This window comes from Cyprinus carpio, unplaced genomic scaffold, assembly GCF_018340385.1.
Source record: "Cyprinus carpio isolate SPL01 unplaced genomic scaffold, ASM1834038v1 S000006541, whole genome shotgun sequence".
NCBI lineage: Eukaryota > Metazoa > Chordata > Actinopteri > Cypriniformes > Cyprinidae > Cyprinus > Cyprinus carpio.
In genome coordinates this window covers 276517-388914 of record NW_024879206.1, presented here as the reverse complement: position 1 = coordinate 388914, position 112398 = coordinate 276517, and the positions used below count along the sequence as shown (strand labels likewise).

Sequence of the window (112398 nt, the reverse complement as noted above, 5' to 3'; positions counted from 1 at the left end):
TCATGCAGCTGGAAAGCACAGGTTCAGAAAAGCCATTGTATGACACAGACAGAGGTGAAAGGTGAACATGGTTCATTGCTCTGCCACAATAGTCAGCTCTTAGCCTTTGATTTTCAATTTCATGTGCATACACTATCTTTCAAACGTTTTTTTTTTTCTTGAGAAATGAATATATTTATTCAACAAGGATGCATTAAATTGATCAAAAGTCAGTGAAGTGACAGTGAAGACATTTATAATGTTACAAAAGATTTCTATTTCAAACAAATGCTGTTCTTTTGAACTTTCTATTCATCAAAGAATCCTGAAGAATAAACTGTATAACCGTTTCCGCAAAAATATTGTGCAGCACAACTGTTTTCAACATTGATAATAATGTTTCTTGAGCAGCAAATCAGTATATCAGAATGATTTCTGAAGATCATGTGACACTGAAGACTGGAGTAATGATGCTGAAAATACAGCAGCGCATCACAGAAATAAATGACATTTTAAAATATATTCACATAGAAAACAGTTATTTTAAATAGTAAAAATGTTTAACATTGTTGCTGTTCTACTGTACTTTTGATCAAATAAATACCTTGGTGAGCAGAAGAGACTTCTTTCAAAAACCTTTAAAAAAATCTTACTGGCCCCAATCTATTGTATACATTCAGTCCCATGCAAATTCAGACCTTTAACTAACTTCTTTTTTTTTTTAGTAAGGGCTTCTTTTGTGCTTGATATGGTTGACTGCAATACATATTTTTCTCAGTTCCATTCTCAGTTCATGAACTCTTTCAAAAGTCTTCTTTGCACAGTCATAAAGGAATAGATTTAAATTGGCTGAAAATCTACTCCGTCAGGTCATCCAAAATAAGCAAGAGTGTGTCTTCATCAACAAATCCATCAAGATGTTTTTAACATCAAACTGTTGCTTCCAGCTAAAATACCAGTCCATACTCCATAATATTGCTTCCTCCAGTAAAAAAAAGTCATCTTGTCTGAATCAGGAGAGAAATCTGCACTGATCAAGCACAGTTCACATGCGAAATCAGTCCAAAACAGCTGGAGTGCTGTGGATTATTGTGATGTTTTTATCAGCTGTTTGGACTCTCATTCTGACGGCACCCATTCACTGCAGAGCATCCATTGCTGAGACACTGATGCAATGCTACTTTTCTCCAAATCTGATGAAGAAACAAACTCATCTACATCTTGGATGATCTGATGGAGTAAATTTTCAGGAAATTTTCATTTTGGGGCAAACCATTCCTTCCTTTCTATCTAGTATCCGTGTGATCTGATGCATCATCTCTTCCAGATAAATGATCCAAATGTACTCTGGAGATCAACCAGACCGCAAGGTTTATCCAGAAAGCCTGTGTTCAGAGGTAACGTGGAGCTTGAGACTTTATGTTTCAGTTCTTTTTTTCACGTTATTATTTTTATTGAATTTCCTTTTTACAACCGAAAAATACAATATCACCATTTGCATATCTTAAATGTTGAATATCTTAAGATGTTATAAACAGCAGCTTTGTTTGGCATCAATCAGTGGGGCTTTATTATGATGTTTCGATTCCAAAACAGATGAGTATGTACGAAATAGTAATATAAAAACCCCTTTTCTCTCTTCCCTTTTTGGTTTCCACTGAAATAAAGTGTCACGATAAACAGCTTAACCTGGTGTCGCATACAAGCATAACTCTGATATCTGGGAGCTGGAAGAAGCAGTATTCCCAGTTATTAGTAAAACAAAATCAAACATATTGGATGGCCAGAAACGATTGCTATCCTTACTATTTCAGGTATCACTATTTGAAGATTTGCAATGAAACACATATTAAATAGTCTGACCTATTGTGAGGTCAGTTATATTATTTGAATGTAAAATTTGATATGGAATAATAAATTATCTTTTAGCACCCCAAAATAATGCAAAAGAGTTATATACCTTTCATTGAATAATTTTCATTGGTGTGTGTACTTTCCACAGGAAACAAGACAATAGAAAAGTACTGTGTAGACTTTATATTCATAGATTTAGGAACACAGAAAACCCCTGACTTTCTGCCATTTCCAGGACAGACGTGGAATATTTGAACAATGCCCAGAGCACGTGTAGACCACATAAACTTAAAAAAATATAAAAACCTTAAACCCGGAAGAAATCCTCAAGCCAGTCACACTATTTCCTCATATCAGATATTCACCGACAGGTTGAGTGAGTTTCCAACTCGTGTCTCAGTGAAAATACTGCTGGAAATATACACACGTTCCAATTCCTGTAAAAAAAAAAGTGCTTATGAAATGCATGAATGTTTTGAACTGCTGCAGCACACAAGCAACATTAAAACTTCACTGCAGTACACCAGAGCCATAAGGAAACAAAGAGACAAATAAAAAAACTCTGAAGTTACACTTATTAACTTTCATTAAAACTTTCATTATCTACTTGCCTTTAATTAACAGCATGACTGCATAAGATATATCAGCATATTAGAATGATTTCTGAAGGATCACTGAAGACTGGAGTAATAATGCTGAACATTCAGCTTTGAAATCACATAAATAAATTACATTTTAAAATATATTCAAACAGAAAAAATGTTAATCATATTCCACAATGTTATTGTTTTTACTGACTAAATGCATCTTTGGTAAGCATGAGAATTTTTTCAATTAAAAAAAAAAGAACACACACACTTACCAACCCCAAGCTTTTGAACAGTAGTGTACTTTAAGATGGACTCTGAAGAAAACATACTAAAATAAAAATAATACTAAAAGCATGACTTTACTGCTGTTTGATTTTCTCTTAGAAGTTGCTGGTAAATTTCACAGTTAATTATAAAGAACAGCAAGTAACACATTGAATTAAACATGACATTTTGAAATAGAAAGACTGAAATCGTTTTTTTTTTTTTTTACGGTGTATGGCACCATGTTGATGAACATGTTCACATGTGCTACGAGTAAATCATTCTTTTCTGCAAACTGAATATTCATTGACGCACAATACTGACTGAACATTGTCCATTGTTTGGTGTTAGGAACCATGCTTTCACATGCAAATATTATTTTCACTCTCAATGAAATAAACACTTCGAGTGGACAGACCACTTTTTTTTCTTTTTCTTTTTCTTTGGAGGTACTTGCCTTTTTGAGAATACTAGCCTTGTTGAAGGATATTGTTGGTAATAACAACTTTCTTGTCTAAACCATAACAATCTTTGATAATATTTTGGTCCAAAAGTATTTGAACACATAAGCCAAACTAAAATACCTGAATGTCATTATATTGGCCAACAAAAACTGAAGCGGCACTCGTGGATGAGTCATGCGTCTATTGTGGGTGTATGACCATGGCACCTGCATCCAGATCTCTGGAACCTCCATGTGTGGCTTCTGGACAGGACGCGGCAGACCTTAGTGACCTACCGCCAGAGGTGGTCGACACTATCACTCAGGCTAGAGCTCCCTCTAAGAGGCAGGCCTATGGTTTGAAGTGAAGTCTGTTCACGAATTGGTGTTCTTCTAGCTGAGAAGACCCCGGGAGATGCTCAGTCAGAGTCGTGCTTTCTTTCCTGCAAGAAAGGTTGGAGCGTGGGCTGTCATCCTCCACCTTGGAAGTGTATGTTGCTGCTATTGCAGCACTTCACGATGCAGTGGACAGCCGGTGTCCCGTTCCTGAGGGGTGCCAGAAGGTTGAATCCTTCTAGGACACCCCTAATACCCTCCTGGGGTCTCTCTGTTGTCCTGGCTGGACTCCAGAGGGGTCCCTTTGAGCCACTTGATTCAGTTGAGCTGAAGTTCCTGTCTCTTAAGACACTGCTCCTGATCGTGCTCACTTCCATCAAGAGGGTCGGGGACCTCCAAGCATTTTCGGGAAGTGAAGAGTGCCATGTGTTTGGGCAGGCCTACTCTAATGTTGTGCCCAAGGTTCCCACCACTTCCTTCCGAGACCAGGTGTTGGAGGAGGGGAGGCAGATCCAGCCTTGGCGTTGCTGTGTCCCGTAAGAGCGCTACACATATACGTGGACCGCACCCAGAGCTTCAGAAGCTCTAAGCAGCTCCTTGTCTGCTTTGGAGGTCAGCAGAAAGGGAAGGCTGTCTCCAGGAAGAGGTTGGGCCACTGGATAGTGGATGCCATCGCCTTGGAGTACCAATCCCAAGGCGAGCTGTGCCCCCTGGGGGTGAGAGCCCACTCCACTCAGAGTGTTGCCTCCTCCTGGGCGCTGGCGCATGGGTTTTACAACCTTCGTGTAGAGCCAGTTTCTTCCTGTTTGTTGGGTAACAGGTAAGTGGCGGGCAGGACTTGCTCTGTGTCATGCTTGCTGCGCCATTCCCCCTCACACGGGGATGCGAGCGCCTTTCTTCTCCCAGCAGAGTTCCCCGGTTGGCGAACCCTGGTCGAGCATCCCCCTTGGCGGAGCAGTCTGACGCCAGGCCCAGTACTGGTGTTAGCACTCCTGGAGTTCCGGTCAGCCCTTGTTCTGGGCTAGATGTCCATATGGTTTGATTCCCTACGGGTAATCCCATATGTGTATTCTTCCACGGTAAGGTTTACCTCTTGGTAAACTCGTGTCTTCCCTTGACAGACCCGCTCTGTCAGTCTCTTCTGGCAGATGTTCCATCCCTACTCTAAGGTAGGACCTGCCTCAGAGACCCATTCCATATGTAGTACTGCCCCCTGGGTCACCTCCCTACGGGTAGGATGTGGTCTCCGTAGCGACCTCTTCCCTTAAGGCTCACTTTCCCATCGTTCTACCAGGCTGAAAGAACAAATAGGAAAGATTTGAAGCAATCTTTCAGTGAAGGTTAAAATCCCTTCCAAAAAACTTTTTTGTTCCCCTTCGGTACCAAGGTCAGTGAATTTGCGCTGGGGCTTTGGGAAGGTTACGACCTTAGCGTAGCTTTTGTGGCATGCCACGGCTTGTCAACAATTGCAGTGCCACAGGGTTGTGATGGGGTGTTCAGGTTGTGGTGTTTCCCATGGACCCCATATGTTATTCGACATAACTCATAGTGACCGACAGATAGGGAACGTCTTGGTTACGTACGTAACCCTCAGTCCCTGATGAAGGGAACAGAGATGTTTTGTCCCCATGCCACAACCTTGAACTATTCGCTAAAACCTAATAAGTGGATGCACGCTGTCGCCTTCTATACACCGTAGGCACGGGGAGTGGCTCAGAGTGCAGAATCCATTAGCCAATTTTCATTGGCGTTTTCTCTTAAAACTCAGAGATGAGTGGCCTCCCAAGTGAGACCCCATATCTCTTTCAACATAACATCTCTCTTCCCTCCATCAGGGAATGAGGGTTACGTACATAACCAAGACATTCTCAACTTCAGATGTCCTAGAAGAAAAACCAAAGGTGTTGGGAATCACATTAATTATGAACTTGTTACAGTAATATTAGACAACCATATAGTGTTCATCAACAATATTGTTCATCTTCATTTTAAACAAATACTGAATATTTCTAATGTTTTTAAAATTTAAAAAAAATTGTCAGTTGTTTTGCTTATAAAGTGTACAATTTATTTTTAAAATAAATGTCACTAGTTTTGAATAGTTCACCCAAAAATGAAAATTAGCTGAAAATATCCTCACCCTCAGGCCATCCAAAATGAAGATGAGTTTGTTTCTTCTTCAGATTTGGAAAAAAAATGTATCATCACATCACATGCTCAACAATGGATGCTCTGCAGTGAATGGGTGCCGTCAGAATGAGAATCCAAACAGCGGATAAAAACATCACATTAATCCACAATACACATCACTCCAGTCCATCAGTTAATGTTTTGAGAAGTGAAAAGCGGCGTGTTTTGTAAAAAAAAATAAAAATAATAATAATAATAAATGTGTCCATTATCAAGGTTTTAACTTCCATATCATGTTTTCTCCTGTGAAAAACTCATCTGTATCTTGGATAGCATGAGGGTGAGTAAATTTTCAGCTAATTTAAATTTTTTGGGTGAACTATTCCTTTATTTTTAAGCATAGTTGAGGCCACAGGATTTAAATCTACTGTAAATGTGTCCTACCAAGAAATCTTCTGCCATCTTGTGGTGTTTTATTGTATCACAAACACTTTATTATCAAGAAAAATAATGTATCAAGTCAAAGACATCAAATATAATACAGGAATGCTCATTCAGATATGAATGAAATGACAGGAAACATAAAGATATCAAGGTTAAAATTTCATTTCCTAAAGTGGAATCAAGCCCCCTGTTTCTCTCTCACATATAAAAATAGAAAGAGAATGAAAAAATATTCCATTTGTTGTTATTAACAACATGGAGAGCATTAAATATTACATTACATCAAGGTTTCTGGTTTTTGGAGTTTTCTGAAAAGCTAATAATTAATTTAATCATGAAAATGTAAAATAAATAAACAAATGAACAATTTAATAGAACAACAATCAAAATAAAACACTTACAAAACAATATATAATATTTTATTTGTTTGAACATTATGTGACTATTGGCCAGTGAGAAACGTGAGCATGCAAACGTGTTGCTTAATTATTAACTTATTAAATCAAATCTCAGGGATGCTTCAAGTAGGCTAAATATATTAGGTGAAAGAGGTCTGTCAGTCCCTGCATTACATGTAAATAAGAAATGGTGTAGATTTTTGCATTTTAATGTGTCTGAAGAACAAAAGTCTTTCAAAGACAAAGTAAAACATGGTAAAATAACATACTGAATCATAATTCAAATAAAAATTAATGTGCTTATTATAAAGCACTTCTTAAAATTGAAATGATTTCTGTAAATCCAGTCGTCAAATGTGGTGTAGCCTCTCAATTTAGTAATACTCGCCCCCTGACTAGTGACTAGATTTTTTTGTGTGTGAATGTCCACAAAACTGGAAGACTTTCTGAATGTATAAACCATAGGATATTTTAGAAGATGAAAAACAGGAATTATGGAATTATGGAGAATCAATAAATCATGAATTATTTTGCTATTGTGTGAATAATATAATAATATAATCACCTAATCAATAAAAACCTTGGTCTTGCGTTGGGTTTTTTGAAAAGACTTATGCATTTAAGGCAACATAAGAGATCTGTCTGTCCTGCACACAGAGCTTTTTAACTGTAAAATGTATTTGATATTGATACGTCGCTCTTTATCAGTGCATTCATAATGTACAAATGTGCTTAATTGTATTGAATGTGGACTTTGTAATGATGTCAAATTAAAAGTTTTAAAGAACATTAAATCATTATGTTGTAATAATGTTTGTTGTGCTTTCAAAGTACACTTATCTTGATGTGTTGACTTTAGTAAACATACTATATCATATGTAAAGTACATGATTATATTTTTAACTGTAGTGTGTTCTTAAAGTGTTCTATAGTGTTTCTAAAGTTCTTTTTAAATATTTTAAAAATATACTAAATCAAAACTTCATCAATACAAATATTGTAATTACAGATATATTTAAATACATGACATAATTTTCATAGAAATTACATTGAAATAGTTTACCATAAAAAGCTTATCACTGAGAACACTTTACCTTGTTTCATAAACGTAGACGTTTTTATGAAATTACATATAAAGATGTAGTTAAGTCCTACTTAAGTGGGTCAAAAAACACTTTAATGTTCAGCTAGGTGTATTTAATATTTATGCATAACCAGTCCAAAAAACCCTTTAGGGTCCGGATGAAAGAAAGTTCATCTCTCTGTTATAGGTGGGGAGAGGCTGGGCTGTTCTTGCGCTCCTTTTGAAGATCAAAGGGAACACACTTCTGAAGGCCTTTCTGAAGTTGGCTCCCATGAAGGCGTAGATGACGGGGTTTATGGAGGAATTGGAATAGGACATGCAGTGAGCCCAGATCTTCAGTTTGTAGAGTGTATAGCTGTGTCACGTCTTCAGAACAGAACTGTAAGAGAATCAGTATCTGGATCGGACCCCAGCAGAGCAGAAACAGCAGCACCATCACAACCACCATTCTGGATACTCTGGTCCGCACTGCTTCAACCCGCTCTGCTGGCGTCTGCAGCTAGAAAACAAAGAGGGTTTACTGTTCATTGTTCATAACAATGTGCTACACCATTAACATGGCTGTAAAAGTAAACTGATAATTTTGTAAAAGCATTAACAACAGTGTGTTTACCAGCTTTAAGATCCATTCACACCAAGAATGATAAAACTTACTATAATGATAACTATTAACGTCCACATCGAGGCACAAGAACATTCTGTTTGTTATAAGTGCACTGCAGTTGTGTCATATACTGCTTGAAATGCTCAAGCTCAAAGTCGAATGCGCATGCGATCATAATTACACATGTTAGCTTTTTATTTTGCATTGCTCCATTTTTTTTTTCCAGCTGCACAACACTACTAGAAATAACCACTTCTTTAGTCACGACCCACCAGTTTAGAATCACTAGTTTTCAGTATTCTAGAGTAGTTTAATATAACTTAAGTAATTATTTAGCTAATTATTATTACTGATCAAAATATTTCATCCCTCCACAAACTGTTGGCTTTGCCATTCATCAGTATTCTTTATTAGCATCGATGGTTCCATGAAGAACCTTTAACATCCATGGAACCTTTTAATAGACCCCTTCGCAAAGACCCGCCCCCCTTAGTTACTGTTGCTACGTCTGACAAGCCATGGTGTTCTCACGCAGTGACAAATACAACATGGAGCAAAGAGGACACTGACAGACAAGTTCATGTTGTCATTTTAAAAAAAGTTTTTCAGTGTTTCATCCAATAATAATTGAAGTCAAAGTTATGCTTGCTGTTGGGTGGCACCTGTGCTTTAAATACACTTCTGAAAGTTCACAACATTAAGAGTGGCTGACATATATTTTTACCGCAATCATTCAGAAAGGTACCACAGTTTAATCTGTGCTTACACAAAGTTTAATTCTAAGTACAGCCTAATTTGAGATGGTATTATAAAACTCTATGCATGTTTAACTGATAATGTATTTACATTGAAAGGTTGGCCTCCATAAAGCAGTGACACCTTTACCTGGTTACAGCCATTTACAGGTTCCACCGTGGCTTGAGCCATGCGTTTCAGCATGAAGGTGTAACACATGCAGATGGTGATCAGAGGCAGCAGGTAAACAGCCAAGAAGGAGTAAAGAATGTAAGCCCTCTTCTGAATGAGAGATGGAAAGGCCTCGGTGCAGTACGTCTGTGGACCGAACCAGAACGAAGACTCTGTGTGCTGATACAACGCTATCGGCACTGAAAGCAGCAAAGAACCTGTGTCAAAAGATCACAAAATCATTTATTTTCTCACTTCAAATAAAAAGTTGGAATATAAAAACAATCCAAACCAAAATAACCCAAATGGGTGCGGTATAAAAATAATTGTGAAGCCAGTATATTACAGTAATATTATTCCCGTCATTACTGCTAGTCACTTTAGCAGCAAAGATAAAGCTAAATGCAAAGTTGCATACAGTCTTAAAAATAAAGGTTCTTTATTGGAATCTTGCTTCAGTGACATTTAACATTTATGGAACCTTTCCATTCCACAAAAGGTGGAAAAGGGTTCTTTATATTATTCAAATGTTCTTCACGCTTCTTTTAAGAACTGCTCACAGAATAGTTATTTTGGGGAACCAAAAATGGCTTTCCTATGGCACTGAAAGACCCGCTATTGGAACCTTTATTTTAAAAAGTGTATAACAATGACAAGATGAATAGCTGTCAAAAGCATTGACATTATGATTCTACTTAAACTGATTGAAAGGTTTTCATACATATCCATATAGTGGTGCATACAGACAGAGCCATCTGTGGTGTTCGATGACGGAGGGACTGGAGAGGGTAGACAGTCACGTAAACGATCAACACTCATTGCAGACAAAGTGATGCAGGTTGCTTGTGCAGTTACCTGGGAATGCATTCAAAGACACTGCTTAAAAGACAAAACTACATAACCACATCCAGCAGAGTGTAGGTAGCCAATAGCTGTTTAGATGCATTTGTAGTGCTTTTACAGAACTATTATATGGACGAATGTATTGGGACACCTGGCCATTACACCAACAGGGACTTTACTGACATAGACATTAATATGGACTTGGTCCCCCCTTTGCATCTATAAACGGCTTCTACAACAAATTTGTAGAAAGTAGAGCATTTGTGAAGTTGAACTGATGTTGGACGAGAAGGTCTGGTTCACAGTCTCTCTTCCAGTTCATCCCGAAGGTGTTGGGGTTTGGGTTAAAGTCAGGACTCTGTGCGGGTCGGTGAAGTTCTTCCGCACAAAACTCATTTAACCATGTCTTTATGGACCTTGTTCAGTTCACTGGGGCTCAGTCATGCTGGAATACTCTCTCATAGAAACATTTTACAGTGTAAAAATGCTCTCACCTGTTGCAGGTAATTGATCAGGCGACACATGAAGTCCCCAAATATCCAGCTAGGAAGAGTGTATAAAGTGGCAGTGAAAGGAACACAGCAAACCAGGAAAAGTATATCTGTGCTGGCAAGATTAACTGAAGAGAAAACAAAAAATGTTCACTAAAACAATGTCAAGTAAGTAAATGTGATATTCTTCTGAGAACCAAAGAATCTTTGATACCTATGTAGAAGTTTGTAACAGTTTTCATCTGCTGGTTTTTGACGACTACAAAGATGACCAATGAGTTACCCACCAAACCTACAAACATTATAAGGATGAAAAACACTGGCACCAGCCAGGCGTCTGTCAGTGGGATTGGGCTTTGAGATCCCATGGGATCTGATTGATTGCAATCATAAATATTTGCTTCATTATTGCACAAGATAAGTTCTGCAACCTCAGTGGTCCTGTTGCTTTCTGCCATTAGACTTGCATGTGTCTAGTAATAACCTGGAAATACACAAACAGAATCAATGTTCTTAATAAATATGTCTTCATTATTTGTAGAGTTTTTAAAACATATCACAGTTACACATCTCACAGCTTTTTGCCACATGGTTTTTATAGTTAACATGCAATGCACTGAACGGCAAGCACTGAAATGATAACTCTTGCAATATCAATATCAAGGTCTTTTTACACCCCCATATCATAATGACGAGTAATCAAAAATATTATTAACTATTATTTACCTGTTACACTGCAGAAATCCTGTTATAAAGATATCTAGAGAAAAAAAGTTTTTCATTTGTTTTAACTAGTTTATACTTTAAACACGTAACAAAAAATCTGCCTCATCAAAATACATTTGCATCAAGCATAAATTTTATCAAAACGAGTCTTAATATCTTAATATTTCAAGTAAATTTATCTTTTTCATGGATTTTCTAAGAAAGATAGAAAGAAAGAGACTGAAAGACATACAATTTTAGATATATTTAGATCTTAACAGATCTTAAGACATTATTTATTTTATTCTAATAACAGTAAATTATACAAGCAACTAACCCTAAACCAATCCCTAATCCTATAAGTGCATGTAATTTATTAATATTACTCAGTACTTATATGTGTAATTACACTGTAATGGCACTTTAAAATAAAGTGTAACATTTTTGAAGTGCATCAGCCACATTGAACAGTCAAAGTATTAATTACATACAGAAAAGTCTACAATTTCTTAAACACTTCACTCTCTTTGTGGTATTGCCTTAATTTTGAAGAAAAATTTGTATATATGCAATAATAAGCAATATTAACTTACCTCTTTCAGAAACCTTGAGTCTTATTTGAAGGAAAACATTCTTCCTAAAACATTGTTCAATCCTATGGGAAAGTGGTTGTTTTGGAGCGGTCCATGCCTCTTCTTCACTGCAGTGGAGGGTCACTCATGCATTGACAGCATTTAGTACGGCTCAAAGGGAGGAGCTAAATGACATTAAGGTGTGAAACACTGCTAAAAGGGCTTTTAGAAAATAAAAAAAAAGAGAAAGAGTAATTTGCAAGTGGTTTGTAAACATTTTTAAAAAACTGCCAATAGCACAAGACAAAATGCAAATTATGTTTTGTTTTACAGGTTAATTTGTTTTTGGATGTACAGGTATCTTTACTTGAAAAGACAAAAAGATACCATCAGAAATGTGATTGATGAACATAGTTACTCCTTCATAAGACGGCAATCACAAAAGGCTAACAGATGGTGGATACAAAAAAAGATGTACTTAAAAATTGTTACAAACCATGATTTGATATTGCTTTCACTTTCAGCTAAAAAAACAACAACAAAAGTTTAGAGAGCATTAAATAATGACATCCTTGAATATCTCCAACATGGCCAGCAGCACAAACTAAACTATTTGCAGTAACCGTGACCTTGGAAGGAAACCACACAGATTTGGAACACTGTAGTGTTGGGTTTTTATTCTTATTATTGTGATTGTATTGTTCCTAGAAATCTTTTGATTGAATGATGCAGTGACTCACTCATAAAGACTTGTCATCATCTATGGTGTAACTGCATGTAACCTGCAGAAAGTCTCTGAAAATCCCCACCACTATCAGACTTGACAGTCTGTCTGAAATGAGCAAAAACAGGCTTCTAACCCAATCACAATCATGCCATGCATTACTGGTTGCAGCTGGAGATCTGTTATAGGAATCATTCCCAGTTAGAACTTTCAGCCTTTTTTAAAATCATCTTTTTTAATGACATGATTTTGACATGTTTGTACAGGGTGTCACACTGAAAATGTTGTAAGAATCAGCAACAAGGTGCTGATAGCGGAGAGCCAGATATATCTCAGATCTGTTAATTAACTGCATTCCTTTTGAAGTATGAGAGATGGCAGATGACAGTAGATGTTTGGCCTGAGTTCATGACAGGGAGATCTCAGGCCACAGCTGGTACAGAATAGACAGAAATGACTTTTGCAGGTGCCTCAAGGGTGGCTACTGTTTGTACTATGAAACTTAAGGGAACAGAGCATTATAAATATACATACAGATTCACATTTTCTTACAAAATGTCTTATAATTGTCTTACAAATGTCCCTATGAATTTTCTTATAAAATTCCTCATCAGTTATTAAATTAATTAATTAAAAGTAATGCAGTACAATATCACATTAGTCCTTAAAAAATAACAAATTGTGCTATTTAGTTACTTTTTGTGGAATGTAATGTGTTATGTTACCTTTGCTTTATTTTTTTCTTAACTGGGCTGGGCTTGCTTGTTTGTTTTTAATATAAAAAAGTTATATTTTTGGCAAATGCAAAAGCCCTTTCACATCAACAATGAAGTGAATGAGCCTCAGGCTGAAGGAAATGTAAATTCACGTCTGTAGCAGTAGAGGGGCCAGGTCAAACAAACCTTTCAGCTGCGCTGCCATTCTGATTGCATGAAGAATAGGACGCAGGAGAAAAAGTTCAACACTCTTCAGCAATTATGCAATTATGCTTATCTTTTTACTATATATTATTAGTATGGTTGAATTGGATAATCGAAGGTCAGCAGCAAAGACATGGTTCAATAAAATCAGATTCAATATTAAAAATACAATTGTTTTATTTAATTTTTAAAACATTTTTACACAGTAACACCTCTGCACTTAGTCCTGATTTCTCTCAACATGGGGACAGGAGAGCTGTCAGTCCATAGATGGTAAAACAAAGTAACTTGCGTTACTTCTTTGAAAAGGTAACAGATAGTTTCTAGTAAAAAAAAATAATGCGTTACTTTACTTGTTACTTGAAAAATGTAATCTGATTATGTAATGCATTACCACCCCCAACACTGGTCACGATACGGTTGTACCATCAGTGAATCCCCAAGGAAAATGATCCCAGTTTCGCCACACTCTTCTCAGCCTGAGCCAGATCGTATTTAGCAGCTCCGGGTTGAAGAAAGTCAAGATTGGTCCTTCTCCAGAAGTTCTGCTGGCTTCTTTTCTCCTCTCTCCCTCCTTTAATCTCACCACGCCTGACAGGCCTCTCATCAGGCAGATGAGGATGATGTTTCTCCGACCATGTGGCTGGTGTATTGGTTGGGTTGGGTTTGTGTACACACTCCATACCAATCACTTTTTTTGGAACTTAGTTGTCCCGTGATAAAACCGTTTGTCATTCGTCAAAAGATACCTCGAAACTTCAACCTACAAAATGAGTAAGTTTACAATGAACTTACCAAGGTGTGGTGCGCCCCTACTCAAAGTGTGTCCACTCCTCTAATACTGCTGTCTTCACCTCTGTTGATGGCGCTGGAGCAAGAGGGTATAGCAAACTCCCCCCTCGGGAAGAGGCGGTTGCTGCACACCTCTGCATGCCATCTGCCTGGCGGATTTGGTCAGGCTTTTACAGTCGCTACTTTTCCCCGTTCACCAGAAATATGGTGGCCCAGCATCTGAACCAACACGCTTATGAAACACCCGTTCAAGATGCTGACTTTTGAAGCAGATCCACATGCAAATACTGCCTGCCTTCGGAAACCGTTTTTTTTATTGGGTGGATTTGAAAGATGAAAGATGATAATTCAATGACGTTATTCAGGACTCGGGACTACACGTCCCCACAGGGTTTTCCAGAGGATGCTTGGCTTCATGTCAGCCGCCTCCTCTGTGGAATCTTCTGGATCTGGCTTCACATGCCAACACCTCCAATATTGGCTCAAAAGCCTGTGTCAAGTCCCATGCTTGGCGTCCTGGACCATTTTCATTTCATAGTAACCCACCACCTGCATCAGAGCTGTGGACCCTTGGGAAACACTTTTGCCTGTTTCAATAAGGCACCCTGTTGGGGATTCTTGTGCCTGATCTCCAGAAGGAAGGTGGTCACGACGATGCACCGAATGCCTCCAACTTTGGAGAATCTGGAGAACTCTGTATGAGGCATCAACTACCTACCTTGAGATGATGGCGGTTTTGTTCTAAACCTAAAATATCTTCCTGCTGGCCTTAAAGGGGCACCATGTCCTGGTACGGACCATGCTGTCCCACGGGGCAATGTAGCGCAAGGAGAAATGGAAGACTACATCCCCAAATGGTTCAGATGATATGGTCTGTCTCATTCGGGGAGGGCAGAAGGTGGACTTCTTTGCCTCAGAAGACAATTTTTACTGGCCCAGTTTACTTCTCAAAGCAATGAGAGCCCTGGCTCATGATTGGCCCAGCACTCTCTTGTATGACTTCGCCCCCCAATTGCCCTGCTTCAGGTCAACAGACGGGTCAGGGAAGTCAGATGATTGGTCCTCCTGATGGCCCCACTCTAGAGGAATCAAACATGGTTCCCTGAGTTGATTCAGCTGCTATTGCAGCAGCCTCTGGCCGATACCAGTGAGGACAGGCCTCCTCTCTCAAGCGAGGGGCATGATTGGCATCCCTGGCCCAAGTTGTGGAACCTTCAAGTTTTGTCCCTTGGTGAGAATCTTTATCAGCTCTCCTCGAGTGTGATTAATACCATGTTGGAGGCTAGAGCCCCATCTACAAGACGCCTCTACACACCCTTAAATGGTCAGTATTTTTTTTGACCGTGTGCAGCAGGGAATGAGGACCCGTCCTCTTGTGATTGTGTCCTACGTGAATAACCTTTCTGCAAGAGCGCTGGATAAGGGGCGCACCCTTCCATGCTCAACGTGTATGTGGCAGCCATCATGGAGAATCAGGCTCTCGTGGCTGGACAGTCAGTTGGCAGAAACCATCTTGTCATTAAATTTCTGAGGGGAGCTCAGAGATTGGATCCGCCTTGACCTGATACACTGCCGACCTCAGACATATCTGTAGAAACTTAGGGCTCCCAGGGGCCCTCCCTTCGAGCCGATCCAGTCGGCTGACTTGCGGCCCGTTGCTTAAGACTGCCCTCCTTTTGGCTTTAGCATCGGTCAAGTGAGTGGGTGACCTGCAAACACTTTCAGTCAGTGTTTCATGTCTTGAGTTTTGGCCTAACAACTGTAGAGACGTCCTCAAACCAAGACACGGCTGTGTGCCTAAAGTGCTCTCCAGTCTGTTCAGAGCACAAGTAATTACCCTTCTAGCTCTTGGAAAATTAGAAGATGAGCAGTTCCTGATTAACTCTTAGAGTTAATGTTAAGCAAGCACTCTGGCCTGTTTCACTACTCAGAGCAGCTCTTTGTGTGCTTAGGAGGCTGCTCTAAGGGGCTTCCGGTTACGAAGCAGAGTTATCAAACTGGATAGTGGATTTTATTGCCCTGGCTTTTATGCCTCAGTGGACTTACAGTGTCCTATAGGAGTGAGGCCCACTCCACCGGAGGAATGGACCCCTCCTGGGCTTGGTCCAGCGGGATTTCTATCTGTGATATCTGTGCGGCCGCCGACTGGTCGTCCCCATTCCACCCTTCACCAGGTTTTATAACTTGGAGGTCCCTGGCCTCCAGGCACAGATTTTTCTGCTTAAATTTACCTAATCCCCTTTGTAAGTGGAGAGGGTTGTGTTATGTAGTCCTTAGCAATGATGCTATAATGATTCTGAGGCTATATCTCTGCAAAACTTAGACACATTGACACCAAACTTTGTATGTTCCATTGTCACCTCACACAGAACACACTACATCGATTTGACAAACAGTGCCACCTACTGGTCAAAAGTGATAGCCCATTAAATCATATTACTAGTGGTTGTATTTATGATTTTTCAGCCATTTTGACTAAAATCATTCTAAAATGGCATCAATTACTCATTTCTGGAGTTGGTCTGATGCTTGCTTCTGTAGCGCTTGGCCCTTATAATTGCTGCTTGCAGCTATATTTTCAATTGTATCTTTATTATATTGTAATTTGTCCTAGTGTTTGTTATTTGCGTCTTTTTGTCATATTTTAATAACAAAGATAAAATAAAATAACTATTGTGATATAATCTATTGTTATCATTGAATAAAAGTACTGATATCACAAAATAAGATATTCATACAGTAATAACACCCACATCTAGTACTGTGCGCATGTTCTTTTTTCTTCTTTTTTGTCCAGTTTATAGGTCTATAGCAAATAATTTAAATGTCTTTTGAAATAAAAATGTCCAAACAACTGCTCTATATTACAAAAAATATTTGATAGTGTAAACCTATAATAATTTGGTTCTAGTTATATATTTTCCCAGATGTATGTTTTGGCCAAAACAGATTTAAAAACATGAAAATTATTAAATAAATGAATTATGAATCATGAAGGGGAATGGAATGGCCGTGGCAGAAGCGGTAGTTTTGTGTCAAGCTCAGCAGAAAAATTGGCCCACAACCTTTCAAAATACCAGCAGTATATGTAACATGGACATGGGCTACTTTTTGTTTTTTGATCCAGTAGTGTTCGGCAGTGTCTGGCAGTTTGTTTATGCAGGAGTTTTTTTTTTTTTTTTTTTTTTTTTTTTCTTGAATATATCATGTGGTGATTGTGGTGATACAGATATTTTCCCACAAAATTTAGTTTGATTTCAGAAATGAAAACGCTGCAATTTCTTTAAAACACATTTCTTTACTGCAGTCTGTAGTTGTAAAAAACAAATCATACCAACAACAACTTGGGTTTCAGCTAGAGATTTACAACAGACTACAGCATGACCATGGAAAAAGGTCTGCAATTAATAAAAAACATGTTTTGCAATCATATGCCTAATGACAATTATAATGAACAGTACAAAAGGGATTAAAATGTCACTCAGTTGCTATTGGGAGTCCTGTAAAAAGGGTTCTTTTCTTCTATGGCCTGTTTGACGATTTCAGCCAGCTTTAAGCGATCTACTTGTCAGAAAAAGATCTTCTGTGAAGAAAGAAAATGATAAGTTGATATTTTTACTTTATTATCGAAATTATGCTTTAATTAGTCAAGGAGGGCTCACATTACTGGTTTTTAATACTTACTGCTAGTCTTTTTCCAGTGTTAGTGTGAAACAACACCTCTACAATGTCACATTTAATTTGAAAAGCATTTGATCCTGACTTAACCAATCTTTCAGCTACTTAATTTCCTTACAGGCCAAGTATTGGTTAGGCATTTGTCCTGTTTTCATCCTTTGTTCACTTTGTAACCAATTCAGCATCTTATGCACTATAATAGATGAAAGAAATGAATGCACTGGAGATTCTGAACTAAAGCACTGATGCTGCGTCTCACTGACACAGAACCAAACCCTACGAGCTCTTACCTGGATCTGTTTAACTACTATTTCCTCAGCAAACGCAATTCTAGTCTTAATTTTACATCCATCCTGTCATTAAAAGGTCAAAGAGCACATGACACAAAAAATACCTATTCTGGACACTTCTTTGAGGGGTTGCTCATGACTGTTTATAACCAACATAACATTAGGATACCATTTGAGGTTATCAGTTATTAAAAATCCAATTGAATGAATCCTTTTTTTTTTTTGAAAGCTGTTGATATGACCTCTCACCTAAATTCATAGATTCAGGTGTTTAATTTCAGTCTGTAGTAAATAAAGCAAATAACCTGCAAACACATACCATCCCAACTTAACCCTTGCAATCCATCTCTGAGAAGTTTGCAATCGCGATTGAATCGCCACGCTTCATGCATTACTTCATTTTAGCTTCTCATCCTCATTGTCACCTGTAAAAACAACAAAGAGATATTCTACGTACTACAGTAGTTCATTACGCTGAGTTATATACAGCAGTGTTCAAAAAACCCAGTGTATGTTGATGTATATGTATGCACCTTCTGTCTCAGTCTTCTGGAAAGAATAACCTGAGGATTATAAACACCACAAACCTCCAATGTATGTCCATACATACCAGCCTGTGGTAAGATGCACTGTGCGATTACATCCCGAAGTTTTTCCAGAGCCACGTTGGTGTCCTCCGCCTCGTTCTCTGGATCATTCATGAAAAGTTCATCGCTGGGTTTGGTGCTGCATGAGGCAGAAATCAAACACAGATCTGTAAGTGCATTCTGAATCATGCCAATTAACCGAACAGGGACACAGCAAAGAGGGGAGGCTGACCCAAGTAGCTTTCTCTTTCTCAGAATGGGGTTGTTGACGGAGTTGAGCGGCTTTAGACTGAGATTGAGGTCCTGTATCCTCATGTTGGCCAGTTGCTCAGCATGGGCCTGTTGGATTCCAGCCACAACTGCCTGGACGAACAATATAACAACACATAACTTATATTTTTATTATGCACATGTGTAAGGAGATGCAGCAATCAGTTCTCTGATGCACTGTGCTTCTTTGTAACCACATGTCTTAATCTGTTCCCGAACAAAATTCAGAATTGATTTCTGAGATCAAATTTGAACACTTGCTGTACAGTGGGGTGCATTTTATTAACACTGGTATTTTCCTCTTTAGGTCCATGAAGCTACTCTGTATAAAGCACTATATTAATAAATATGAAATCCTGGCACAACAAGCTCAAATGTTTCAGAAATACCAGTAACATGCACACAAACTACACAATTCCACTCCCTTCACAGCATTCAGCTCGGGTATCTGCACGCACACACACACACACACACACACACACAACAACACACTATCAAGCAAATATCAAAGCTTCCACAAAATTCTGAATAGGCACAGCAAATTTCCTGAGCAATCACAGGCTTTACTGGAATGGATTTCAGTACTATTTTAGCAGTATTTACGTGACGCAGAAATACCTATAACCTGGCGTCCATTGCAACAGAATCAAATGTGCACACTATATCACCAATGAGTGACAGTTTGTGTCTTGTGCAATGCAAACAAATGCTTTATATAAAAGACATATGGATGCAAATGTTGCTGAGCTACTATAACGCCGCCAAACAATGGCTAATCTAGTGATTTAGTGTTGGTGACTGATAATGCATCTCATGCACAGTGCATGCGTTTTGTCATCGAGAGTCTGTGTGCAGTCGAACTTTTTTCTGGATACACAGACATCTGTGCGTCTGAATGCATCATCTGTGAATGTGTCTGGCATTTTTTTGCAGTAACATCCACTGGGTGGCAACATCACAAATGGGTCATTGCTTTCACAAAGTAGTCGAAGAAGATAAATGTCAAAGCAATGCGGAAATTCAAATAGAAGTCAGAGAGCTTGTTTCTCTGACTGTCATTACACACAAGGAAGCGGCCGCAAAAACAATACAATTTTACAAGACAATGGTGGGCATTTTTTGTTTACCCGGTATATGATGTTTCTTCTTTGTCTTTCAGAGTTGTAGATGCTTGCCCAATGTTTCATAGTGTAGCTTCAACTTAAATCAAAGCTAAAGTTAAGATCCTAAAGTTCAACTAAACGATACATTTTCCCTCCCACATTTGAAATGTACTGAAGATAGCGTTAGAAATCAATGAAAATGTTGCTCCAGGGGGACTGTGTCTGCAACGAGTGCATTAAACATTGTCAGATTGGTTGGAGCTCACCTTGTCCATCATCATTTGAGCAGAGGGAAGCACATTGTCCAGCGCCTCAGTGCAGTTGAGCCAAGGATGGGCTAAAACTTCCTCTATGTTTAGTCTCTCCTCCGGCTTCACTTTAAGTAGTTGATGCAACAAAATATGTCAGATGTGACTTATGTTTACGTGAGAGACAAAAGCAGTGGTTTACACCACTAAAACTGGGTAAAAGTTTAACTATTTATACATAGTTGCTTCATTATTAATCTTTTTTTAAAGTTAAACTAACTTTAGTTAATAGTCACCAATCTTAGTTGCTTCAGATAAAAGCAGTGTCTGCTAAATGCATAAATGTACAATCCTAAACTCATAGTGGCACCAGAGTATTTGAGGAACTGACATCAAAATATGCAACAGATTTTAAACTAGTGCCAAATTTCACAACTTTTTACCATATAAATCTAGAGGAGGCTGCCACAGACTCGAGACTCCAGTAACAGAATCAATACATGTGAACACACGTTCTGAGCTTGGCCCTGAATAAGGAGGAAAGCATGTTTTGATCAAATGAAAAAGTAGATGGAAAGACACTCACTTGCGGACAATGTCCTTAGCCATTTCAGATATTTGACTCCACTCCTCCTCTGGGAAGTCAAAGCTGCCAGTCATGATTTTTTTGCGCATGTCTTTAGGGATGGTGCGGCTGTGGTGTTTGGAGTAAAACGGAGGATATCCGCAGAGCATTACATAGACGATCACCCCCAAGGACCACAGATCACAGCTCTAAGAGCGGAAGAGAAAAGCAAGCAAGAAAGAGTGTATCGGCTTTACAAAATAAAAATCATTCAAGAAAAAAAAAAAAATAATTGTTGAAAATGTGTACATATTTTGTCCGTCCAAAAGTAGTAATTATTGCACAGATTGAAGGGAAAAATAAACTCACTGTCATGCATAGACACCAAAATGTTTGAGTAATGAACGCTGAAATCCAAATATTTTCAAAGGGTTCAAAAAAACGGAGTAACGTAAAGTTTACCTTGTTGTACGTGTAAGGTGTGGGTGAGGTAGGTATAACGCCAGACTTTTCTTTCTGGTGGCGTCTTTGTGCCTCCAGCACCTATTGAAGAAAGTTAGTTCAAATACAGTTTCAGACTGATCAGAGATATCATGTGTGGCTGTAAGATCATAATCCAAAGAGGGAAAAAAAACTGTAAAAATGGCCAACTAATGTTTTAAAGGGGCCATACCACACTACCACTCAAAGGTTTGGACATGCTAACTTTTTTAGCATTATCATAATCATTTTATCATTATTTCCCAGAATTACAATAATCCATGAAACATCAGGACCATGGACACTTGTTGGCTTTTCCTTGCACTACTCAGTTCAAGACTATCAATAAACTGATTCAAAGTTTTGTTGCAAGAAAAGGAAATGTGGATAAAGGATCAAGGAAATGTGATTTTTGATGATGTGACCCCTTTGAAAGTCAGAATTAGGAGCAATCATCTATAAAGAGCCACTGAGGTTTTACCTGCGGTGCTGCATAGTATGGAGTGAACTGCGGGGTCATTAAATCTCCTTGGTCAATCTTGGCAAAACCAAAATCACACAGTTTTACAGGAGCATCCTGATGAGGCAGTTAGACACAAGAAACGTGATTCAGAATCTAAAAATGGCAAAATGTCCTTTCTGATTATTGAAATAACATTTGCTTAAATCAGAAAGATTCTAAATAATTTAAGTGATAAGGATTTTTTTAAACAATACATGCATTGTGGGAAAAATGTATTTGTTTATGACCAAGACAATACAAGCTCGTATGATGCATCATTACTGTAAACAGCAATAATAATAATATTAATAATGTGTTACACTTCATATTAAATCGTATGCATTTAATCCATATCATTTGTATTTTTAAAAAAGCAGCATTTCAACTGTAATGTCACTTTTGCCCTGTGCGTGGGAGATCAGCACCACAACTGACCAAGACCCTGATCTAACACCTTATTTGCACTGCAGTCAATGAAATCAAATGAATTCATGCAATAAAGTATTATTCGGGTCTCAGATCTCACCAGTGAATTGTCCTTGAAGAGCAGGTTCTCTGGTTTCAGGTCTCGATGTGCGATATTTAATGAGTGACAGTGTTGTAATGCAAGGCTTATCTGTAAAAATGACGGAAATTTAGTCAAACTACTTGATATAAATACATATATACACAAGTTTTGATGTTTATGATGTTACATTTCAACCAATTATAATTTTAATACATCTACTAAAACAATAGACACCATTAATAATTACGTAAATGAATATTAACAAGAGTTATTTAAAGGGTCTTTTGTGAAATTAGTCATATGTGTCAAGAATTGCATGTGTACTCTATTATGTGATCATTCATTTTAAAATGAAAAATTATTTGTTAACCGAGATGAACTCATCAGCATACGTTTGCTATTTTGTTAACTACTGTACTTTTCTTACCTTTATTTAAAAAAAGAAAACATACAATAACAACAAAACTTGATGGAACAATCGTTAGGTCATCTATCCATCCCTATTTAAGTTATATTGATGGAAATATATGTCAAGTCATACAGTAGTCAATAAATATGTCATTAAGTCCTAAACACAACCCATTTTTCCCAGCACTTCAAATATTTATCCATCCATAGATTTAATAAGGTCATTCTCTCCATGTTTTGGACATTGATAGGAATAAAATATTATCGCAGTATTTTTCTCCACATCATATGATACTGATATTTATCGCGATATGCATTTAACATTACCACTTATGGGGAAGGAGATGCTTTCCACATTTGTTTGTCGTTTGTCAGACCTTGAGAATCAATGTTATCATAACTCATTAGAGTACTCCTACTTTGTTCACAATTAAACTCCACAGAGTCTCTCCTTTTAATTTTGAGTCCCATGAAATCCATGTTATTTTTCCATAAATTCATTTTTTTTTTTTTTTTTTTTACAAACTGATCATCAAAAATGGTGTATAATGAAATTAATTAAAAAATTAATGAATCTTTTAAAAATTAATTTACAACAAACTGCATTTTTTATATTAAAAAATAACTTGTCACCAAAATAACTATTGCTACTGTGACTATTAATAAAATAAAACTATAAAGTAACTATTCATAACAACTTTTAGAATTACATTTATGTATACAATAGCAATGCATTTCTGTCATAATTTCTTCAAGTTAAACCATACTTTTATTTTGATGGGTTGTTGCGAAGGTCTTTCAGTTTCAGTAGTATTTCCTCAAAGTAAACGTTTGGTGTTTTTTTGGTTTCGATATGATAGTTTATCACCCAGCCCTAGACCAATCAGACTTTGGTGAAGACTCGGACTGAAGCCACTTTCACATTAAAGATTTCTTGTTGGCTGCTAATAGTAATCTTTCACCATCAAATGAGCTGCTACGTTACCCAAATAAGCTGTAGGAAAAGAGCAGTCAATTCCATCACCGAGAATAATATTACGTGTATTACTTCACCAGACCAGAGCCTTACTCAACAGTAAGGCCTTTAATGGTGAAGCCTGTACCTGTTTAGTGACCTGACTGGCCATCTTCTCTGTAAAGTGCTTGTGCTGGCTGATTCTGTGGAACAACTCGCCACCTTCCATCATTTCCATGACATTCAGTAACCTTGCCCTATCAGAGAGAAGCACAGAAAACAGCAGATTACTTCCATTTGAGGTAGTTAGAGAGCATTAGAAACCTTTTCTTTGTACTGTGCGTGTAGGAAGTGCTGTGTTGTGTGCACGGATGCCGCTGAACTCCACTACCTCGGACTGGATTCATGAGGAAACTGTACGCTGTTGGCATACACCTCCATTATTTTCACAATGTTGGGGTGAGAGGCACACATCATATGAAGCCTAACCTGTGAATTAAAATAAATCACAGCAGAGAATTTAAAGCTGCACTTGGAGATGTTCCGTAAAGTCTACATTTCAATTTATTAAGGCCCCGATATACTTCGAGCGAAGTTCTTTTTCGTTCATCCTTTGCTCGACGGCAAAAAGAAGTCAGAAAAAGCTAAAAACGACGGTATATTGTGTTTTCACACATTCAAACACCCCTGCACTGTCAGAGGTGGGGTGTAGACTGAGTATGCAAATATGTGCCACGTGCTTTCATCTTATTAACAAAATAAACACAACAGAAATGACAGTGGTGTGAAAACAGCAGTTAAGAAAGCATCTGATCATAACGATGTTGATATGTTTGCACAATCTCTGTAATTCAGCACTCCAGTCAAGTCACTTTATTTATATAGCACTTTATACAACAGATTTCTTTAAACCAAACAGCTGTACAGTCTTAAATATGTAAGTTTTTGCTGCAAGGGGTCGCATTTTCAAAAAGGCGAAGCTTGAAGATGCTCTGAAGGAGAGTGGAATGATGGGAGATGTAGTTTTCACCATTCAGAGATGTCCGAATCATGTTCACGGATGTAATGAATTAATTATTTTTTTATACCTGTACCTTCCAAAGTTATTCAAACAGCAAATAAATTATACAGAGAAAGCGAGCAAAGAACATTTACATTGTCAAGGAACAGAATAAGACTGACGTCAGTCTAGCTTGAGTTTAAGCACTCTCAAAAAACTCCTCAAAATCAGTAAAGCTGTCTATACACTGTTTGAAGAAATGAATCTCCTACTTACATCATACGTACATCTGCATCATGTTGTTCATGATGAGAGAATTCACGCACACTGAACAACAAAACTCCGGTGTTTCAGCGATGACTCATCTGAACGACTCTGATTGGCCACTGCGTTCATAAGCTCAACAGACTCGCGTGTTATAATGTGCAACGCTGTAAAAACGCGGAAAAATAAGCAACTTTGAGCAAATCTAAAATTGATGCAGCAGTCAACAATTTTGATTTAATTTTCATTTTATTTGTACAGCAGCATTTTTGTCCACGTGTGCTGCCGTAGTTTCTACAAGTGGAAACTGATAGCGTGGATATTATGTAATTGATAAGTGACAATAAACCAAAGAGGGCGGAGCTCCAGACCACCACGCCTACCTATTACATCATCTCCACAGACCAATGTAGTTCAAAGGTGTTCACCAGCTGGAGTGAACGTTTTTTTTGGAAAGTTTGGTTTTGGAAAGCTATTTCGAACTCCCGAAACGAACTGATTTTGTTTGAAATGACGTCACACGAGTTCGTCCTTCGATTGCACCTGAAGTATATCGGAGCCAAATAATATAGATGTTCCTCAAATAAAAGAAACCAAAGCGTGCACATGGCACACACTACCTCATTGCGGGCTTTGGGTCTGTCAATCAAGATCTTTAGGGCAAACCGTTCTTGTGTCGACTTCTTTACACAAACCCTGGGGAAAAATAAACAAAAAAACAGCAATACATTAGTTAACGTCTTAACTCTGTAAAACCTAATAAAGTCCGAAAATCTACTGTTTTTAAATGGAACAGTTTATTGAAAAGTTCATTGTGTGTTTTTGTTGAGAATCATATTTGATCCATCAGGATTTTTTGGCTCGTATATAATGGTAAAAAGTCAGAATATGGACCAAACGGAGCAAAAATATGCAATTTGGTGAAGATGCTGATATTTATGTGGCCAAAAAGTAAAATGCAATTCCGATAGATTGTAATGGAAATCAATTAGATTTTATAAGTTTATAACATTGAGTTTAAATCAGTTGTCACTCTATATTTCCCAGTAGTGTCTTAGTAAGATGATATTTAAATACTTAGTCTAATGATGAACACTCTGAAGTTTCAAAACATATAATGCAGTGCAGAAGTGATTGAGAAATGAATGTGCTGAAAAGATTAATCCAAAATAATTCCTTGATACTCTTTCCCCACCACTGTAGCTGATTTGTATTCCAGAAACGAGTCAGAAATACTTCCTGAAACAGAAATGCGTTCATAAAGTGGGAAATAACTACTTCTGCTCGAGAAGTTTTTTAGTGTTTACAGCTGAATGTCATTTTTATTTCAAACCTTTTTTATGCAGAAATTACCATTCAAAATACCCTTCAAACTGTACCTCACAGGACCACTGATCCCAGCTCCCAGCTTCTGTGTCCAATTAATATTATACTCCTCCAGGATGGACGTCTCCTGTAACAAGAGCATACTGAGTGTTTGGGAACAGTTCATTCGATAAACTCATCCACACTGAGTGACCTGACTTAAAAAACTTTTACTTTGCCTCTGTTTTCAAATAGTTGATTTCTGCATTGTGCATCATGAGACGCATAAAACTGAAAAGGCTTAAATGCATATTTAAAAGATAGAGTCACAGCAGAATCCATGGCTAGTAGTTTTTAAAGAGTTATGATGCACAAAATGCAGTAGTAATAACATGTATTTAACGGGAAATGTCAGACTCAACACTTCAACTAAATTGAAATGTAGGTGAAAAATGTAATTACTGTTTAGTCAAATGTACTGCCGCTGTACTGAATTCAGCATTCAAAGGTCCTGTTGCTATTTTAAATGCTTATAATGCATTTGTTCAAATTAAGGAAAAAATGTTTAATGTAAAAAAAAAAAAATTCTGAGTAGGGTAATACCACACTGGAAATTAAGGTCCTTACAAACAATAATAATAATAATGGACAAGACAATACAGTGAATTTTACTTCCATGTCTTCTTTCAGACTAGTGTAACTAAAACATCCAAAATACATATTTAAGTGTTTATTTTATTACACTATCTGTGTCTGTAGATTTCAATAACCTAGCATTCACGCTCGTTTATATAACACTGTTACAAAAAAAACATGGTGATTTTCTTTTTGGGGGGATTATTGACAATATTGCCTGATTTATGGAGTGATTAAAAAAAAAAAACTCCAATGTGTGTTCAAAGTGTTCAGATTTCTGTCCTGGAAAAAGTATGCAAATTAATGTGCATTTAATAAGATAATGACTTATTTGCATATTTAAACATAACATTTCAGGAAACTTGTAATTCAAAGCAACTGTCTTGGGGAATGTACGGTGAGATCTGTACTGCCTTGCCTTAAGTTATAATTATATATGTTTTGATTTAATTGATCTGCAATTCAACAAACCACAGAGTAAACTATGTAGCTTGTTGTTATCTAAATTCTTGGAAACTCAACCAGAATGCCCTTTGTGTGGTTCTGGATCAGCGTCTCACCTATTTTTAGACGCTCCTTTTCAGTCTGGTGTTGGCTATAACCTAACTGATATCATAGAAGAAATTATACTTATTATATTTTATTCTTCTCTTCGCCTGCCTCAAGAGCACTCACTGTTTACAGTAACCAGACGCATGCTCCATAATGGATTAAAATGGTTGAGTAAAATGTAAGGTAAGGTGGCAAATATTTAGACTAATAAGTGTAGAAGAAGAGGTGTGTCCTCACGTGCATCAGTCGGAGTGTAAATAGAGAAAAACCATTACAAGATCATGGTGTTTATTATGAATAAAGGAACAGTTTGTCAGTTCATAATGGATGATAATCTTGTATTTTTTTTTTTTTGTAATATAGACAGGGACTTGCTTGTTTTCTGTAACACTTGTTACATGTGTTCTGTGTACTTACTGTAGTAACAACAGTAAATTATGTATAATTTCAAGCAACATGCATTTTTTGTTATTTATCATTACTCTGTAATTAATAGTGCGACTACACTCAAAAAAAAAAAAAAAAAGAACTTATTATAATGCATAATATTTTTCTTTTTCTCTGTATCTGTTTCTTGTTGTTATTGGTTGTTTTGTTGATCCTGCTGTAACGTTACTTGATTTGCACTCGTTCTTTGTGTGTTACAAATTCGAATCATTAGAACCCCTTTCATGTATTTTACGTCACGCTCTCGTTTCATTCAAACACGAATGGCGCCACTGCGCGTGACCTCGGACGCCTTCATTATTCATAAAAATACTGTAATATTCTGTAATACCACAGTGGTCGTCTTATTACTAGGGGGATTGTTTTGTTAACTCAAACTAACTTTTTTCTTAGTGGACACTTTAAGATGATATACAGATAAAATCGTGTACTATTTACTTTTGTTTTGTTTTCTAGTAGCCCTATGGCAAGCAGGATAATGCACAGACAGCAGGAAAAGACACGTGACATTTAATGGACGTAACTCGGTCGCTTTTGTTGATTAGTTAGCCGACTTACCTTAATGAATCTGTCCACGCTGCTGTCCTCAGACATGATGCTAACCGTGACACCCGCAGATCTTCCCTCTTTTGTCTTCAACAGGTTCGTACAGGTGCGATCTTCCCTAAATCTTGACGTTGAGCGAGGTCTAAGAGCTAAGATGCCTTCTTATGTACACTTCCCATGCTGTCCGATCAACTTTGCGCCGTTGCGTAACTGGCATTAAATGCGATGCGCTGAGTGACAGCCCGCCAGACAGTTAGAGAAGCAATAAAGACGTGAGTTTCTGAGGCCAGACGTGCTCGGCTAGCATCTTACACATGCATTTCACAGACTAGCCACCGTGGAGGTCTAGCCACTGTTTGCCAACTGCTCCACGCTGTTCCTGACAAGTTAGCAACGAAACCGATGAAGGTCGATAAAAGCGGTGATTCCTCGAAGGCTGCCCGTTTTCGGTAATGCAGCTGTTAGCTCCGAAGCTCGCGTTCACAGAAGACGCTAACTCTACGTGCGCCGCGATCTCCTCGATCCTGCGATTTTCGCTCGCCTAGCGTCACCCAGCCTTCAGCGGTTAACAATGTCTTGAAAAGCACCATAGAGACCAAACACTATCCTACTGTTGTTTGCTAAGGTGCTAGTGCTACCTTTGATCCAAAGCTGGGGAAGATTGTTCTTCGTTGTTACACGCCACATCGCGCGAGCAGCGATCCGAGCGCATTCCGCCACCTAACGCAGAGGAGCTCAGCTCAGCTCAGCACTGTATGAGGTGTCATTCGCGCCTTTACCAAGGCTAAGCTATGAGGTGACATAATGACTGCGTTTACATGGACATCAGTAATCTAATTATTTACCTTATTCTGAATAAGACAATAATACGATTAAGGTGTTTACGTGAGTTGCTTTTAGAATTTTCCTTTCATGCCTCCGTTTTACATGTTAGTTCATAGATCGATTAATGGCACACGTTATTACGTCACCACGCGACGCCATCTGACGTCCCCTCCAGAATTTCACATATAAACATATAGTTCATCTTCATTATGATGCTATATACAGATTTGGGTGTTTCATTTTTAATTTACTGAAAGCTTCAATTGCAGTTAATTATTTGTCATGTTATAATTATGTTAATTATTTGTTATTTATACATGCAAACAGACGACGGCGTTGTTGAAGCCATTATTTTGTTTGCCATCAAATGTTAGACCACTGCCGTGTGTGTATCCTATCACAGAATGCAGCGAAAGTACACAACGGTAATAGTGTGTACATGTCTACAGTAGTCAACATTTGAAGTGCCTCAAAACAGTTCAAAGTTGTCCTAAGATAGAATGCATTTTGGTTTTAGGACTCCAGGGTCACATGTCAAATGTTGACTAGTACTGCACTTCAATAATGTGACTAAAACAGGAATACTCCACGTCTTAATTCGATTAGTGTTTACTTCGATTATGACTTTAGCCGGATTAAGGTCATCAAAAATCTCTGTTTACATGGTAGATTCTTAATCAGAGTATTGTCCATGTAAACGTATTGAATGTGGGGTTTGTCTCTCACCTGAAAGTTGTGGCATATTACCAGGTGATTTTCTGTTAGAATTGATTGATTATAATGCAAGCGTTGTATCGTGTCTTTACCATACTAGCATATGGGGTTAGAATTGTTTCATATTTAGAAATACTTTTAGATCCACAAATAAACAGTGTTGGGGAAAACACATTCCAATTAACGTGAGTTACGTAATCTGATTACTTTCCCCAAGTTACAAACAAAGTAACATATTCATTTTACATTTACAATGAATTATCTGAGTTACTGTTTTAACCCTTTGGAAAAAAATGTTTTGAAATTTTAAAAATCACTACTTCATCGGAATGGTATGAAACGCGATTACGATGTGACCACAAAATATAAATAAATACAATAAAAAAAAAAACTTGTGTACTTGATTCAAAAGCTAAATGGTCGTATAAAAAAAGGGAGTCACACTTGTGTTGTTTCATGGTCAAAAATGGCCACCATTGGAAATAAATGGGAAATACACAAAAATACAAACATTTTTTTGTGTGTACAATCTACAAATCATTAACGATGCTGAAAAAAAGTGCAGAGCAATGAAGGGGTGACACTCTAAAATATCAAGAGTGCAAAACAAAAGAGTTGTCTTTGAGAATGTCTAAATATAAATCCAAATCCACAACTTTAAAAATAAGTATTTATGTCTAAAAACAAAGAATTTATAAGCCTTTTATATAAAGCTCTAAAAGTGGCTAAACCATAGAATTGCAGAAGTTTTTTTTTTTTCTCCCACCAGATGGAACTAATCTGCCTTCAAAAATTAGATTTTAAAGGCATTATAACCCTTCTCCTTTTTGGACTTATGTTATATATCAGAGTAGAGACGGCAAGGCTTGATATTAACTTAGGTAAAGATAAAAAAAGACTAGTTTGCTTTGGTTTACCCAGCTATATTTCTGAAAATCAGACACAAGCTTTATGCTTATAATGTATTCACCAACCCAAAATCTCAAACGTTTACATTATACAAAAAATAAACAAAACAAAATAATAAACAAGGTAAAAAACAAGAAAACATCAGTTACATCAGTCGTCAGACAAAAAAATGAATGGTAAGCGTTTGGGGATCTGGACTGGAAAAGTAAATGATTAAACTTAGCTGATGGTGAATCCGACAAAGCTTGGTAATGGATGAAATGTCCTTGCAAAAGTCCTCCCTTTTAATTTGATAGTCCCCCAATGTTGCAGATAGGAAACAGAGTCCTCCCGTCTTCCACAAGTGCAATCTGAACCCTCTAGTGCTCACGTTAAATGTCCAGGCGTCACAATCCCAACTCCCAACCATAAAGCAGAAAGTTAGCTGAAGCAAGTACTTTCACCCATGTAAGAAAGCACAGGAATACAAAGGTCCATCTAAACAGACGACACATTCACAATTAGCATGAATATCCGAATGCACAACACACTCCATATAATAGTTATACATTACCTACATGTACACTCTGGTTTTAGTAATATTTGTAAAAAAAAACATACTACTTACTGATTGACCAAAAAGGAAGCACATTCCTCAATCATAGGACCTCATAAAGTCAAACGGAATAGCCCAAGAAAGCCATTGCTGCCTCTATCCACATGCTTGCCTACTTCCTCAGGTATAGTACCTGGCTAAATACTCATCCATAAAGATGATTAGCGCCCCCTAATGGTGTGGAAAAATATAACCGCCAAGGTAACAACGTTTAAAGCTGTTACATACCCCGCCGCTCAGGGGAAAATTTGTCATAACCATGGCAAATTTTAAGATTCTGTACATGATAGGTGTCACATTTATCAGGGTCTGAGATAAAAACAACTGCATAGTTTACAGGTCCCAACTTTTTCTTAACCCTGGCCCGGACCTTTCCACTTGGCAGATAATTTAGCCATTACCCCTTCCTCAGCTCTGGATAGGGGATGAGCCCGTACCCAAACCACATCTCCTTCCTGGAAATGAGCTGGTTTTCGACGCTGGTCATAGTATTTCTTCTGTTTTGCCTGGAGCTCGTTCCACGTTACACTTGACAATGTTAAGAAGTTCACTTTGCTTGTCAAGTGTGGAATAGGCAGGATGACTAGGATCTGGCGGTCTCTGGAACGCACGCTCCATTGGGCCTTTAAGTCTCCTTCCTAGGGCTATTTCCGCAGGAGTGAATCCAGTGCTTTCATGAAAGGCAGAATTGAGGGCAAACCTGAATTCAGGAATCCATCTGTCCCATAATTTGTGATGGTCACCAACATATGAGGCAATCATTGTCTTCAGATTTCTGTTAACCCGCTCAGTAAGGTTAGTCTGGGGATGGTAAGCGGTTGTTAGTTTTTGAACAACGCCCCACTGTTTACACACAAAACTGAGAAGTTGAGAAGTAAACTGTGTTTCCCCGATCAGACACTAGGTATGCTGGTGTGCCCCATCGAGTAAAAAATCTCTTCCACCAAAATTCTTGCAATCTGCGGAGTTTTCGCTGATCTAAGTGGGAACATCTCCACCCACTTTGAACAGTAATCTACAACGACCATAAGATATTCATTTTGCTTGCTGCTTTTAGGGAAAGGACCCATTAGGTCAACACCTAGCATGAAACCAGGTTCAACTACAGGTGTGGATTGTAGCTGACCCGAGAGCTTAGAGGGCGTTGGTTTGTATCGTTGACATACCTGGCATTCTTTGCAATAATTCCACACATCTCTCCTTTATGGTTGGCCAGTAAACTGTTTCCAAAAGCCGGAGAAGAGTTTTGAGCTTTCCAAGATGTCCACTAAGCGGATTATCATGAGCATACTGGATAAAAGCCCGACGATGTATTGGTGGGATGATGAGTTGAAGCTTCTGCCTATTCTGTCCATCAGGAATACTTCTGAAAAGAAATCCATTTTCAATTGTATGATGTACCCTAGAAGTATCAGAAGGCTGGGACTGGTCACGGATGGCAGAAACTAGGTCTTGTATGTCTTGATCATTATTTTGGGCAACAGCAATCTGAGTTAGATCGACTGGCATGCTGGCAGATAGAGGTACTTGATTTAGGGCAATGAGATTAGTTGAGTTGTCAACGTTTGGGATTCTAGAAAGCACATCTGGCACTATGTTACACTGGCCCTTTCTGTACTTGACAACAAAGTGGAACCCTTGGAGGCGTATGGTCCACCTGACCAGACGTGATGATGGCTTGGGATGGTTATAAAAAGCCCACGTCAAAGCTGCATGATCAGTTATAATTTCAAATAGGCTTCCCTCTAAATAGGGTCGCCACTTTTCAACAGCCCACACCACTGCCAAGCACTCTTTTTCTGATACTGAGTAGGCTTTTTCTGCCCCTCTCAATAACCGTGATGCATAGGCAATGACACGCTCAATTCCCTCTACTTCCTGGGTAAGTACAGCTCCTAACCCTACTTCACTCGCATCCGTCTGGACTCTAAAAGATTTCTCGAGATCAGGAGCTGCCAGAATGGGTGCTTTGGTTAAATCTTGAGTATATCCACTGACTGCTGACACTGCTCTGACCAAGTCCATGTTGCATTTTTTTTTTGTTTAAATGCATGAAGAGGTTCTGCTTTTTCTGAGAAATTAGGTTGAATCTATGATACCACCCGGCTAACCCCACGAATCTTTTTACTTCTTTCAGGGATTGAGGCGTGGGCGGCTCAATCGAATAGCTGAGACTTTGTCCGGATCAGTTCTTATTCCGTCTCCTGAAACCAGGTGACCGAGAAACTTAAGAGATTTCTGAATAAAATTGCATTTTTTCATATTGAGGGTGAGACCAGCTTTGGATAGGCAATGGAATACCTGTTGGATGTGCTTGAAGTGCTCTTGTTCGTCCTTGGAGTAGATCACCACATCGTCAATGTATATCATACAGCATTTCCCTTTCAGATCTCTAAGCACATGCTCCATTAATCTTTGGAAAGATGCTGCCGCATTTTTCAGGTCGAAAGGTAAACGCCGGAATTCATATAACCCTGATGAAGTCACAAAGGCTGTTTTATGAATGCTGTCAGGATCCATGTCTAGTTGCCAATACCCACTCTTCAGATCAAGGGTACTGAACACGGAGGCACCATGCAGAGACTCCAAAATGTCTTGAATCTGTGGCATTGGGTACGCATCCAAAGGTGTCTTGGCATTAAGACCCCCCCGATAGTCCACACAAAAACGTGTCCCACCATCTTTCTTTGGTACCACAACTACCGGTGAAGCCCAAGCTGAGGTAGATGGACGTATGATATGTTTATCTAACATCTCTTTTACCTGTTCATCAATGAAAGCTTGCTTCTCCTTTGACACTCGATAAGCTCTTTTCCTTACAGGCACCTCATCAGTGGTAAGGATTCGATGTTTAACCAATGCTGTATGACCGATGTCATGAGTACAAACTGTAGGCCAACCCAACATCAGACCTTCCAACTGAATCTGCCCCTGTATGCTAGTGTCGGCTTTGGGCAGTCAGACTATGGATAGCCTGAAGATCCTCTTCATTGCGGGATGGTAAAGACAGGGCAAGGTAGAAATGGACAGTATGTGTCATCGGGGTGGTATCCTGCCAGATAAAGGGATGGATAACCCCCTCATCTCCGTCTGTGGGTAAGGTATACTGAACAAGCTGAAAATCTATCACCATTTCTGATTTCAACAAAAAGTCCATTCCCAATATAACAGGTACTGCCAGGTCAGAATCGTTCATTATGTAGAATTCAATCTCCACTGGAACATCATGCAGTTTTGTTATCCAGAGTACCTTCCCTATTGCAGCTTGATGATGGCCGTTGGCCAGAAGAAACGTTTGCCCTCCGCTTGATAACAAAACTTTCTCCTTACACAACTGATTCCACAGGGACTTTTGCATTAAAGATAAAGTACTACCAGTATCAACGAGTGCATCTATCCGTTTACCTTGAAATGTTAAGCGGAATGGTGAGATTTCTGGGATTAGGCTGCAAATCCTCTTTAAAGTTTTGCACCACTCTAGTATAGGATGGAGTGTTTTTTTCTTTGTAATTCCTGACTCACAACATTTTTCCTTCCGCTGCTCATCAGCGTTCATCATGCTCCAGTACTTCTTTGACTCACCAATGTCTCTTTCAACTTGCATTCCAACCCGAACCAGCTCGTGGACTGACTGCAGATTCCCTCTTAAAAGACTGGCAAGCCGAGGGTTGCAGTTCCTCAATATGGCCTGAATCATCTCCTTTTCAGCCATTCCCTTTTTCCACCTTAAACACAAGGCACGGTAATGGAAAGCATAGTCTCTAAAACTTTCATTCACCCCTTGCCTCCTTTCCATGAGCTTTCTCATGGCCACTACTTCATAATCTTCATTTAGGAAGGCTTGAAGAAAAGCCTCTTTAAACTGCTGCCAATCATGGACTCTTTTCTTCTCCGCAGACCACCAATCTTTGGCTGTGTGACTCAAAACAGCCGTAAGGGAAGCTATTGTTTCTTCATCTGTCAATGGTCGGACAGCAAAATACTCCTCACAGCGTTCAATGAAGGCAAGTGGGTCTTCATCGGAGTGATTGCTGAATTTAGGGAATTCAAGCTTAACAGGTGGATTAAACTGGCTTCCTGACATACTGTCAGCAGTACAATAGGTATGAGAATGAATGTCTTTGGCAGATTTGTGTATATACAGGTCTACTCATGGATTGATGAGGGGTTGAACTTGTTGGGTGGTATATCTGTAGTTTACGATTTATCTGCTTGTCTCGCCTTTTTAGACAATCCACCATAGATTTACCCAGATCTTGCACAAGCATCTCTAGGTATTTTTTTCACCCTTCCACATTCACGATCAACATGATATGACACTTTTTCTTCAGTGGATCTAAACCGCTCCTCACATTCCTGTATGGACATTTGTTCTCTCACCTGTTGTTGAAGGTTACTGACATTTTTTTCCAAAGCATCAAGGCGGTTACTAAGCTCCTTAATTATGGTTGATTTGGACTCTGATTCTGTAGTCTCAGGATCTTCATAGACCTCTGGGGGTGGAGGAGGTGGTAGTTGAAAAACTTCATCAGGATCTTCCCCACCAGCTCCATCTTCCTCATCTGAAATATATAAATCGCTAAAAGTATGGATCAGCTCCTTTAATGGCTCTCGATGTGCTCTAAACGATGATGCTGAAAGTCTGGGGTCAGGTACAGGAACATCCCCTTCGAAAGCCTTTGAACTAGACATAATTTAAGTGAAACCCATCAGTAGCAAACAAGTACCTTAAAGCCTTCCCAGTCCCTGTTCGGGCGCCATTTATATAACCCTTCTCCTTTTTGGACTTATGTTATATATCAGAGTAGAGACGGCAAGGCTTGATATTAACTTAGGTAAAGGTAAAAAAGACTAGTTTGCTTTGGTTTACCCAGCTATATTTCTGAAAATCAGACACAAGCTTTATGCTTATAATGTATTCACCAACCCAAAATCTCAAACGTTTACATTATACAAAAAATAAACAAAACAAAATAATAAACAAGGGTAATAAAAAACAAGAAAACATCAGTTACATCAGTCGTCAGACAAAAAATGGTAAGCGTTTGGGGATCTGGACTGGAAAAGTAAATGATTAAACTTAGCTGATGGTGAATCCGACAAAGCTTGGTAATGGATGAAATGTCCTTGCAAAAGTCCTCCCTTTTAATTTGATAGTCCCAATGTTGCAGATAGGAAACAGAGTCCTCCCGTCTTCCACAAGTGCAATCCAAACCCTCTAGTGCTCACGTTAAATGTCCAGGCGTCATAATCCCAACTCCCAACCATAAAGCAGAAAGTTAGCTGAAGCAAGTACTTTCACCCATGTAAGAAAGCCCAGGAATAAAAAGGTCCATCTAAACAGACGACACATTCACAATTAGCATGAATATCCGAATGCACAACACACTCCATATAATAGTTATACATTACCTACATGTACACTCTGGTTTTAGTAATATTTGTAAAAAAAAACATACTACTTACTGATTGACCAAAAAGGAAGCACATTCCTCAATCATAGGACCTCATAAAGTCAAACGGAATAGCCCAAGAAAGCCATTGCTTCCTCTATCCACATGCTTGCCTACTTCCTCAGGTATAGTACCTGGCTAAATACTCATCCATAAAGATGATTAGCGCCCCCTAATGGTGTGGAAAAATATAACCGCCAAGGTAACAACGTTAAAGCTGTTACAGCATTGTCTCTATTTTAACATGAAAAACATGCCATAATTGAAAAGTAATAAAAATTTTTTTAGAATTTTTTGTTTATTTTTAATGGGAGACACTGATCATAAATATTACATACATATTAAATAGTACCATGAAATTCTCTCATAAAATAAATAAATAATAAAAAATATATATTATTGAACAAAAATAAATTACATTGATTACACTGAAAAAAAAAGAAGTAACATTTCAGGTGTCTGGTTACTTTTGACCATGAACAACACAAGTGTGACTCCCAAATGAACAATACCAGAGGGTGTAATAAGCAATGCAAGTTACTTTGTTTTCCCACATATTGACTGATGTTGAGAGATGTAAGGAGTAAGTGTGGTATGGGAACAGCTCCAGTCATGACTGCAAAGCCCTGCAGAGAGTTGTGCGCTTAGCTGAGCGCATCTCAGGGTCTGCTCTTCCCTCTCTGCAAGACATTTACCTCAAACGCTGCAAAAGCAGAGCAGTTAAAATAATCAAGGACTCCATCCACCCCAGTAACCATCTTCTCACTTTGCTGCCATCTGGTAAGCGCTTCCGTAGCCTGATGGCAAAAACTGAGAGACTTAGGAGGAGTTTCTTCCCCCAGGTCATCAGACTCCTAAACTCAAAACCAGCCTCTTAACATCTTCATGTCTCCACTTAATATTCACTTTATCAGTAAGATATTCATCATTCACTACTTCACATTGACATACTGAAAGTGTCAACCTGTTTGCACATTTGCCTCTTGTACATTCCTGTGTATCTTAATATTTAAGACTACAGTTTACTTTCATGCACATTATTTTCCACTATATATTTAATTCTACACTATACATCTCTTTATATATTTTATATTTTATTCTTATATTTTTATTGTTTACTTTTATTTCATTCTTTCAAAGCTATATTTATGTATATTTTCATCTGTGTTGTATTCTTTAATAATTGCACTGTCCATGGAGCGGACCTGACTCACATTTCACTGCTGGTTATATATGCTCTATATAATTGTGTATGTGACAAATAAAAACTCTTGAATCTTGAATCTTGAAGTGCAGAGGAATAATTTCACTTTTGGTGTGAAAGGGCCTTTATAGCTGCCACAAAAATATAACTTTAGGGTTTATGTTATTAAAAAAACATAAGTCAGCCCAGCCCAAAACAAAAAGTAATGCAAAAGTATTGTAACACATCACTTTCCATAAAGAGCAACTAATGCAATTAGTTTACTTTTTTTAGAGTATAGAGTAACAAAATACTGTAATGCCTTACTTTTAAAAGCAACTTTCCACGACACTGCAAATAAAAACAAATATTACAAATTAACATGGTAGTCCAAGGGCCAAGGCACTAATGTCTTTAACATACAAAAAACATGGTATTATAATGGGCCACAATTTTATTTTATTTTTATTTGATTTTTTTTTTAAGTCAGAGAGATAACAGAGTAGGGTGTTATTGGTGAAGAAAGAAATAACGGAGACACTGCATAGAACAATTCTAAATGAAGTTAATCATAAAGTCTACATAACACAAATAAATGTTTAAACACTGTAAAACCAAACAAAATGAGTGCTTTGTATGTTAATAGGTATAAATACTCACCATACTAAGCTCTTTTTATCCTTCTATACTCTACACAGAGTCGACTCAGAATAATAAGTTGGGCTTATGGAAAGATGATAGTTCTTGTCACAAATAGGCTGATATTTATGGTTTACAAACCACACACAATTGCTTCTTTCTGTAAGCCTCTATTAGTCCTGCACAATTAATCGAATTTTCTAATCGCGATTACACTATGGATGTCATGATTACGTAATCGTTCTAAGCAGCAATTAATCGTTCAAAGTCCACTTACGTTATTCTGATTGCTTAAGATGCATTTTTTTCTTTCTACATGTTATCTTAAGGGTTTTCCCCATGATTTTAATTTTAGTTTTACATTATTATTTCGTATAACATTACAATACCATTCATATTTTTACTTTTTTAGAATTTAAAGAAGAAACCAATCTGATGTATAGTTGACATTTGAGGCTTAATACTACAAAGTTTTTCAGTAAGAGTGTTTGCAGCTTATTTATTTTCATATAAAAATACGGCATGCAGTTGCATCAAACAATGGTATAAACATCATTCAACGTAATTAATAAATCACAGTTACAATTTCAAGGGAATAATCGATAATTATTTTTTTTTGTCATAATTGTGCAGCCCTAGCAACTATATAATAAAAATCAGAAACATTTTCTTTTTAAGGTGGGCAATCATATCTAACAATAAATGCTGCAAAATCATGGACAACACTTGTAATGTTTGATATTTATTTTCTTTTGCATGTTATTACAAAAAAATATATAATCAGAAAATGACAAATATTGATGTGTATTAAGAATAAATGAATAAATGAGAAAATGAATAAAACAAACACAAATATTACACAAATCACTACACAGATGCAAATAATCGTAGTCATTATGCTGTCTATATAATGCTGGAATTAAACAGAATAAAGTCAGCCCAATACAAATCCTTTTGTCTGGTGGATAATCACAGCAATAACTTCCCTAAAATCAACTATACGTGACTTACTAATCATCACTGATAGAACTTTACTTTACAGAAGAGAATTTGTAATAAACGCATATTATTTTTCAGTTCACATTAGCAAATTACTCGTGTTGATGGATGAGAATCAGAATAATGTTCATTTTTTTAAATAATGCCTACCATGACTCTTATAATTATGTGATGGCTTCCTTAAATGAATTCATCCATTTACGAATTTTTCTGAGGGACCTTAATTGTAACCTGTGGAGGAAAGAGTTAGTGAATAATAAAAAGAAAATGTCAGAACAAATAGCTGCAATGTGGAGACTGTGGACTAGATATACATCTAGAACACTCTACTTGAGATCTTTTAATTTGAAATAAGCGACTGTTTATAAGACAGATACAGGCATGATATTTATAGTTTACAATAAACAGAGACATAAGAATAATGAGTGCACTTTTAAAGATCTGATGGCAAAAGCGTACCGTTTTGACCTCTGTGTAGTTGTCCAGTCCGTACTCTCCTAACTCACGGCCGATTCCTGAGGCCTTGTATCCCCCGAATGGAGCCTGAGCTCCAAACACGTCGTAACAGTTAATCCTAATGAAATAAAATGACAAGCACAAACCACATTTCAGAAAACTGAATATCTAAGGTATCAAGTTCCCTTAAAAATAACGAAGCCATCCCATGCTCACCACACAGTGCCAGCGCGCAGGCCGTTGGATATGTAATGGGCCTTGTCAATGTTTTGGGTGAAAACAGCAGCTGCAAGGCCATATTTGCTGTCATTGGCTCTCTCAATCACTTCATCTAAAGATTTAAACTTCAGAATTTGCATCACGGGTCCAAAGATCTGACAGAAAAGAAAGGGACTAGCATGTTCTCTCATTTTACTGGATGTAAATCTTACAGAAAAATGGAATGGATAGAATTCATAATCAAATTAATATAGAAATAATGCATCTATTCATCTGTCTGCATACAGAATGCCAAAAATTGTGCATTTTATGATGTTACTGCAAGTTAAATCTAGGGATGCACCGATATGAAAATTTTGGCCGATACTGATAACAGATATATATTTTTTTTTATTTGAAAGCTGATGACCGTTACGTTGGCCGATAAATCTATATCCAAATTTTTATATACTTTTTGAGAGCCTGATCACAAAAAAAGGTCTCATCATTAAAAGCCACATCCCAAACACCTAAACATAAGCAGCCTAGTTTAAACAGTATACATTTTAAAAATAGTTTTACTCTCCCATTACCAAATTTCATCATAAAAAGTCTTACAAATAAATAAAAATAATAACATAAATAATGCAAACAAATCATCTTAAGTCCAAGTGTTTCTGAAGGAAATAATGCATTATTTATCACCTTTAAGATATCGGCCAAATCTTCTTATCGGGACAAATGCCGATAACAGAAAAAAATTTAGCATTTATCGGCCGATACCGATATGGTGGCTGATATATTGTGCATCCCTAGTTTAAAACTATGTAAAATTGGCATTTTATATTAATTCAAAACAACAGGTATAGCTCCTTTGAGGTAAATGAGCTGGTAAAAGGCACTAAAAACCTCACATTATTAAGGTTTTATATTGATGTGATGTTGGTGATCTTCCCAGTTTGTTAACCGATGCTGCATCTGAATTTGTGTAACACAAAGTTTGTAACTGCATTTGGATGATATATGCATGCATAGAATATTAATTCAATCTGCACACGGTGACTGACAGCTGTAAAACTCTGAAAGTGATTCCATTACATCAGGGCCAGTAAGCACTTGGCTTAAAATTTGCATAGTCACATTTTTTTTCTACAGGTTTTCTACATAGTGTTTTTCACAGTGCAGACTGTTTCAAATAACCTTTTTCCAGATAATTGTGCCTTATTTTCTGCAAGCTGACACTTTGACACTCACATCAGAGTTGTGTAGATTTAAAATGCCTTTTAAATTCCAATTCATTTCTTGAATTTGATATGAATTTGATTTAGGAAGCAAAGCAGATGCAGAATTACAATACATTTTGAATGAGTGTGTATGGGAAGAAAAAGAAGTGTCTTATTTAGAAGTAAAAAAAAAAAAAAAAAAAAAAAACTTTAAAAAAGGCTTGAATTTTAAAGATTTATATTTAATAGATCAACTGTGGAAAAAAAAAAATGAATTTCCCAGAATGCAATATCTGTGTTGAAATTCTTTGTATAGCAATTCATTAAATTCCTCTTCCTGTTAAATCACAATTCATTACCATATTTGATGTTTATAAGCATACATTAAATCTGTCAATCATATCGAGTGGTTGTGTCTCTTCAGAAGACTTGGATTAATCTGCTCAATTCATATAGATTACATTTACAATATCTTTATGAACTTTCTGAAGTTGAACATTTTGGTTGCGTGGAATTTCAATGGATGGACAGAAATAAGAGAAAACATCTCTATTTGTGTTCCGAAGTTGTAGAAGTTATATGGATTTTTAAATCCATATATTAAAGTTAACTAAAAAAAATATATTTGCAATAAAATAAATGTTAACTGAAATAAAATTAACATAACAAACATACATAAAAAAATCCCTTAAACTTATTTCAATTCAGCAAGCTTCCAAAGTAACATTTCTCATTTTCATTCCGTACGTGATGTGCTGAACTAACTAAAACTGTCATAAAAATTTATAAAAACTATATACACAAATAAAAAAGGTAAAAAACATACATCAAAATGACTAAACCTTAAACTAAAATTGAAATGGAAAATACAAAAGTAAAAACAAGTTTTAATTTCTTAAGCTCAACCAACTTACACTAATTACTGATGCTAATATTTATTAATTGTCGTTAATATTAATTATTTAGTTAGCACTGATTATTCATGCAGGAAATATTAAATAAACACTTCTGGAAAGCAAGATGAATGGAATCCCACTAGATCTCGTCTGTAAGTTTAGTGAGAGCTCAAAACACAAAATCTTGAAGTGAATGGAAAGCCCTTTTCTTAGTAATGTGTTGAATACTTAAAGTACACCCACCTCCTCCCGAGCAATGGTCATGTCATCTTTAACATCTCTGAAGATGGTAGGCTGGATGAAGTAACCGCGGGTCAGCCGCCGCCTCACCGCCACACATGAGCTTAGCACCATCACGCTTCCCGCTGCTGATGTAGCCAAGAATCTTCTGGAACTGTTCCTCATCCCACCTTCAGAGAGGAATATGATGGATGCAATATCAGAGCCATGCTGATCATACCTTAGTTCCATGCATGTTCTTAGAAGAACAAGTCAATAGGATGTCCTTACGCAAACACACATGCAGAATTGTTTAAACTAAAATATGATACAAACCGGTTTTTATAGGTTTGAGACACAGAACTGTACCTGGGGGCCCTGCTCCGTGTTCAAGTCAAAAGGGGTCTCCCACAGTCCTCTTCTTAGCTCTCTCTCTACGCTCCGCTCCCAACAAACTCATCGTAGATGCTCTCCTGCACATACGTGCGGGAGCCTGCACAGCAGCACTGGCCTTGATTGAAGAACAGGGCGAAATGAGACTGCTCCACTGCCTCCGCCACTGCAAACGCAAATATCCTTTCATTGGAAAGATCGACACACTGATGTACTCTTAGAAAAGGGTCGTTTTATTTTTTTTGTGGGTTAGAATAGTGGGTAGGGCTCTGTGCAACTCTGTTATTTTTTTTGAATAGTGTGGACGTTACTGCTGTCCAGTGTTATTTTGGACCAAACTGACTTTGATTTTATTGGCAAAAAAAAAATCTAAATATCTTCTTTTGTGTTCTACTGTTTATAAGAAAGCCATACAGGCTTAGGACGATCTGAAGGTGAATAAATGTACAATCCCTGTATGCAGGACCGGCCCGTGGGTTTGTGGGATCATCAAAAATGTGCCCCATCAATACGAACATAATAGAAAAACCAAATGACCAATACAAGAATAAGAACTGCACTGAAAAACAAATGATTAAAAAAACAAAAAAAAAAACACTGTAGTTAAAAATCAATGAAAACCAATCAAAAAATTTTTAGCTTAAATAATTTAAATAAGGCATACAAATATAGGGACTACAAAAAATGAGAAATAATTATAAATATAAGTAAAGACTATATATTATAAGTATATGGAGGTCTTACATTTATATAAGTATATGTAGGTACAGATTCATTGGCCACATTTTGGCTCTGATTTTTTTTACAATTCATTGCCCAGATTATTGAGAAAATATGATAAGCCTTTGGCAACAGAAGTGCTGTTTCTGCCATGCTTTAAACACAAAATAATCATTTCTGGGAGTGGGAACGATGTGGTGCATTTCTGTAAACTTGAGAATTTTTGAGAAAGGTTTGAAATCGGTGGAAATTAAAGGAATAGTCCACCCCAAAATGAAAATTTAGTCATTAGTCACTTAACGTCAGGATGAAAGGACTCACTATTAGCATCTGACAGAATGATGTTTGGACTCTTTCCTCCCAGCTCCAGTGTGACCTTCTTCAGATTACTGGAACTCGATGCTTTCAGGATGAGGTGACCTACCTAGAAAACAACAAGATGACACTCCAGTTAACAGACAAAACAAATTTACTGTGAATTGCAAATATATTATCAAAGCCAGAAAAAAACCGAGGTTTTTCGCAATATCAAAATTACACAGAACTTAGTGCATTTTATACATATAAAACTCAATATAGTAGTATTTTTTTAGGCTGCATTTACACCATACTGAACCATGATTTTGAAACAAATCAGATTTTTTCCCCATGCTGACATTTATTTATTAAGCCATAACTGACTATATTTACATTAAAGGGACAGTTCACCCAAAAACGAATATTCTGTCCTCATTTACTCACCATCAATTCATTCCAAACCCATAAGACTTCCCTTCATTTTCAAAATAAACACAAAATGTGAAGATATTTTAAATGAACCCCCAGAGGTTTTTGTGTCTCTACTGAAAATTTTTTCATTTCTAAGGGTTTTCCCCTCCCCCAAGATTTTGGGTTTAAAGCACACGATGGTGAGCAAATAATGAACTATCCTCACCAAGATGTGCATTCTGACTAAAAACCATAAGCCAAAAATGTAAGAAATGCTTCACAAAAACATTTGGTAATTTTCTATATTTTGATTTTAGTGTGCGTTTACGTTTCTAGACACTAAATTAGTATAAATCTTCTAATCGCTAGGAGATTTTATAAAGATCAAGGAGTCCTATTTAAGATCTAGTTCTATTTTAAATAAAATAGGAAAGTAATATAAATTACAATGTTTATTGAAAATAGCTATTATAATATAAATATATATATATATATATAGATATATATATATATAGATATATATATATATAATATATATCTGTGACCACTGGATGCACAAAACCAGTTCTTAAAGTCTCTGGGGTATATTTTTTAAAAATAGCCAAAAATACACTGTATGGGTCAAAATTATTGAGATTTTCTTTTATGCCAAAAATCATTATGGAAATTAAGTAAAGATCATGTTCCCTCTGTCACGCGACATTATTGTACCATTTCCTACACCATAAATATATTCAAGAAACTTAATTTTTGATTCGGTAATAATTGCATTGCTAAGTGACTTCATTTGAACAAACGTTAAACAGGATGAAGTTTCTGTCAATATTTTGATTTTTTTTTGCACCCTCAGACTTCCATGACCTTTCAAATTTCTGATCTTGTACACTAAGATTGCGTTATTGTTGTGCTCCAGGGTCACACCACACACACACACATATACAGTAGTACATATATAGTTATTATATATATATATATATCTATAATATATAATGACTAATACTTATATATTATATATATATATATAAATTTATGACATTTCAAAATGACAGGAACACGTGTGGAAGTTATACACAAGGACACGCAAAGAAGTCCGTTTTATAAATCCAATCTTTCTAAATATGACATAATACGATACGTAACGTAGCAGGGTTTAAGGAAAAGATTGTTCACGTGACAGAGGTTGTCAGAGGTTCAAATTGGTATAATTCAATATACAATGTTAGTCTTTCATTTTGCTGAGATCATACTGACAGCATTCTGCTTTTAATAAATTCAGCTCAGAGTCTATTGAAGGGTGAAGGGTTGTTTGAGAAGACTCACAGCTAAATAAGGCGCATCTCTCTCGATGCAGTTCTGCCAATCGGCTCAACGAGCAGCCCGCGGTTGGGACGCATCCCATAACGCCGCCAGGGAGACCCCAGCTTAAAGTCTATCTTTAGCAGCCTTGCAGTAGCTTTCTCCACATCCGCCTGCATGCAAAACACATGGGAGAGAAACATGAGACTGAAAACGACATTTTTGACATTATGTTTGTGAGGTAATTATTGTTCAGTTTAAGGCCGGCTATTTGATATTGTGTTGAAATAAAATACGCACAGCTATTTTTATGCCTGTGCTGGTGCAGGAAAGTCAGAGCAGACCGTGTGTTATATCAGAGAGACGCGAGGAAGGCGTCGTGTGTGATTAAATAAACCAAGCTGAGGCGTCAAATAAAAGTTCAGTTAGGGGTTAAAGGGATAGTTCCACCCGAAAATAAGAATGCTGTCCATCATTTACACTCACCTTCCCACTTGTTGTTTCTTCTGCTGGACACAAAAGAAGATATTTCTGAAGAATGCTGTGAACAAACAAGACTGGCGGTAGCCATTGAACATCCAACAGTATTGAGGTTTCCCATACTATGGAAGTCAATAGCTACCAGTCAACTGGCATTTCATTTTTAGGGCTGAAATATCCTACTTCCAGACATGTTCCTGTCTGTTCCTCGATATATCAAAGAACTAAATAGGAATTATTTCCAATAAAATTATAAACACACTGATGGTTATAAGTCTAGTTGAGGCATTTAATTGTTCACCAAGACTGCAGTTTATTTATTTGAATCAAAAATACAGCAAACTACAGTAATACTGTGAAATATACATTATTCTAAAAATAGTGTTTTCTATGTGAATATATTGTAAACTGTAATTTATTTCTGTGATGTGCAGCTGTATTTCAGCATCATTACTCCAGTCTTCAGTGTCACATGATTCTTCAGAAATCATTCTAAATAGTTGCTGCTCAAGAAACATTTATTTTTTCTATATTTCAAAATAAATGCTGCTCTTTTAAACTCTCTATTCATCAAAGAAAATCCAGAAAAAAAATGGTTTCCTAACCATCCACTACGACAATATAAAAGCAGTTTTTCAGCTGCTGAACATGAGGATACTTCATCTGGATGCTTTAACATTGATAATAATCAGAAAATGTTTCTTGAGCAGCAAATATTAGAATGATTTCTGAAGATCATGTGACACTGAAGACACTGGAGCAATTGATGCATGAAAAATTCAGCTGTCGCATCACACAAAATAAAATTACATTTTTAACAGATATTCACTTAGAAACAGCTATTTTAAATTGTAATAATATTTGTTTCACAATATATACTCGAATTTTTTCTGTTTTTTTTTGTTATCAATATAGATGCAGTCCCTTGCCTGATGAAAAAGAGACTTCTTTCAAAACCAATTTATTCTATTCAGATCCTATAGACAACAGACCACCCAGTGTATTTATTTAAAAAATTTATACATATGAATAACATAACTATACTTACGATATTTAAAAGTCATGATTTTAACCTTTTTAAAAGAGAGCTCTACATGTTTCTGTTTCCTTCAAATAGTTGTAAATTACCAACTTCTTGGTCCGGCATATCCTACCAAGGTGGTGGATTTCCGGTCCCCTCCTCTTCTACTATATAATGAATATCTATTCTGGTGTTGCTGTTATAAGCAATGTCTATATTTTGTATCTGAGAGTGGCTTGAGGGTCTGACTTGTTGTTAGGAATGCAGTAACAGGGTTTACTCATTCAACCTTGAAGGGAAAAGACATTGCCTATGTTTCATCTAATGGCGTATTTTTGCAGGAATCATGCCGAAGGAACAGTCTCCAGGAGCATCAACAGCTGCCCAGTACATGCTGAAAAAACGTCCCATCACAAGATCCATGACCCTTATGATAGTTGCTCTTACGAACTGGGGTGGAAACGAAGAACACCATCGTTAGATAATTACATTTGCGTAAAGAAATGACACCATGTTGGATGTTGCTAGAATTGACTGTACTGCGTTTATCATCAAAATAAAACTAAAAGTAGTCATGATTATTTTTACAATTTTGCTAGCCTTTGATTTTATTTAATACAAAAGAAGTTCTATTTGATTTGTGACTGGAGTAAGAAACTTGAAATTCAGGTCAATCAGTTACTTCTCATACAAAGCTGATCATGTTACTTTCAAAAGACTTCACCCTTTTCAATTTGCTGTATAGAGAAAAATAAACACTTTAAGCTCACCCGGGTTTAACCTGACCAGATGGAAAAGGAGTTTACCAGCTACGACCAGCAAACCCGCTGCTGTAGGACATTTTTATCTGGCACAGATGTAGTTGGATTTTCAATTTAAAAATCTAAAATCTAAATTCAAAACCCTTACCTTCTCGCCCTCTGCGACCCCTGACAAGATAACCTCAGCCGTAGCAGATTGATGGTTGGAAAAGTCTTCTTGCTTACTGCATCATGCCACTCATTGTTGATGAAAATCTGCAAGAAAATGAAACACACTGACGTGTGGATTTGGATGTGGATAAGGATAACGTGATACAGTATATCATGAGAGTATCCTGAGAAGATCAGAAGATCAGAGCTGGGTAGGTTATAAGACATATTAGAAAACAACAGATTATCATAATTCGATAACTTCAAAACGGAAATTATGGAAATATTATGTATGGACTCTTTAAAACTTTGTAAACATTGCAACGTCTCCGGGTGGGCGGGGCTTAGGCTGGAGGCAAAAGAGGCGCGGACGCAATGTAGACAAGCGTAAACTATCCACGTTTTAGGAGGGATTTATTAAACATGGATGCAGAAGAAGGTTCAGAACTGTCCGAATATGTACAAGTCACTGACTCTGCGGGACCGTGACCAAAAAAATAATAATAAGAAAAGTGGGAGTTAGCATACATTTATCAATTAATTCAGTTGATCACTCAGTTCACTGACCAAACTGGTTATCTGACCAAAATATAATGACCGAGTGGATAACATTCCAGTAGCCTAATTTATTTATTTATTTTTAGCTAAGCCTGTTGTAGTTCTTGTATCTTTTGCTCATTGGAAACATTTTAACCAGGTTTTGGATATTTCCTAGACAACATATGAATTACTTTCGGGTGGTTTGGGGGAATTTGGTCAAGGCTTATTGTCTAATGTAACCTATCGCTGGGCTAACTATGATTAGCAATGTGGATTATTTTAAGAGACCATCCAAAGGATGGCACACACAATCTATTCGCTGTATGTTTGTTTAACATTTAAGCTAGCTAGTGCGGCTGAAGGTTGGCGACTTTTTCACCTATAAAACATAAACTTGCTGATTTTGTACTAGATAAAACCAACACACCAGTACATATGCATAGATTATTTTACCTAATATGAAGTGGTGCACTGCAAAACACGAGCATTATTTATGATCGTCTCTGTCTAGTCTTTACGCCGTATTGCATTCAACCACAATTGTCTTCTTGATTTTCTGTGAAGGAATGTCGGCCGGGATCCGTGTGAAAACTTTAGTTTTGAACCAAAAGTGCTGTTTCCTTCTATTCTGGCAGCCAAAAACACAACAAGACGACATGTTTTAGTCAAAACCTCAAACTTTTAGCGCGCCTGCTCTGAGGTTCTTCCTTATGTTTTTGCCTCCAGCTAGAGCGGTGACGTCACAGTGACGCCACGGCGATTAAGGGCTCAGGCTAAACCAATGTATTTTAAGAAATCAATGGATTGCGTGACATGTGGCCAAATATGGTGTCCCATACTTTCAATTTGTGCTCTGCATTTCACCCCCTCCTAGTGCGTCGCACACAACACACACACACACAGCCACACACACCCCAGACACACACACACACACACACACACATACAGCAGTGAACACACAGGCACACACAACAGCAGTGAACACACAGCACACATAGACACACACACACATACAGCAGTGAACACACACACACAGCAGTGAACACACACACACACACATAGACACACACACACATACAGCAGTGAACACACACACACACACATACAGCAGTGAACACACACACACACACATATTACAGCAGTTGACACACCACACAGCAGTGAAACACCACACACACACACACACACATACAGCATTGAACACACACCACAGACACAGCAGTGAACACACACCACACAGCAGTGAACACACACACACACACACACACATATACAGCAGTGAACACACACACACAGCAGTGAACACACACACACACACACACACACACACATACAGCAGTGAACACACACACACACACATATACAGCAGTGAACACACACACACACAGCAGTGAACACACACACACACACATTAGAACACACACACACACATACAGCAGTGAACACACAAAACACACACACATATACAGCAGTGAATACACACACACAGCAGTGAACACACACACACACACACATACAGCAGTGAAACGCACACACACAGCAGGTGAACACACACACACACACACACACACCACACACACAGCAGTGAACACACACACACAACACACACACACATATACAGCAGTGAACAGACACACACACAGCAGTGAACACACACACACACACACACAGCAGTGAACACACACACACAGACATACAGCAGTGAACACACACACAGACATACAGCAGTGAACACACACACACACACACACACACACACACATATAAGCAGTGAACACACACACAACACACATACATATACAGCAGTGAACACACACACACACACAGCAGTGAAACACAAACACACACACACACAACCACACACACAGCATGAACACACACAACACATACACACACAACACACACACACAGCAGTGAACACACACACACACACAACCACACACACACATAACAGCAGTGAAAACACACACCACACACCACACACACACACACACATAAACATACAGCGTGAACACACACACACACACCACACACACCAGTAAACACAACACCAAACACACACACACACACACAAACACACCACACACACAGCAGTGAACACACACACATACACACACACACACACACACACACACACACACACACACATACATACAGCAGTGAACACACACACACACACACACATATACAGCAGTGAACACACACACACAGACACACACACACACAGCAGTGAACACACACACACACACAGCAGTGAACACACACAGCAGTGAACTCACACACACACACCGCAGTGAACACAACACACCCACAACACACAGCAATGAAACAAAACCACACACCAGCAGTGAACACAACACACACACACACACACACACACACCGCAGTGAACACCCACACACACACACACACACACACACACAGCAGTGAGCACACACACACACACACAGACAACAGCAGTGAACAACACAACCTTCCACACACACAAACACACACACACACACACAGCAGTGAACACACAACACACACACAACACGCAGTGAACACACACACATACACACACAACACACACACACAAACACACACACAGCACACATACATACAGCATGTGAACATTAAACACACAACACAAATATACACAGTGAAAAACAACACAACAAAGTAACACACACACACATTGACACACACTACACACACACACAGGCAATAAAACACACACACACACAAAACGACACTCAAAAACACACACACAGCAGTGAACTCACACACAACACACACACACCGCAGTGAAACACACACACACACACACCCACACAGCAGTGAAAACAAACACACACACAGCAGTGGAAACACAACACACACACACACAAAACACACCGCAGTGAACATACACAGCAGTGAACACACACACACACACACACACGCACACACAGCCAGTGAACACACACACACAACACACACAGCACAGCAGGCATACAGCGTGTGACAAAACACACAAACACACAACACAAACACAAAACACACAACACACACAAAAATAAACAACAAAGAACACACACACACACACAGCAAAAACAAAACACACACACACACACACAAAAAACACATACACACACAAAACCACACACACACACACAAAACACACACACACACAGCACAACACACACACACACACACACACACACACACACACACACAGACAGTAGTGAACACACACACAGCAGTGAACACACACACAAAACACACCGCAGTGAACACACCCACACACACACACATAACACACAAACACACAGTGAACACCCACACACACACACACACACACACACACAACAACACAGCAGTGAACACACACACACAACACACACACAACACAACACAACCAACACACAGCAGTGATCTCACACACCACACCCACACAGCACAAACAGACATACAAGCAAATATGAACACACACACACACACACACACACACACACACCACACCACACAATTACGAACACACACACACCACACCACATACCACACACACAGCAGTGAACACACACACACACACACACCACCGCAGTGAGTGACACACACACACACACACACACACACGCAGTGGGTGAACACCACAACACACACGCAGTGACACACACACACACACACACAACACACACACACAGCATTCACCACACAAACACACACACACACACACAAACACACACACACAGATACAGTGTGAACAACACCACACAACACACACACCACACACACACACACACACACACAACACACACCCACAACACACACACAAACACACACCAACAGCAGTGAACACCAAACACACACACACACACACATACACACAAGTGAACACACACACACATACACACCACACACACAGCAGTGAACACACACAACACACACACACACCACCCACAGTGTGAACACACACAACACACACACCACCAGCAGTGAACACACAAAAAGAGAACACACACAACACACACAACACCACCGCAGTGAACCACCCACACACACACACACACATGACACCGCAAACACACCACAACACACACACACACAACCACACACAAAAGTGAACACACACATACACAACACACCCACACACACACACAGCCGTGACACACACATCACACCACACCAACACATACACACAGCACATCATGAAACACACACACACAACAAAAACACACACAACAGTGAACACACACACACACACACACACCCAGCAAAGTGAACACAACAGACACAACACAACCACACACACACACACACACACACACAACACACACAACACACACACACCACACACAACAACACACACACAACCACTTGAACACACACACACACACACAACAGTCTGGTGAACAGCATCACACACACACACACATACACCGCAGTGAACACACCACACACACAACACGGTGAACACACACACACACACACAGACACACATAACACAACAGTGAACACACACACACACACACACACACACATTCGTGCAGTGAACACACACACACACACACACACACCAGCAGTGACACACACACACACACACACAGTGAACACACACACACACACACACACAGACAGTGAACACACACACACACACACACACACACAGCTGAAACACCACACACACACACACACACACACATACAGCAGTCGAACACACACAACACACACACCGCAGTGAACACACACACACACACCACACACACACACACACACCACACCCACACACACACCACACACAGCAGTGAACACACACACACCACACACACACACAAAAGTTTGAAAACACACACACACACACACACACACACACACACACACAGCATGAAACACACAACACACCACACACCGCAGTGAACACACACACACACACACACACACACCGCAGTGTACACACACACACACCACACACACACACAGCCGTGAACACACACAAACACACACAACACCAAACCTACAGCAGCAGGAACACACACACACACCACACACCACACACACATACAGCACTTGAACACACACACACACACACACACACACAGCAGTGTAAAACACACACACACACACACACACAGTTACCACACACACAGCAGTGAACACCACACACACACACACACACACACTAACCGCAGTGAACACACACACACACACACACACCGCAGTGAACACACACCACCACACACACCGCAGTGCAAACACACACACACACACAGCACGCTTGACACACACACACCCCACACACACAGCAGTGAAAACCACACAACAACACACACACATACAAACAGCACACACACACACACACACACACACACACACACCCGCAGTGAACACACACACACACACACACACACACACACACACACAACACACACAACACCCACCACAGCAGTGAACACACACACACACATCACACACGCATGAACACCACACAACACACACACACATACATACACGCAAACAACACACACACAACCGCAGTGACACAACACACACAGTTGACACACACCACACCACACCACACACACACACACAGCAGTGAACACACACCCACACAACACACACACATACAGCAAGGAACACACACACACACACACACACACACACACACACAACAGCAGTGAACACACACACACACACAAACACACGCAGTGAACACACACACACACACACCACACACCGCAGTGAACACACACACACACACACATCACACACACACAGCAGTGAACACCAAACACACCACCCACACACACACATACCGCAGTGACACCACCACACACACACACACACATACCAGCAGTGACTACACCACACACACACACACCAGCAGTGAACACACACACACACACACACAGCATTTACCACAATCCACACAGCAGTTGAACACACACCACCCAGCACACACACACACACACACACCGCAGTGCAACACCCACACACACACACACACCCGCAGTGAACCCACACACACCCACATCCGCAGTGAACACACACGACACCACACACACATCCAAGTCACGAACACAGCACCCACACACACACACACAGCAGTGAACACACACACACACACACACATACAAGTACAGCAGTGAACACACACACACACACACACACACACCGCAGTGAACACAGAACACACACACACACCGCAGTGAACACCCACACACACAACACACACCACACCACACACACCACAGCAGTGAACACACCACACACACCACACACCTGACATCAGACACATACATACAGCAGTGAACACACACACCACACACACACACACACACCCACAGCAGTGAACACCACAACACACACACACCGCAGTGAACACACACACTGTTTTCCCACACACACACACACCACCCACACACACACACCAGCAGTGAACACACACACCACACACACACACACACACACACACACAGCACAGTGAACACACACACACAACACACACACACACACACACACACAGCAGTGAACACACACCACACACCCACACATCATCCGCAGTGAACACACCACACACACACACACCACACACCGCAGTGAACACACACACACACACACACACACAACACCGCAGTGAACACACACACACACACACACACACACAGCAGTGAACACACATTATTAATATTGCAGCCTGCACTGCAAACTGTGCTAAAGGTACATGTCATCAAAGTCAGGAACACAAACCTGTTTCGTGATCTGAAACAATATCACTCATTAGAACATGCAGACACTAAGAAATTCATGTTTCTACATTAAGATGTTTATGTTGTTTAAGGAATATGACTGGAAAATGTAAAGAATTCAAAAACGTGAAGTAGGTTTGTCATGTTCTGACCATAAAGAATAATTTAAAACCACAATTAAAAGTCTGGTTTCTTCACTTTTCACTTAGAAGCAAAATCTGCCTTTAAACTTGAAAGAAATAAAGGTTTAGTTAAAAAACTAAAAAATATTGTTGATGTTCAAAAAAACACTGTGGCCATATCGCTCAGCCCTACATACTTTTTTATCAGGTTTGAAAAAAAAAAATTGGTCATACAAAGAAAAAAATACCCATAAAAACGTAAAAATCTACTTAAAACTTAAAGTGAAATTTGTGTTACGCCTGCAAACGAAGCACCGCACTGAATATGAAGAACAACACGCTTCGGGAGTCAGCTGTCCACAGCAGTCCTAAAAAACACGCTCAGAAAAATATCAAATCAAATTACTGTCAGAGACAAAATCCCAGAAAATATCAAGAGATAGCTTTTTGTCCATTATCGCACACCCCTGGGGTTGCATTAATATTTTATGTTCCCTTTAGCAAAACATGATATCCTAACTGTTACAGATAAGTGGAACTCTCTCTCTCTTTTAGAAATTATTTTAATATATTATAAGCAAAATATATGTTTCATAAAAAGACTGTATACTAATATATACAGTTATGACACTGCATTTTAAAATTTGTCTCATTATTATATACATACTGTTAATACCCCTGACATGCTTATTTTGTAATGTGTGTGTGTGTGTGTGTGTGTGAGAGAGAGAGAGAGAGAGAGAGAGAGAGAGTGTGAGTGAGTGAGTGTGTGAGTGAGTGAGTGAGTGAGTGTGATGTGTGTGGTGTGTGTGTGTGTGTGTGTGTGTGTGTGTGAGAGAGAGAGAGAGAGAGAGAGAGAGAGAGTGTGAGTGAGTGAGTGTGTGTGTGTGTGTGTGTGAGTGAGTGAGTGAGTGAGTGAGTGAGTGAGTGAGTGAGTGAGTTTTCATGCCAGGTTCATGAACTTGCTGCACATGTCTTCTGGATTATGTAATCTCCATGAGTCCACGACAAAACCATAAGAGCATTATAGTCGGCGTAAAGATATCACTCTACTGGGAGCCTGTGCAAACATTTTAATAAACAGTGTTATAAAGATGAAAGCCATGCATGCACATGTCACTTACTAACCTGTGTGAATAAAACGTGAATTCAAGTCACCCAGTGATTTGGCAATAAGTTTACCTTGTTGTAGTGAACGGCTGGAAGGAAGACTCGGGGCGGAATCGTTGAGTGCTGACATCTGGAGATCCGGGAAACCTGCATGAGAGTTCGCGAGAAAAAAAACAGCGCGCAGCATTTCGCTGAGAATCGAGTCTCGAGCTCGGACTTCCAGCACATGATGTTGCCAGATATTTGAGAGGAACTAGAGGTGCATAAAGACCATAAAACCAGCTCATTACACAGTCTACATATTGTAGTTATATTCAATGTTTTTCTAATATGATATTTTGGAAATTGACTACTGTCATGTTTCAGTGGTTTGTAATATGACTGCATTTAAATAATAATAATAAATAATAATAATAATAAATTATTTTATGTTACACACTATAATTATTTACAATTGCTTTGTTTTCCCTTCATCAGATTTATATCATTTTACCTATAATTGTGATGCGTTTATTATAAATCACTCGGAATGTCAGCACAACAAAATATGTTGAAATAATATAGGACTTGGCAACAAACACTTACACCGCGAATGTAAAAGTCGTGATCAATCCAAAATTATTTTCGCCGAAACGAAGCTAAGAGCATATAATATTTCAGAATAGATTGAAATTATATAAATTATGATTTATTAAATTATAAAACACTGTGGTCAATATTTATCTCTGCTGGTTTTTATTTTGAAAGACGAATCACGTGACGTCCCCTGAGAGTACAGATGATCGTTGTTTTAGCAAATATGCTCACATTTGTTTTGCGGCAGAGTAAACCTAAATATTTTGAGAGAGGCTGCACGAAAAGACCTGGCGCAGAATTTTTAGTATAAATGTTCGGGAAGCAAGGTAATAAAGCTCGCTTTGATTTAATACTAACTTAATGCAAGATTAGTGTGTCCTTCTCCTGCTGTCCACACCTCTCACATACTCCAGCTGCACTTTAATGCGGTTTATTATTACTGCAAATATTGTTCAGTGATTGCTTTCAGTCCGACTGCAACAATAATAGCGTCAGCATCCTCTCATACATGGGATTTCCACAATTTCTGTCTTATTTCAGGCCATAGTTTGGGACGAGTATCTTACTGGACCTTTCGGGTTAATTGCTCAGTATTCCCTTTTGAAGGTGAGTGACAAATTATACAAACAAAAAACATAAATATAAAAATAAAAAAAAAAACACATGTTGTTGAGTGAGTGCGAAAGGAAACCTTGAAAATATAATTTCCTGTTTCAAAGATATTGATGACTCCTAATGAATATGTCATCCCTGTTTAAAAAAAAATAAAAAGTAGGCTAATTGTCTCAATTTTGTTTCTAAAAAGGAGCATGAGTCGAGCAAAATGTTCACTCTCAAAGGTGGTCGGATACCATCCGCTGCCGTCAAGAATATTGTCTTTTTTGGTGCGACCCGATGCCTGGAATTTGATGGACATCATTTTGCAGAAATGTGCAAAGGTTAGCTCGGAGACAAAACATCCTTTTGGGAGGACCGTCCAGCGCTAAAGTAAAGAGTTTGAATCTGAGCAAACATCACAAACCAAACCCATCATTATGAACTGTTCATAAAATGTGCTGGTTTTCAATTCTGAGACAACGGTTGCTCCCAAAATAACGTTCACAGCGGAGTTCTTGATTAGAGAAAATGCAAAGGTGACTGCTGGCAGAGTGGGTGAGAGTGACCGTGCTGTGTGCCCATGAATTACATTCTAATATCTGCGTTGCAGTGAGGATAAATTACATCCACGAGACTTGTCCACATCCTGTTTGTGCCCGCGCCGGAGTCTCCTGTGTGAACAGCGGCTGAAGGAGAAAGGGGTTCTGAACTCCTTCACAAACATCGATGAATACATTCTGGACCTTATCCCTTATGATGGAGATCTTCTCTCCATGGAGTCTGAGAGCTCCTTTAGAGTAAGACCCTGTTCGAATGGCTAGAATATTATGGATTTGTGTTCAGCATTAGGCAGACCTTGACTAGAAATATCCACAATTACAAAAGATGCTCTGCTGCTTTATTAATGCAGAAGTAGTAGAACCATATGTGTTTTTTGTTGTGTTTCATATTTGATACATTAGGTTTTTATGACTCATGTAGTGTGTGATATAGTAAGAATATGGAATTCAGACAAATTTTATGCAAACTGAGCGAAATAGGGAAATTTGGTGCGGTTGCTGATATTCATATGGCCAAAAAGTAAGATGAAATTTTGATAGCTTGTAATGTAAATCAGTGAGATTTGCTTGAATATATATTAGGTGTCATTCTCTATCTCCCAGTAGTGTTTTGGGATGATATTTCAAATGCTTAGTTTAATGATTAAAGCTCTGTAGGTTCAAAACATATAAAACGGTGCAATACAATGATGACTGAGAGATGAACAAATAAACCTTCCTCTAAAACATTTTTAGGGTCCTATGAAATCTGTTTTTTTTTTTTTTAAATTATTTTTTTTTTGTTTTATTTTTTAATATTTCTGGATTCATGTTTAAAATGGTTAAATTAAAAATATTAATCAAAAAGCAAGTTTTATTATTTGTTGTAATGATGATTATTAAACAATTTAACAGCAATTTATTAAAAGACAACAAAAAGTAAATTTTTAAGGCCCTAAGAAAATACTTTCTTTTTTTTAATTCTGTTTTATTTTGACCAAATTCTGTGTTTTCCATAAATTTTCTGGATTCATTTTTAATGGTTTCATTAGATTTTAATAATCACACCTCTACATGAACTGATTTTATAAAAAAAAAAAAAAAAAAAACTGATTATAATATATATGTGTGTGTGTATATATATATATATATATATATATGGTGTGTGTGTATATATAATATAATTATAATATATATATAATAATAATATTATTACTATTTATTTAGCCCCCCCCCCCCCAAAAAAAAAACAAGTTAAGCTGCAAAAGTGTCTCATTCAAAGAGTCTGTGATTTCATAACCTCAAACACTTGTAAAAGCACCTTTTGATTAATCATTAGAAACGACTGGTTATGACCCTGTTTTATATGCATGAGCAGATCTTTGGGATGTTCACATCTTTGTTTTCTTTCGTGAAGGAATGTTATTTAGAGAGCGATCAGACGAGCCTGTATCACGCTGCCAAGGGCCTCATGACTTTGCAAGCACTTTATGTAACAATACCGCAAATCTTTGGCAAAGGCGAGTGTGCAAGGGTGAGCAGAAAAGTGTTTGATTTTATTTCTCGCATTGATTTTTTTTATTGTAATTGGGTGCACGGTGACACGTGGCTGTGTCTTTCTCAGCATGTGGCCAACATGATGTTGCGGATGAAGAGAGAGTTTGCAGGGAGTCATACTCAAATCCTGCCCGTGTTCGATACCCTCCTCCTGTTGGATCGCAACGTGGACTTGCTGACGCCATTAGCCACCCAACTCACCTATGAGGGTCTTATCGATGAGATCTTCAGCATCACCAATGGTAAATGAGTTTCAAATTCCTGCAGACATGAAATACTTCAGAAACATTGCATTTTAAAGCCCTCGAGTCGTTTTCCCCAGTAGTCTCGTCATGCATTGGTTGCTTCGACAGGTTACGTGAAGCTACCGCCTGAGAAGTTTGCACAGAAGAAGCAGGGAGAAGGTGGGAAGATCTCCCCACTGATCCGAAAAAAACTGCAGCTCAACTCAGCCGAGGAGCTTTTACGCTGAAATACGGGACAAGAACTTCAATGCTCTTTTGGAGCGGCTCTCAGCAAGAAAGCCAAGGTTATATCAGCTGCGTTTGAGGTTTGTGCTGCTTTTGTGTTTCTGACAGCAGCGAGAATACAGTAAAAACACAATTAAAAATAAATATATTTTAAAATGTAATTTATTTCTGTGATGCGCAGCTGTATTTTCAGCATCATTACTCCAGTCTTCAGTGTCACGTGATCTTCAGAAATCATTTTAATATGCTGATTTGCTAGTGTTTGTCATTAATGAGCTGGTTTTGCTGTCTCTGTGCCAGGAGCGACACAATGCAAAAAACTGTTGGAGAGATTAAACAGTTTGTTACGCAGCTGCCTCACATGCAGGCGGCCCGGAGCTCCCTGGCTAATCACACCTCCATCGCTGAACTCATCAAGGACATAACAAGTAAGTCATTCGTGCAGTCAGAAATTAAAAAGAGATATTTCTGGTTGTTATCAACTTAAGGTCTGTGGAGCGCTGTCATAGGCAACGATTGTAACTCATCCCTCACTTTGTAAAAAAGAAAAAGAAAATTTCTATCGAATGTACTGAACTGCATTTTCACTAGAGAAGTAAAAGAAACTGTGATGATTGGCTCACAAAAGCAATAGCAGATATCTAGTAATTAATTCCTCAAAAAAAAAAAAAAAAAAAAAGCCTCTTAGGTAGGAATTAAAGCATAATTTTTTTAATAGTAATAATTATGTTGCATATGTCCATTTTTCAGATATCTGACGTACTGAATCAGATCATGCAGAAATTTCTAGCACATTATAAATTTATTTTAAACTAGTTTTTTGTCAGGAAAAAAATAATTCTGACTAGTTATGTAGAGTGACCATTTAATATTAGCTTTTATAACTAATGAAAACAGAATTGCTGATATCTTAAATTTACTTTTGACTATAGATATTTATAAATTGGCCTGGTTAGAAATGCTTTTGCTAGAGCCTGTTGTTTTTCTTACTCTGCTTTCATGCAGTGAACGTCATCAACTGTATATTTAGAGGATTACCCCAGGATTAAGTTATTCAGTTAAGTGCACTATTGCTAATTCGACGAATGAATTTCTATTTTGTAGAATTTCTTCCCACAAGTAGTAGTCATTCTGCTGATATAATTTAGTAAAAAATAGTTATGCATTCATATCCTGTGATTAAATGCTAATATGCATTGCACTAGCCCATAATCTTAATATAGAGCATCTTATTTAGACAATATATAAAAAAAAAGTTTTGTTTTTGGAATTCAGCAAAATGTGAATAAAATTATGAGCCTGACGCGGTTATACTTCATATTATGTAATATGGTGAGAATGCACATTTGAATATTCATGATGTTGTTTTCCACTCGCTTGCTGGACTTTCATTGTACTGTAAATGTCTTTCCTAGTCATTTTAACAAACTGTGGTAAATGATATGATAATATTATGAGTTATGATTATGATACATGAGTTACCATTAATTTAGCTTTTTATTTCTTCACCTTTTTTTTTTGTCTGCAAACTGCCTTGCTTTCCTGTGTGTTCCAGCCTCAGAAGACTTCTTTGACAGTCTGACCGTTGAGCAAGAGTTATGACTGGAGTAGACAAAGACAAGGTGCCTTGTTTTGTTTATGATCTCACAATTCAGTCATTATAAGTGGATAATGATTTAAGAAATGACATTTGTAATGGACATTTTCTTATGATTTGTATAACCTTAAAATAAATGGGCTGTTCTTTTGTGAAAAATAGTTCTCGTAAAAAGAAAATGTGCTCACCATCCAAGATGTAGAGAAATGTAGAGAAATTGGAGAAATGTAGCTTGCATCAGTGTCTCAGCATGGATGCTCTGCAGTGAATGGGGGTGCCGTCAGAATGAGAGTCCAAACAGCTGATAAAAACACCACAATAATCCACACCACTCCAGTCCATCATTTAACATCTTGTGTGTTTTGTAAGAAATGAATCCATCTTGACGGCACCCATTTTCACTGCAGAGGATCCATCGTGAGCACTGTATCAGAGATTCTAGGTGTAAATACAAATGGACTACTCTGCATCAATTATTGTTCAACAGAAAAAGAATGACATTTAATATACAAGTCCAAAGACTTCCCTCTAAATTTTTTAGAAATAGAGAAAAGAAATGCATTTTGAACATGGTATTTTTTTTTAATGCTCTGGAGATAGATTTATTATAAGTTTGAGGTAATGTCTTTGTTCATGTGTTTTTTATTGTGACTTTACTCCTCAGGTCAGCACATATATAGAAGACTGCGTAGCACAAAAAGACCCCCTGTATAAAGATCCTGCGACGGGTCTGCATGCAGTCTGTCTGCAACAACGGCCTCAAACAGAAGGTCCTGGACTTCTATAAGAGAGAGATCCTTCAGGTAGGACAGAGGGAATTTCTTTGAATGCATAATGGTGAATTTGAATCAAAGAATTTTGTGCAACACTCAGTCCACTGTTTGCGGAGAACAGAGGTGAATTATAAGTGCCATAAACATTTACAGTTGTGTGTGTTTTGTTGGGTTAGACGTATGGTTACAAGCACATTCTAACCTCTCAAGAACTTTGGAAAAGGTGGCGGGGCTATACTCAAACCTCAAAGCACCATAGAGAACAACTACCCCACAATCAGGAAAACCCTCAAACTGTGGATGGAGGATACCAATGAACAGGTTTGTCCTGGCATTCATTTTTAGTACAGATCTCTGTTTCCAAATAACTGAAAATGGCCTTCACCATTAAAATAGTCCCCACCCAAACTCACTCCAGTGCTTTGAAATAATGGACACTTTACACATTTCCTGGGATCTAGAAGCAGATGTTGGTCAGAAATGGAGAAAGGATGTCCTCGGCCACTGTGTTTGAAACCACTTACATTAATTTAGTCTTGTATTAATTTTATTATATTAGACAACAACATATCAAAACAGATTGAATGTATGTAGTTGGTTGATGAAATTTTTTGAAGAATATTTTTTAATGTTTTTTTTGAGTAGTATTTTTTTTTTTTTTTTAATCAGCCTCTTCTGCTCAACAAGCCTGCACTTTATTTGATCCAAAATACAGCAAAAAGCAGTAATCATTTTGAACTATTTTTACACTATTTAAAATAACTGTTTTCTATGTAATATTCTTTAAAGTGTAATATTATTTTCTGTGATGCGCAGCTGTATTTTCAGCATCATTACTCCAGTCTTTCAGTGAGCCACATGAATCTTCAGAATCATTCTAATATGAAGATTTAGCGGCTCAAGAAACATTATATCATCATTATTATCAAATATTCAAAACAGTTGAAGTTTTCAGCGTGTTCTTTGATGAATAGAAAAGATCAGAAAGATCACATTTTTATCTTAAATTAAAAACTCCAAACTTAAATACTTTTTATTTAGCAAGGGTGCTTTAAATTGGTCCCAAAAGTGGATGATAAAGACCATTTGTAATATTACACAAGATTTCTTGTTTCAGATAAATGCTGTTCTTCTTCTGAACTTTCTAATCATCAACCTGAAAAAAAAATTCTACTCTGCTATTTTGGCAACATAATGAATAATACAGGTCCTTCTCAAAAAATTAGCACTATTTGTGAAAAAGTTCATTATTTTCCATATGTAATCTGATAGAAAATTAAACTTTCATATATTTATAGATTCATTGCACAGCCCAACTCTAAAATATTTTTCAGGTCTTTTTATTGGTTTGAAAACTGATGATTTTTGGCATACAGCTCAGGAAAACCCAAAATTCCTATCTTAAAAAAATTAGCATATCATGAAAAGTTTCTCTAACACGAGCTATTAACCTAATCATCGACATCAAATCAACTAATTAACTCTAAACACCTCAAAAGATTTCCTGAGGCTTTTAAAAACCTGCCCAGCCTGGTTCATTACTCAAAACCGCAATCATGGGTAAGACTGTAGCCGGACCCTGACTGCTGTCCAGAAGGCCATCATTGACACCCTCAAGCGGAGGGTAAGAACACAGAAGAAAGTTCTGAACGACATAAGGCTGTTCCCAGAGTGCTGGATCAAGGCACCTCAGTGGGAAGTCTGTGGGAAGGAAAAAGTGTGGCAAAAAAAAACCTGCACAACCGAGAAGAGTTGGTACCGGACCCTGAGGACGATTGTGAATGTGGAGAAGGACCGATTCCCAGAGACCTTGGGGGACCTGCGGAATCAGTGGAAACTGAGTCTGGAGTAGAAACATCCAGAGCCACCGTCGCACAGGGCGTGTGCTTTTGAACCAGAAACAGCGGCAGAAGCGCCTGACCTTGGCTACAGAGAAGCAGCAAACTGGACTGTTGCTCAGTGGGTCCAAAGTACTTTTTTTTCGGATGAAAGCAAATTTTTGCATGTCATTCATCGGAAATCAAGGTGCCAGAGTCTGGAGGAAGACTGGGGAGAAGGAAATTGCCAAAATGCCTGAAGTCCAGTGTCAAGTACCCACAGTCAGTGACTGGTCTGGGGTGCCATGTCGCTGCTGGTGTTGGTCCATCACGTGATCTGTGTTTGTTTTTATCAGGCAGGGTCGCATTTCTAGCTATCATGGGAGATCCTTTTGGAGCACTTTCATGCTTCCATCTGCTGAAAAGCTTGTCAGGAGATGAAGATTTCGTTTTTCAGCACGACCTGGCACCTGCTCACAGTGCCAAAACCACTGGTAAATGGTTTAAACTGACCATGGTATTACTGTGCTCAATTGGCCTGCCAACTCTCCTGACCTGAACCCCATAGAGAATCTGTGGGATATTGTGAAGAGAAAGTTGAGAGCACGCAAGACCCAACACTCTGGATGAGCTTAAGGCCGCTATCGAAGCATCCTGGGCCCTCCATAACACCTCATGCAGTGTGCCACATGCTGATTGCCTCCATGCCCACGCCGCATTGAAGCAGTTCCATTTCTGCAACAAGTGATTCCCGACCAAGTATTGAGTGCATAACTGAACATAAATTATTTGAAGGTTACTTGCTTTTTTGTATTAAAAAACCACTTTCTTTTTATTGGTCGGATGAAATATGCTAATTTTTTTGAGATAGGAATTTTGGGTTTTCATGAGCTGCGTATGCCAAATCATCAGTATTCAATCAAAGCCTGACATAATTGTTTAGTTGGTGTGGCAACTGAATCTAAAATATATGAAAGTTTCAATTTTTATCATTTGGTGTGCAATGAATCTAAAATATGAAAGTTTAATTTTTATCATTACATTATTGAAAATGCTAATTTTTTGAGAAGGACCTGTACACTTATTTTTTTTGAGCGCAGCAATCAGAATACTATTAGATTGATTTCTGAAGGATCGTGTGACTGTGCTAAAAATTCAGGCTTTGAAATCACCGGAAATAAATTAACATTTTAAAAATCTATTTCAAATAGAAAGCAGTTATTTTAAATGCTAAAAATATTCCACAATATTACTGTTTTTTGCTGTATTTTGGATCAAATAAATGCAGGCTTGGGGAGCAGAAGAGACGGATTAGAAAAAAAAAATCTTACTGCTCCCCAAAAAAACATTTGACTGGAGTGTATGTTCATTAAACACACCTGGCGATCAGTTAGTTAAGTGATTAAAAAATGCCTCAGAAAAGTAAAAAATAGTTTTCTAGCATCATTTGTTTTGGAGATATATACTGTATATCTGAATCCAGTGTATAGGTATGTCTTTACGTGTTTTATATGTACACAAGCCGTGTAAATTCCTGCTTGACTGTGGCATGTCTAAAGACTGTGTGTGTGTTATTCATGGTTTTGGGAATGACTGATGCTTGTTACCTTTCCTGTAGAACCCCAACGACATCTCGTATGTGTACAGTGGCTATGCGCCGCTGAGTGTTCGCCTGACACAAGTGCTCGCTCGTCCTGGCTGGAGGAGCATCGAGGAGGTGCTGAAGATGCTGCCTGGTCCACACTCCTTTTCGAAAGAGAGAGGACAGCAGGTCCGACCCCACAGGCCTTCACAAGAAGCGTAATTGAAGATTTGCTTTGAGGAAAGATGTTCATTCTAGATCAGTAAACCCGTCATAGTCTTAACTATATTAGTAAGAGGGAAACTTGAGCTAGCTTGTGAAATCTGCTTGAAAGTGCTTCGTCTTAGTGTGCATGGACAGAACACTTTGATTTGTGATGCACTAAATAAATTATTCTTACATCTATTTAGCATTTTTGGTTTACATTTTTATTAAAAAAACTAAACATTCTTTTTCATTTATTTATAATTATTTCTATACTTCCTATAGAGTTGTGTGTGCATAAAAAATACATTGAGCTTTGAGATTAAAATGCATTTATTTATATCATATATAATATTATATATTATAGTATTATATATATATATATATATATATATATATTATATATATATATATAAATAAGACACATTACTGTAACCAATATATTTTAAAACTTAATACTGTATACAGAGAGCTGATAATATAGTTAATAATATAAAGTTGGATATATATTAAATATATCTACACTTATACTATGATATATACTACATAGCAAATCTTAACTGTTTTCTTGTATCGTCGTAAAATGCAAACTATATTATCGCCCAGCTCTAATCTGCTAAATGTGATTATCAGGTATGAGGATAGGAAGACATTATTAGATATTAATTATGTAAATCTTCTTTGACACAATATGTGTAGTGTTAGAAGCGCTTTATAAATCATGTTTAAATAAAACACTTTGTGCACATGGGTGTAAGATTTCCTCTTTGTTGATAACTGATTGAAAACCCATTCTCCGTCTCTTTAATTTGCAGGTCAGCCTGGAGAAAACAGAACCACCCTCGTCTTCTTTCTTGGCGGTGTGACGTATGCTGAAATCGCTGCTCTGCGGTTCTTGTCTAATATGGAAGATAGCGGGACGGAGTACATTATTGCAACCACCAAACTCATCAATGGCACCAGCTGGATAAAGTCTCTGATGGACAGTCCTGAGGAAAACTTACCTTAAAGCATCCATGCTGTCTGTAGGGCCTCCTGTTATCTGTCCGTCATGAACCCAAACCTTAATGTTTTGTCTGCATGTAGAATGAGAGTTATATCAAACTGTCGATGCTGTTTTGTCTGGTCATTTTTAATGATTATGAGGGGGGTCGAAATCACTGTTACCTGTTTTGTGAAAACAGCCACCTCCGTCTGATCTGAGCAGCAAGGTTTGTGAGCTAACCGCTAATGCAGTGTAGAAACATACTGATGTTGTATATAACCTGCTTTGTCAGATTGCATGTTTTCCCAGAAGCCACCATATATTCTTTTAGCAAGCAGTGGCACACATTTCCACTGGCTTTCGGACCACAGACCAGAAGCAAAAACCACAAGCCACATTAGCTGCAGGTTTTTTCCATCTTATAAAATAGCTCTAAATTACGGCTCTCAGTGTGGAATGCGTAAATGTTCATTCATCTGTTCGTGATCTCAAGGTTAGTTATCAGGTGGTTGCTCTGTGCTCTTGATAAACTCCAAATCGCAGCAGCTAGAGTTCTGACTAGAACCAGGAAGTACGGCAATATTAGCCTGGTTCTGTCTGCACTGGATCCCTATTGAACTTGATGTGAGTAGGTCAATATGTATTAATGAGGAGTATGGGAAATCCAGCATTTCTGTCATCAGGGACATGGGTGCCCAAAGCTCACTAATGCATGAAGGGAGTGAAGACTATCCTGTCTGGACTGATCTATCACACAGCTGAACACGCTGGCCATGATAGAAAGGACTCAGAACACACGTGCTTGCTGCATTCATGTGGCTGTGTGACCATTGACTGCATTTTTTCATCATTTTTTGATTATTTTTTATATTTTTTGAATATTTTGTCTTAATTGAGGATTATTCACAGCAAAAATAAATAAAATTGCTCACAAGTGACCTTGATTCTTTTTTCTTTTTTTGACATCATTGATGTCTCATGGTGAACAAATAAGCAAAGATGAAAAAAGATATTTGTGCAAAAAAAAAAAAAAACAACATAATGGCAGATCTCTGGCTTTTGGAGTGATGATAAAGCAGTATAGGTTATTCCAGTTTGCACATGAACTTTAACTTTTTCCTTACGTCCTAAAAGGGAGAATCTAAAACATGAAGACACACACACACACACACACACACACAAAAGGATGCATTATGTGATAGAAAATTGATAATGGCTAGATAATGGCTTCTGGGAGTCTGTTTGGGTTCCATATAGATATTTATAAATACCTCTAAATAATATTTAAGAACAACATTTGTCAAATCAGTTTTTTCCTGGGTCCCCCAGGGGTCTCAAAGGAATGCTAGTCCACAGAAATATTGGTCCAAAAGGTTGCTTTTAGGTCCATATTTATTGTGTAACATGATGTACAAATACATTTTAATTATTAATAATTATTTTGAATAATAATATATTCCAGTAAATTTTGAATTTGTTTTGTGAATGAGACACGTTCAGAAATGGCCACGTATCAATTTGTATATGACGTCATATAATTATGTGCAGACTTTACAAACTTTTTTTCTTTTCCTTTTATTGCAAGAAATTAAACCAAACAGAACTGCACTGAAGTACAATACACGAAATTAATCTCAGGTGTTTTTCTTTTGCCCATGCTTACTCTTGTGACGTAGTGTGTGACGTTCATCGACTGATATTATTCAAATCAAAACGTCCAACTGATTTAACGGTCACTGCCGATCGAAACGTGAAGAAATCGGGATTTTCAAGAGTGAACTCTAGGTGAAGTTAGCGAAATAATATAAAATATATCATAACAATCGTAGCCAAATTAATATATGTTGTTTTTAACGTTACTTAATTCCGAAAGGATTTAAACTATCACTTGCTACGTTCGCTGAATTTGGTGTCAGAAAAGGGACGGTGGATTTATACCGTTAGTTATCTTTTTTTTTTCTCTCTCTCTCTGTTCTAAAATTGCATGTACATTTGTGTAGCTACTCTTATGGTGTCCCAGAGATAATATCTCAGATTTAATTGCAGATGACTCTTGAAGACCCGCATGAGACCAGGGAGCTGGAGGATGAGCTGTCTGTTCATTCACCGAAGCAGCATAATGTCCGCGCGTGGAATGCGTTCATTTCTATAATATGCCTGGCTTCGGTAACACTGTCTCTGTATGAGGTAAGATGTTCTCACGTCTGTTAGTTTGAGTCAGTAGCTGAATGTTATAGTGAAAAGTTAATGTTTTTAAATGTGTTTTAATGACTTTACACCAAAAAGAATCGGTTCCTCGATTCCGAGGTGTTCGAATCGAAAATTAGAATCGATTCCTTTAAAGGAAATCGGCTCCTTTTCAGTTAGTTCGTCTGTCGCTCGCTAACAGTGATGAGTATATAGATAGATGTTCATTCAACCTGCAAAAAGATTTATAAATACTCTTCAAAAATAGGAAAATTAATTAAGGAACAAATGACTTACTAAAACAAATACAAATAATGATTAAAATGTAGTCCTGCATTTATTTTTGTATTACTCCCTCCCTTTATTATTTTCTTTAAAACTGTTTTTCAGTCTTTATTTTTTTAAACGTATTCTTATATTTATTTATGTGTTCATTTATTTTGTTATAACTTCATCCCATGTGTATTTATTTCATATTTAAATATATTTAAATATTACCATATTTATTTATTACAATATGTTTATTTATTCATTCATTGATTTCTGTTCCTTGTATGATAATTAGTGTGGGCTGGTCTTGCTAACTATTTATTTTCCTATCATTACATTTATTCATTAATTTATGTTTAATATCTGCAGGTTTGGCCCGCTACAGTCTTAATTTCTGATGTTTTGTTTCAGTGAATTTGTTTGAAAATACAAGCTGTTCTTTTATGTTGCATATTTCTTCTAGAACTCTGTCATGTATGTCAAGCTGAAACATGCTTGTCGAATACCATACAACTGAAAAATATTGATTAGTCTACATTTTTTTCCCACATTAAAAGGGTCATATGATGCGATTTCAATTTTTCCTTTCTCTTTGGAGTGTTACAAGCTCTTCGTGCATAAAGAAGATCTGTAACGTTGCAAAGACTAAAGTCTCAAATACAAAGATATATTCTTTATCAAAGTTAAGACTCTGCCACGCCCCCCTGAAACGGCTTGTTTAAACACGCCCCCACATCTCTACGTCAGTATGTGGGAAGATTTGCATAACGCCACCCAGATGTTCACGCAAAGAAAGAAGGCGTAACTTTTATTCTCGCTGTTGCCGCTAGGGCCATTTCATTGAGAAGCTTTGTGTTTCATTATGAATGTGAATGTCATGGCTAGAGCTGATCCGTGCTGGTCACTGAGGAAATACATCAACTTCGCGCTCACCGAGGAGAAAGCTGAGTCCAGCCCGGGGTCGTCACATGTGGTTGCCGCGAGCGCCGGCCGTTCCTCATTATAGCCGCTGGCTGCCGCTCACTCAAGCTAAGGGCCGTTCCTTACTAGAGGTGTAAGAAAATATCGATACACGTGAGTATCGCGATATTTTGTTGGGCAATACTGTATCGATTCTCAAAAATGGAATATCGATAAAAAAAAAAATGTAAAAAAATCATACAAGATTTATGGCAGTTGTTTCGTTTTGAGTTTATATCCCGGCCGCTAGAAGGCAGTCTTCGTCTCTCAACAAATCCTGAGTGACAGGATATACTAGCATTAAGGCACGCTACTAATGTTAGCGTTAATATAGTTCGCTGCTAGTAATAGAGGAGGAAAGAATTGTCCCAGTTAGTGTTGTCACGGTACCAAAATTTCAGTATTCGGGACCGATACCAGTGAAAATCCATGGTTCTCGGTACCAATTTCAGTACCAAAGCAAAACACAAAAATATGCTAATTAAAAAAAAAAAAAAAAACTTTTTATCAGTAAAAATAAAACCAATGCCATTCTTTATACTTATTTACAATTGTGTTTAAAGTTTTTCTACAAGTAATATAATTATGAAAAACAGTAAACAAGTTTCACCCAAATTTAATTTGTATTTAATTTAATTTGTCTTTTAATTAATTACATTTATTAAAATTACATTTGATTTTGCTATTAAAATTAAAACATGGAAGAAATATTGTGTGATTTACTTCTTTAAAAAATAAAGTTTTATTAATTTTTCGAACAGTAGTAGCAGTATCACATACATTCTACTAAATAATAGTAATATTTCTAGCACAATGCCTTTATGTAAAAATGAACTTTTATTTTGACGGGTTACATATATATATATATATATACATATATATGTTATATATATATACACACACACACACACACACACACACACACACACACACAATATATATATATATATACATATATATGTGTGTGTGTGTAAATTCATTTTCTGCCAGCAGGAGGCGCTTTAAGAGCGGGAGAGACACAGGATTCTCCGTAACGGCTGCTTGCTGAGCTCACAAACGCTGCCTTATCAAGCATTACATACAAAATGAAATGAAAATGAAATCGGTTTCCTTCTGAAATACAGTGATTTAAAAACACCCGCATCGGTTTTTGATTTTGAAACGTACAGTGCTCATGTTTATTCAGTGAAGTCAAAGCCTTTTGGAAAATCTATTTGTGGTGGTCAGTTTTGATATTGTAATAAATCAATGTGTGGGAAACCCCGGGTTGCCGTGAATACCTTTAAATTGTCACTGGTTTTACTCAAATGAAACGGTAAAATGCTTGTGAAGTGACTCAGAATAGTTCTGTTGATGTTGTTTATGTATTAATGTCCTCATTGAGATGGCAGATGCTGAAATTACTGCAAGCGTCACGCGCTTCAGTCTATGTAGTAAACAAACCTGCACGGCATTCATTCATTCACACAGAGACGCGCAGATCATGCAGGATTCATATTTCAACCAAATTTTGTGGCTTAACATTTACAGATATTGGTCCATATGGAGATTTGATTTGATTAATTTATGCTAACTTTGAGAAATTCCGTGACTGTCCATATTAAAATGTAAGTTTCATTTTCATGACTGGATTTTGAGATTTTGTCCGCGTTTTCTGCTTCGCGGAAATCATAGCGCTGTATGCGTCAAGAACCGGGTTGACCAGGTACTCGGTACCACTGGTACTTAAAGAAACCTGGTGCCGTGACATTTTAATTTTTTTGGTACCGACTTGGTACCGAAGTACCGGGTCTTTAGACAACACTAGTCCCAGTTCCTGTTTCAGTGTACAAAGCTGAAGTGTGCCGTCATTTGGGCTTTTGTGGTAACGTCCACCACAGGACCATGGCACGGGTGCTGCCTCGGTTCCGCCGATTGCCACGTCCCGTGTGAAGAGGCTCGCACGGGGCGCAGCGGGTGGTAAGGTCGCCGCGCGGCTGCAGCTTTCTCTCATTTTGGGGCCGTTTTGTGTAGTTGGGGCGGTGCTCGCATCGCGGTCTCGGTGATTCCATGCAAAACATAAATACAAACTGAAAAACCTGTGAAATCCAAGTGGAAAGGTTCAACATCTGTATTTATTTTATTGTTTTACAATTGTTTTGTTTTCTTTAGGAATACTGTAAGCACTTTATTTTTTCATTGATATTAAGCAGATGTAATTATTTTGTTCAGATCAAAATGTTATGACATTTTATACGAATTATACATTTAACTAAAGGATCCTACTAGCACTTTATTTTTCCCCCCTTTACTCGTACTGCACAAAAAGTGTTGTTTCTCCGATCACAAATCGAAGGCGATTCATCTGGCGTAACATTTCCGTCAGATGCTTGAAACATTTGGCCCATCACAACGCACTGGATTGCTGGCCAATCAGAGCACACCTCACTTTTCAGAACGATGAGCTTTGTAAAAATCCACACGTTTCAGAAGGCGGGGCATAGAGGAGAAACAATAATGTACATTATGTGGAAAATAATGTTTTTAACCTTAAACCACATAAACACATTTCATTACACCAAATACACAAAATAATGTTCTTTTTAGCAGCATCATATGACCCCTATAAAGTTTTGCACCTAAAGCTCAAAATACAGACAAATGTCAAAAGCCCAGAGTCTTGGCTTTTCCTGTCTGCTGTCCAGGTGTCCGCATTGCCCTGTGCTTGCCATATTTTGTGTCTCATTCCATCCCTGATGGACTTCTTTACATTTTTTTTAGAATTCAAAAAGCAAATTATATGTAATGAAAACAAATATTCAAATTGAGCTTTTCTTGATTCAGGCATTGCTTGTATTAGTGTTGTCAGAAGGATTAGTGCTTCAGTACCAAGTCAGTACTGAAACTATGCGATGATATCAGCCAATCTGCAGGACTGGTGGTACCGAGTACTGGGTCGATTCAGGTACCGCTGTATTGGAGCCAGTCACAGACATGTCAGTACATGCTGCTGCCAATCAGGCGTGTTTTTAGAGCATGCTTTAGAGTTCTGCATGCTCGCAAATCCTTTCATTATAATCAACTAAATGTAATCATAATATAAATAAGCAGATATTGTGCATTGTAGATGACTTCAATGATTATAATGGGAGTTTTCACAAGAGTGCAGAACTCAGTAAGATCACACTGAACTGAAGTGATTGACAGCATCAGTGATTATAAAAGTCCAAAATCCAACACTTTTTGCTTACTTTTTGTATATAACCCATTCAAAATTAAAAAGTTTTATTTTCCATGCTGCTGCCAAGTACACACTACATTTTTTTTTTCAGAACTGTCAAATAAGGGATTAAATCCAAAATTGTGATGACAGTCACATGATAACTAGGGAAAGAAAAGGAAAATAAGGGACAATCGTGGTTTTTCATAGAAAAATAAGGGACAGAATAAGGGACACACACATAGGCCTATATTTATATATATATGTACACACACAGGTATATATCTTTTAAATTTTTTTTTTGTTTGTTTTTTAATGGAGTCTCTTATGCTCATCAGTGCTGTATTTATTTGATCAGAAATACAGAAAAAAACAGCAATATTGTAAAATATTATTGCAATTTTTAATATTGGATACTTTAATTTATTTTATGTGATGCAGCACTGAATTTTCAGCATCATTACTCTAGTCCTCAGTGTCACATGATCCTTTAGAAAACATTCTCATTCTGATTTATTTTCAGTGTTGAACCTGTTGTGCTGCTTAATATTTTTTGGAATCTGTGTTCCATAAATAAAATAAAAAGTAGAAAAGAACAGAATTTATTCAAAAAAAAAATAGTTTCTAACAATATCACTTTTTATCCATTTAACACATCCTTGCTGAATAAAAGTATTATAAGAGTCTCTTTAAAAAAAAAAAAAGAAAAAGAAAAAGAAATTTACTGACCTTAAACTTTTGAATGGTATATTTACCACAACATTTTCATTTTGAATAAATACTGTTCTTTTTAACTTTTTATTTATCAAAGAATCCTGAAAAATATCACAGGTCCCAAACAATATTAAGCAACACAACTGTTTTCAACATTGACTATAAATCAGCATATTAGACTGATTTCTGAAGGATCATGTGACACTGAAGTCTGAAGTAATGATGCTGAATATTCAGCTTTGCTTGGTGGTGCCCTTGCTCCAAAAGCTATAACAAAACATCCTTTTTTCTTTAAAATGCTTACATTAATCACATTTGTTATATATTTTTTAATCAAAGTGGAAATCACTTTACTAAATAATGTTAACTTAGCTGACTGCTTCACTTCCACTTTAAAGCCTCCCTCGAACGGCTATGTTCACAAATCAAACACTTGTTAAAAAAGAGTTATTCATTCTCGATTTAGAGTTTGTTATTCGTATGGTTTAGGTGGTCATACGGCATATGCCTTAAATACAGGACAAACTGGGTTCTGTATAGCTTTCATACGGAGCACGTCTTTGTTACCTTAAATACGGGTGATTCCATATTATACAGAACGGTTAACAACCCTAATGATAACCAAAGCAAGAGATGGGACAAAAAAAATCTGATATGTTAAAATAGATCTATATAATGGGTTTCGTTATTCTTTTCACTTGACCTTTTTAAAAGCTGTGTTTACTTAATTGAAAAATATTTGAATGCTACATACTTATTTAATGTGTTATGTACCTAATTATTATTAGCATTAATAATGACCTCATTTATTTGTTTTTTTTTTTTTTTTGGAGTTTTTGTTTTTTTTTTTGTTTTTTGTTTGAAGAGATAGTAGGTGGTGGCCAGTTGCATAAAAGGCTCGGACTCACTAGTTTTACATCTGACTTAGACTTATTTAGACTAAGACTTACTTAGACATCTACATTTTTATTTAAGACTGGGGCCAGTTGCATTAACAAAGCCAATATGTTAAGACTGTGTCTTAAGAACTAGTTTGACCAATTAGTAGCTAGCCAAGAGGTAGTCAGACTTAACTTTTTGGATTCAAATCAGATCATTCTCCCTTTTTATAATTGACTTTAAAGGAGACATATTATGCCCCTTTTTACAATATGTAATATAAGTCTCTGGTCTCCCCAGAATGTGTCTGTGAAGTTTCAGCTCAAAATACTCCACAGATCATTTATTATATCATTTTGAAAATGCCTAGTTTGAGTGGAAGCAGAAACACGCTGTTTTCGTGCCTGTCTCTTTAAATGCAAATGAGCTGCTGCTCTCCGCTCCCTTTTCCAGAATAGAGCTGCATCATTACAGGTCGGACCTGCTAAAAACATCTGTTTTGGTTATAATTATCATGTTTAGCGTGCTGACATCATGCGTTTTAAACCATATGAGTTTAAACTTTTGATATACGGTTTTCTGAGAGCACACATATGAAGCACATGGACAGAAAGTGGCTGTCACAGCATGTGAGTACTAAACTAAGTTCTCTTTCACACAGAAGTGTAAGTTAAAAATAAACGAGTTACAAAAACAGTCGTATGTGAAGGTAAACTGCTGGGAAATAAATCACATGTTTGTTTTACATCTTTACGTACAAATTTACGTTTGTAAATAAATCAATAAATCCACTGCTCTCTTGTCTCTTCTGAGGCTGGGACTCTAAATAGTGTTTTGTGCTCGTCTGTGCAGCCAAACGCAGAACAGTTGGTATGTTTTGCTCAAACTTTCACCATGGCATTAGAACTGTACACAGTTGTCGCTTGTGAAATCAAAATAAATTTACAGATTAAGGGGGGCTAAGACTCGGTACTTTTTAAGGACTATTTTTTTTTTTTTTTTTTTTTTTTTTTTATTTTTTTTTTTTTTCCTTTTTTTTTTTTTTTTTTTTTTTTTTTTGATTCATACCTTTTTTTAAGTCGGTTACATGAAAATTTATATTGGCCGTTTTCTTACTTGAATCTGCAAAATATGACTCGTTACCCCTTGGCTAACCGCCTGTTGGTCAGACAAATTCTTCAGACACAGTCTTAACATAGTGGCCAAGTTAATGAAGCTGGTCCCAGGTCTACACTAGGCTTTTGAGTAAAATGCAGAGAATCATTCTACTTCTACAATTTTTGATGTTAATGAAATAATATAACTAATCATTCATTTGAATTTTCTTTTTCCAGCTGTTTTTCAACTCTACTGTCACAGGGATCATCTTCACAAGATACTTTCTTGATTCTGATCTTCATATTTAACATCATTTCACGCTTTTACATTGGATTACGAAACTCATGGAGGTGGGTGGTTATAACAGACCCTAAAAAAGTCCGGAAGAAATACCTTAGGACATGGTGTATTTACTGGATCCTCTTGTCAGTTTACCCCTTGAAACAATAACAGTGGCTTTCTCTAAGTTTAAGTTTATGCAGTATTCATATGCCAATAGATGTCTGAGAGTGTTCAGATTGTTTGGTATAATATGTAAGTTATTTATTTATATACGTTAAATAATTCATTATATAATTCAGATGTATACACCTGCTAATGGTTTTTGTATGATTCTAGCCATGTTCAGTAAGGAACCAGACACCAACAAACTTCATCTTACAGCTTTCAAAGTGTTTTCCATCATGGTCCTATGTATACAAGCCTCAGCATGCCTTTGGTAAGCCCGATAATTGGACAAGTATTCTACTCAATGGGTCCTTTTCATTGTCACTTATAGATAGTCAGAATTTAGAAGTCAGAAGCAAGAAAGAGCTTTATTGTCAAGTATGTTTACACACACACAAGAAATTTGTCTTGGCAACAGGAGCTTCCAGTGTAGACATACAGACATAGTGCAGACATACATGATATTGCAGACATACATAGGAATTACACAGTAGAAATGAAATATAACAGTAATAGGAGAAACACAGAAAATTAAATAATGCAGTATAATACAGGAGTAGAAATATAGAGAAAAAAACATAATTGTTTTAATGAATGTACAGATGTTATTTACAAGTGTACAGTTTATGAATTACAAAGTAGAAAATTTTCAGATATAGTGTATAAATGTGTCAGTTATGATGGACAATGTATAGTTCTGAAAGTTTTAATTGTTCAGGCTAAATATAGCCTGCGGGAGAAAACTGTTCTTGTGCCTGGCTGTTCTAGTGGTCGGTGATTTGTAGATGGCAACAGTTGAAAGAGAGAGTGGGCTGGGTGTGAGGGGTCCAAAGGGATTTTCTTAACCCTTTTTATCACTCTAGAGGTGTAAATATCTTGGAGGTTGGGCAGGGGGAACCAATAATCCTCTCAGCAGTCCTGACTGTTCGTTGTAGTCTCTTGATGTCTGATTTGGTAGATACTGTATACCAAACCAGAAAGTTATGGATGAACACAGGACAGACTCAGTGATGGCCGAGTAGAACTGTTTCAACAGCTCCTGTTGCAGGTTGAACTTCCTCAGCTGGTGAAGGAAGTACAGCCTCTGCTGGGCCTTTTTAGCAGTGGAGTCAATGTGATTGTCCCATTGTCCTGAGAGATTGTGGTGCCCAGGAGTCTGAATGTCTCCCCTGCAGCCACAGTGCTGTTCATGATGGTGAGTGTGGGGGGGCAGTGCAGGGGGGTTTCTCCATGAAGTCAACCATCATCTCCACTGCTCAGATCCAGGTTGTTGTGACTGCACCAGACAGCCAGCTCTTTAACCTCATGTCTGTAAGCAGACTCATCTCTGTTGTGTATGCAGCCTGTATTTGACCGTAGTGTCATCTGCAAATTTCTGGAGTTTGACGGATGGATCTTTTGCAGTCCACTCGTTTGAAACACCGTCTGGGGCTGAAGATTTCCTAGGCTTTGTTTTTTGAAAACACGGCTCACGTGTTCCCACACAGATCATAAATGCAGGTTGAATGGCAAAGAGAGGGGAGGATCGGGGGGTGCAGGGAGGTGTTGGTTTGTATGTGTGAAATACAGATCAGAGTGGTTGTGGGGTGTGAGTCTGGGCTTTTCAAACCTTGCAGGTAAAATGCATTTGGCTCTGCCATTTGTTATCCTCTAGATACAGGGGGGGGATGGTTACTTGAAGTTTGTGATGTTCTTCAGGCCTGTCCAGACAGATGTTGGATCATTGTTTTTTTCAGCTTATCAGAGTAGCTACTTTTAGCCACTCTGATCTCCCTTGTCAGTCTGTTTCTAGCCTGGTTATACAAGATTTTATCCCCCAATTTTTTTAGGATTCTTTTTTGGATTGTTGAGGTTGTTTGGGTTTCAGTGTAAAACAGTTTTTATTTTTTGAATGATAGGAATGTGTTCACAGAAACTGATATATGAAGTTACAGTATCTGTGAGCTCATATAGATTGGTGGCTGCAGCTTCAAAAACACTCCAGTCAGTGTAGTCGAAGCAGGCTTGTAAAATCCTGCTATGCTTCATTAGTCCTTCTTTTAACAGTCCTTAATACAGGTTTAGCTGATTTCATTTTCTGCCTGTAGGTTGGTGATTGGTTGGGTGAGTAAGGTGAACTAGACAGTGATTAGAGAAGCACCAAAGCTGCCCGTGGGACAGAGTGTTATTGGCATGGAACTTTATTATTTTCTTATCAGGAATGCCAATATTTTTTTCTCAAATTGTTAGAACAGAATAATTGTTAAATTTGTTTTTATTAATGCCAAGATATCTCATAAAGAAAACATTGCACAGTTAAAAAGTAATGTTGTGTTGTCCCTTCAGGTTTCATCAGGTGTGTTATGCAGCTTATGCTGGTCATGTAAGGTATTGTCCCAAAGCGGAGAACTGGTTGCAGCTACTGCCAGAATGTAAGTTTCTTCCCCCCGGTTTCATTCCCAATAACACAAAAAGGCCATTATGTTGAGAGATCAGCAAAACTGTGTTAAACTGTTTTAAAACTGCACTATAAAATATTGTGTTGGTTGAAATTAAATTATTAAGCAATTAAAAAAAAAAAAAACCTGTATTCACATTGGTTGTTTCTTGCTTTAACCCTATTTACTGTGTTAAATGCCGTGTTGCATGGTTAATTTTTCAACGAATTTGTGCAATTTGCTTGTTGGTAATAAACATTTAAACTGTTATCCATTGTATTTTATGTTGTTGGGTATCACAAAATGGAATAAAATATGAAAAAGTAGGTACTATCTTACAGCGGTTTGCAACGATTCTCCTTTCCCCCACAATGCATTGCATTACGTCACATTGGGGAGAGAATTTACCAAAGCCCGCCTTGAGAGCATTGAGAGTGACTAGAGAGACGAGTAGTAGATGAGAGTATTCAGATAGCGACCAGATTATAGATTACCCTCTGGAGGCGCTAAGGGTTATTTTTGGGGCCTGGAGAAGTTTTGTCATGCCCTGACATTTGTGCTTTTTTCAGGTTTCTTATAAATATCTAAATGGCTAAAGTCTAATCTCACTGTAATCAGCACAAACTAGGCTATAATAATATGTGAGCAGCATGTATGTACATGATTGTGTTTTTAAGAAAAAAAAATGTTATGCGTGGTTAGTGAAAAACTAAAAATGTTAAATCCACTTGAATAAGGCAATAAAACACATACAGAAAATTGGTTCCCAGGAATTTTGAGAACTGGAGCTTGTAGCCTAGAATTTTTTTTTTCTAAATGATGTGAAAAATCATCTTGTTTACTCACTTACAGAAACAATATATTGATTTTAAAATTTTCTAAGACACTTTTTGTTGGTAAAAGTCATATGCGAGTAGGCGTCAACATATCATGAATTCACACCTGAGAAGACAAAGACCTGAATAATGAGCTGCATATTAGCCATTCAGTCACCCCTATTCTGTTGTCACTGAGAGGGATGAGTTACAAGAAAGAATGTGCGGACAAAAATAAATCTATATAATTTTATGTTTGTAGTTTATTTAGAATATATTTAATTATCCCACAACATAATTAATAGTCACTTGTGAGTGCAGGTTTTAAAACAGTTTATTAGGAACAATCAAAGCTGACTTTCAAACTGAATTTTTTGCATCATTACTCCAGTCACAAAATCCTTCAGAAATCCTTTTAACAATCTTATTTTCTACAAAAAAACATTTATTCTTATTATTATCATCATTATTATTATTATTATTATTATTATTATTATTATATATTAATGTTGAAAAGAGCTGAGAATATTTTTTTTTAGGTTTTTTTTAGGGGGGATAAAATTGAAAGAACAGCAATGATTGTTACATTTGGTACAGTTACATTTATTGTTACATTTATATTATTTACATCAAGCTTTTTGAATGGTATAGTAGTGTATATTGTTATTGAAACTTCATAATATTTCACTTGATTATACATTTAGTCAGGGAATTATAGTTTGGAAAAAGTCTAACTAGTAAAATGTTTACACGTTATGTGAAAACTAGTACAAGTATATAAATAAATAAAAGAGACTTACTCATGTTATGAACTCTGCTGAATAAAGTGCTTCATTCTTTTTTCTGAGGAAATCCAAATCTCAAATCCTCAACCACATCACATCTTTTTTTGGGTGTGAATTATGTCTTATTCCTCTCATCGCGAAGCAAACAGTAAAATAATAAAAACTTGAAGAACAATCTCGCAGCGTTGTCTTCTGTTGTCTGGGCGTATTCAAAACAAGCCGCGCGCTTTCAGTGAAACATTTGAATCTCAAAAAGCGCGTTCAGCAGGGCCGGGGGGGCGTGGTCGCATTAGAAGATAATGAAGACAGAAGACAACGAAAAACGGACATCGCGTTGTTTTCATATGGATTACTTTATCACAGAATATTTGTTTTCGGCAGCACTTGTTTAGTTTAAAAGTAGACATGTCAGGCTTTCTATAGATATCTCTATCTCATGTCTCTTCGTTGAGTATTCACTGAGTTACAGTTCATTTTAATGACGCATTTGTATCTGAAGATCAGCGCAGACAAAAAGGCTGCAGACAGCACACCTTGTTTGTTATCTTTATTTTATAAGTGCACAAAGTTTTGTTATTATTATGTCTGTATCCAAAAAAAAGTATACCCTTTACAGATTTGATTGGTGTATTGCTCTTATCTGTACGAAAGTGTAATTTAAGTTCTTTTCGGGGTTATCAGGAGAAAATACCCCAAAACGCGTATACGCGTTAATCGACTCCAGAGGGTTAATAGATAAATACATAGATATAGATAGATAGACAGACAGATAGATCGATAGATAGATATCGACCAACAGCGACCAAACGCACTCACTGCCCTACAGCACCAGCTTTCCAAACGCAGTTTCCACACAAGCACAGCCAAACGTAGCGACAGACACGCGGCTACGTTTGCAACAACATTTTTTACCAGAGGAAGGGATAAACGCTTAGAAACACCCATATAGCTAGCATGATGCCTTCTATTTCTAGATGACAAAGACAAAGTTTACCAGTACGACACTATGACAAAGGTTACTGGTACTTATCTGAACTAACGTCATGATCACTGCCACTAGATATAAAGAAAAACGTTTATTTTTCACTCTGTGCTATCCAATTGACAGTAAAAATATTTATATGTGTGTCGTATTGTGCACTGCTGCTCGTAGACTAGCTCCAGTGCTCATTGCTGCATTGCTAAATGATAGCAACTCACCAGGACACTTCACCAACTCTCCACTCATTCTCCTCGGACCATGCAGTTTTATCGCAACGTTACATTGTCCTAAAATCTTTTTTCAATGTGTACCACTTGCATAAACACTGCGTCCGTAGGCAGTATTATCCGTAGGGGCTGTCATTGTTGTTTTTACTTCCTGTGTGACGTCGGAACTCGGAGTACATTGATCTAGTACGAGTTCACGGGTGGGAAGTCACGTGTTTGACTGCCGTTTCCAGTGCACTTTCACGGGTTTAAGGTTGGAAAAACACGGGTTACGGGTTGCCTGGAACGCGCATCATACTAGGCTGAGGCTACCTTTCCTCCACTTCTCCCCAATGTGACGTCATCACCGAATTGCGTAAAAAAAAACCCGTTAATACCAAAAACTTAAAAAACTGGTCTTTTAAGGCCATTTTTTGCAGACATTTTAAAAATGATATACATATCTTGAGTGATTTATGTACCCATTAATCGACAGTGGTGTGGTTTAACCTGCAACATGGGCTTTAAGCTTGATCTGTACTATTCACATTTATTCATTTATCAGACACTTTTATCCTAATCAACTTACAAATGAGGAAAAAAACAAGCGATTTACCTTAAGCAGGCCAAATAAACATGATAAGTGCCCGTAATACAAAGTTTCAAACAGTTGTGTTTCAGTAGAATGCAGTGTTGTGATCTGAATCTTGGAAAAGATACGTTTTCAGCTGTTTCTGTAATGTTCCACTGATGTTTTCTGTGAATTGTAAAATCAGGGAAATTCAAAAGTGAAGAAAAAATGTGCCTTGTTTCAATGTATGTATTTTTTGACTCTACTAAAGCATAAAAATACCATAATGTGTGTGCAGATATTGAGTAAACATGATAAATTCACATACTTTTTTTTTGTAGAAAAAAATTATTCTGCAGGTTGTTATTTTTTTTGAAATATGTGTTCTGCTAAATGTCTGTTTTTGTTTTGGTCTGCCTGGTTTTACCCAATAGTACTTCAACACCCCTGTTTCACAGAATATTTAGCCATGGAAGTACTGAACACAAACTGGGTCAGAGATGGCAGATTCTACCCAATTCAAAAAAAACTCAGATAAATCAACTCATCAACTTGTGTAAGGTCCTCATTCCTGTTGAGTGACCTGGTAACCCGCGTGAGCACCGGATCTGAGGAGGAGGGGGCGGTGGAGACAATAGCCAATACTCTTCAATATTTAGAATTTGGTCTGCGGTACACATTTGAACCACTAGCTATCAATATTATATACTGCACTTTGGATTATAGATATATTTTGTGCTTTGTTAAATGTCCGTTTAAGGGATAGTTCACCCAAAAATTTAAATTCATGTCATTATTTAGGTCTCACCTCCATGTTGTTTCCAAACCCATAAGACCTTTGTTAATCTTCAGAACAGAAATTAGGATATTTTTGATGAAATCCAAGAGCCTTTCTGACCCTGCATATACAGCAATAAAAACTGAAACATTTCCCAGGCCCAGAAAGGTAGTACGGACATCGTTAAAATAGTCCATTTTGACAGCCGCGTCAGCGGTTCAACCTGTAATTGTATGAAACTATGAGAATACTTTTTGTGCTCAATTTAACAATTTCTTCTCTTCTGTGTCAGTCTTTGCCACATGTTCAAGAGAGTACCATGATGCATGCGTGTGATGCTGCTGATGCATCTCTCTTAGTTCATTGTCTCTATACTCTGGTTCCAATAAGTAAGGCTGGGCAAAAAATTGCATGTCATCCTCTCTGTCAAAATCTTATTTTGATATGTTTACGAAGATTGTTTTATGTACAGAGTATGTCGTTCTTCTGCTTGTAAACAAGGCGAAGTGCATCCGGTTCTATGTCAGAACACCAGCTCTTGCGTCAGCAGCATCATATGCATGCATCGTAGTATGACAAAGTAGTATGTCCAAACCCTTGCATGCTATTCTGCTACATACTCAAAAGTTTGTACTTTTTCTTCACAAAAAGAGTATGTAATTTTAGGGCATAGTATAAGTAGGAGAATTGGGATTGCACTGTCGCCATAAATCTCACTGTTGACTCTGATATCTTTTTGGATCATGTTAATTATATAGCAAATTTATTTCTACAGTTTCAACCAATTCTACAGGAATTACAGACATGGAGTTCTATGCTACATCACTTTACTGGTCAACTATCACACTGTGCTCCATAGGGTGAGTACTGGAAATGACATGTCGCTACATGTCTACCTTACCTTTTATTAATTCTGTTTTTTTTTAATTGTTTGTCTTTTTCTTTGCGTTTTTAAAAAGAATAAAGATTTGCCGTTGCAAATCATATCATCTTTATAAACTATAAAAAAGCAGTGACATAAAACACAGTTTTTAAAATTTAAAGTTTTATGTGCAAGTTTCTGTTTTAACACCCACATCTCAAAATACAAACAAAAAGCAGTGGACAGAACCAAGTCCCTGCCTTACATCTTTTCTTTTCTTAACATCTTTTCTTTTACACAGTTTTTACACTTATTATGATGTAAGTCATAATGCGTAAGAAAAGATGTGACGCTACTTCCGTTTCATGGTCAATTTAATAATGACAAGTATAGTGGACAGATGTTATATTTTAGCCAAAGTTGTCCCTTTACCCCAAATGAGTGTTAAAAATAGACTGTTATAAAAGGTGCTTGTATGTAAGAATTTTAATGGATTCATTCACTTTTTTATTGCCATAGCATAGTGCCCGACCATTAAATACTGTGTTACTTTGTTATATTCTCTTGTGCTTGTCATAAGAGATTATTTTTATTATAGTTGTCTAATATATTGAACAGCTATGGAGATTATACATGCCACAAAATTGGAAGAGGCCACAGTTGCATCATTTGTGATGGTGCTTGGATGGCTTTCCTTGGGGATCAGCATGTCTAACATGAGCTCAGTTATAACCAACATGGTTACACAAAGAGGAAGATTCTACCATAGAGTGGATGCTATTCTAATTACATGGTTTGTAATAAGAAGATTTAATTAATCCGTCTGTCTGTTTTTCTGCTAGTAACTTCATCCTTATTTTCCCCTTTTAATCAAAGAGAGACAAATGGGATTATCAGAGGAAATCAACAAGAGTGGGGTGCACAAACATTATTACAATCTTTGGTTCCATCAGAAGGGCCGCAACATTGCAGGATTTATGGATGATCTTCCATTTGTCCTGCATTCAGATGTTTCAAGTTGTTGTTACAAAACTGTGATTGAAAATGTAAGTCATCTAATGAATGAACTGAGGGCATAATACATAATAATAAGAATAAGAATAATAATGTGTTGATGAGATTACACAGACTTTTGATGTAGTGGATGTCTATCATTCTAGGCTAAGTTGTTCAGAAAAACAGAAGATGGCTTCAAATGTCTATCATTCTAGAAATTAAAAACCTGCACAATATAGTCCCGGGACAAATTCTGGTTAAAACTGGAGAAATTCATCAGAAAATGTATTACATTCAGCAAGGACTTGTACAGGTATGCCTGAATATCTTCAAAGTCAACTGGGGACAATGACTTTAGTTTTTTAGTTTAGTTTTTAAGTACGCGCGTTTTTTTGAATATCATTTTGCTCTATTTTTCAGGTTATTGGTAAGAATCCTGGGAATGAGATTGCAAAACTGTACCTGGCCTCATTGTTTGGAGAGGTATGACACTCAGGGACCCAGTGTTCTCAGTGTGTTTACCACATCTAACAGGGATTGAACAAAAATAATGCGAACACCTGGGAAATAGGCAGTTTTTTATTTAGAAATAAGCACTATTTGCCTTTAAATACACATATTCTTCTTAGTGTTCGATGGTCCCTATCCTTCACTATTCAGTTTGCAATCACATATCTTCTTTGCTGTTGAAGTTCAAAGTAGCAGAATATAGAACAACAAAAAGATTAATCTAAAATAACCCCCTTTTTCATCACTATAGCCTACACACATATGTAACCCCTAAATTAAGGGTGTTGACATTAATTGGTCCCCCAAACCCTGTGATGTAGATTTACTACATAAATAAACAGATCAAATCATACATATACAAAAATATACTAAAAGTTGTATATTACTAAAAAAACATTTTAGTCCGAAATGCTTGTTTTCAAACTGAAAAACATATAATTTGAACAATAACAGTCTCTTTTTGTTAAGTGATGACAAAACAAATTGCACAATTGCAGTAATGTAAAAATTTGTTTTTTGTGTTGTCTAATAGGCAGGACGTGTACTGTTGAATTGTGTGGTATTGATTTAATGAATGCCGTTTTTTTGTTGTTTATTTTGTGTATTTTCATCATTTGTTTTTATTTTTAGGTCCATTTGCTGTATGAAAAATCCCTACGGAAATGTTACAATGTGTGCATTAACAAAATGTGAAATTGTCATTTTGGACGCGCAAGGCTTTGCTTTTACTCTTTGCCGACTACCCTGAAGGTTACTAGCATTTTGTAATGCTTTGAGATTTATGATGTGTTTTAAGATATCATTAATATTGCAGCACACTAATGGAGGTTTCGAATCTGGTCCCATTTTTAGATTAGGTGGCCTGACTACCTTGTACTTACATCAGAAACAATGTACTTATTGGGTTCATATTGTATTATAAAACATCTTTTGCTGCTTTGGTGGGGATACAGGTAAGGTTAGGGACAGGTTTTTGGTGGTATGGTAAGTGTTTAAAGGTGGGTTAAGGGTGTAAGGGATGGGGTCAAACTGTGTAATTATAAAGGTAATTACAGAAATAATTTACAGATGCAATTACATGCAGGTATTTTTCAAATATAAAGTACAATGTAAAAACATGTATGTACACAATAAGGGCATTGTATCAAAGAGATTAAATTTAAATGTAAGTACATAGTTACGACACCTAATATAAATTGGTAAATGTCATATCTTTTCTAAGCTGCTGTTGAGATTTCCAGAGCTGCCAAGAAACGGCTTCAAAATTTCAGGGCATCCCGTACAAGAAGCATGTGCATATGGAGTTGCCTCTGTACCCACAAAATGCTGTATTTGAAAAAGGACCAGAGCACCAACCTTGAAAGTAGTGACTGAGTGCTTTGGCTATTTTTGAAATAGAGCCCAGTGGGGTTTTTTAATAGATGTACAGATGTAATAAGTATGACTACAACTAGGGCTGGGCGATATATAAAAAAAAAATTGTATCTCGATATTGTCAAAATTTTTACAATATTCGATATATATCTTGATGTTTGCATTTGCATTTAAATAATAAAAAAAAACCTATGATTTTCTTTTGGCCCATTAAAAAAAACACACAAAAACAAAATTTACGATTAAACAGCTAATTTTAGCAGGTTAAAAAAATCTAGACCAAGTGATTACTTGCTGCTTTTTATTAAATGAACCACAATGTAGGCCTATATGTACCTGAAGTGTGTGCGAAAACAAACAAGTAGAGAAGTGTGCATTCTGTCAACTGGTTAGTGCATGCAATCACAAATTTCAAACTATGCAACTGGGATAAGTGATTTTATTTAAATTTTTTACAAAGTTTTTTTAGCTAAGAACACAAGTATGTGAAAACTGTTCTGAGCAGGTTTTAAGAGAAGCTCTGTGGCATGAAACTGTTGTTTCCCACTGACACTAAAAAACCCTCTTAGATGGGGAGCACATAGATATTTCTTATATTATAAATATATATATAAATGAATACCAAAGACTTTTGCACTCTCTCGTGTCTGTATTGGGAAAAACTGGTAAAATATACAGTTTTTTAAATTCCCTTAATAGTAATTTCCAAATGGCCATAGCTTGTTTCTCTATTCAAACATCAGCGGTCAGAGTAATTGCATTTATTCATCGATCACAATCACAAACAATGGCAGGTCGGGATCATCATGACAGAACCAAAGGACTGGCTGAATGACGCTTTCATTAGATCCGCTAAAACTCCAGCTAATTAGGTGTTTTCAGATCATAGTCAGTGGCGCTCCACATGAGGAGGAAGGAAGCACGGCGCATGGTTTGCTTCAAATAAGCAAACACCGGGAAGAAAATGTATCTCTGTAACAGCGAAAGCTCTGATGTAGGGATGTTAAACTCCTTGTTATCTGAGAAAACCGCTCTCATGAAAGTCTGCCTAGAAGAGGGCGTGTAGAGCAGTTCGCAGTTACATGTTCCTTTTTGGACTGGTTCGGCGCATTCTTTTGGGAAAGTATGCTTGAATGTTGAAATATATTCGATATTCCCGATATGTTTCACATTTTACAATCGTCGTCAAAATACTCTGATATTATCGCTAATATTCGTGTTCACAGTCGGCCGAGCCACTAACTCTACAATCGCTTTTGGAGTAGACAAACGGAGCAGAGGATTTTTGGGAGCATCCTTGGAATACGGTTTTAAAACCGCGCCCATCAAATTGACGCTGAGTATTGGAATGTATGGTATGCACTGTATGTGTATGTTGAATGTTATTTCTATTTTATATCGTACTTACTATGTCTGTTTCTCTAGTCTTTTTGGAAGAGAACTTTCCACCCGGAAAGTTGCTTTTGTAAAAGTCTGGACGGTTCTTTTTCTTCTGGTGCATCACGTTTCAGTTTTCTGGAGATATGGGTGGTTTTTTCACCAGCAATTCACAGAATCCAAGAGTATGTTTCTGTTTGATTTTAGAAATAGATAGATTTGATTGAGACGGTTAACAGCATTACAGGTGCTCAGGTCTTGACGGTGCCAAGATAAATTAACAAAAACACTTGAGTAGAAAAAAGTGTAAAGTAGAAATGTAGAAAATGAAGGAAAAAAGACAGACGAGATGTAGAACAACGAACAATCAAAACTATTTTAATAAAAAATTCTAGGTCATTTAATTAGTTGGTGCATAAATTTGCACAAAGGCTTGTGCTTAGACTTTTTAACTGTTTTGTCTAACATGAGTAATTTTTTTGTCGTTTGCCTGTTAGAGCTTTTCAGTGAAGGCTGGCTGGGTACCATTACCTCGCCAGTGAATGTCCTTATTTACATTGTTGCTGCATTTGAATATACGAATGAATCTTCGCACTGGAGTGCTTATGGAAGATGGTAGGTCAATGTTTAATGTGACTATGTTCTTTTTGTAATGAAGACAGCATTTAAAATTCAACTTTTAATTTATTTAATCAATCAATCAATCCTTTTTTTGAAAACTTCAAACGATTTTCATTTGATGCATCAGAAAAATATGCTTTAACACTAATTCCATATGTGTCCACTGGTGTGTAGTATATGGCTTGTGTAGTGCAGAGCTGGATTTAGGGCATAAATCGCATGTGTTGCCCTTCTGCTCTATTTAAATTCAATTATGGTATTATACACTGGCAGTGAAGAAACCCCGGTAGCATGTAACTGATGACTTAACTAAGAGACCCTTCAGATCAAATACAAAACAAAGCACACAAACCGTGTGCTGAACAAAAAGTGTTATGAGAAAACTTAGAGTTGACTAAATAATATAAAAAAAATTAATAAATTCAAAGTTGAAGTCAAACTGCCTTGCTTTATGTAGGCTAAGCTCATTGAAAATAGAACATAGCTAAACGAGGTTTTCCAAACCGGGGGTTTGTGAGTTGATGAAAATTGAATTATTACATAAATAGTTTTTTATGGTTTGGTTGAAGAGAAAACATTTAGAAATGCAGTATGTCATGTGAGAGAGAAAAAACTCAGGAAAACAGTGCGCGTGGTAAGACATTTTTCTAAGTGCTTAAAATCAAACTGCCTTGCATATGTTTAGGCTGTACTCAACCGAAATAGCCCATATGCGGGTTTGTGAGTTAAAGTTAATAAATAATGAACATTTAAAAAAAAATAAATGGGGCCGCACAATGAATCAAAATAAAACCTAAATCGCTTAGTTGTCAGTGGGTTTAAGGGCTCTGCAAGCAACCATTTCTGAAGAACACAAAACATAAAATAGCATGGAGCCAACTCAAACATTCATGACGCGATAGATAGATGTGAAATGACAAACTGCGTTTTTTTAAATACCATTTTCAGCATAAACACACATTGCTAGACAGTATTGAGCATAATCAATGTCCCTTTTTAAAAAAAAAAAAAACATCTTTTATCAGACATGTAGAGCGCACACACAAAAGACTATGTAACTTTTAATCTGAATGTGCTATTATATTTGATTTGAGCCACTGATGTAACTAAATGATGCACATTTTAGGTTACTGAAGTAAAACATTTTACACGTGCGATCGTTACCAAGAAAATATTCCTATTAAAATAATAATAAAAAAAAAAACTCACACAGAACAGTTTAATTATTACGATAATCATAAACATAAACTATAAAAACAAACTGAAGCATTTGAACCTTATTTCAGATCGACCGCAAATAGAATTGAACTGAATAGAATCAAAAAGAACTCAGTTTTCAACGTGACATCATCACTCCTACCGAAACGTCCACCAGGGACGGGCAAAAAACAGGCTTTACTCCACTGATTGCAGTTATTCTTTTATGAGGGATTGATAGCATTTAGGTGTAGTAATTCAAAAAGTGATATCTAAAGGCGAAATTTCAGTATTACACCTTATTTATTGATGCATTACTTTGTACAGGCAAGCTAGATGAAACACAGAATATTAAATGCAATGCAACAAACGTTTAGTATTAAATTTGTTTTCCCATAGCAAACCGTTATAAAGAAAACCAATTAACCATTTAGCACTGTGTCTTCATATTCCTGCCTCATTGTTCGCCCCGTATAAAGCACACATCATAAAAAAGGTACGTACTGAATTTGATCTTTTAATATCACTGTTTTAAATGCACTTTAAGTGTGTTTTTACATTAAACGTTTTAGAATGTCCGCTGGTGTTTTTAATTGAAAAATATGTGTGGCAGGTGCTGTATATGGATCAGCTAAATGGCCAAAACTTGCATTTTTGGTCACATATCTTCTTTTATTCTTTTGAGAGGAGATTAAACTATTGTGTATAGGTAAACAGATGGAAAAATGACAGGCTTGTGCTGCAGTTCTGTGGTTGTTTTGCCCGCCAGCGGTCTTCGAGCCACAGTCACAATAGACTGAAACCCATACTGATAAGAACTAGAAAAATACATTTGAAGCATTTAAACAAAAGATCAGAAGCTAAGGATTTTTTAAAAAACCGTGAACATGTCAATGATATTAGTTGTAAATTATCGCAAACATCCTAAAAACCTGTGTTGTGACTGTAAATGTCTCGGAGGTTTGTTAACCTTTTCTTCCCCAAAATCAGCCACTATTTTGCCACCAACGTTTGACTCTTTCTTTAAAGCGATGTATTGCCGTTTTTATTTCACGATCATTGGTTTGCGATTGGCTCTTATTGTTGCGAGCTTATTTCAACCAGCACAACGTACACGATTGTACAAGCGACTCATTTGGCACTTGTTTGTGGATCAGTGGTGTTAGCGCATAGTTGGCATGCTGAGTTTGTTTTAACCCGAGGGATACATGTTCAGATGAATTACAACGTATGTCTTCGTCCATAGCAGCAACCACGGCTTCACCCCACAGCATCTTTCGGGTTTTATTCTCCTTCTTTTCAGATGCTGAACTAAAGACTTTTCGGTGTCTGTTGGGGTACCGTTGTGGAACATGAGAGGTTATGTTGTCATCAAAATCCGAAATCAAACAGGCCCGACTTGTTTGTTGGCATTATGTCTGTCTGGCGTGAATTGGAACCGTTAGCTGATGCGTGCTCAATAGCTAGTTTCACAGAAGTTGGGGTGTTTGCTGTAATGGACTGATTTTCTAATTTGTCTAATCGTATTATACAGGAAAACTAAAATATTGAGAAAATGTAGCATAACTATATAATTAGTTGCAAATGTTGTTGTTCGATCGCCGTAAAAAAACTTTCCTATTATCTTTCTTGACTGTTCTCCAGGGAAAGTACACCAGTATTTAGCAGAATATATTTCAAGTCTAGCGGAAAGTTTGGAACTTGTATATGAAGTCCTGGCAGAGTTTTACACTTGGATTTGATTGTCTTGCGTACAGGCCAATGCAGAACAGTGGGCAATTTTCAGCTAGTCAGGGGAATAGACCTCATTGGAGTAGGCCGGATGGTATTTAGACTATTTTATGGGTTATAGTATCTGCATTTTTTTTTGGTTTTAGTATTGATTATAGTTTGTTTTTTTCTATATATGCTATTAGATTTTTTCTATCAGAATTTCGTTCATCTCTTTGATAACATGTTTTCAATACTATAAAGAAAAAATATTTTTTTGCAGAATGTTGAAGTTGACTTTTTATTTCTTGTGGTTGGGATAGTAGAAAACGAGTGGTATGTGATTAGTTGTGTTTCAGTTTAGGTAAGTCGAGGTGGATACCTGATACTTGACCAGCACGCAATTGTTTTGGTGGTTTCAGATTTATCAGTATTGCTGCCAAAAACAAAGTGACATATATACGAACCTATTTTTGAAGAAAGGGACCCAACAAAATGCCTCGTTCTCTTTGATTTTTCACCGTGCATTATTTGTGTGCGAGCTTTGTACCTGTCAGCTGGTCATGGAAGAAAGGAAAGGTAGTAAGTTGTCACCTTATTGGAAATGTTAGCCTATATTTCAGAGAAGAAGACAATACCAATATTTGTAGAATTTTAATAGACATTCCATTTTTTATTCAAGCCTCTTTTATGTTATTTTAAGATGTCTAGAGCAGGAATCATGGGCATGGAATGGCTGGACTAAATCATCTCAGTCCAATTTTTTGAACATTATGTAATTTGCAGTAGTAATTGGACAAGTTACGGGACTATGACCACGTGGGGGGTACTATATGTTTATGTTTGGTGTTAGTATATATGGGCTCTTCTACCAAAATTTAGAACAACATAACAATACAAATAAGTAAAGAATTCCAGTCATTTTTCATCTTGCATTTTCAGGGAGAACGGTCCTAGAATGTGTTTCCTGATCCTAAAATAATTGTTGGACATTGGGTAGTGGACTGCACTATTTGTTTTAACAAGGTTATATCACATTGTTCCAATTTTTTTCCTTTCATGAGTTAGCAATAAAAAATACAAGCAAATTCAAAATATTTAAATGATTAAATACATAGTAATGGTTCGAAAGCCTGTGTGTATGTGGTAGGTTTATTCTCTTTCTTGTTTTGACACACAACACACAAAAAGGTTTTTGTGCTTGTTTAACATAATGGTAGTGATGAATGGGTGGAAGGTCTTGTTCAAGCTTTAAAATTTTTAAGAAAAGTATCTGTAAATGATCCTATGTGACTTGTTTGACGTATTTCCAAGTGATCGAAAGGCATATGAAAAACATTCAGAAATATAATTTACTTATTAATCTGAACTGGCCTTTGCTTTCCCTGAATCGTCATTCATGACAATAAATAAAAAAAGAAATACCATAAAAAAAAATAAGGTTCTATAGTTGTGAAAGTCAGTGCGAGGGCTGCAGTGTTTCTGGTCATTTGGTAGTTGACTGATTCACTCACTGAAACTTGCGTAGAATATTGATGTGCACAAGGGGGCGTAGTTTCTATGCTTCCGACACTCTAGTTCAAAGGATATATTTAACATATTTGATATTTTAGAGCCAAAATTTAGGAGCACATATTGGCCAGTACAAACCTGTAAAGTTTCAGTGAGCTGGACAACCGCATTTTAATATGGGGAGTGCAATCCCCCTGCTTTACTAATCTGTTGTGGGGAACAGAACAGAACAGCAACTCACTCTCGAAATTGTGGACGTGATGGACATATGTTTGTAACCATCGCAACATTTGGTCAGCTGCTAATTGTTTGACCAAAGTAATATAATTATGTAATTAATATTAGCAGTAGTGAACCAAAGACTCTTTATGTATGGCACGTTTACGAGTGTAAACCAACTGCCAAGAAAAGCCCATCATGAATTTGTTTATGTTCGGAAGATGTCTTTGCGAGTGGGAACTCTTAAAATGTTGCACTTCGTTACAAGCCAACAGTTTTTAAGCATCTTTGGCCTTGTTGTGCACCTTGGAGTCTTAAAGTGATCAATTTATGGATATAATAAAGTAGCGCCGGCTGCCAGGCGGCGTGCTAGTTTGGTATGTGGGCCGTTTATTTACACTCACAGATAGAACGGTCTGGATTAACGTTGTTGAAGGTATAACGTACGGCTGGTTCGTATGTTGCTGTAGTCTTTTCTGTAGTAGCCAAGGTCTGGAAAAAAACTAGAGTTTCAAGACATACCGTCTCCTTCCTATGCTTTCTTATGAGAGAACTGCTGCCTTTAAAAACAGCTAGTTCGTTTAGTTTGGCTCTTGTACCCACTGTGTGTACTTTCTGTAATGTGGTGTCAATACGTTGCATTTTTTTGGAGTTGGATTGGTTCTGGTAGAACTCGCGGTTGTCACTCCTGTAAATGATCTGAACTGTTGTTGGGTTGTTTGATAGGCACCTGGATTAAGGTGCAGCTAAAAAGGGGTGTGACAATGACACCCCACAAATTAGCTGACAGAGTGTCGGCATTCTCTGTCAGGGGCCCATTTGTTCTTCATTTGTTACTGCATCTTCAGCTTCTAGCAAGTTAGCATCGCTTGATTTGCACCCAACCATTGGTCTTAGTGTGAGACAGAAAACAATACAATATAACAGAAACCAAGATGGTTAACCGGGCGAACAGCGGATGGTGTTGTGTGTAGGCCTTTCTCACGGAGCTCCGGTTCCCCCAATGCCACCCAATAGTCTTGAGTGACATGAACGGAGCATAAGGGTGGATGGAGGGATGCGTGAACAGGTGCGTGTGCTGTGAGCCCAGTGTCGGGTGACAGACTGGCTAAACCTAACAACACTGGAGATGCTCTGGGCATAGGCGTCTGTTTATTAGCTTATGGACACATATATTCACAAAAATAGCTATCTATCACTAGTTGCATCTGCTCGTCCCTGACAGATGAGAAAGTACTCTATAAATTAAAAAAGTATATTTTGTATATATTGTCGGCTTTTTATTATCTCAATAATGTTTGAGCTTTAAGTAGATCACATATTCATAGCACTATCTTAGTAATAATAGTTTTTGTCACTACAGACAAATGTGGTGCTTACTTTCTTATAACTAAATAAAGATTGTAAACTAAAAACTAAAAATGATGCAAAACTAAAGCATCTATGAGACCGAATATTTATTTTTCGAGTGATAGGGAGGACATTGTACCTGGCTCTTCTGGTAAGAACAACATGTCGGGCTGGCAGTAGCAGTTGTGGTGTTGTTGCTTGCTGGTTACGTTTAACTATATTAGTAGCCAACTTTCTGCACACTATTGTGGGTGAAAAATGCTAAGAGGTATGTTTCTTATGATTATAGATGGCTCCAGTATTCTTTTTTATGTGGATAAAAAAATCATCTATAGCATAAAGCAATTGACTGTCATATAAAGGCAAAAAAAAAATTGGCGAATATGGTCGTGTCCTGTGACAGATTGTTTAGATCACTATTGCTGAACTTGGAGCGGAAGAGAAAATGGGGTGTGAAGAAACATTTTTTTTATAATAGCATTGATCTTACATTAGATGCAAGTATTTTAGCTGAATTTATGCACATATTATATTCTCTTTTTTCTGCATAGGGGGGCTTTCCAGAATCTTTTCTTTCAGGAAAATGCCGTCACTCATGATATACCCCGCGGACATGACCTCACAGTTTTTCTACACAGAACAGAGGTCATGAATTATATGAATTCTCTGTGGTCACAAATATCAGTATGTTCTGTACCTTGTTCTGTTATAGCTTATGATTTTATTACTAATATCTCATAATAGTGTTCATACTGAGCTCTAAATCTGTTCAAGCCACTATCTTGTCTGGGTGTCTAGCACGTCTAGGCTATGGCTTTCGATATGTATTTTGGCCATCTAGATGGAGACTATCAGATTGCAAAAAAATCTAAGCTCAAGTCAATGCATGTATTTTACTGTTGATACCGATACATCATACAGTTATTTTATAGATTTTACTTCGAGTAAAATCTTGTAAATGTAGTACATGATCTTTTATTTTTATTTTTTGTCCACACATTTGACAGAGTAAGTGCACACTTCAGTGTTTGGTTTGTGTCAAAAGTCATTGTATCTTTACCAAATCCATTGTCTTGATTGGTGCGAGTAATATGAATAGATTTTAAAAAAGTTTTATTTACACTCATTTTATTGTTTTTATTTCCAGAGGGTGAAGCTTTTTTCCAGGAGGACCCTTTTTACTTGCAGACTTGCCAGTTGAAACTAATAAACAGAATGGCCTCATGATAGAGCAGCAGAGAGGGGAGCTTCTGTACACAGGCCAGTGTTTTTTTTTTTTAATCTTAAATAAGTAACCCTCTTTTATTTGTACTTAAAGCTACTAAATGAAAAAAAAAGAGAAAGCAATTTGTTTGGGATATCTGGACCGAGATGCTGCATTAGCAGCGGAATGCAGGGTGAACTCACCCAGCACTGATCGACGCTCTAAGGCCCGATACGTAGGAGCCACATCAGGTATGTTGGTAGATGTATGTCTTAAATCATCTTCTGAATCGCAGGAAGACTCACCATTTCACTGGTTTGTGCACAACATGAAGACAGAAAATCTCAACCAGCAGGATGATCCTGCACAGTTACAAAGGACCTGGTGGACTGTTTAAGATTACATGCTTAAAATTTGATTGAGGGAATGAACTGTGATGCATGTGTGTGTGTTTATTTTAGTTATAACAGTGATCCTCTAGTGTTAAACACATAGGGCCACAAATCAACGCCAGACAAACCCTCTTTTGATCATTAAAAAATACTTCAGGATTTACTTAAAGACGAGATTAGCAACGAAAGGAGGTTTATGGGAAATTTATGGGAGGAAAATTATTAGTAAGGAAAAGTCATAACACTCATGCAGTGTGGTTTGCGGGTAGTCAAACTGGACTCGGTATTTGCAACCATTAACACACAAAAAAAGAAATGCCTTTAACCAAACTCGTGCTTGACAAAATTGTTAGGTGCGTTCTTAATTTGCATATTGTCTGTAGATCAGCCGATGAGAGCTGGTCAAAATGAACTAAATTGGTTCCATTTTTCCATCCTTTACAGATCATTACTTTGCAGAAGTGAACTCAGTCATTTTCCGGACCTGCTCTAACTCTCGGTTCATAGTACTTTTTTCTTAAAGGGGAAAATTATCCAGTACAGTACAACTATTACAAGAGAGCTCTTGTATTCGCGAGTGGGCAATCATGTGAGGTCAGCATAGAAAGTTTATTTCTTCATAAAAGCCTTTGATCTCTAGGTGGCATAGGGCAAAGGTTTATAAAATGTAGAGCATAACGAACAAAACCTCGGTGATGCAAGTATGTAGTTCAAAGCAATTTTAAGCATTGTGTGCACACCTTTAACTGGATGTATTTTAATCATTGTGTTTAAATCATTGAAATTTGTAATTATGTATTACGTTTTATTTATTTTTTTGAATATTTTTTAGATTTTGAATGATACTCTTTCAGAAGTTGTTGGACATTATCAGAAGGGAATGCATTTTGGAGAGGTAACATTTAAATATATTGTTCCCTCTAATATCAGTCACTTTGACACCGCATCTGTTGCTGATGCTGTGGGAACTACTATGAGAAAATCATGCCAGTTTATTGCCAAATGGCACTTAGGCCCTGCACTTTGAGGCATGTTTCTCAGTATGCATATAAGTGTGCCAAATTGGTCAGATTTTCACGGCCTGTTGAAATACCTGCAGTCTTTCCTACTTAAAGGGATATTTTCAAGAAAATTCTGTCATCATTCACTCACTCTTATGTTGTTCCAAACCTGTATGAAGATATTTTGAAGAATGTTGATAACCAAACTGTTGCTGGTCCCCACTGATTTAGTATGGAAAAAGAATACTGTGGAGGTCAATGGCTACTTTCAACTGTTTGGTTAACAAACATTGTTCAAAATATCTTCTTTTGGGTTAAACAGAAGAAATTAATTATTACAGGTTTGAGGATGAGTAAATGATGACAACATGTACGTGTTTTAAATTAATCAGCTTTTCTTTTTTTTCCCTGCAGGCAGGTTTTTTGTTTGGAAAACAAGCCACGTTGACAGTACGTGCTGTGACATGCTGTGAAATTGTAGTTATTGATTTTGACAAAATCAGAGTACTTCTTGAGAAATATCCCCTGCTTAAAAGGTATGTTTTATGAACTAAGAAACAAATTACATGAGAGTAAAATCTCTGTAAAGTTAAGGAACATTTTATGAGGAAACTCTCAATCCTTTAGGCAAATTACAGAATTCCAATCAGAGCCAAAATGCTACACGACATTGGTGGAGACTGCAGAGAAATTATTGAAAAGGCAATCCCATCTCCAAGAATCTGACATTGCACAGAGACAAAAAGTCACGTTGGCATTTCAGGGCCGTAGATTTTCCAAGAAGACAAAATGTTGTGAGTATTTTGAGAAACATTACTCCATACAGAATATATAGGAGTATATAGTATATATGTAGGAGTACAAGCAAAAAGTCTTTAATCAAGGAATCACAGGGATAATCCACAATGGGAACACAGGACATCCAACAAGTAGACCCGACAGAGACAAAACTGAACAGACTAGGACTTATACAGGGGATAATTGGCGAAAAGAAGAAACCACCGGTGTACTAGGATGATAATTAAAGGGAACACAGCACACCTGGGGGAGGGAAAACACCACAGTGAGTCCAGGGGCGTGACAGTTTTATTACTAAAAGTTCAGGTCGTTCTGATCATAACGCGCTTGCCGCAAAGCGCATTCGTCATTCTGACTGTGAAGCAGTGCCATGCTGGTATGAATCTGGAGATGGCAGGACGACGCTCGAGACTGTACGTGGGGCATCAAAAGTTACAGTAGTGGTGGGTTATGTGTACTTTCAAATATTCTAATGCACTGGCCACAAATTCTGTGTCTTAGAAAGCGAAAAGCTGTTGTTTTTTACTGGAGGTACCACTGTGTATTGAGTCACGTTTCTCATACAACACTGCTAAAAGAGCAGATATTCCCACTTTATTAGGATTTAAATAGTACCGGATTATGTTGAACTTTATTCTTGAACAGAGCTGATGATGTATTTAAGCAGGTATCTAATCAGTATTAATAATCTGTTGCTCCATGGTGAAAACGTCGAAAACGTCTGTATTTGGACAAGGATTAGGATTTAATTCACTTCAATGTGTCAGTATGCGAAAACACCAGCGTGGAGTGTCTACGAAGGGGAGCAGACCGTGTTCTGCGCTGATGTGTCATGTTTTCAAGCTTCTACCCCCGACTGCAAGGCGGGTGACAGTCGAGATCATAATAAATGCTATCTTGCGCTTTATGTTTTTCCCCCTAGGGGTTTATCTTGCAGCAGCCCTTTTTGACTCTACCATTACTACTGTCAATCTGTGCGGATACTTTTGGTTTTTCGCTCTGGCTGAATTATCGTGCGGGTTTTGGTGTAAAAAGGGTGGAAGGCATGAGTGGAGCACAGCTTATTTTACCTACCTCTAAATGTCTCCCCAATAGTTTTTTCGATTGGTTTTTTTTTTTTTGTGGCGGAGCCTCCCGGCACCATTCCAGATGTATGCTGGCTCAGAGGGACAGACCACTGTCTCCTAATGGAGCGCTGTTATTGTCAAACTGACAGAGCGCCAGGATACAAGCAGAGACAGTATCGTTGTGAGGGATCTGAAATTTCCAAGTTTACAGGGGTTGGACAAAAATAACGGTGAGCAACTGGGCAGTGGGCCACCTGAGGCTATAAAGGTCTTCTTCCCGGGTCCTTAGAACCCACCTGTTTCAGAGGTGCTTTTTCATAACAAAGGGGCGGGCGGGGCTTGGCAACTACGTGAAGAATAATGCACACCGTAACTGACGGACAACCAGACACAAGCCAAACTACACACACACGTGTACTCGTTAGACACCTCATGCACAGTGAGTGTCAGTTTGGCAATTTGCCGCCTCCTGTTCAATGGATAGGTGGCTTTGTTGACATGCTCTGTGTTTCCCTTTGGCGGCACCATGCACTTTACTGGGGACCACTGGGGCTGTAGAGGTCTAAAAAAAGTACCGTTTAATTGCAGCGACTCAAAGCCGGTTCACGACCAGCCCTGAGGCGGCCTAACGGGTTCTTATGCTAGCACTACGCAGTGACCAATTTTCTAACAAACCCTTATAACTTTCTATACTTTTTCAACCCCCAACTGCTTGTGTCTGCCTGAGAGTGTAGGTGTAGAAGTGTAGAGCCTTACAAGGGATATCTTCGGAGCTCAGACCACCAGGACCATGCCTCGCGGTCGCAAAAATGTTTGAAGACCTAGGGGTCCGTTCATGTCTCCGCGATGCTTTCAGTATAAACTTCCCACATATTTGGTCTTCCATGATTCGTATATCATGGCACGATCTGGAACAGTGGGAGCGGCCGAGGACCTCGTGCGTAGGTAACAGTATTTGCTTCTCTAGTGTGCCTTCATTAGAGACCTCGCACACCATTCAGAAGTCAAGCATACCAACATAGCATGGTACGTGCTCTAGAGGGAAAGAATTACAGTATGTTACACCCCCTCTCGTTCTGTCAATCAACTTTTGCAAACCCCTTCGCCCTGTCTCGTGCTAGCGGGATGCATCTCTTGCGCTACCATGAACAGGATCTCAGACATGAAGGTTGTCTCCCCTTTTTACTAAACCCTTTGTCTACTGCCCCGAGCATATGGACTTGACAAAATACTAGTCCTCGTTGTGGTCCTGAGTACGAAAGCTCTCCATCCCCCCCCCCCACCAACCCCCCCACACCCGTGCAATTTTTGTTGCATGACAACCACAAAACTTAGGCACTAGTTCATCCCCCCAAAAACGAGAGACATCAAGTAATAGTGCATGTGACATTAACGTGTGCCTCTCCTTGTTTTCTCTTCACAATTAGCGATTTTCACGGGCGGAATAAACCATAATCTTGTTCTTCTTGGTCGTAACTGCCCCATCAACTTTCCTCAATGTAGGTATATAAGGTGCAAGTAGCTCCTTGTGCTGGTTTTTCATTCTGCTTGTACTGTGGTATAAAGATGTCTTCCTCTGAACAATAATGACCTTCGACATCCGGAAATTAAAAGAGAACCTCTTTCCCTTTATCAGTAGTCTCATCCTGAGGAAGATTAAGCATATCGACATTTATAAACGCCTTGACTACTCCATTTTTTTTTTCCTTACGTTGGCACAGTACCCAATACCTTTTTTTATACGCCGGACAAGCCAGTTAGCCCCAGCAGTTGCATTTATGTAAGCTGAGCAGTTTTCGGAGAAGCAAGTGTTTAGCGCAGTCATCATGTCTAGCCATCACTAACTCGGTGCTTTATGCATGTTACAATTCAGCATGGAGTCTCTGAGGATGCTTTTGTTCCTATACGTTGCTTATTTTGTTGGGCCACGACGGTAGGACATTATGAATTCGCATGCTGTTGCTTTATTTATGTAAGCTAATGATCTCAAATTTGATCACCAACGATTGAGGAACAGCACATTATGTCAAACACAGGGGTCCTGTGGATTTCATTAACCTGCTTCCTGGGGACCCTTGAGTGGGAGGGCTCCTGTGAATTTCACCATTCTCATGTGAGAATGGATTTTTATGCACTACATGCAAATGCATTACAATCATTAGGCCTACTTAAGGATTCCACATGTTTTCCCGTTATTACTGCATTCCCTTTGCATTTTATCTTGTTGCACGTGAACCTTGCGTGCTGCAAGGCAGCATCCTTACGGTTTGATGATGTTGGCTATCTTTTCAGCCCCTTATTCGGTGCACTTTGCGCACTTGTCTGTTGCTTTGCCAAGTGCCATGCCCTTGCGACAGAACCCTCATCGGTAACATCGGTGCAGGTATTTGGGTATCCAGAAGTGCTCAAGCACCATTGTCACACACATCTGTCGGTGGGTATCGGTACGGTGGGCCTCAACTCATTTGATGTCGATTTTGGTTAGGCTATGTTCTTCCAGAGCTTTACCTCATTGCATATGTTTTATCCCCTTTTTTCATAATCTCTCCTAATAGATTAAAAATAAATCTGTATATGTTGTACAAGTAAAAAAAAAAACACACAATGAAATGACAACAAATGATTATCTGAAACTAATAAGAATGTTTTTAGTGTTTATTTTTTTTTAAGGTACTGTTACTGTCCAGCAGTTGTCATTACACCCAGCATGTACTTTGCCACCACAACACACTCTGTGCTGTGGATTGAGGTGGGGACATCTTCCATCTCTAATGGCAACTGGTCTATTTTAGATGAATTTATCTAACCCTTGTTTAGGCTTTTGTCTTTATTATAATAGAATGGGGGATGGTGACCAATAATTTATATTTGGATTATTTCCATTCGGGGTTTTCTGATGAAAATTGGGGCCCTGCCATGTTTCTTGACAGGTTTTTGCAGTATATTTACCTACCCGTAAATTGAGAAAATATAGTTTTCTATGCAATTCTTTTTTTTAAACGTTACAAAACAAAGCAGCTCATTGTTCCAAAATTACAACATTTTAGTCCGTATGCATGTATATAGACAAATCCTTGCTTGCTGTCTGCCTCTCTAGCCAATGAAACTTTATATGTGTGTGCTAAACCAAATTTTCAGCAAAATTGGCCATGTACTTTCTCAGGATTGCTGAACGATGCTGTTTACTGGTGCTTATCAGGCACCGCTTTTGTACGCTATGTTGGCGTACAAATCAAGAGACGTCTATGAGAGCTGCTTACACAGAATGCCAGACACTGCAGAGCGACTAGAAACCTGTTGCTTGAAGGTATTTTATTTGCCACACAATCTCGTTTCATTAGGAGGATAAAACGTTATAACACACCATTTTTTTGAAATACTTAAAGACATTCATCGTGATGATTTAATGCCGGGTTCCCTTACCGTAGACCTGATGTTCTTTGATCAAAACCAGTGGTCAAGGTTTCATTTTGAGAATCCGCATTTGGGCGGTGTTTGTGATTTTTTGACGGTGAACCGTAATGTAGTGCCGTAGGGTGTACTCATTTTTAGATCATGTTGTCCCTTTACAGTGCAGTTATGACGTACATCAGATAAGAAAGAAAATTGGGGGATATTAATTTGTAGAAACTCTTACTGTCATTATCAACATGAGAGAAGAGACACCGAATACATGCGCGGTAGGATGCTGAGTCTCTGGGAGCCACCAAAGGGGTCCTATAATCTGGAACTGTCCTTTATGTGTCCTGCCCCCTACACTGGGCTAAAGACTTCAGAAATGATTGTTCAATCCGTCTTTGTCTCTCTAGGATGGAGACCAAGGACCTGCTGCATTTGTTGTCATCTCGCTGGACGAAGAAACGAAGTGAACGTCATTCAATATCTCTTTCTCAGCACGAGTGTTCATATCTGTGCTGTCTCGTTCGAAACGGGAGACTCAGAAACAGTTGTGTCTGTTTGCTGTCCTTTTCCCTGTAGAGGCGCGGCAGGCCCCAGAATGAATTGTGCTGTTAGTGTCCTCTCCTTGCATAATGACTCGCCCAGAAAATGGAGGGTCTTATGGAAGGGTAACTTTTATCCCTACCCATGAGAAAGGGACGCTTGAAAGATTCTGGGCAACGTTCGTTATTCTGTGCTGTGATTGAGCTATTTCACATCAGGCGAGGGGACACCAGTGTGGCACACCCTCTCTCTTCCTCCCGGGGAAATGGTTTGCATAGTCCAAAACACCACAGTTAAATAAGTGTCACTAACGTTGTCATGTGCATTTCGCACTTCCAAACCACAACTCGGATACCCTATGCAGAGTTTACGAATGCATTAGTCACAAACCATGACTGAAAAAACGATTCCGCTCGATTGGCGTAAGATTTTTGCACTACACACCGCTGGCACTAAGAATAGCGTCATTTCTCTTGCACTACGTATTAGATGGGTATGTGTTGTAGTTTGCCATTGTGTTTTACGGTTTGGACCCCCTAGTCTAAAAGGATTGGATGTTGGAAGCTGGGCCATCCTCTCTGTTTCACCATTACTGCCGGCGCAATCCATAGAGGTTCTAAGGAAATTTTATTGGGACAACAAACTGCCAGCTGTTGACAATGAGGAAGCCTGGTTCATTTCCAGGCTTGCGAACAGAGGTGGATGGTTGTATGGTCTGTTGTCCTCGCATTCTTCTCTGAAGGCCTTGGACTAGTTTGTATTTTAGCCCACAAAGATGCCCAGTCAAAAGGGAGTCAAACTCTGTGGCACTTTGTGATCAGGAGAGGGGCCCGCCATTAAACTGGTCACTGGAAGGGGCTGTTACACAACAGAGCTGACCAATGAGAAGAAGCTCTTAGGCCAACCAGGTCCTTTTTGTCCTTGACCCCTCGGTTTGCCTTGTGACCAGGCTCCTCCCACGATATCCGTCTCGTTGATCCAACTGCCCCCCCCGAGGGCCGTAGCTGGTGTGAAAGACACGCTTAATTTGTTTATATAACGAACCTGGGTTCTACCTTTAAGGGATAGTTCCCACAATAACAACCCCAAGGAAAATTCCTGCATCCTTTACCTCCCGACTCCAGACCCATCCTAGCGGTGTGTCTGCCTTTCTTCTTTCAGACGCATCCAAACTGCCCAGTGTGGCTGCTCCACCAGTTTCTATCGTGGCAATGCTGGGTGTATTTTTCAATAGTCAACGACTATGTCCAAGACGCAACAAAGCGAGCCCTCTCTAATACAACCGCCTTCCCTGATGGCCCAACGAGTGCTCTGATATTGGCAGCCATGGAGCCTATCAGTATTAATGTACTGGACCCTCTTCCTCACCTTGGGCATGTAGCGAGTGCAGCGACCTGGAAGCTCCGCGGAAACAAGCGTATCGAGAGGCATCCTGGCCCTGTGGGGCTCGCGCTATCCCACCCAGTGGATGCCTTGGCCCCCCTGCTGGCTGACCTGAGGTGCGTTATTCAGTCCAATTTCATCAAAGAAACCGTGACTAGGCTTCCGTTTGCGATGCAGCTGTCCTCGCTCTGAACTGTCGGCTCCCGCGTAGGCAGGCTTGACGGCTTGCAGGGAGAGTGAGGGGAGAAGTGAACTAAGCCCTGTCCGGACGGACCCGTCTGACACATGTCTCAAGAGTACACAGATTAACCTTTGCGAAAACGGCAGCTAGGTGTTCTTCCCCACCTCACTGCGCAGTCGTTGATGCTGAATAATTTCAGTTCGGTTGATTATCATATCGAAGCCCCCCCACAAGATCCTGAACACGGCCCCCTCAAAGACTACTGCTATTTAGTTCCATTCGCACGCAGGTCTTTATACAATTTCTCTATCCATTTGTACTTTACATAGACCAAAGCGGACAACATTTTAGTCTCTTCAGGAAACTATAAGACCAATCAAATATTCTGTACCGACAGGAGATTGGTACGCTGTCGATCGACTTTTTATTTCATATTTCTGCCATCCTTCCACAAACACACATCGCAGATCGTCCGAGAACAACTAAGACGCTAAGCCATAGATATGATCAACAACTATGTCTCGTCGTACAGAGAAGACATGGCAAGACTGTGATGGTTAGTTTGAAACCCTGAGCACTTCAAATGTGTGTCGAATACAGCAAGTTCATGTACCCATAGTTGTTTAGGTCAGTGCAAGAGGTCGGGCGTTCAGGTGTAGCAAGGCATACGGCCTAGACTAGGGGACATGGCGCACAAAATCAATCTCTGTATGTAAGATCCTGTGACTACAACAACAACCTCATAGGTAGCACAATTTGTGTTATTGTTAAGCGTCTGGGTTTTATGCTGTATTAGACCCTTTACTAGCCACACACAGATGGGGGAGAGCAAATTCACCCGACTGCACGGACACCTGGACTGAGGCGCGAGACGGTCCGATTTTCTTGCAGATGTCTCAGGTGGACAATCCAAGCAAGGCGGCGAGAGCTAGCCGCCGTCGTACATTCTAAACGGCATGCATCTCGCCTGGGTGGAATCACCAGTGCTCACGGTGACTGCCACAGACTGTTTCTATCTTCAGACAGCTTACTGATCTGTCAATGGGATATGGGCCGCATGTACGATAACATTGGATCCATCGATTTTGTCAACACCCCTAGACTTCATTCAGGTACATGACAACCACCTGCTTGTGTGTGGATTACGGCGACGCACCAATTCAGTTCTGTTAGGGGCCTTTAGCGGAAATCTTTTCCCTGCTGGGTAATTGCACCACTCGCTTGACCAATCTTGTTGCTCAAATGTACACAATACATACATTCTTGTTTATTGAACTATTGGTCTACAATCACTTTCCCCTTTACAAATGTGCTGATTATCAGGAAAAAAAATAAGCTTCTTTGGCTTGTGTCAGGTGATATTGCTTAATCCTAGGCTATCAGCATGTTATCACATACACGTCCCCCAACCCCATTCAGCAGGCTTTTTTTTTTTGCTATACTCTTGAATTTTACGATGCAATTCTCTGCCATCTTATGAGGTCTTCATCACGCAGTAGGACGTCATCCTGCCGCAGTGGTTCATCCGCCAAACCTGCATCCATCTAAGCTGACCGGACATCACGGTTTGCTTTGTAACATTCAGGTTCAACCTGCCAATAAGTTAAAGAGAGGTTAAACTTTCTTGACTCGACCTGACTCTGCATCTTGCAATGTTAGGTAGTCTTGCTCCATCAAAAGACTTAAATGCCTATTCTTGACATGCGCACTATAGCGTTTTTCACGCTCAGGTATGTCAGGTGGCCCATGCCAGAGTAGCCCACAAGGCGTTTACAATAAGCAGGGGACCAGCTCTGACGCTCTGAGGCCCAGCCATAAGTCCAACCGTGGGCTTACGAATGCTGCCAGGGGTGAAACGGAAAGTGGCGTGACATCCCGCCAGTTTAGGCATGACCCATACTCAGCCTTCAGTGCTATGCGATTTAACCCATCCAAAGTGCACACACACAGCAGGAAGCCAACAACAGCATCACCACCTGGACACACCCCACACCCTGGAGCACGTGCGGCAGCCTCTTATGCCCGCATACAGTCAGCCCAGTTCCCATGATGTACGTGTTGATTTTGGTGACTCACATTCCAGGGTGAATGGTACGACCTGGAACAATTTACGTGGGATGCTCGCTTACGCGACAGCTTGCTCGTACAGTTCCCATTGGAAGCACAAACCGCGCCAATAGTACTTTGGCGCGGGTTGACCCTGACTTGCATAGGTGCGGGTAGGGTGAAGCCTGACCTTCGGCGATCCCTCTGCTCCCCCCAGCTCCTCGTGGTGTCATCCGAGCTTTGCAGCTGGTAATGATCGAACACAACACACCAAACACACCCACACATCCCCACAAAAACCACCGATACTCGTGAAAACCCTACGAGCACCGTTAGACACACCCCCCTGAGTAACCCTCCCCCAACCACCACATTGTCCGTACTACTGTTTGACGTTTTTTTTTTTTCTTGCACAGCCCCATTCAGTCCCATCGCACTCTTATTAGCAACTTGTGTTATAAGCGCACCCCTGTACTGCATCTTCGGCCCTGAAATCCTTCAATAATGTGTTCATGTTGAATGGTTTGAAATGTTACAATAGCACTGAACCCGGGGTGTTCTGGATTTTATTTTAAGGGTTAGCATACGCTAATCGGCTAGTACCTAAAAATTATATAGGCCTGTCATAGTCCAACCTGTTTGCTTCATACGGGTCGTCTCCTCCACTTATTGCAGGTATAAACCACTGTATTGCATAGATGAGGCCAACAAGTTGACGTAACTGAATAGCCAAATTCAAGTCTTCATGACTCTCACACACACCACCTGTTTACTGTACAAACACAAAATTTTACAGTTTGCATTTCGTTCTAGTAAAAACCTCTTTCCTCTAGCTCCAAGTATGCAAACCTCTTTCTCTTTGCCACATTGCACTGCAATATGTATTCTATTGTAAGCTAAATTTTCAAATGCAAATGGCAACATGATCATTTTAATAAAGCATGTGTTCATTTTATCCAAGCATGTGCTTTCATTTTCGCTGGAGGAGGAACCAGCTGTGGGTGATGAGGGGTGACCACAGTGAAAACTTACCAGTAGATGGGAACCGCTGATTGCTCCTTTTCGCCATTGCTATTTCTGTAAACTGGATTTATGACAAAAGAACTGCACAGAAGAAGCCTATTTTAACAATCTCTCGATACAACAAAGTCCTCCTCTGGTTTCTTCCTCAGTTTGTGCCTCTGCGGTCCTGGCAGATTGAAACAGAATGCCTGAAAGTGGAGGAGCCGATCAAAGTCTGCCGACGTTTTTCATATGAACGTATTAAAAAGGGGACTTTGAGAGGCTGCTCACTAATTTGTGTACCAGTTTAATGGAGCTACTCGTCTAGCCCCCTTCAAAATGGCCCTGCGACGCCCCCGATCTGTAATAATTTCTACTTGACTCTTTTTTTTTCTGTTCTTTTTAGCGCCCCAAAATAGCTGGGCTTTATCATGACAGTGAGTGAGATTTTACGTCTATTCGATGGACACGCCAAAAGGGCTTTGCCAGGTCATAACACTGCACTGATTATTGCCATCTTCACTAGTTGGTGATATATCAACAGTTCTTTATGCTGATTTTATAGGAAAGGTAAAATATACTCTTGACTATTACTGTTGTAATCATGACTGTAGAATGGCACCTTAATTACGTAAATTTTTCATCTCTTTTTCTAGGTGTTTGGTCTTAATCTCCAGATCAAGAAAACATTAGAATCTGAGACACGTCCTTTGTCTCCTGTGGCAATCACCAAAGCAGGGAAACTCAGTGTAATAACATGAATGACAACTTCATTTGCTTGATCTTGTACAGTAGACAAAAGCCACATGCTATTTTTTCTTTTTGTATGGAATTAAATACATATTGAAATGGCTGATTATTTTAATGAGCTGAAAATAATATCTGTCATGTCAGTCTCAGTCTTACATAGTATTGTTTGCAGGGACCATTTTTTGAGACGATGTTAACAAAGGAGTGTCTGGAGGAGTTAAAAACTGATGGATGCTTCATTCGCTTATTAGCCAGAAGAATTTCCCCAATTCCTGTTCAGAGCGATGATCTCATATCTAAGAAACATGACTAGGATCAGCCTGTACTTCTTACTCCACCCATGGCTGCAACTTTGTGCCTTGCCACCTTTCACACTTCTATTTGAAATTTTGAATGGTCTCTCGGCCCCAACAAGGGGTCACCCATTTTCCTGTTACAGCTCAGGTGTGCCTTCCCCAGCCCTACTTCTGTTGTGGCTCTCCATCATGCCGTATCATCCCCTTTAGACTCGTCACAGTACTGTATCGACAGACATCAGTTTGCCCTCTCTTCGGGTGTCGCCTCTGCTTCTATGTAACCCTTTCCTTTTTTCTCGCTGTATTTTCTCTCCCCGGGCGGAAGTGGCGGTTTTATCCCCGGATACTACAGCGTTCCTTTCAAAAATACCAAGTGGACAGTATTTGGTTTGAAAAAAGTTTTGCTATTGGGAGCACCAAGAGCTGCCACCCGTTCCGTTAGTACTGCTTTTTTTTTCGGTTCTTTATTCTTTTCCACCGGTGCCTTCGGCTTCTGAGCGCAACCGTTTATATGCTGTAGGGACCCATGGTTTTCCCACTTTCCGCCCTAGGTCACTCCACAACGCCATCGGAGTCCACACTCCTGCAGAGAACCTGTCAGCTCGTGTTGGCCGTCGTCGGTCAAACATAGTGGTCATGAAGTATACGCTAAAGTATCCTTTAGGTTTTCTTCCTCATCTGTGACTCAAGATCCCCACTAGGGGGACAGGACATCCATACCTAACAAGTATCAGAAGCATCCAGTTGCACCAAGTCTGGGGGGGACTAGCCCGACAGAGATGACGCAATACTCCGGTAAGGCCCACCAACTGAGAGCCATATAAAGCCTGCATGCATGCTGTTTCCTAGTGCACATTTCACTTCTCGCGAGCTCACGATCTCTGCCCTAACACAAGTTTCGGCTGGATTTTGTTTCATGTGTCACTACGTGTCTTAGGCGGAAATATACCGGGATCAGCTCCACCCAGATGTGCTAGTCTTGTTCAGCCCAAGGTTAGCTGTGTTTGCATACAGAGTCACCCATGCTCTTGCATTATTCTAACAGTGTTCCCCTTCAGCGCCCTGCCCGCCACGGACTTTACCGCGTTTTTTGCCGATATACTGTATCACCTCTCTAAATCTGCCGCTCCTGCTGGGCACAGCTCATCCCGTCCTACTCAACGTGCATGTCCCATAGAATTGCGAAGCCATTTTGTCCTTATGCTGCCTAATCCTGTGGAGCCATCATAAATTTGCCGTGACTCAGTGCGTCAAGCTTGGCTTTTTCTGACTCCGAACTGATGACAACGTGCTTTCTGGGGGCTTCCGGGGTGCAACGTCCTTAACTGGGCGACCAGCTCAATCCTGTGTTTTTGTTCCCTGAAGGGAACAACTGTCCTGGACAACCTTCACCTCGTACCCGTTTACAGATATAAACCGACGGTTCCAGCGATGATGACGTGGGACTTCTCTGGGTTTCAGAGGAGGAGGAGGCCATTGCCTGTTTTAAACTGCTGGGTCCCCCTTCTCGGCCCTGAGGAAAACTCTTTCCCGTCCTGCCAGCATGTGTGAAGCACATGAAAAGAACTGGAGGACCCACTTGATCTCCAAGCAACGGATATTTCGCGGACGCCTTGAAGTGCAAGATATGGTGGTTCTCAGCAGGGTGATCCCCCCCGCTAGCGGAGTCCACTATCTTCGCCCTCTATCGCTAAGCACCTTAACCCCATCCAGGGAGGGCTGCGTCGCGTCCCCACCAAAAAAGGCGGTACATGGTTTAACCAAAATGGACCTTTTTTTTTTTTTTTTTTTTTTTCCGCTCAGTTCACCAGGCCGCTTACAAGTCCGTGGCCTTGGCTGTCAGGGCCCTTAATGTTTCTCAAAAAAAAAAAAAAAGATCATTCCTTTCCGCGTTACCAGGCCGACATTTATACTGAATTAGGGCAACAAGATGGATGAGAAGGGACCCACCACCCTCAGCAACCCTTATGGAAGGAGAGCCTCAGGGTTAATGACCTCATCATTTGTAATGCTCGTCAGGGTCGACAATCTCGTCATGCAGGCGCTTCATGGTGCTTTCTGGTGAGTGAGAGAGCGCGCTCTGACTTAATCAGTCGAGCCTCCCTTGACAGTGAGAAAAGGCCGCATTGTGGGCGCTCTGGCCAGGCTCTCTTGGCCAGAGAGAATGCAGCAGCAATGCAATGACAAAAACGGAGGACAAGGGTTTCAAGTTATTGCCTTCTAGGGAAGGCAGCCCCACACTAGGTGCCCCTGCGCGCGTGCGCTAAACCCCTGTCACGGGACCCAAAACTTCAAATAGAAACAGAGAGAGAAAGCCCCCGTACAAACCCCCTCTGAGGTAGAAATCGTCTCCAATTCTTCCTCACCCACCTCTTTTGGGGGCTGCTGTTCACTGGGGGAACCGTAAGCCCCTATCAAACACCCGCTGGCCCTTGGCTGACAAATTCTGGAATGGGTTCTAGGACAAGAGGACCGAGAGTGGCAACTCTTCTTCGTGCGTTGACTTGACAGACATGACAATGATGGATAAGCTACTTTTGACATTAATCCGCACTGTTAGACACAGCCTTCTGTGCGCGGAGAGGTGAAGATGTTACATTCCTTTTTTAGGGAATAGTGGGGTACTGGACAGTTCTTTAACATGAGCTGACTTTATAATGGATTATCAGGACAGGCAAGTCAAACAAGCTTGTGATGGTCGCACTGTAGTCACGAGATGATGAACTGATGATCCGACGTAATATTGTCGAAACCACACCGCCACCAGAACGAGGTCCAAAAATGTTCTAGTTTTCCCATATTCATTTTTCTCTGGCAACAGTTGGCAATGGCAGACATAATCATCCAGTCCATTGATGAAGCAG

General features: G+C 38.4%; 1 protein-coding gene, 4 long non-coding RNA genes and 3 pseudogenes across 5 annotated transcripts; 5 read left to right on the top strand and 3 right to left on the bottom strand.

Annotated features, from left to right (window-relative positions):
* Positions 1–7668: 7668 nt before the first annotated feature.
* On the bottom strand, positions 7669–13089 carry kiss1rb (KISS1 receptor b). Its single transcript, XM_042754561.1, is given in 9 exon segments — positions 7669–7882; positions 7884–8020; positions 9011–9249; positions 9753–9835; positions 9837–9886; positions 10369–10493; positions 10580–10849; positions 11092–11125; positions 11664–13089. Coding segments are annotated over 7 exon segments (1092 nt in total). The 5' UTR covers positions 10824–10849; positions 11092–11125; positions 11664–13089.
* Positions 13090–18307: 5218 nt separating this feature from the next.
* LOC122143949 lies at positions 18308–29155 on the bottom strand (annotated as a pseudogene).
* A 10626-nt stretch (positions 29156–39781) lies between these two features.
* Positions 39782–56967, bottom strand: LOC122143952 (annotated as a pseudogene).
* A 129-nt stretch (positions 56968–57096) lies between these two features.
* LOC122143951 lies at positions 57097–67560 on the top strand (annotated as a pseudogene).
* A 1539-nt stretch (positions 67561–69099) lies between these two features.
* On the top strand, positions 69100–77090 carry LOC122143954. Its single transcript, XR_006159451.1, has 4 exons — positions 69100–69221; positions 69310–69375; positions 69483–69623; positions 76980–77090. It is a non-coding gene; the product is annotated as an uncharacterized LOC122143954 (long non-coding RNA).
* An 89-nt stretch (positions 77091–77179) lies between these two features.
* On the top strand, positions 77180–84604 carry LOC122143955. Its single transcript, XR_006159452.1, has 4 exons — positions 77180–77277; positions 77362–77461; positions 79516–79601; positions 84520–84604. It is a non-coding gene; the product is annotated as an uncharacterized LOC122143955 (long non-coding RNA).
* Positions 84605–97898: 13294 nt separating this feature from the next.
* Positions 97899–99026, top strand: LOC122143957. The gene is made up of 3 exons (XR_006159453.1): positions 97899–97963; positions 98484–98605; positions 98697–99026. It is a non-coding gene; the product is annotated as an uncharacterized LOC122143957 (long non-coding RNA).
* A 9974-nt stretch (positions 99027–109000) lies between these two features.
* On the top strand, positions 109001–109507 carry LOC122143947. Its single transcript, XR_006159449.1, has 3 exons — positions 109001–109058; positions 109145–109237; positions 109411–109507. It is a non-coding gene; the product is annotated as an uncharacterized LOC122143947 (long non-coding RNA).
* The last annotated feature ends 2891 nt before the right edge of the window (positions 109508–112398 follow it).